Source organism: Hipposideros armiger, unplaced genomic scaffold, assembly GCF_001890085.2.
Source record: "Hipposideros armiger isolate ML-2016 unplaced genomic scaffold, ASM189008v1 scaffold_77, whole genome shotgun sequence".
Classification (NCBI taxonomy): Eukaryota; Metazoa; Chordata; class Mammalia; order Chiroptera; family Hipposideridae; genus Hipposideros; species Hipposideros armiger.
In genome coordinates this window covers 2,891,646-3,004,145 of record NW_017731427.1, presented here as the reverse complement: position 1 = coordinate 3,004,145, position 112,500 = coordinate 2,891,646, and the positions used below count along the sequence as shown (strand labels likewise).

Below are 112,500 nucleotides of genomic sequence, written 5' to 3'. Positions count from 1 at the left end.
TATGTTGGAAAGTGTAATCGATTTCAGAAAGTTTCTGTGTTGTATATATATACAGCCCAACAGCTAAAACTGTTCCAGCGTAAGACCGTTTTCTCTTTAAGACCTACCGTTCCTTTGGTTTAAGAGGTTTCTGTGTTTTAGTTCTGAAGTCTCACTCTGGAAGTCACTCTGTGCCCTTCTGGTCCTGTTCTGGTGGGCGCGTGTGGTGTAAGCTGTGTTTGGCTGCTGTGTTTCCAGGCATGTCGGCCGTGGAGATGAGCTGAGACAGTCATTCCGGGATGCCCACTGCCGAGGCTGCTCGCCTCCACAGGGAATGGGGAAGAGGTCTGGGCAGGAAGAGTGGTGAGGGCTGGGTGGGGTTGGCTTGGGGTGCTCCTGGACAGGCATGGTTCATGGGGCTGGGCCCCCACTCATGTTTCAGCCTGTGCGTTTCCACTCCAGCTGAACGCCAGCCTCGCCGCCGAGGAGGCCGAGGGGAAAGGTTAACTGGTTCTGTGCTGCTTGATCTTGTATGGTAAATGCCATCGACAGAAAGTTCGCCGTCAATGGCTCTTGCGTCGCCGGGCGTGCCCCCGCCTGGAGGTGGAGAGTCTGGGCAGCTTTTGCCAGGGCCTGGCTGCTGAGGAGAAGGCAGGGTGTGGACCTGACTGCCCCCATCCCCCCATGTGAGGGGTGGGGGCCTCGGCCTTTGGTTCTTATGAGCTATGAACAAGAACATCGCAAGAAATAGATAAACATCGATTGTGTGAATTTTCAAAGAACACTTTCAACAACCATTTCCTCGTAGGAAAACAACAACTTAATAAATTGGGATTTTTGAACAGATTTCTTAAAAACTACTTTCTCTGTCTTCCCTCCCCGCTTCCAAGTCTTTTTTGTTGTTGTTTTTGTTTCCCTTTGGTTTTTGTTTTATAGACCAAATGAAGCACTTGTCATAGCAGTTTTCTTACTGGGCAGAAAGAGGAAACTGAGGACTATTCGTATTTGGGGCGTTAAAACGAGGTTGTAAAGTGTATTCTGGATCATCCTTCAAAAAACAAAAAAAAGCCAGATTTTCTTTTGGGAGGATGGGGTCCTGGTGCAGCTGTGCCTTTGTTTGGCTCTGTTCTCTCTTGCTAGACTGCAACTTTAATGCAAGACTTTTGTGTTTCATGCACAGTATTGTGCATGTGGGTTTCTACCTGGATGGGTGTGTCCAGAGAGCATGTTGTTACACTGATCGTGGAAAGAAGGGACTTGAAAAGATTGAGTATTCTCAAGAGCTAGCTAGCAGTCAGAGAGTGATGACAGAATAATGACCTTTATATCTCATGAAGAGAATGTATATTGGGTCGATTGTTGGAAAAAGATAGACCCAGAAGAATAAAAAATTAAAAATAACACTGAAAATGTAAAGGGGCGCGCTGCCCGGTTGGATTCTTTTTGTTTTTGGGGTACGTGCTGCCTTCCCTCCCCTCTCTCACCTTTTCATTTGTGTGTAATCAAACCCTAATCCCTGGACTTGATGCATAAGATGTGCGAGACAGTTGAGTCATAGACAAGGCCGATATTAGGAAGGGATTAATTGCTACCAAAACCCAGGTTTCAAACAAAAGCCAGGACAATTTAGGTAGATTAGAGCAAAGGAAAAAAATATGTGCATAGGAAGGGTATTAAAGCTGACAGATGAACAGGACGAGGGACAGAGCCTGCTGCAGCAGCTGTGACTGCCGCCATAATCTTGACAGGTGTCAATTAAGAATTACTGCCTGCTGGAGTCATTTTTCCAGCCCAGCTGTCTGCGTGTGAAAGAAATAACACTTTACCCTTGTCACTTTGTTAGTTCTTAGCTATAGCCTCAAAATGAGTGTTGGTGTGCTAATCGATAACTAGTGTATTAGCAATTTTGCACATTGATTTATGACGGGGAGCAGCTCCTCCTGTGCAGTTATTAGCTGCTGATTAAATGTGCCTGTGCCCAGCTAAGGGTGGATATATGTTCCCTGAGAGGCCAGGTCTAGAACAATCTTCTACGAGACTATGGTTGAAAACACGTTCATCATGGTAGGTCGTTAACAAGACAAGGCCCACTTAGCCAAGGGCAGGGGCCGCACCTGTGCACCGTGGGGGTCGAGGCTGAGTGCAGAGCATCCTGTCCTGGGCAGCCCCCGCCCAGGTCGGCCTCTTATTGTTTTCTTGGTTCCTCTCGGAAAAGCTTATAAGGAGATGGCAAATTACTTCAGGACAAGGCTCAAGTTCTCAGTGGACAAAGAGCGGAAATCATCGTCCTGGAACTTTCTTGGGAGGTGGAGCCCACTAAGGCCTACCTGACCACGAGGGAGGCTAGTCAGCCCTCTTCACCAGTGGGACTGTTTCCTGGGTCAGAAGAACTGTGCACATGTGGATATTTGTATTCTTTTTTTTTTTTGAGGCAAGAATATCAATAACCACAATCAAAACAGATACTGGTATATATAGGACATTAAGAATTAAGAGACTCAAAGACAGCATTTATTTGCAAAGAAGGGTTAAGAATATTTGTGAATACCTTTGTGGTAATGTGGTTGAGACAGTGGAAATAATTTTTAAAATGACACAGTGCTTAGTATTGATTAAGGGGTAACGGGAGGCTGCTGACAGAAAAGAACACTAAAGGAAAAAATTTGACCTAAGAGATCAGGGCTGTAAAACGTAAATACCAGCTAGAGTTTGATACAGTTAATGGGAAGGTGTAGCTAGCTGTGCAGAGTAGAAACAGGTAATTTTTTTTTGTTTTTTTTGTTTTTATCAATAGGGTTGATAGAGGATGCCCTTACACACAAAATAAAGTACCGTTGTATTTTTCACCTGGGAAAGTATTTATTTATTAAGTTGATAACATTTTGAAAAGCAATGAATATAATTTTTGGGACAACAGTTTGCTGGAGCGATAACACTCCTTGAATTGTATACAGCCTCGTGTGATCATTTGTCCTTGAGACATACTAAGCACCATTGTTATGACATCAGTTGGGTGAAGTAAAGGTTAAATCGTAAGTAGTTCAGGGTCTTTTCTTGCTATAGAATAATTGCAGTCTTTGCTTTCTGATAAAACCTGGATTAAAAAAAAAATTCTTGAACTCTTTCTCGCAGACTTCTTTTTTGGGGGAGAAAAACCCAACAACAACCCAGTATTTTTTAGGAATACCAGAGCTCTTGGAGAGCAGTGATATTTGATACAGACCTCACTGCCAGACATTTTCCTAATAATGAAATAAGTGATGGGGTGATCCCTCGATGCACATGTCGTCCCCATTGTATATGTGTGTCAGCGTGCCTTGCGTTGTGTAGTGTTTCTGTGCCAAAGGTGCTTGGGGGTGTAGGACGCACTGGCCCACATTTCTGTAGATATGGAAATACCTGTAATGTATGCACTGTCGTCGTACAGGGAAATGACAAATCCATGCTGTCCCACCGTTTATGTAATTTAAAATCCTCAGCACTGTCAGGAGGAAGGGGCCTTCACACATTTCCCAGCGAACTGCCCAGAGAAGAGTTTTGCCACATTTTAAAATCCAGTTTGTTAATATTTCTGCCTAGAGAAGCCTTAGGGAAGCATGAAAATCTACCCTTGCAGGCAGGGTCCTTCTGCGTTTAAAACACTGTGCCCTATGTATGGATAAAGCGATAGTTGACAGCGACTTTAAAAAAACAAAAACAAAAAAAGATTACTTTTTTTTGTGTGTGTGTGTGTGCCTGTTTTCTTAGGAGTCTTAGAAAATAGTGAATTGTGTATAGATAAGCAGCTGAACCAACTCTACATTTTAACTTCACTGGAGAAATATATTGTTAAATTTACGTACTTGGAAAAGCCCACCAGAGCTCCTTACTGAAAATTAGAATAAAGAGCCCTCCAGTTACCATTTTTAATGGGAACCGTCAGGCCAGGCACCGAGGCTGCTTTCTGGGGAGGCGTCTGAGCTCAGCCAGCGTTTGGTTCTTCCTCCATTCAATCACCTGCTTGGATTTTCTGGTCTGGGAATATCTGGATTGGGTTTCTCTTTTAATTAGTGTTAAATTGTTTATAGATTCCATTGTTTCACAGTAAAATCAAGCTGAAACATTAAGGTCGAAATCTCAACTTTGATGTTCTTTTCACTTCATGTTTCCGAGGAAGGCCTATTAGCTAAACTGCTTGCTTAACCTTTTCATGTTTCAGCCTCTCATTTCTGGGTTTCCTTTTGTTGCTCAGCCACCACTCTGCTGCGGCAGTAAGCAGTTTTCTTAGATGATAGACATTTTTTTTCTTTCTATGTCCATTGTATCTTCCTGAAATTCTGTGCCAACATGAACGAGGATTGGTCTTTTGTTTTTAAAGGGGGAAAAGTCAAGAATCAATTACATGATTTTAGATTTTTTTTTTACCATTTCTATGTTCTCGGCAAAATGTAATACAGGATTTCCTTATTCTCATGATTGCGACAAATCCTGCAGGAAAACAGCCAAGTACCACCCCTCGGGCTTCCAGGCAGGGCCTTCCAGTGCCTGCCTCTCTGCTCCCGAGCAGAGCAAGGCCACTGCTACAGCGCCCACCTCTCTAACCCGATGTGGGTTTCCAGGTTTGAAATACGGGCATTTCTGTCTCAACTTGATAAGGTAGTTGTAGAAGGTGTGTTCTGTGGCTCCTTTCTGGAGAAAATTAGCATATGGTAAACACAGGTCCAGCGCTTAGGTGCTTGTAAATTCCACTCTAAAGCTTGCTCCAAGGTGTGGGGACATAACATAGGCAGGGGCGATGAGCTGAGATGGAATCGAGGTTTAGAAAATTTGGCTGTAAAAAAAAAAATATCCTCCGTTTTTAGTTAAAAGTAAAGTGCATCTTCAGCAAGATCATGGGATGAAATAAATTAAATCAGCAGTGAAGGTCAGTATACATTCTGACTTGGGAATGTGAACTTTTCAGAAACCTGTATTTATTACATTTTACTATTTTTAAAAGCCAGCTGCAAGATTCATAGCAAGAAATGGTACGACATACCAATGAACACGGAGCCGAAATCAGGCTCTTTTCAAAATGGTTAATATGCCTTATTGGCAAGTCATCCCTGGGCTCGTGTCACTGCCACAGCACACCTTTAAAATATATAGATTTAAAACGCAAGTATCGTGACTAATATTTATTTCAAGTACAGAATGTGTCACAGCAGTGGGGCATCCTATTATTAATGCAGTAAACTGGGTAATACTCTATATAAGAGCTTGTCCTGCTTCAGTTCTCAGCTACGTGAAAATAACAGTAAAACATGTCTGTTTTTCCCTGCTAAGCTTTATTGTTACCTGGGAAGGTATGGGCATCGAGAAAAGCCAAACACGGGCCAATAATGGGAACATAAATAATGCCTTAGCATTACTGTGCTGTGCAGAAATCTCTTCAAATGGCCCCCAAACTTCGAGACCATACATACATATAAATATATATATATACATATATAAATATATAATAATATATATATATATTTAAACATTTTAGAAATTTTAGGAAAATGTAAGGAAGCTACTAGAACTCCAGAGAGTAATCAGAAACAACACTCTAATAAATATTCTAAGTCGGCCAAGAAGTTAACTCAGATTGTAAGGGCTCCGTGAATTGTAGACGAAACACTCATAATATTCGTAAAATAGAGCATCATGGCTTTTCAGAGGAAGAAGCCTGCAGAGGGCCATGTTTTGCAGCTGCAGCCTGTGTGACTGTTGACGGGGGGATAGTGTTACCTACCCGTGCGGTGTTTGGTTTTGTGCAGTGGAAAAGTTTCATCACTTTATTCAGCAGGCATTGAACTTGCGTTGTTTGTCAATTGGAAATCAGTAATCGTTTATCGTAGGAAAAGGAAGCAAAACGCGCCTCGTACCTCGGCGCCCTGGCAGACACATAGAGGTGACTGTTCAGCATGACTTCCCCCCACTTTTCATGAACTGGGAAAATGAGTGTCTCAGAAGCTGCCAGCTTAGAACTGCGCCATCACAAAAGAGCCTTGTCTCCTGTGCGGCACTCCGCCCCTTTCTGTGCTGAGTTCCCGGGAAGCTGCTGGGATGGTCCAGACCCTCCAGCAGTTCAGGTCCAATGCCGTTGACGCCCGCCCATGCCAGCTCCATGGGGGTGGCAGCGGGGCTGGGCCTGGTCCTGTCCCCCTCCACCCCCCGCCCCCGGCTTATTCTGAGTTACTTAACATGAGATGCTAAGCGTTTGCTTTCGGTAGGCTACACTTGAACCCCGTTCTCAAAGGCTCCCCCCACACCCACCCCACCACCACCTCCTACTTTTGTGTGGAAACATTCAAATCCAGTAGGTGCTGTGCACATACATGGGCACGGAGTCCCCAGGTTCTCAGGCAGTTTTCTGAAAGTAGGAGCTTGTTGTGGTGTTTGGCTAAATTTCTGGGAGTAGCTGGCTGAAGGCATTAGACTACTGAGAGTCTGGCTTATTCCCAAAGGGATTCTGCAAATTAATCACCCTGTGAGCTAAATTTGTTTATAGACGTATTTGGAAGGGAGGAGGTCTGCTCGGGAAGCGCCCTCCCCATTCGTTCTGCAGAGCACCTGCTCGAAGCCTTACCTGGCAGGCTCCCCCAGCCTCCTGGTGCTGCAGACCTGATGTCTCGTGGTGGTTGCAAGGGTGATGACGGAGACAATAATACATGTATGCCTCCGTGTTTCCTCCTGGGAGCTCAGGGCAGGGGTTCAGGGGTACGTGCAGATTTTGTATACATCACTTCGTTTGTCTGTTTCTATAGCAATTGCTTCTTAAAAATAATTTACTAGTTTAATACAAAAGCGGTAGATGGATTTTTATGTGCTCATATAGGGAAGACTTTTTTTTTTTTTTTAGTTTCACACATGTTCAGTTTTAATGGGTAATAATTACATCTTTGTGTTTTGATGTCAGGCTGGTTATGAGGCCTAATTCTGCAGGCAGTCTCCTCATTGATTTGCAGGGAACTGCTGATTTGAGAGAGAGGGAGAGGAAGAGAGAGAGAGGGAGAGAGAGAGAGAGAGAGAGATTGAGAGAGAGAGAGAAAGTGAGAGAGAGAAAGAGGGAGAGAGAGAGAGAGAGAGAGAGAGAGAGAGAGAGAGAGAGAGAGAGACACACACACACACACACATGCACGCAGGATCTCCTTCTGTTTTCAAGACAAGTTAACACTTAAGTGGCTCCCCCAGTTCCTTTTCGACACACACAGTGGCTTTCCCAGCCTTTCTCCTCAGGCCCTGGAATCATATACACATATGGTTTTGTGGTTGGGTCGCTTTTGAAAGGCGGGTTCCTTAAAGAAAAAATACCCCCCCCTTCCCGCCAACCCTCTTTCTAGGCATCCGCACCCCCCTCCCGGCTCCAGCCCGTGGCTCGCAGGCCTGGCTCTGTGTGCTGGGAAGGCAGTAAAAATGAGCGCTAATCAATCTTTCGGAGAGAAGCAATGGGCATTAGAAGGCCGCTATCCTGTGACTAAACACACCCCTTTTATGGAGTGTTGCTGCCCTAATAAAGGACAGCTTATTACTGAGGCAGAGACCAAAGCCTGGATGAGGTCAACCCTGACTGACAGTCATCAGTCATTCTTAATGATACTTTTTCCCGTGCTTTCTAAGGGATTCTGAGCACAGTGCAAATCACTCGGGGTCATTCATAGTTCATGTACCCACAGATGGCAAAGGTTTTGAAAGACTTCGGTTTAAACTTGGGGAAGAAAAAAAAAGGAGAGATCCTCACTTTTTTTTTGAAAGGAAGGGAAAAGACCCCAAAACAAAACATAGATTTTTCTTATTGGAACGTTTTCATGTTCTTTCAACCTAATAGATGTTTTACACACTACGGCGCTTGTGCATTATTAAAAGAGACATAAATTTATGTTTTATGACGTCTGTCTTCTTTAATTATTACCTTTGATGTCTATTGGTGACTAAAGAGAGCTTAACAGGATTTCTTTCTCTTCTTAAATTTCGTGTCGTGAAACCCAGCTAGTCCCTGACACATGTGTTCCTCACCTTCAGGATTATTTTATAAATCCCTTTCTGATGAGCGGAAGTGTCAAATCAAGGACAGGTCATAAAGTAAAAGTATAAACCTTTTAAAGAGGGACCTTGGTAATATATAAACATTCTGCACACTATCTGAATTTTTTATGGACGAAAGAAAAATTACATTTCAGCTGGAGGAAGGGAGAAGTTTAAACATCAGCCTGTGTTTTAATGTATGATTTTTGGTCTCCCTCCTGCTCTCATTTAAAGCCTTGGAAGAAACCATTGGCTTTAGGGGACGACTTGAAACATTTTGAGTCGATTTGGAGCCTGCCTGTGAATTGTACATGTTTGAATTCAGAAGGTTGGCTTTGAATTGATTCCTGAGCGCCGAGTCGTGAACTGTGGAAAACACTGGGTGCGGGAGGGGGCCTGGGTCTTTGTTCTTCCGCTGACTTTTTTCTTCCCTGCCCTGCGCCTCAGTTTCCTTATCTGTAAATGAAGGTTGGGTGACTGGGTGATCCCCAGAGCGTTGCTATTCTGCAATTCTGCCATCCGTTTGACCCATCTCATAGCATCTTGAGTGGGAGGAACTGGCTGTTCTGGAAGCAACAGCTGTCCTTTTTTTTTTCTTTAAAAAAAAAAAAAAAAGCTCGTTGTGCTTAGAGAATTTGCATTTGGTAAAATTTGAGTTTATTCTTACTTATAAAAATAGAAGTAAGCTGAAATCAACAACTTCTGGGCCCTTCTGCCATTTTCATGTCAAGGCGTATGGGACTATGTCACCGCACAGCAGACCTAGAAATTGCACACAGTGGGGGCCTGGGGTGCTCAGGGCTTAGGGAGTGCTTCCTGGGTTCCATCAGGGAAGAGGGGGCTGGACACACGATTGTAGCTTTTCTTAGAGAAACCGCTCACTCGCCTTTGCTCTGGAAAGACGAGGCCTTTTGAATTGACTTCAGCAAGCGTTTCCTATCTGCTGGGCACAGGCCACGCATGGCGCTCGGTGAGCAAAACCATGGTGCTCATGGGCGGGCGGGCTGGAGATGTGGCCTCCACAGTTGCGTCTGTTGGTGTGCAAATGTGACTTTGCCCGTGGTGAGTGGGTCCCTTCTCTGGATGATGCTATCCCCATGACCTCGGCATGCCCGTCGGCCATCGGAAGTGGCCTCAGAACCTCAGCCGGTCTTTTGGACACCAGGACTTAGGATCTGATGGTCCCGGCCATGGACGTACGGTGCAGATGCTGAGCAGCCGACCGCCTTGCCTGATGGGGAAGGTGTCCCCAGGACAGGTGTGCCTCGCATGCATACCTGTGTGCACAGCCTACGCCTCTCCCTGACGGTCCATCCAGGTGCTGGGTTTTTCTGGATGTTGTCGCTTATGACGAAGGGGGACACCTCAAAGCCACAGGCTGTCTGAGCATAGGTTCTCCTTGTTGATTTTTGGGGTGCGAGTTCTTTAGAACTCAACCAACGAGAAGCGCTTGGCGGGGAGGCAGGTTTGCACTTTGCTCTGTGTTTTCGTCTGCGTGAATGTCCAATGCCAGTCAGTTCATTTGGTAAAATGCTAAACAGTTAGTCTGGAAATAACTGCTGTCTCTAGGAAAACCCCTGTAACGGGGATGAGATTTAAAAGACGTAACCCAGTCCTACTAGGGGCGAAACTAGTGACATATTTCCAAGGCAAAGTCATCCACACAAATGTAAACATTCGTCTGCAGTGTCCAAATGTCTTGAATATCCAGACCAAGTAAGTCCTGATAGGAAGAAAAAGCATTTGGATGTGGCGGTCCCGTTTAATTTTCCTTCTGCGGGTGGTAGATATTCTGTCTCCAAGGAATGGGTTTCCCCTACTCCCTACTCACCCCCCTCTGTTTTTCCAGAACCTTCCACCCGTTCCCATTGGCGAGCCCACTGAGTCTTTGATGCCTTCCTGATTGCCCTCTGGAAGACATCTATCAGGCCCTGTCTTATCTGTTTGTAAGGCAGCTCAGGCCCCAGATTTAAGTCATGGGTTCTGGCTACAAGTTAGAGTGTGATTAATAATTGACTAATGTAGCTTTTATTTATCACAGGCTAGCACATTTCGCCATTACTGAGTTAATTTATGTTAAGTGTAAGCTGTCGTTCAATCTGTTTTTCAACTTTTTTTTTTTTTTTTAATCCTAAGTCTATCTTTCACTTTTTGAGAAACAAAATCCTTATACAGGGCACAGGCTCACTCGGTGCCAAAAAGTTGATTTCCTTTTCACTGGAGCCATACATCACCAGCCCTCCCAGCTGCACTGTCAGCCTGTGACAGAATGACATGTGTCATTTATCAAAGGGGCCAGGCTGGGCCTTGGGAAACGCTGCCGACAAAGCCTGAGAGAGTTCATTTTGCAGTCCCTCCTACCCTCTGTAAGCCCCTTGCCAGGAAAGCCTGTGATGTTTCTGTCTTCACAGCATTACTGTAAGTCCTTCAACCCTCACAGAATTAACCCTCCCCACCTCAGCACACAGCCACTGCTACGCAGTCCTGCCCGAGACGGTGCTGAGACCCCAGCCGGCGATTGTCCCGGTCTGGGAACCCCCACCCCAGCCTCTGGGTAGGTGCACCCCTCCCCACGTTTTCGCAGGCTTTGAGAATTCAAGCCCGAAGTTTTCTTCAGCGAGACAAGGTCAGAGGCATAAAGAACAGTGATAAAGACTTCCCTTGTATCAAAATAAGTAGATCCCCCCTCCTCCTGGCAAGAGTTCGGTCTTATATTTATTTTAGGGCCGGCCTAATAAGTGTTTTACTCCAGGCTATTTTTGAAATTACATACTAAAACCCAATGGATGTTTCTTCTCTTTCTCTGAGGCTTAGAATCTGTAACCCCATTCCTGCCACTTAAGGACAGAGATGAGGGTCGGGTGTCACACTTGTTCCAAAGGATATTTTTTGAGGAGGAAGAGAAAGGGCTGCTACCCTTACCCCCAGATTGTTTACTTTTCATACGAGTCCCTAAACCACCAGAAAACAATGTCAAAATGACAAGGAGGAAAAACGCTGCCTGAGGGGAACATGGTGTTAAAATAGAAATGCATCCGATTAAAATTACCATGTGTCTCCCCCACCCCATCCTTGAAGGGAAGAGTTTTGTATTTTAATCATGTGTGAGAACGTGAGAAAAGTTATTGTTTCTTCCATCCCTACCCCCCTGTACATGTATCGTCCGCAGGACCGAGATTATTTACAGCTTCAGATATCATTTAAAGAGATAGCTAAGCAGGCCGTTGCCTCAGCCAGGAACTTTCCAGAAAGAAGTCCTATAAATTAGCCATTGCTCAGGAGTGGCTGTTTTCTAGACAGAGCTGGCCCTTTCATTTGTCTGCATAAGGCTAATTTATTTTTGCAGCCAGATGTGAGCTGACAGCCATCACTCAGGGCTTCCTTTCCCCAGCGTCACGAGGTCGGGAAAACAGTCACGTTTCCCATTTTACAGAATCCCCATCAACATTATTGAAGATGGATGTATCTTTAAAGCAAAGATTGATTGTGGATATCGGAGTTATGGTGCCATTTATCATGGTGAATATTATTTAGACTTGGGTTGTACAAGGCTGTAACTTGAGACCCAGCCAGGGGAGGGACAATCTGGAAACGCGAATCCATGAACTTTAATGGATGGATGCTTTTTTCAAAGCTCAACTTACTATAGCGTGATTTACTTTTCTTATAGAAAGGAAACACGCATTTCAGTTTTAAAGGGACAGCATACTGGGTTGTCCTGTTGAGTGGGTTCTCCCCCACCCCACCCCATGGGAGGCTGAGGGCAGTCAGCGGGCAGAAGTGCTGAGAAAGCTTGGGGCACAGCCTGTGGCCATGCAAATGCGCATCAAAGCCTGCTTTCCAGACCTTCACATCCTGATAGGACTCTGATAATATTAGAAGCTGAGATTGCACCCTGCACCCCGAGCTTACCATTATCAGGGAAACAGCTAGATGCCAGCTAGCCTCTGCTAAGTGCTGCGGAGAGCGGCCATTTATACTTAGGGAGACAGATGAAGCCGGAACTCTTCAGTGTCGGGAGCACGAAGCTTTGGGGAGCGTGCACAGCTACCTCCAAATGCCTGGAGGTAGCAGCAGATGCACTGGACGTCGTCTCGTCGACCTAATTAATATCAGTTGTGCTCGCTTTGTGGCTTCCTTATTGACGTTTGCTCAGCTGGGAGTTCCATGGGGCTCACCACACAGGATCTGTGCCTCACCAGTTGAACCTTCCAACGATTGGTGCTCATAGCTCTATTCTTAGAAAATCGTAGAGCTGGACACTCCAGTGAATTTGTTCTTCCACCTCAGGGCGTGCGTCCCAGAAGTTCAAGCATAAATGCACATGCTGGGGAGCGCAGGGAGACTCATTTCTTTTTTGAAGAGCTGCTCCACCTGCCCGTACCTGGGTCAGAAGGGTCAGCTGCCTGGGTCATGGTTCTTTGGCCCTTAATTCATCAGAATTGTTGCTAATCCTGCTTGTTTCGTCCTGCCATTGCAGGGCTTGGGTGCCTTCAGTGCCGGAGGGGCCCCTGACAGAGAGTGAGGGCTTGGCCAGGCAGGTGTGGGGCAGCAGCGCCCTGCCATCCCAGCGCCAGCCTCATGGGGCCCCAGCTCCAGGCCTTCTTAGTGCCCGCAGGGGCTGCCACCACTGGCCCGGGTGCCGTGCGCCGCTGCAGCTGTGATGCTCAGTGTGACTTGGAATGTGTCCCCTCCCTGCCCCCTGTGGGTTTTTAAATATAGACCTTGGGATGGTGCGGTCTACTGAACAAAAAGTAATACTTTTCAGCATTGGGAGCGCCTCAGCTTTCGGCGCGGGCACAGTCTGACGGTGTGACTGGTAAAGCAGACAGTGCACGTGCCACGTGGTGGGACCCACCGGAATGCTCATCTCTGCCCGTAAAGTCGCTCCCTCGTGTCTGTGTCCCTGGGAGATGCTGCACCGCGTGAGGGCAGGACTGTGCGGTCTCCTTCCTCCATCGCTGCTTGCGCACTGGCTGAGCAGCCTCGGCGAGGAAGCTCTGCTCTCACCAGGACGGGTGAGTGGCACGTCTGTCCCATGGAGACCACGAAAACGGGAACCCTTTTCCTATTTCAAACCGCTAACCCACGTCGTGGGTGGGATGCTTCTCCTGGGAGCAGCCTTCTCGATAAGGTCGATCCAGCCTTAAAAAAAGAAAATCAAAGCCCAGTGTGCCGAGAGAGGGGCAGAGAAGGAAGGCAGAAAGAATTGCGAGCACCCGCTTTCGAAGGTCGGGGAGACAACGGTGCAAGAACACCAGGAAAAAGCGGGGTACGGTTCCATCGTTGCCCGTCTGCTGGTGCGCATGCTCATGACTGCGACGGGGTCGGGGTTCTGAAAGGACACCTACCAAAATGTCCCATCAGCCTCATCGCTGCACAGCTCTGCGTTTATTTACAAGTTCAAAGCCCACTCCTGGCCATTTAGGAACATACAAAATGTCTGCAAACAGGAAGTAGTCTATCAAATGCACATGAATCACAGCGCCCGTAATGTTGGCTGAGGTCAAGTCATTACACTAAATATATTGTAAGCATTATTAATGCATGGGGTCCTCTGCCATCTTTGTGATGTAGGGCCGCTGTTCCCTGGTGAAAAGCTGGGTGGCCCTGAGAGGCTCTGCACAGCGCCCCCTGGCTTGCGGGGGACGGCAGGTGCTCAGGAAGTGCCGCCTGTTCCCAGGGGCGCACCGACCCAGGGACCTGGGGACCCCAGAAAGACGGAAATCGAGGACGGGGTAACTGGGCTTCAGCAGCCACCACTGTGCATCCGTGAGGAGGCCAAATTTATCACGGCGCATTATGGAGTGCGGCAAATGTCATGAAAACCATTGTTTTTTAATTTTTTTCTTGGAACGTTTGAATGAGGTGATTTATGGTAGTTATCCATCTTGAGGGTCATCCGTCATTTTTCAGTTGCTAGGCAATCAAACCAGCAGCTGTTTGCTTTGAATCAAGCTGAAAAGTTGTCACTCACCACACGCAGGTATGACCTTAGTGGTGGAAAACATCATGTGTGCAAAATTAAAGAGACGTCGTCTTTCTTCCCTGATTCCCCTGGCTGCCCTGTCATTTGTTGGTGTAGCACTAGCCCTTCCTGGCTCTTACAAGAAAAAATAAGAACAAAGGAGTGGATGGAAAATTCCTGGACTGGAAACTCGAAACTGCCCTTTAAACACTGCGTCTCACTTGTTCCGTATTGGTGCTCCACAGGGTAGGGGACTCAAGTAAGCGCCACCAGGGGATGGGAGGTGAGCCACATGCTTTATAGTATTTTAATGAACCAACTAAAAAAAATCAGTTCTCTGGTGGGAAAAAACAAATCCCAGCAGTTCTCAATGTATGGCCTGGGTGGGAGGCCAGACTAATAGCATTTTGGGGTTGGCAGTGGGTGACACGAAGTGGGAGGCCATTTTCCTCCTGTTGGTGGAGGGAGGAAACTGCTTTTGGGACTTGTCTGGGTGGAGGAAGTGCCCATGAGTGCCGGTCCCACACAGTGGGTGCACAGTGGGTGCGTGGCCATGGCCAGCTGGCTTCCTCCATGGCAACCTCAGGCTGCTCAGCTTGGAGTGGACCCCGGGCCTTTGCCTGTCCCCGCAAGGCTCTGCTCCTGCCCGGCCCATGTGGCTTGTGTGGGCCATTTGCCTGGTGCTGCGTAGGACTTCTCCCCAGATCCTTGAATTCCTCTTGGCCACCGTGGAGCGTTTGCTGACATTGAGAGGACGTTTCTCGGTATCAGTGGCATGCTAGCTAATGTGTATGCAGTAGTACCTGCCCTCACCCTACAAGTTTAGATCAGGGCTACAAAAATTACACCCAGTAAGGAAAACAAATGCATATTAAATCCTGTTTTTAATAATGTAGGTCAAACCTCCATCATTTATGAACTTTACAGATAAGAATTTTTCCTTTGTTTCTCAGCTGGATTTATAATGAATCTACACAGGTGATTTATACCACTAAAGCCACATTTTAGGGATCAGCGTGGCACAGAAGAGTATCTTCTTTAATTTGAATTACCTGCATGGTTTCTATTTATTTTGCTGATAGATATTTAGACCATGTAACTGTACGATCTTTAGAATGTCTTTTGGGAAGTCTAAAATAAGTTTAATTTGGGAATTAGGTTTAACTTTAATTTGTCATCAAAAAAATTTTTTTTCCATGTATTCATTTGTTAGGTATTGAAACATTTCCTTCTAATGGATAGTTCTACACATCAGAAGAGAGTTTTCCGATCAAGGCTTCTCACATGCCAGGTGTCTAGCGGGACTCCAGGTAAACTGACAGCAGCCCTTGTGTGTCCCCCATTCTTTCCCGCCAGACACCCAACAGGATGGTGGAGGGCAGCCCCACAATCCCTTACCTGAAGCGCTTGAGGCCAGATATGTTTCAGAATTCAGAATTTTTCAGATTTTCAAAAGGAAATTAAGTTGCATATATTGTGTATTTTACGGCATCCTCAGCGTAATGAAACGTGATTTTTCCTACAGTGAAGCGTAGGACTATATTCACAATACTTAAGAGAGAATGAAGACCTTAAGTTCCCTCGCGTCCCTTCAGGTCAGGTCTCACCCAGTGAGCTCAGATCAGGGTAGATTTGCCGTCACAAAGTCAAGATAGATTGGGAAGCTCTCAGAACTGTTTGGAGCTTGGAATTGGGGTGAAGGAATCGTGGGTCTGTGTTTAGTCACAGCCTGTTTCACGGGCCTGCCTGTCTCTGGAGCCGCAGGCTGGGGGGCAGTTAACGAGCGTGGCCGCGGCCTCAGCTCTTGTGGGCTCGTGGGCTGGCCGCATCCTTTCCTGCGTTGTCGGCGTTCTCTTTGGAGCTCTCCTCACACACCTTTGAAGACAAGTGGTGTTAGTTACATCTTCAGCCTCCTAAGCCTGCCCCGGTTATTGGCTTCCAACTTTGAAGAAACGTATTTTACTCCCGATATACTCTCACGTGTCTTATCAAGTATGTACACTGTTTTCTCACTTTTGGGGGGATCTGGAATTAGTTGGCACGGTTGACTTAAGAAGGCACAAATGGAAAACTTCACATTATAACGCTCCGCTTTTCTGTCGATTTGCATGGTGAATATATAAACATAGTGACAATGCTAAAAAGAGAACTTTGCCCACCATTCCAGCTCTGTACGAAAACCAGTAAAATGTGCGCCATGCCGGCCTGTTGGCTCTGGGTAACCAGAGTTAATGTGGGAGAGCTCGGATGTGCTGGGGTCACTTTTCTTTTTCCCCAGGGGGTGAGGAATAGAATGAGTCAGCCTCATGGATTAATATTGAAGATCTGCAGTAGCTCCCAGAGTTTGGGAGTCTAAAGAACTCTGTAAACAAACTTCCTTTTGGGGGGATTCTGTTGGGCTTCCTTACATGTTGCATGTTTCCTACTTGGAATCGGTGAGTAGTCACACTGTGCCCCGTGAGTGCCTTCCCTCCCGCCATACTCCCCATCCGGGATGCGCTTCCCTGGCTGGCAGGACTTCCTTCATGCCGTTGGCTGGGGGGATTGACCAGTTGATTTTTAGAATATTTTTAAAAACCCTTTTTAGGAGGCACATACGAGTGTGGGGTTATTTGCACATACATCTCTCTCTCCTTTTTCGTTGTTTGCAGAGCTGCGTGCAATGCACGCAGGGCTACACCTGCAGCTTTATTCCCTGCCCTGCGCCATCAACGTCACCGAGAAGAGGCTAATTTTAGATGGGCCCCTCTCTCCGCAGACAGGAGCTGGAATACATTCTGCAAGTTTGGGGGCACCCTCTGCATGTCAGCAGCTGCACTGCCTGTGCATGCACGGTGGCCGGCCACACGGCTGCCGAGGACAGCTGGAGCCAGGCTGTGGGCCAGCGAGAAAGGGCGGCCCCCAGAGCCCTTGAGTGGGGGCTGCAATGACAGGTGCTGGCTCCCCGCACGCCTCCCTTCCCTGCCTGGTTTCTCCTCTGACTCGCTTTTCCTCATGTTTTGCTCTCCGTCCATTTTCCCTTCTCTCTCCCACCTCCTCTGCCGATTTTCACATGTCCCTTATAAAGTTTGTGCACAGTTGGAGAAGCTATTTTGCAGTATCTTCAGAGGACAATTGCTCCACAATCTAATAAGTCATAATAAATATACTTCCGGCCGATGGGAGAGGGACGGTGAGCTGGGAGCCATAACGGCTTTGCCAGGGCTCTTCCGTGGTTATTTGAACGGGTTTTCTTGCAGTTCCATTTTGTATCTTGTGTATATATGAGCTGGCCTTCATTATTGTGCTTTTTTAATGCGCGTTGGTGGATCACCAACTCGAATTAAGAAAATGCTGTGTGGCTCTCGACATTTCCATTAACTTTTCTGTTAAAATCTGAGATATTTATACACACACATTTCTATAAATGTAGTTCAAGGGTATTGGCAAAACTATTTTTTCTCTACACATTCGCTGTTCATAAAACGCTCGCGGGAGAAATTGTCTCTGTGATATTTTAGATGGGTTTTTAAATAAATTTCAGGTATTGTGGGGCTCTGCAGTGCCTTTTATTTCATTTTCTCAGTAGACCCAGCATAGTGAAAGCTTTTCTTTTGTCTATCGAAAAACTGCTTTAACTGAGTAACAATTATGAGTTTCTTTCACTTTTTAGTGATAAAGGCAGCAGCACCCCAGAATCCCCAGGTGTGTGAGTTCGTGTCCTGCACCTGTGCGGTGACGTGTTCCACAGGCGTTATCTCCTGTAAGCGGAAGTGAGGTTCAGTCACGCACACTTCCTGAGCTGCCTCAACTCCTTCTCGGGACAAGCTGGGGGTGAAAATAAGGGAGAGCAACAGTAGACATCCCTCTGGCTTGTTGACCTGTGGAGTTGGGTCCCTGACTTCCGTTGTTACCTTTGGTGGCCCCCAGCTTGTGCCTTGATGCTGTTGGGTAGAGAACAATGGAGCGGCTCTCATGTCGGCACCAAAACTGACCAGCTTGGCACCCTCGCGGAGGTCACATCTTTTCTTTAAACGTGAGATTTCTCAACCGTGAGTCCTGACGATCAGAACTGGCACCAATTCCTACCTCATAGAGCTCATTTGCTCATTTCTCCAATTGTTTGTTCATTCCTTGGCTTATTTATCCAATAAATACTTATTTTGAGTGCCTGCTGGTTTCCGGACCGTTCTAGAAGGAAGAAGACTAACTGGGAAGGCCCTTGAGGTAATGGATCTCGCTGTATAGTGAGAGCATTTGGAAAACGAACACAGTTATCAATATTAACTTTATATAAGATATTTTATTATGCGGCCCGTGGATGTAAAAATTTCATTGAATAATGAAATAAATGTTATCAGGATGGAAGACGGGAAACAAAAATCTATTTTCCAATTTCTCCCACTTGTCTTTTCTTCTTTGCCACCACATAATTTAGCCGTGAGCTGCCTCTTGCCTTTCCACCAGCTGTAGGGCAACCTCTGCGCTCGTCAGGACTTGCTCTGGTGGCTTGAGTCCCTCTCTCTCAGCTCTTCCGTTCTCAGACAGGAAGACTGCTCTCCCTGCTGAGGTTTTGACCCCAGACGTATTCTCTTCAGGTCCCGCTTTGCAGCCCCTGCATCTCCGTCTGTATCTATTAGGAAACCCTGTGTAATCCACAGTGTGCACGTGTTAAGTTTTGAGAGCACTGGTCATCCCCCAGTGGCCCTGCTGATGTTCCAAGGGTGTTGGCGTGTCTCAGCCCCTCCCCATGTGACAGGTGTGTGGCACTTCCTGCCCCGTGACCTCCCCTGGAGTCATGACGGTAGGGCGTCAGGGTTCTTTGGGCAGACAGACCCAATTCCGGCAATTTCCCATCCCTTTAAAACGTGCAGCTGGCAGTCGTGTCTTCCTCGTGCCTCCTGTTGAGGAAGGGAATACAGCTGGAGAAGAAGGTCGGAAGCCTGCTCGCAGGTTGCTTCTCATTTTTAACACTAGCTCCAAAGTTGCATTTGTACCTGGGAGCATTAGATTATAAAAAACATGGTTAAGGGACAAGTTTAATTATTGAGTTATAAAATATTGTGTGGCATTCTTCTCAGTGTATGTACCTTTGCAAAGTGCCATGATATAATAATAATAATAATAATGATGATTTAGTAGTAGTAGTAGTAATAGTAATAATAGCAATGAATATTTTCTCTAGAATTTACTCTCCATGGGGATGGGGGTCTTAGATGTCTTGTTCATTGCTATACACATAATGCCTGGAACAGTGCCTGGTAAATAGTAGGTGCTCAATAAATATTTTTAGAGTGACGGACTCTACTGTATTCCTGAACACTTTACGTGTATTATGTAGTTTAATTTTTATAGTGACCCTACTATCATCTCCATTATATAGAGTGAGGCTTACCAGATTTGAGGTCATAGAGAAAGGTCATGAGGTCATTTAGCATAAGATAGATAAGGTCATATAACTGACTCCTTGACCTCTGAAACCACCCATATGTTGTTTGTTTTAATTTTTGTCACATAGTGCCCTTGAATCTGTCTGGGATTGTTGGGGTTTGGGACTAGTAGTCAGGAGGATGCCTGGACTCTCCCTGGCCCTTCCACTAACCGGCCAGGGGGCACCTCAGCTTCCTCCTGTGTAAACGCAGGGAGCTGGACCAAGGCTCTCTGATCAGTTCTCCTTTGAAAGCTGGCATGGTTCCTGTACCTCCATTGGGAATCTTTCCATTGCCCTCCAGCTCCATGTATGAGATAGAACAAAAATCTTACCCTTCACGGGCCGGCCGAGTGGCGCGTTGGTTAAGAGCTGGCTTGGGACGCCAGAGGGCCTCGGTTTGGATCCCATATATGAGGGCCAGTGACACTGCCCTCTACACCTAAGATGATGAACAACAGCTCGACCTGGAGCTGGGCTGCCGTGAGTCGCCAGCGATGGCGTAGGCTGCAGCCCCTGTGGCAGTGGGTTGCCATGGGCTACCGTGTGTAGCCAGCAGCCAGCGTGAGCGGCCAGCAGCCACAGTGAGCGGCCGTCCAGAAGCCTGCGACTGATCTGCCTCGCCTGGGAAGAGCGCAATGATGGTGCCAACTTGGGCCAGTGAAGCAACGTCCTCCACAACTAGATTGAAGAACAAAACGACAGCAACTTGTCTGTTCCCCTTCCCCCAATTCCCCAGTGCTGTTCCCATCCCCCCAATTCCCCAATAAAAATCTTTTAAAAAAAAATCTTACCCTTCACGTGCTTACACGCGTGCATGTGTGTGTGTGTGCGCGCGTGTGTTTGCATACCACACACGCTTTTTGTTTCCATTTTGTTTTTTCCTCACGGCTCCAGCATTATTTTCCGGGAGAGACTGGATAACCTCCATTACACAGGCTCGAAAGTTTAGGGATGCTTTTAGAAATAGTCCTCATTTGTAAATAACTCATTGTGTGGCTCACTTATTCATTTATCTGAAGCTGTCTTGAGCAGGTTCACGCTTTGTTTTTAGCAGTACCTGCCAGTTGGTTCGTACTTTGTGGTCTTGTGTGCTACAGGTGGAAGCAGACATCTGCGATCAGAACATGGCATGGGCAGAGTGGTCCATGGTACCATAGTGCCCACGACTGGGCTTCCTGGACACCACAAAACTGCTGCGTGCACTGCCGTCCACGATGGAACTCCCACTGGCAGAGTGTAGACGGGAGTAAGCTAGAGCTGCCTTTGCGGGGGACATTGGAGGCTCTGAGATGACTGAGAATTGGCAGATGGGGACATTAAGTCAGTGTTCTAGGAAAAAAGTCTACATGGAGAATACTTGGTTCGCTGTCTGTACAGGGGCAGTGTGTTCTTGCAGTGAGACCAACTCAAAAGTGCTTGTTAAGGGGACCTGGCTTTGAGTTTCCATGGAGCCTTGAGGTGGTCAGTGACGACACCGCGGGGCTCACATGTTTGAGATGAGGACGTGTCTGCGTGGCCGTCACGTCTGGTGCCAGGGGCAGGATCCTGGTTTTGCGGGGAGGTCTCTGAAGAAAAACAGTGCAAAATGATGCATACAAAATGAGGTGTGAGGTTACTGTTTATTTAGTACAGGAAAGGAAATGACAATAAACAGCACATCTGAAAAGACGGAAAAACATGACGAAATCCAGAAAAATCACTTACTATTGTTAACTAGTTGCTTGACACAGCTGTTCGTCCGCATGCTCTGGCTGCACCGAAGTTCATCCATTCCTGCAGCACAGGTGATGGAGGTGCTTTCACTTCTGACGGTGGGGCTCCAGACAACGTGGGGCTTTGCACCAGCTCAACCACCTTTATGAAATCTAGACCAGGCCACTGGGCCCTTATGCTGCCTCTTAAATGGAGGGACGTGCCACGAGGGAGGCTGAGGGGGGCATCGGCACCCCAGTCCCAGTGACAGTGTCCTGAAAATTTTAGCCGGCCACGTGGACACAGATTCCTAGGGCTCTAGAAAAGGCCAGGGCCAGGGACGGCCCTTAGGGAAACCCCCCACTTAGAGCCCTTGGAAGATAATAGTCTTAATTAAGTAAACAGTTGATTTTTCAGCATGAACTTTTCTTTTTTAATTTCAAGGGGGAGCTTCAAAATTATGCTGCTTTTGAACTCCTGAAACTTCTTTTGGCGTTTCCCGAGAAGCATGGTGGTCATGTGCTGATTTCCTTACAGAAGAATATGGACACTTTGACCACAGGCGTATCATGTTCACAAGCACATTATTATGCAAATTATGTAATGTTAAAAAATTAGAAAATAATTATACAAATCAAAATTATACGTGTTATAAAACCAAATTTTTTTATAAAAATGGAATTCACTAAATTATGTTTTTATTTAAAACTGTTGGTTATATAAAAAGATTCTCATTCTCTTGGGCATATCTTTTTGAGTGAGATTAAGACTCAATTCCTTTTTTTTTTTTTTTTTGAATGGATTTTAAGTGCCTTCCTCCCCGCATGAGATGTATACACTGATATTAGAAGCAGTTGGCTCAGAAGCATCAAACACGGGGAAAACGCTCTCTGAACGGCAGAGGGAAGGCCCAGCGTCGGTCCCCTTTTTGAGAAACACTGTGTGTCTTGACAGTTCGGCATCTGTGGCAGGGTGTGGCCATATGTTTCTCTGCAGTTCTTTGTTTTGTGTTATGGAGAAAAATAGGATTAAAGTGCTTGCTGCCCCTCCTTGAGCCCGTTGGTAGAAGTCATCCTTCAAAGATAAACTATGAACTTTTGACCTTGGGAAATAGAAATATCCTTGCAGAATTTAACATTTCAAAAAGTAAATGGTAGCTTTACCAAGCAAACCCACACGCGTGTACCGCTGTCTTAAATAAGGAAATTATAAGAAAAGCAACTGCCCTCTTTTTCTCTCTTACATGTGGTTTCAGGTCCTCTTCCCTGCAAATTTCAGGGCCAATGAGTGGATTTTTAAAGAGAGAAAGACATTGCTACTTTTTGGGGCCAAATTAGGAATTTTTATGAAATATTTGGATCATACTTGTATGTGTAAATCGTCATGTGCCACAGCCAGGCTGAGAAACGTCATGCGTCACCAAGGGCTATGGCCCTGTGAGTATACGAAAGGGTCAGTCCCTTTAGTGCCTATTCTGCCTTCCGTTCTGAGCCCTGGAAGATTGTCCCTGCTCCCAGGGGCTGTGTTAGCTCCTCTTTGCTTCTCAGTCCCCGTCCGTGCTCAAGCTTTGTCTTTTTCTATCCCCCCAGCTGTGGCCTAAGGCACCAGGATTTCTGTTTAAACTGAAAACGCCCAGTGGGAGCCTCCTGTGGTCTCACCTGGAACTCCCTCCTGGCCGCACGGGGGTCCCATTCAGATGGGGGTGTCTGCTGTTCAGGCACTTGCTGTGATGAGTGCCTTCTCCTCTCCTTCCTTCTAAGTTTCCTCAACACAAGGACCCATCCCACAATTCTGTAACCATCACAAAACACAAACCTGCTCAGTTTTGGTCTTCAGCGTCACTCAATTTTTAACTGCCAGTCGAACCTGCTGTTTCAGTCACGGCACTCAGAACAGTGGCTTATGCACCGACTGGCTTCCGAGTTGAGTGCTTTGCTGCAGAAAGTCAGTGCTTACTGCGCAGTGCTCAGGGCCACCTGCACCCTGTAAGGCAGGATGCACCCTGGCTGGGGGGCCTTTTTTTTCGCCCCCCCCCCCACTGGCAATTGTTCCCTCTCATCTATCAACAGGTGATTATTGAGCACTTACTGTGTCCAAGGCCTGGACCACAGGAGCGACCATGACATCCCCTGTGGAAATGGGTCACCTGTCTGAGGCACACCTTGAGTGTCCTGCGACATTAGAACGTGTGGGTTCCAGATTCTGGGGGTGGGGTGGGTGCACGGCTCCTGCAGGCCTGTGACACATCTGGGACTAGAAGAGCTGTGCTGTTCAGTCCCCATCTGTGTTCTGTAAAAGCTGTGGCCGTGTCATGAGTTTGCTGTTCAGTACAGCGGAGGGTTTGCTGGCCATGGCCTGCCTCTGCTGGCCCATTGGGGGCCACTTACTTCACTGCATGGGGCGGGGGTGGTGGTTCTACACTGTGACAGGCCCCCCACTCCCTCCTGACACAGGAATCCCAGGGGCGTGTGCTTTCAGAGGGGTCACGTGCATGGACGCTGGGACCAGACTGGCCCTTTCACTGTGGAATTGGGCCACCGATGTCTCCCCCATGTTGCTATGACTCTCTACCTAACTTCTCTGATTTCTTCCTTGTTCAGTGAAGCTCAGAACAGATAAGTAAAAATGAAAACCAGAGGGAATTTAGTAGTTAAACCAAAAATTAAAACATTAGGAGTCCATCTGTCATTTCGGGAGGTTGCTGTCGGGTCAGGGTGTCAGCAGGACTGTGCCCGCTGGCTCTTGGAGTCTTTCCTCACCCCTCCCACTATGGACAGCAAAGGAGAAAACTGCGTTTCGCCCTATCATTTGCGCCAGTGCTTTTGAAGACTTGAACTAGAGATGGAACCTCAGATGAGTCGTATATGTGCTCAGGCGGCCTTGTACATGTTAGATATTGATAACCAATGGTGACTGTTGACTGACCCACGGACAGAGTCCCGTCCTGACTACTCAGCATTTTGAATGTGGTCATTGCTAGTCCCTCAGTGACAGGAAGGAACTGACTGATCGTCCTGGGGATTTGCTGTGCCAACAGCTGTTTTCTAATTGGTGGGAGGAACTTATGACTTCACCAGGTGGGAGGGTGACTCAGAAGGGTCCCCCCCTTGGACAGCCTCAAGAAACTTGCAGTGTCGTCATTCAGTGAAACATCTTGCAACCAACTGAGGTCAGCAAATGGGTGTCATGTTAGTCATCGTGAGTGAACTTCCATGACCTTTGATGACTGGGTAGCAAACTGCTCCTCCCGTATGATTTGGGTTGTATTGTGTCATGTTCAAACGGAATGGTAGCTGGTGTCTGCTACACGCATCATACAGCTGAGAAATCACCCTGCAGAGGGCCCAGCGTTTCCAGACCAAACGCTTACAGAGCGATGATCATTAGATCTGGTGATAGAGGGGGTGTAGGCAGCGTGGCAGGGGGCACAGTGGCTGAGATGGAGGGGTGGGTGAAGGGGTGGACTGACGGCCGCCCCACTTCACGGCCTCTGCTGGGCTTCTCAGTAGCCCCTGCTTCTTACTCAGAGGCGGGTCTGCCCTTCATGTAGGCGAGTCCCAGTCGCGACTCCCGCAAGTGTGTGTCACTCTGCCCTGCAGATGGCTCTGGCTCTCCTGGAGATGCGGACTGGGGTGCCATCATCTGCAGGAGGACAGACCTGGGGCAGGGCCTGTGAGGACGGGGGGCCCTGGGTGGAGGGTGCCTGGACGGTCCCAAGGGTGTGTGGTTAAAGGGCCAGTCGTGGATGACTCAGGCTGTGTAGCTTCAGTCGGCTGGCCTGTTTCCAGCCTTCCTGGGCTTTTACGTTGCCGCTGGAGGAGGCGACCATCGCACACAGCAGTGGTGTAGCCCGGTTGACATCTGGTCCATTCTTCTGACTACCGTTTTTGAGGGTCAGCCATAGCCAAGGCCCCCCTACTGGACATGTGGAGAAATGTTATCAGGAGCTCGGGTGTTTAGTTGGGGAGAAGAGACTTGTATGTATGTGTCTTAATAACATGGGGAGTGCAGGAGGTTCCGGGAGAATTTCAGACAGCTTGTTAGGGGCAGTCAGAGCCAGGAGGGATGACGCTTGTCGGGGTGGGTTGGGGGTGACGGGGATGGTGAGGAGATTGGGGGCCCTGTGGCACAGGCAGCTTGTCGGTGGTTTGAAGGGTGAATAAACTGCGCTTGTCACTGTAGGTAGCGGTTGGAAAATCCTCTCTGCCATGTTTGCAGCCGCGTTTGTTAGCAGATAGAGTAGTAAGAGCTGAGGTGTGTTCAGATTTAGAATGGCAAACACCATACTGTTTTACATGTAACGTAAATTACCAGCAGTTCTAAATTAGCTCGAGAGTCCAAAAAATATTTTTATGCATTTTGTATGTACACAATCTCTGCTGAGTTTAGCTTGGATGGCTTTGCCTTTTCTCCAGATTATTAATAGGGTTTTGGTGCAGACGTTTCAGCTCTAACATACCTGTGCGTTCTGGAAGCAGCATGGCTGTGGAGAAGTAGGGCGAGCACTAGACCCTTCAAACCCATGCAGCTGGGTAAGCAGAGGACAAGACAGAAAACAGGAATACAAGATAGGTTTCTAATAAATTAGAAAGTACTACAGCAAATTAGGAACACGGTTACAGAAGCTTGCTGGGGGCACGACGCTGCTGGGTGTCACAGGAAGGAGTGTGCAGCCAACGGCAGAGTGGTATTGTCCGAGGACTGGGCCCCACTGTGCCCCACTGCACCCCACTGTGTCCCACTGCACCCACTGTGTCCCAGTGCAGCCCCACTGCACCCCACTGTGCCCCACTGCAGCCCTACTGCAACCCACTGCAGCCTCACTGCACCCCGCTGTGCCCCACTGCACCCTCGCTGTGCCCCACTGCACCCTCGCTGTACCCTACTGCACCCCACTGCATCCCCAGGTGTAATGCATCCCCAGGTGTAAACTCTGCCATAGGCGGCCCTCACACCTGGGTCAAAACATCCAGATGCTGGAAGACCCCGTGTGAGCCATGGGATGCCCACGGCAGCCGGACCTTCCTCCGTGGGCCAGCGGAGGACGAGCTGACCCCGTGGCAGGAGCTCCGGCAGCCGGACTGGAGGCTGGTTTTCCCCAAGCCGTGTGGGTCGCTCATCAGAACATCCTGTGGGCCACTCCTTCGTGGCTCAGTGGCTTTGCAGATCCGGGTGGGCTTCAGTCCTTGCTCTGAACCCCTGGTGAAAAATGCTCTGGGGCGTTCCGTGCTCTGATGGCCTCAGGACAGCGTTTGGCTCACCCCCTGTGTTCCCATGCACCTCATGTTTGTGACGTGAGAGAGTGGATAGTAGTTACAGAATGAGGACTTAGTTCAGTCGGAGTTGGTTCAGGTAGCTGAAAAACCAAAGAGCATTTGACCTAATTCTTTTCAAAGATTGATAATCCAGCCCTAAATATGTGAAAGCACCTCACTCGCGCCTTTGTGTCCTCTCTGCTCGCCTCTGTCTCTGTCTGTCTTTGTCCCCACTTCCCCTTTCTTTCCCTCCCTCCCTTTCTCCTTCTCCCTCCTTCCCTCCCTCTCTCCCTCTCTCCCTCTCTCCCTCTCTCTCTCCCTCTCTCCCCCAACACTATCAAGAAAACTCCTTTAAAAGTTAATGAAGGACTCGCAGTGGAGCCCTATTAGGCTTTCCTTCCGTTAAATGCCTGCTACAGACTTTTAATGGATGTTTTAACTAGGCATTGTTATCAAAAGGACTATTGCACAAATTAAAACCAGGCCCACAATCTGTGAAGAGAAACTGGATTTGCGACTTGCCTTTAGGTAAAAAGAGAAGAGAAGAGAGGGGTGAATTCCACGTCAGTATTTTTAGAAGTTAGATGCAGGAAAATAGCCCACGCCAGAAACACACAGTAAAATGCACTTTGCAGGTGTCTGTCTTTTCAAAGTGAAGACGTTTCCAGGAGCCCCTGGATTTTTGGGGGTATGTCACTGTTAATTTTAAACTAGATTATTGATATCTAAAACACCTTCTTAGCTTTTCCGATACTGCACCGTGCTTTCCAATTTTAAACAAAAAAGAAAAGATCACGACTTTCCAGGGGCTGTCGATCTAGACCTGAGCCATGTCCTCACGCTAACCATAAGAATACAGAATTTTAAGGGCTGCTGGATTTCTGGTGTCATTTTATTCTGCTTTATGGTATTTTAGGGAGTTTCCCCCTTTGGCCCTATGACATTTGTTTACCGAATCTATAGATGTGTGTTTCAAGTCTGGGGCAGTCTTACCTGGACATGTAGCAGAGGCACGTGCACTCCCACAGTTCCCCGTGACCGGGAGCGTCCTCATTAGAAAGAAACTGCCATTCAGTTCGTGTCACAAAGTATTCATAATCGTGACAGTTAGCAAATAATAGTGAGTTGTCTGGTACTGCCCACTGTAGGTCCCACAGCAGGAAAAAGGTTGTGTCTTCCTATTCTTTTTTTTTTTTAAGATTTTTATCGGGGAATTGGGGGCTAGGAACAGCACTGGGGAATAGGGGGAAGGGAAACAGACAAGTTGCTGTCGTTTTGTTATTCAGTCTAGTTGTGGAGGACGTTGCTTCACTGGCCCAAGTTGGCACCATCATTGTGCTCTTCCCGGGTGAGGCACATCAGTTGCCGGTTTCTGGACGGCCGCTCACTGTGGCTGCTGGCCGCTCACGCTGGCTGCTGGCTACACACGGTAGCCCATGGCAACCCACTGCAGCAGGGGCTGTAGCCTACGTCATCGCCATCGCCAGCGACTCACGGCAGCCCAGCTCCAGGTTGAGCTGTTGTTCAGCATCTTAGCTGTGGAGGGCAGTGTCACTGGCCCTCATATGTGGGATCCGAACCGGGGCCCTCTGGCATCCCAAGCCAGTTCTTAACCATCGCGCCACTCGGCCGGCCCTGTGTCTTCCTATTCTAAGTGTCCGGTTATTCTGGGTGTTACTGTCAGTCAGCCCTGTGTCTGCCTTCTACTAATCCAGTTCTCTGAAACAAATTTAGTGTCGCGGAGAGTGTGCCCCTCTAAACACGTGCTCAGTTCCTTCCTGTGCACACTTACCGGCGACCGGAGTGTCCCCGCCGTACAAGTCTGTAACCCACCGATGGGCGTTTCAGGTTTTGCTTCACTGAAAGCAGACATTTTAAAGGGAAAGTCCAGCCCAGGGCATTCGTTGGCGGAGCATTTCCTACTGAAGATGGGATCTGGAGGGAATAGGCTGAGATGCATGTGCTACGCAGGGCTGTCTGGCTGCAGTGCCTGTGACAATGTGACTAATGTGTGTGCGTCCCATGGCAAAGGAAGGAAAGGAAGGAAAATGATTTTCATGGGGTGGGGGTCCCTCCTCACTTCAGGAAAGTGGGGGTGACCTTGGGAGCCCCAGGTCTCTGTTCAGCCCGTAATGGGGCATCGTTGGTTTCTATGGTGTTGGCACACAGACCTGGATGGGTTAGAGAGAGAGAGAGAGAGTGTGTGTGTGTGTGTTTGTGTGTGTATGTGTGTCTGTGTCTGTGTGTGCATGTGATAGAGAGAGAGAGAGAGAGAGAGAGAGAGCTCGCCCTACATCGGGCCCATTGAAATGCACCCAAATGCAATGAGTACTCTATCACTGGATTGCCCATGAGCTCAGAGCACAGAGTGATACTGAAATCTCTGCTAGTAGATTTAATTTTATGAGCTGTATTATCCAAGAAAACTAAGCCATTTAGCTCATGTCCGAGTCGTGGGCTTAGAAGAGGCGATGGCTTTGGTTCTCTGTGAGGGGAAACAAATTAAAAAAGCCTATGGCCTCCTTTTCTTTTCAGCACCAAGCTAGTTTAATTGAAAGAATAATTTGATTTGCTGCTGCTATAGCAGAAGAGCTTGAGATGTGGCAAATTTTCTCTCCTTTCACCCAAACTCAAGAATTTAATGCTAGCAGGTGAAGTTCTGAAGGCTGCTATCAAGTATACAGAGACAATAACTGTCTTAAAAGCGGAATTTTGTCAATATTTTTTGCTGTGGGCCAAAGAACATTCACAGTAATGGAGTGCTGAGGCCGTGTTGGAAGGTGCTGTAGTGAGGGCTGGAGGATTTATTCCAAGTTTGAGCCCGCGGGATTTGGGCCGTATATATGGCTTCTCTGTAATCTTTTTGCTCTAACAAATGCAGGCACCCAAATATAATTTTCTATTCAGGAAGAGCATCCAGTGGACATTTCTACACAGGATGGTACACTGGTAGAATGCCATAGCTTGTAGCTTTATTTCAACGGCCACATCAACCCTGCCAACCTACTGTTTGCCATCACCAAATGTCAGTGACAGGTATGGCACGGTGGTGCAGTGCCAGAAACCTGCCCTGCTGGGGACATTGTCTTGTTTTCAGAGCCTGGGGTCACGCCTGCCCCATCTTTGGAGGCCACTGCAGCCAGCCACCTGGGAGGAGCAGCCGCCTGTCCTGAGGGCCACTCCTTCTGCCTGAGGCCCTTGCCTTCTCTCCCAGGGAGCGAGTCCCTGTGCCCTTGGCTTTAAATATGCCATTTCACCATGCTTTTGCAGAAAGTTGGTTAAAAAGCAAATTGCACAACCCACAAAATGTAATGGCCTTTATGACTTAAAACAGATGTTAGATTCAGTTGCATGAATTGCCTTGCCCCTTCAGTTATCTTACTTTGCAAAGAATTATCCCCTGAAATTTCATTTTGGAAAATGTCTTTTTCTTCATTCCGTTTGTGAGATCCGCCATCTGCATTTTTTAAGGCTTCTTCTGGAAAGCAGTTTTCTGCTGGAGAGGCGAGGCCATTTTTGTAATTTTACTAATATTCTCTGAATTTAGTATAATGAGAGAAATGGAAGAAAGGCCATACATATGTGTGTGAGCTCTCTCATGCACACAGCTGGGAGACACACTTCTGTCCTTTTGAGGTGTGAAACATAGCAGGGACTTTTATCGTTACATGTGCTTGTTGCTGTGCTTATTTTAAATGTTCAGACTTTACTTTTTTTTTTCTTCCTGTCCATTTTAATGGAAAAGGGTAATAGCCAAAGATTTTATTTATTCAGAGCCATGGTTCAGGCAAAGTGAAAGTAAACCTTAGGCTCCCGGTTGCCTTTGAAAAACCAGAAAAAACAAAACACTGTTTTCTAAAACATAAAGATAAGGGCAGTAGTCAAATGCTTTGGTTTCTGAGAAAATGTGGGAATGATGGAAACCATCTAGCACTGCTTTTTGAGGATGTATCGGAAAAGTATATGCGAGCTTACGAAAATTGTTCTAATACCGAATCTATGCCTCCAACCAGACAGACAAGACTTCCATCACGCTGCAGCCAGCATCAGCAGGGAGTGTCGGCCTCACAGTATCCGTGGCTTCCATAACTGCCTTCAGTTCAAGTGTAAAATTCTTCTGTGGGTCCCCCATAATAATTCCGCTGGCTTTTAATCAAGACCCCTTGTCTTCCCCAATATCACGATGCGGTTGTGTGTAGAACGTGACGGAAGTGTGGTAATCCTTGGGTGGGTTAGGATAGAAAGTACATTGTGGTCCACGTATTTCTTTTGTGCTCATCTTCATGTGTGTTTTTCAGGCATTAATTTGGGATCCTTTAGACCCTCCTATGTTGTTACATGTAATCCAAGGGTTGTTACTATGATGAGATAGGCTGAGGAATGGTGAACTCGGAAATGTGGAAACTGAAAATATAAACATATTTTTGTAAATACAGTTGACAGTTCATTAATTGGCCCATATTAATAGAGGGTCAGAGTAAAAGAAAACAGAAAAACCACAAATTCTAAAGGATTTTTTTTCTCCTGTGGAACACATTTTATACATTTTTTATAGGCAGCTAATGTTTCAGTTAAATGTGACAGACATTTGTATATACTCATATATACTCGCCTAATTATATTTTCCCTGTAACTCGTACAATCACGTATTTGTCCAGTGTGTCTAGCCTCACAAACTGTGATCATTTGATTATGCTTTATAGTGTCTGCATTCCTCGCTAAGTCTTGTGTGATCCAGCCGGGCATTTCTTTTTACTGGTTAAGAAGCATCTGCAGAAGCAAGGATGCAGAAACCTGGGGTTAAGACGCAGGTCGAGAGAGTCAGAAGCCAGTGGGCTTCAGGACAAGGCTTTTCTGTTTTGGAGGCTGTGTGTGTGCTTCCCAGCAGGGAGGGGACTGTCCCTACGCCTGCAGCTCATTGAATGGGGGAGGCTGAGGCCTGGGAGAAGGCCCAGTGGCTGTCACCTCTCACCAGGGGACCCTCCCTGCCCTGCCCTGCAGCTCTCTGCCTCTTGAAGGGTGAAAGCGGAGTCTCCCCACCACACTCCAGGTCCCCTGGGTGCCCAGGTCCTGGCTGTGCTCCTTGCACACGGCCTGCAGGCCCCCCACCGGCTTGGTCATCAGCACTTGCTGCTGGGCAGCTGTTCCAATGACACTCCTCCCCTCCCCCAGGATAGCCCTCCTGCAGCCCTTCCCAGTTGTGGGTCCTTGGGCAATGAGTGGACCTGCCCAGGCCCTGTTGTTTCCCCAACTCTGAAGTAGAGGCGTGGGTGAGAAGCAGGTTTGCGGTGCCCTGGGCTCTGCCCCCCAGGCCTCCATCCTGCTCCCCGATCCATCAGCAGTGAACCCCAGTCTCTGCTTTTAGAAACCCCATTCGCTTGGACCCCCCGGCACCCCAGCCTCGCGGAGCGCACTGTGCTGGCCTTCCTTGCTGGACGGAGGGCAGCTGGTGGCTGGAACTGCCTTCGCTTCACCCCGGATGGTGCCCCATGCACGCTGGACCCCGAGTGAACGCCTGGGGGAGTGAATGAGGGGGTGGACAAACCGGCGCACCCCCAAGCAAATGGGCCGTTAATCCTCCCACCCTTCCCGACCTGGAGCCTGAGCGGGGTCCCTCCAGCAGGGCCACCGCGAGCTCTCTGGTCTTCGGGGAAGCTGGGCACGTCGGGGTGCAGGCCTAGCTCATCACTAGGTGTCCGTTCCTAGGAGAGCTTTCGGATCTTGACAGCAGGATGTTTCTTGAGGAACTCACCAGAGGGCGTAACTCGGACTTACCAGCAATGTGGGAAATGGGGCATTTAGGGATGGGCAGTTGAGGTGCTGGGACGCCTGCAGTGACAGGACTGTGCCCAGACAGCCGAGAGCCTTGCCTCGGTGGAGGTCTCTGACTGTCACGCCAGGGTCTGCCTCTTAAAGGTGCCCCAGCCCTGGGCGTGTTTGCGGGGGAAGGGGCCTGGGCAGTGGGAGTGTCACCATGAACCCAGTGTTTGCACTTCTTCAGACTCTGTCATTGGTGCTGGCTTTTTTTTTTTTTCCACTTGCTTTTACCAATGGCCGTGGTTTTTTTCTTCTTTTTACTGCTAAAGTCCATTACCGAAGAAACTATTATTTTACCTTTTTTATTTGAGAGAAAGTTATGAGGACGTAACCCGTCCACTCAAATCTTTTTGCCTCTTTGTGCAAGTGTTCCTGTTATACAGAAAATTTGGAAAATATAGATAAACAAGCCCAAAAGCCTCGTTCATCCCTACCCTACCCAGATGTAGCTCCTGTGAACATTCTTATCTGGATTGCTTTTTGGCCCCTACGTATATTTTTTAAACAAAAATGAGGTGATGGTAGTATTTATTAGTGTACTTTTATACTCAGTGGTGAACGGTTTTCACACATGACTTTATACATTTTCATGATGATTTCTTTGGTGAAAATTTTTGTTTGACTTGACAGTGCTTGGTCAAGCTTTGGTACCTATTGCAAACCCACCCTCAAAATATATCAGTGTATCTTTCCATGTAAGTGCATGGAGACGTCATACCTCTGAGCCGTTGCCAACAGGGTCTTTTAAATTCTGTTGTTGTGGCCAGTTTACTAACCGTGAAGTAGTGTCTCCACGTTGTTTTCTTGGGTTCCAGATGAGGGCGAACATTCCCCATACATTTTACTGGACAGACGTGTTTCCTTCTTTTTGAATTATTTTTACCTATGTTCTTTGCTTGTTTCTCTACTGCTGTGTTCATTTATTTCCTTACTGATTCGGAAAATCTCTAATTAGGATTTAGCTCATCTTTCTAGTATCTCTGTCATAGCAGGTGATTCCCTTTGGTTCGACATTAAAAATGTAGTTTGTGAAGTTTTTGCCCTCTTCTGTCACCTTTTAAGATTACGCAGGTGATTCACACTTATTTTGGAAAAGCTCAAAGAAAAAGAAATTGAAAAATAAGTGAAGCTTATTTGAAATCGCATCATCGAGAAATAACTAAAATGGGTATTTTGATGCAGTATATTCTTCTGGATCTATTCCTACGCAGAGCTACATGTATGCATATTACATATGTATTTTTACCAAAATGGTTTCTTCCTGCACATTTTCTTTTATAGACTTGTTTTGCACATAACGTTTGCCACGTCACAATAAACCTGCTTTGTCATTTTAAGTACCTGCATAGCGTCCCATTATCAAACACGCAGACTATTTGTAAAATCATCCTGTTGGTGGAAATTCGGCTCTTTGTTTCAGCTGTAAACAACTGTGTAATTACTATCTTTGTGTGTGTATCTTGGCAATGGTCTCATCATTTCCTTGATACATTCCCAGAAGTAGAATTACCAGGTCAAAGGTTTGGGCTGTTTTAAATTATTTTGGTCCATATACTGCCAACCGGCCGCTGGGGAGGCTGTGCACGTTTCCGGTCCCACCGGCGGTGTGTGTTTCTGTTACGGTGTTTTTTGATGTACTGAGTTGTTTTTATGTAGTTTAATTGGCCCTTTCCTGTATAGGTTCTGCCTTTGAAATAATGTTTAAAAGGTGCCTTCCAACCGTCAAGAGTATGTAAATATTCTGTTTTATTTTCTTCTAGTATTTTTATGGATTCATTTTTTTTAATGTGAATATTTGGCTTCTCTGAAATTAATGTTGGTATTTGGAGTGAGGTGGGCATCTAACTTGTTTTATAAACAGTTTTCCCAATTCCATTTATTGAAAAATCTGTGCTTTCTATGTTGAATTCTAAATGCTGCCTTCATCTTACATGTGTCTGGGGCTGTCTCTCACCTTCCTCTCCGCTTATGATTTCAGCCAGTACCCTGTCTGCTCCTGACCCATGTCCTCTGCTTTAATGACTGTGGCTATATAGTATATTTAAAAATAACCTGATAGCTCTCTATCTATCCCCTATTCTTCTTTTTATAAAGAGTATTTAGTTTTTTTATTCTTCTGTATTAGGTGAACTGTAGAACCATTCAGCAGCTTAAAAAAATACCTCAGGTATTTTTTTGGTTGGAATGATATTAAATTAACCCATTCAGGGACACTCAGCATCTTTCTAATAGTAAATCCCCCTTTTCTAAAAAACAACAACAACAAAAAAATGGCATACGTTCAAATGTAGTCAAGTCCTGTTTTAATCACGTCTACAAAGTTCGGTGGGTTTTTCTCATGGGTCCCTCATATTGTTTGCTATGTTAGCTCTTCGGTTTGTCATTTATTTGCTGCTCTTGTGACTGGAGTTACTTTTCTGTTACATTGTAACTGGGTATTACTGGTGTGGTAAATGCTGTTGTGTTTTGACCCCTTTCCAATTAGCAGAAGCTGCAGTTCCCCTCTGCATAAGCATTCAGAGTCTAGACTTCAGTGCCTTTTATTGCCACCTTCCCCGTGGCTTTTCTGCTCTGAAAAGGCACAGCAGCTCTTCAACACTGATGAACCAATGCCGAATTGTTGTGTTTTTGGTTTTGTTTTTTCTTAAAGTCAAATATCAGTTAGGACCATGCCTTAAAGATCTGAAAATAAATCACGGAGGATTAAAAAGCCACGCGAAAGGCAGCCCAGGGAGCACTGGCTCCCAAGGGGAGCAGAGACTGTCCTTACGGGAGCCGGAGGGGGGAAGGCTAGCCCTCCCCAAAGTGAAGTCTTTTCAGAGTGAATTGGCAGGAAAAGGGGCTTAAACATGGAGAAACAGTGAGAAAGACTGCATTTGAATATGAAAAATGCCCATGAGGCTAGGAGGCTCAGGAAGTGGGGGAGAGGGTCTGATTTTTAAAAAGTGTGTTAACCCTGACACCCTCCTGATGCTGCCACAGGCTTCGATTTAGGGGTAGCCTTTGACAGACATCTTCCAAACGTGCCACTTTCGCACACTTACCAGTCGTTGCAGTGTTTTCTGGCCACAGTGAAAAAAGTCTTTAAAAACTGATAAAATCACATGGGCTTGCACTCGTAGTGTTTATTTTTGTAGTTCGTGCTGAATTCCTGTTGAATAATCTAGACATCCTTTAGCCCCTGGGCCCTGAGTAATAACTGAACTATTTATGTTTTTCGGATAATCTCTCATGGTCAGATTTAGCCCAATGTAAAATAATTTTCCTTTTTTTCATGATTCCATTTGGTGTTAGCAATGAAAATTAAATCTTTGTGTGTTATCCTGACACACTCTAATTTGGAAATGACGGTCGTGGTTTTGCTCAGCGTTTATAACACGTTGTGGGTCCCTCCTTGTCACCCCGTCTCCCTCTCTGTGAAGAGGGAATGCTTACCCTTTTTGGGGTTCAAGGAGGATTTGATGTGATCCTATATACATAAGGCTTTGATACATTCATAAAGATGTATATACCTTTTCGAAACACAATAAAAGCTCACCAGTTTAGAAACCAATTAATTACCATCTTTATTTTTCTGCAATAGAGCTAAAAATCAGAAAGGATAAGAAGACATAGACATCATAAGTCCATGCATTGAATTCATATACAGAGGGTGCCAAAACACATTTCAAGAAAGGAAAAAAACTGTATTAAGATTACGCTGATAGTAACCACTTTGAGCACCTCTTGTAATTGCAGAAGTCAAACGTGACTTGTATTCATCTTTGATTATTGGTATATATTGAGTATTATAAGTTTAATACAGTTTTTTCCTTTCTTAAAATGCGTATAAATTTTTTTGGGCACCCTCTGTATTTATTGATAGACAGTATTTCCAGGTCCTCACTCACCATTTAAATTTTGTTTTTCAGTTACACACATTTCTCATATTCATGAATATCTGTTTGTCTAGACTATAGCAAATTAAAAGTAGCAAATTGGAAGTTGGGGGAAGGCTCATATATAACAGTGAGAAGTCAGGGCAAAGACCTAACAGTAAGGGAGAAGAAGCAACTATAGTAAAAGAATAAATAACATGAAAAGCACAGTATTGTAGGCCATTTATTAGAGATAGAATAGTTCCTTGCTCCTTTGTGGCGGTTACGGATTGTCCACGGCTTTTATTTCTAGTGAACAGGAAAATGTTAAATTGTGTACAACATGCTTTAAACAATGTGGCAGAAACATGTATATTTTATATAATTTTCCAGTGTTTAAACATTTTTATACAGCTCTGTTTAAAAGGGTAAGCCTTCAACTATCCAGAAACCTCAGCCTCCCCAAATGACTCTCCCCTTGGATACTAAGTATTGCAGCTTCGCTTAACAATACACTGTAAGTCATTGATAAGTGTCGCTTCTTCCTGCATTTTATGGAAACGTTTTTGCGTACAATTTCACAATGGTGGAGCATACTTTCTGCATCTGTTTTGATGTATACGCATGTTTAAGTCGAATTGGCTGGAAACTATTTGGTTCTGTTCTTCTGACGTGTCTGTTTCCTGTCTCCCTCCTCTTCCATCTGGGGTGCTTTCTCCAATATGGCGCCTGGGAAGGGGTAAGGCCATCGTGCGGTTTCAACATATGTGGGTCTGGCTGCACTCACGTCTGCCTGTTGGCCTCCCGTTTTTCATCTTCACACCCCATGGAGGTGGTGTGCTGCCCCTCCTGCCAGCTAGGACTCTAGGAAATGTTACCTCAATGTGTGAATTTGACCAGCCGGACATGTTTAGCTCAACAGGAAGCAACTGCGCTAAACACAGGTAACAGGCTATTTACACTTACGCAGAATAACTTTTATAGTTTAACCAACCTTTTTTTCTTTTTTCTGACACAGCTGGGATACAATACTTCTTAAAATATGACTGCTTTAGACTTGATATGTGATACACTATCTAAAAATAATATCAGGAAAGCGCTACTTGTATTTTTAGTAGCTATGTAAAGTTTGGTTTCTAACATTTCTAAGAAATTACTTTTTATTGAAAATTGCCACCTGAACTGTTTGATTTCGACTAACCACAATGGAATTGTCACAGTGATCCTGCCGTTACAGAAGCAGCAGATAACAAATAGACCACCTTTTTATTTTATTTCTTGTACTCAGGAGGAGACGGAACTAATGAAAAAAAATAACATTTGTACTTATGTACTCGAAGGCTGTCATAAGAACTATTTATTGCTCATTAAAGAAATTAAATTACTTAATGAAGGTAAATTATTGGCTTAATTTATTAGAAATTTAATTTGGGAGCTATTTTCATAGGGATATTGGACAAGGCAAGAATGATACACTCTAATACATAAAGACACTCAAATGACTTTAAATAGGCAACTAACTGTCTTTCAATGGAAACAGATATTTATAGGCTTTAAAAAATAACAATTCTTCAAAAAAGACCTATTATTAATATAACTGTGCAATCAGGAAGGAAGTGTGATTTCTTTAAGAGGAATTCGTTTTCAAAAGTAGTATTGCTTATTATTGATAGGCCTCGCGTCGTCACTTTGTTAGGTTCTATTTCTAAAATAAAGGCAAACTTGTTTCTGGAACTAGGGCATCTGTTCATTGTTAATTCTGAGTCATTAAAGACCAGAAATCAGACTGTGATTGGCGTGTCCCGGGTCTGGTCATGGCAGACACGGGCCTCAGAAGTGTCTGAACCCCGTGACCCATTTAGGTCGTGTGCGTGTGCTGATATTTGGGATTCTAAATTCAGCCTCCTTTTCCAGGCCTTAAAATAAGATATAGTGTCATTGCCTGTGCTGGTTAGTTCCTACTTCCTCCTGTTTTAAATGAACAAGATGGGGCAGGCACAGATGCCTTGATATCTACGAGTATGTGTGAATTAGCGATTATGGAGGCAGCCAGAACTGGCAACTTAAGGACAGGTCACTGGAACCTTCTGGAAACATCATCATGCAAGCAGGGTTTCAGAGAGTTAGGAGGTAGATGGGAGAATTGTGAGGAAAATCTCATTTCTTCTCTAAATAAACTTTTTTCTGGTTGAAATTTTTAGCGATTTTAGCCATTCCCATGATTATATGCAGCATGGGATCTTTGGATCATTTCTAAAGCATCACATGGAATAAGGATTCGACACACATGATTACTGTGCATGTCACCTGCCCACTTACGAACCCAGCTACCGAGCTCACTGCAAGCTGTTTTATGCTTGAAATTAAGATTTTTGTTTTATCTCTAAGCTGTGGCATTCCAGATGAAGTAGTTTTACTTAAGACAGACTTGTGGGAAATGCTATTTAAAAAAACAAAAACAAAAAAAACCTCTCAGATAACTTGATTTATTGTCTTTTTATTGGAAAATAATGATGACATGTATTTATATATGTGAAGCATCCTGTTATATATCTGCATCCCCGATGGAAGGACCCAAGTACTGTTTGTGTAGTTTTTAAGAAGACAGTCAAGAGCTTGATCTAATTGATCTTCAGTTGAGAGATCATTAGTGAACTAACCTCCTTCATTGACAGGTCACTCAAGACCCCAAAGACCATGTGATTTCCTCTGCCTGGCAGCAATTCATTTGAAACATTTACCAAACCCTTAATGTACATAGAAGCGGCTGAACTCTTTTTACGTGATGAGTCCTTTTCACTGATGTCCTAAACCATGCTCCTTTTAGTTGTGTGCCAAAAAGACACACAGTTGGGTCGATACTCCAGAATCTTGATGAGGACAAAGCACAGGATGTGTGACTTTAACCAATTCCTAAGCGCAAATGCTTTCTGTGAGAAAACATTTTTAAGGGTTATTGATTGAGGGTTTTTAGTAAGTTACTAATCTAGGAAATTGTTCATTTTTTAAAAAATTGGTCTTACATTGCTTAAGAAGCTTTGTGTTAGTGGGGAAAAAAGGCTGGCATCTGCAGATAAGCTAATGACCGCCTTTGGTTTGATTCTGGACATTTCCATCTGATTTGATGTCTCTGGAGGAAAGCCTAATATCAGAGCGTCCCCAGTAGCCATACGTGTAGCCTCCATTCCTCCTCCGAGTGGCTTCAAACAACGTTCTTAACGTTCGCTACTTGATGCATTGCTCCTTTGGTCTCAAAGCTACTTTAGCCGCTTCCTAGCTCTGTGACCTTGGGCACGTCACTTGCCTACGTTTCTTTGTCTGTAAGACGACAGAGTTGCTGTGAGGAGTAGATGACTTACGGTAGCTGACGTGCTTAGATCGGGTCTGCACACCGTGCTGTGGACGTGCTGGCTATGTCGTCGCTAGGTGGGGCATTGGAGAGGTAGTGACCTGGGTGTCCTGGGTGCAGGGATAGAGCGATGCCCCGAGCACGTGCAGCAGGGCTCGGCAGGCAGCCTGCACCGCCTCCCAGGACCTGTCTGCTCCTGGCCTTGAGCCACACAAGGGGTCTGCAGCTTTGCACGGTGTGGGGAGGCCGCTGTGGTGGTCCCTCATGTGTGCTGCTCCACGGTCGCAACTTGGATTTCGTTGGGATGCGCCGATGGGGTGCTGGTGGCACACACCATCAGGGTGCTCTCTCCAAGCCCCCGCCGCCCCCAGCCAGGTACATTTTGTATTGAGATAACATCTCCATTGTATATGAGCTACTTACTATCTGACACCCGTAGGCACTTCTTTCAGACTTAAAAGCCCACGTGGAATAAAAGAACTGTTGCTTTCAATAAGTGAATTATTTGCTATAAAGGTTAGGTAATTTTTATGTAAAATTACAGGTATTTATATTCTCTTAAATATAAGAGATTTAGTTTTACCATTCTCATTAGGAAAGACAAAAACTTCTTTCTTTGGGGAAAGGGATTTTTTTTTCTCCTAGAGCAGTGATTTTCAGTAATAAATATATTTTCCATAGTGATATAAATGTGTATGTCAGTGTATTAGAACCATACTTTACTGCAGGTGATGCTATCTGACGTTTTCTATTCTATTAAAAAATGTTACTAAATTGATTTCATGACCCACTGAAGAGTTGTACCTCCCAGTTTAGAAAACAATATCCGGGAGTACCCACGGGGGACCCACGGTGAGGATCAGGGAGGAGTGTGTCAGCCACTCTGGATGATGAGGGTGGTGGTGGTGGTGATGGTGACAATGATGGTGATGGTGATGGTGGTGACGGTGGTGATGGTGAAAATGGTGGTGGTGATGGTGACAATGATGGTGGTGGTGATGGTGATGGTGGCGATGATGATGGCAACAGTGGTAGTGGTGGTGGTGACAATGATGGTGACAATGAGATGGTGATGATGGGGATGATGGGGATGATTATGGTGGTGATGGTGCTGATGATGTTAGTGTCAGTTACTATTTATTCATGTTCTTAACTTATTTTTTAAAATATAAAAATAATATTTGCTTATTTTAAATAATAGGGTAAAGGTATATAAAGAAAGAATTACCACTCATAACAAGAAAAAGTTAAAGACAGCTATTAATCACCCCCTCTCTCCATTTCTGTTCCCGCTCCCCACACGGTAGCCAAAGTCAGCAGCCTGGCTCAGCCGTCGTCCCCTTCCTCTGTGCTCGTACTCGTGTGAAAGTGTGTCCTGGAAGTGGGGTTTTCTTTATCTTCTATGAAACAGAATCCGTCACAGTGCAGTTTGATTTTCTCACTTAGAAATGAGTTGTGATCATCCGTCCAGAGGTGTCTTACTCAGACTGTTTCTAGCTGCGTGCTTTTCAAGCTTGGCTGTCTCACACTTGTTGGGGGAGGTTCTGGTTGTGGGCACCCCATCCTGTGCTGCTGGGTATTTACACACGTGTGCTTTTATTTCAATGGCTGTGTTCTGAGTAGGGTACTGTGGGGTCTAGTATTGGAGTAGATTTAATCGCCACCTTGCCTTCCAGAGATGTGTTGCCGATGTCTACTTACTGAGCGCGTCACATGTCCCAGCCTCTGGTGAGCACCTCATGCTTGTGTCACTCAGGCTACACACGAGCACTGTGCTTTGCTGTGCTTGATGGTTCAGGCAGAGTCCTGTGTGTGAATGATGGGTCACTGAATGAATGCACGCAGGTGGCAGGCTCAGGCCTCAGCAGGGTCCTTCTGTGTGGCAGCCAGCCTCTTAGCCTGTTGCTTCTCGTGTTTCAGTTGGTCACTAGGGTTTGAATTCATTTTAACAATAAACATTGGTGTGTGTCTTCTTAGACAAGATAAGAATTTCTCCTGCTTTTGCCTGTTCCCTGCCCTTGGCCTGCAGCTCTGGGAGAGTCTTACAGCATTTTGTCTTAGATTAAAATGAGCGGAGGTGTCCTTTCCACATCCCACCTTTAAGTTCCGTGAAGACAAGGACCGTGTCTTCATCTTGTATCCCTGCAGTGAGTAACCTGGCGCCAAGAAGCTAAAGCTCAGCGAAGGGTTTTGGAAAATGCATGGCAGTGTTGCGAATCTCTGTGTCTGTGTTTGTGGACGGAGTCTTTTCTGTCCGTTTCCTCAACCCTCAATTCTGCGCATAAAGTTCATGTTGTCTGTCCTGAGTGGAGAGACACGGGCCAGCTGGTGACTCCCTGTGTGTCCAGGTTTGCAGAGGAAGCAGTGGGACTGCAATTGACAGCACCCCAGCTTTTCACTGTGAGCGTCCTTGGACCTGACCGGTTTTACTTTTGTGGCTCTATCATTTGACAGGGACACAAGACAATACCTGTTCCTTCAGTGCCCAGGTACCAGATACGCACTTACAGCCGTGATACGCGCATGTGCCCAGGGAAGCCTTAACTTCCTGAGTTTCAAGCGACCACAGGCAGCTTGACTTCAGGAGCTCTGTTAGTTTTATACGTGTTGTCTCTACAGTTCCTCTGATGGCAACTGAAAATGGGTTGAACCGCTCAGTTGATGGACAGTGTGGTTCCTTCTCCTGGCTGCCTGGCTCCGCCTGGCTCTATTGTAGTCCCCTACCCGCCCATGACCTCACTTTTCAGGCAGCCTTGAAGGCTCCTTCCTGGAGGTCCTTATCTGTGGAGTTGCTTGGGTGATGTTGCATCCCAGCTGGGTGATTTGGGCTAGGAAGGACGCAGACAGAATGGGATGTGTAGTAACATGTGACCCCCCAGCTCCGTGGCTTCCAGGCACTGAGGATGCTTTCCTGCTCATCCATCCCCACGTCCATCCCCGCGTCCATCCCCGAGTCCATCCCCGCGTCCATCCCCGCGTCCATCCCCACGTCCTCCCCACGTTGCTGCATGGTATCTTCACTCGGCTTCACAGTATCTTCTACCACCCAGCCCACCGCCCATCACTGTGGCAGGGACATGCTGGGTGACAAACACACTGGCTCTAAAGACTCCCCTGAAGTGACATAGTATCGCTTGACCATATCTGATCTCAAGGAGGCAGAGAAGCACAGTTTTACAACATGCTTGGAAGAGAAGAACCTGATTATTGGCAACCCTGCATGGCTGCCACAGGGCCAAGTAGAAAGATGGAGGGAGAAAGAACAGGAGAGAGCAGCGTGTTCTGTGACCACATGTATGAAAACCATACCTCTGATGGGACTGTCAACTGATTCTGCCCAAAGACAAGTTCCGAAAGTGCTTTGATTTACAGCAGCATCACTGTAACCAACAGTCATCTCGCTACAGAAAGGCGTTCTACAAAGAATGTTGGGCTACTTGTTAGCTCTGACGGATGTCTCTAATCCACGGCCTGACCCACGCACCCATTACTGTGATGCCCAGCGATGAGAACACCTTAGCGCTTCAGCACAGCCACAGCGAGAGCGTGGGGACGCCTCCAGCACGGCTGCCGCCGACCCCGATGTGTGCCTTCCGACTTCCCAGAAAGCTGGGCGTCCTGTCTTGGCTTTCTTCGAGGCCTCTGGTTCCTTCTGTCCTTGTTGAGCACAGGATTTCTCATTTCGTAGTTCCCCCATGAGGGCCCTCCTTAAATATAAGAGGAGATCACAGTGCACTTCCAACAGTTGCAGCGTCGTTTTGATGCTCTGGGATCTTCAGCTGAAATGAAAAGGCTTTCCTTTGGGGGTTTGCAATCAAATAGGAGTTCTGATGTGGGGGAGCATGTTAATTGTACAGATCGACTTAATAACGATGTGTAATACACAAGCAAGTTAATGGCCACGGCTGACGTGGGGCTTGGCCATGGTTCAAACCAAACCCTGAGGCTTTGGGTCTTGAGCAGGAAGCGCCGAGGGGACTGGCTTCCATTCTCTGCTGGAAGTTTGGGCTGGGCCTTGACTGGCATCGGGGGCACAGCGAGGCCGCTGGCCCCGTGAGACGGTGGCGTCTCCCGTCCAGTTGAGAGATGCCGTAACTGAGTCTCTGAAGGCTTTTGTTTTTTAGAGAGAATTTTATGCTGCAATAAGAGCACAGTGAAACCAACCTCCCTGATTTCTCAGAAAGCATTTGTTTGGCCCCTGAAAGTTTACCAGAAGGTTCTGTCACCCTCTGCCTCAAGGAAGAGCCTTCTTCTTTAGTTGTGCTATTGAAAAAACGGTGGGCAGGTAAGAACGCTGTACTGCACAGTGTCGGGTCATGCGGAAGGCAGTTGCACCTGCTTTTCTCTGCAGGCAGACCTGGGGGCACGTGGGTGTGGTGCCCGATCACCTCCGTAAAGGGAGCCTCGCAATAACACGGGGTCCTACGCTTTTGGCTGGTGGAGGGTCTTCAGAGTTTGGGAAACACGCGGCATCTGTGAAGTGCTGTTAAAGGAGCTACGCCCGTGTTCATTCTTTCATCCATCCAGCAAATACTCCTTGAGTGCCTGCTGCATGCCACGCGTTGGCATAGGCGTTTTACAAGCCGTGGCCTCCTAAGCATATTGAGCGTAACTTCTGGCTTGTGATACAAACACAAACTGTCCATTCGCCTCTTGGCTGGGACCATCTGGTTTGTCCTGAACCTGAGAAAATAGTATTTACTCTCTTTCAACTACATCTCGATTAGGCGTCCATCCCGGCCCCTCGATTGGCCCCGTTAGAACAAAAGCAAACGGCAGTCTTCTCGGCGGGTGGGGGCCTGCGCCCCGCATCCCCCAGCGTCCCCGGCTGTCTGCTGCCGCCCCTGTGTGTGGCTTCTTTCCTGCTCTTGTCCGCCTTTGGAAACCCCCTCGGGGCCCCCGGGGCAGCTCCGCGGTCCCCCAGCACCCCTTCTGTGTCCCCTCCTCCTTCGGGGAGCCGAGGGCCTCCCTGCCTTCGTGCCCAGCCTGTGCCTGCGGCCGGGTCGGCGTGTCGCCGTTGGACTCCTGTGTCGACCACCGTCTCCTTGGTCCTCGTTGGTGCCCCGCGGGGTGCCCCTGGCCTTGTCCGGGAACCTTATCAGGTTGGCGTGGGTTTTGAGGACCGTCCGCTGCAACCCCGCGCTTCTCTTAGACCGGGAAATGGAGAGGCGGGGTTGCTGGTGGACCTCGTTGGAGGGTTCCCAGCATACCGCCAACCGCTGTAGAATTAAGACCAGGAGACCTGCTTTCTGGTCCCTGGTCCGGTGCTTCATGCCCGGCACCGTGCCGCCTCCCTGGTGGCTCTGCGTGTATTTCATGGAGCTCCCCGCCGGGCGCCCGGTCATTAAATACTTGAGTAAATACGTTACTTGTGGTCATGTCCTTTTTATGTTTTAATAAAGAACATGAAGTCATTTGTCAGGAATGCAATCTATAACTAACATTACTTCTATGTTAAAATCAGATTCACCTTTTATCACTTTGACTTTCGACGCCTTTTGAGGGCTAGGAGGTGTGGGGGGTGTGGGGCCTACCTGCGTTTCCATTTATGTTACAGCCCTTTTAATCTTCAGCCTCCTTTCTTGTTTCTTGCTCTCTTAGAGAGATATGCCTTTTTGTTTTGTGTTAAGTATCAATATAAATAAGTTATCAAGAATCAATCTACTCTTCTGACACCATGTTATATGTTTTACAAGTCCTTCAGCAAAAGTTAGCATTCCTAACTCTTAATGCAATTAAATAAATTTAAATAAGTATTTATCAGTTAGGAAAATGGTTTGCTGTGGTTATGGTACAAGCAGACAGTAACTGTATTTAAAACGTGTATGCTTCTTGTTTGCATCTTGGCAATTAAACCACAGAGATTGTGTTTTTTGTTCCTGGTGGTATTTGTATCAACACTCATACAGACACAATAATTTAGTGTGAAGGAGAATCAGTGTTTCCCTGAGCTGATTTGCATATGCATGTCAGGTCTAGCTATGCCATTTTTATGATCTTGAGGAAAACAAATTGACCTTTTACCAAGTTTTTGATTCTGGAAGATTCTGTGTTTTGAATTCGGAGGGGAAGGGGCTGCAGAGGAACAGGGAAGAAGCAATAGTTGATTTATACCATGATGCTGGCAACAGCCTGGGACCTGCGACGCTTCCCGGCTGTAACTATCTTTGCTCAAGGCTGCTGTAGACACACCACATCCTAGTCCTTTGTCAGTCAGCTGCGTGGGTTTCAAGGATCCAGCGTCGGCTCATACTGGCCCCAGAATGGCCCCCGCTACCTCAGTGTTTCTCCTCTGCTTATGAAGCGCAAGTTATTTTACACACTGGCGATATTGCGTCACAGATTACAGAAAATTGCTCATTTATAGGATTTTATAATACAGTAATTAGAAATGTGTTAAAAACTTACCTAGCTAGCTATCCTCATTTTCTTTATGACTATTTTCCAAAAAGAAATTGGAAACAAGATGTCGCCCAGTGAGTATGTTTGTGACTGTCTGAAGTGGGTCGTTTGCCCTTAACAGGAATAGTAAGAGAGTGAAATATACTACTGACGCTTTCAGCTGGCTTCTCGCAAAATCATTATCTTAGCAGTTACCTCTGCCATCCAGTTCACTTCTTTGCATGTGGATGGTGTTTCTGTGCCCTTGTGTTCATCAACCTCACACTTAGAGTTCTCCCAGGAACTATTACACTGACAGGATTTTTTTGTACAGACAGAAGGAGAAGAAAGGGAGAGGCTATTTAAAAGGATCCATAGGTAGTTAGCGAATTCTCCAGAGACCCAGGTGCCTGCCTGTACTGCGAGGTGGGGTGTCATGGCGGGGTCTCCTAGAGGCCAGCCAGGACCACTGGTCCAAGCTCAAGGCCAGCCGGTGCAGAGGGATGGGGAATACATCGGGGTAAGCTCACAGGATATGCAGCCTCAGACGTGTCAGTCCTGAACTTGGAGTCAGGCTTTCGTTGTTGTTGTTGTTGAAATTGAGGGTCAAGCATTTCCAGTTAAGAACGCTTTAGGCGTCTTCTGCTCAGTTACACCCCAGCCAAAGATGTGCCCCCCGCAGCAAAACAAATGCCTCTACCCTGTTGCTTCTTTTTTGTTTTCTTCTTTTTTGGAAGAGTTCAGCACAAAACAAGTGTTACTAGAAAGGTTTGTTTTCTTTCTTTTTTTCTTTTTTTTTGGTGTAAGTGAATACTTAGCATAGTTGCAGTTCACCAGAGCAATCTTACATGGAGATTGCGATCTACTTGCTCAACTCCGGGGCCGCGGTAGAGAGATGTTTTGGAAAGAAGTCCGTTTTGGCCTCTGCATCCCCCTTCCCGCCACATCTGTGATCTTAGTGTAGATTTTCTTTTCTTTCTTTCTTTTTATTTTTTTATTTTTTAAGAGAAATGGTTCCCTCGGTGGGATGATCTTCGTGCAGTTCACCCCTGAGGTGGGATCCCTCTGGCCCGTCACGCGTGTGCACTTGAATAAGTAGAAACACTTGAAGAAAAGTAAACTCCGTGCTTTTCTACTGTCATCTTTGATTTGAGCCGTGCTCTGATGGAGGTTTGAAGCTAACATGAAATGCAGTGCCTGCCTGACCCATTTTAGCAACCCATTATCATAATTTCACTGTCGTATGGCCACTGAGTTAATGTACTTACAAATGACAGAGAAAGTGTGTTACATGACCTTAGGGTTTTCAAAAATTAAATGACGTCGTAGGTCGTATTTCAAAGAATAGCTAAGGAGAATGGTTTTCTTTCCTGCATAAAGTGTCACTACGCATAGCAACAGGATATTGTATTTCTTTTTTATTACACAAAAATGTGAAGCTTTTAAACGGCTAGATTCCCCACATAAAATTTAATATTGGGGTAGGGAATGAAATGTCCAGTGGATAAATCTGCTTCTCCCCGTCTCATCCCCTCCCACTGTCTAGATGAAGTCCCTTCAAAACTCAGACATGCAGAAGTACTCCGAAATTCTTCTCTGGTGATGCATTTCGTCTTTTACCCCTTATGCAAAGTCCGTGAATTCCCGCTTAAAAGCCAATAAACTACTTATATTTACCGAATATGCTTCGCTAGGGTGTTAACAATAGATCATTTTTTTCTTATGTGCTTTAGGAATCACCTTTGGTTTTAATAAGTGTTCTTTTGAAAGAACTGAGTCTTTCAGCTTGAGGTTAACTGAGATGGGGAGGACACTCTTAATTAAAGCAAGTGGCATTGGTGTGTTGTCAGAGCACAGAGCTGCCCACATTTCATGGTGTCCTGAACTCACACTGCAGAGTTCCCCTGGGGTGTGCCTGACACTGTCCATCACAGAAGGGGTTGCTGGGAGGGTGACAGGGCACAGCCCGTGCACGAGGAGGCGTGGGGACAGACTGCACCGTGCGGGCCTGCTTAGGACCTCACCCTGTCCTTATGCACGTAGCGTCAGAATCAACCTGTTCATGTGTTCTAGAATGCTCTTTCCAAGTGAGGACGAGTGTAGATCCAACAGTAGTTCTCTGAAGGAGCCCCTGGGACATAAAAAGCAATTGATTTACTTATAGATCACGGACAATACTGGGCCTCCGTGTAACAAGGAGAACTCAGAGTCCCTTTTCAGCTGGTCCCTGTGAAAATGCACTAGGGGCCCCGTGTGATGAGGAGGCAGCCTTGTGGGGAGTCTGGTGGCTTCCTCACTTGGACTTTGGAGTTTGGTGAACCGAAACCTGGCTCGCAGGTAACAGTAATAGTGATGTATGCGGTCCTCAGGAAGAGAGCCAGAATGACAGGAAAACACGTCACAGGCATACATGCTGCTGAAACCTAAGGATGTCCTTTGAAAGCCAAAAAGTGGGACTAAAATTGAGCAGCTTAAATTTTCTATGGGCTCCCACCTGCAGACTGCAACGGATGGAGCCCGCGTCAAGGTGTGTACCTGCGGGCCCTGCTGGGTCCCCTTCGGGAGTCATGCCCGAGTTTGGGAGAGGATGCGGAGAGCCCATTCCGTGCAGTGTGCAGCCTTACAGATGCCACATCTTGTTAAGCCCCTGGCAATATTGACATAAAGAATATTATTTAAAGTTACTAAAATTTGATGAAGCTTCTGAATTTAATCTGCACTGTATTATGCACCAAAATTAAATTGCAGAGGGGAAAAATGTGGTTGCAATGTGTGCTTAGAAAGGACTTGTCATAATTAATTTTTTTAAACCCAAACAATTAGAGCATTTTAAAAATTTTCTGACATAGCCAAAAAGTTTTCATTTCGGTTATGGGTTTAGTGGCTCTGAACGTTGCTTTATGTTCTTGTTTCAATGGACACTAATTGCATGGCTCTATTTCTTCTTAAAATGAATACACACGATTACAGAAATATTCACATGTCCCCCGGGAGGAAACCTCATTTTACATTGCAGGTCTGCTCATCATCCTGCACAGGCTGGTCCAGAGCTGCCTTCTCTCAATCCGAATAAGGGAGGCCGACAGAAACCACACGTTTGTGCTGCATTTTGCACACGTGGGATGGTTGAAGGACAAGGAGAGTCCATTTCACACACACCCCCCCCAGTGAGGTCCCGCCACCGCACTGAGCCGGCTTGAATGGCAGGGTTCCTTTGGAGGCTCAGCGTGACGTGAGGAGCCAAGGTGGGGGTCCAGGAGGGCTCGGGCTCTGCCACCACGCCACCACTTGAGAGGACAGACAATGGCAGAGCTTGCCGGGAGGGGGGTGGGGAGGCGAGGGAGCCTGCGGCACAGACACGCAGCAGCCTGGTGGTCTCCGAATTAGGGGCGAATGTGAGGGGTGGAGAGGATGAGAGAGGAGGCAGGAGTGTGGTGGTTCCTCTACCTGAACGGATAAGAGCGCTCGGATAAATGTCGCCTCCCGTGAAGAGACGCTCTCGTCCTCAAGCTTCCGTCCCTTCCTGCAGAGAAGCCCACGCGTGAGGAATGTGTGAGGTGGGCTCTCACTTCCTCGAAGCAGGAGAGGTCTTTTGTATGCGTATTCAGCTCCGACACAGGCTCACGCTGAAGAAAGATGGTGAACGTTTTGCACGTGTGGAAACGCGTAGCGTGGGGCATTCTGAGGCAATAACAGCACAGTATCCCGCATGACATTCTGCCACGTCTTGTCTCCAGACACGAGGCAGCCCGGACGGCACCGTAGCACTGTAACTTCTAAATGAATCTTGGGGACAAGGTTAGAGCCCCCCGCCCCCAGTGGTGGGCATGGAGGGGTTTATTAGCACCATCAATCGCCTCTCCTGTCAGTCAAACGCTCAGAAATGCACGGCATGGTACTGGCCGTTTCGATGCGGGCGTATAAATCACCAAAGATTAAATTATTAGATAATTTGGAAACTTAACAGTTTGCATTTTGCACTTCCAATTGTTTTGCTGACTTGCACTTTTCTTGCTGTCCGGGATTTTATTAACCGTCTTTAAGACATCTATCACATCCGTCCTCTCCATTTTCCAGTGGGCAAATTTTCCCAGGAAGGAGCGTTGCAATACTGATGCCTGCAGTTGCTGCTCCACAAAGATTGCTGTATTTTCATTGACATGCACTGCATTACCATAATTGCCTTTTCTACATGATAGGAGAGAGGAAATAATAATGTCATTTTATTTACAGCCAGAGTGTCGCTTTATGAGACTTCTCCAAGTTTCTGCCATGCTGTGTAGGTCAAATGACATCTTTTGATCAGTCCTGTCCAAAGACATCAAAGCTGAGTGGCATGTAATGGAGACCTAGTGACAAACCAAATCTCGAAAAGAAATAAGACTGCCAGTTTCCCATTAAACAGCCTGCTAAACAGCACAGCTTCCCATGTCGACTACGAAACCACTCTGACCACCTAAATCAGGAGAATGAAAGGAAGCTGAATTGGACATTAGTGCTGCAAATGACTGCACTGATGGCCACAGCGTCCTTCCTCCCACCCCCCACCCCCGCCCCCCAAATCAGCGAGCAAACCATGCGATCACAGTGAGCCCGCTCTGTGCCCATTCATTTCTGTCCTGCCACTTGCTGGGGTTCTGATCTGGTTTATTTAGGTTTGACATCAGCCAAATGGTGTAGCAGGATATCTCTGACAGATATTCTTACTGATTTAACGGGAGGCACAACTCAGGAAAGATGGATCTTCCGAGACAGGATTTTGGAGCGGCTGTTTTTCCCTTTTCCACCCCATTTTCTTCCCTTTATGGTCCTGTTGATGTGTTGTTCCGATTCCCAGTCAAATCATTAGGGCCTTCAGAATTTTTGAGGAAGTGTGAGTGATTGACAAAGGTTCAGCGTTGACTGCCACACACAGTGGAAGTACGTTTTTTGTTTTGTTTTTTTTATAAGGACTTTTAAAGGGGCATTTTATATGAGAGATGGATAAGCTAAGTTATTTCTGCTCTACTTCAGCCCCGTCTACTTCCCAGGTGACTGGGCCACGTGGAAATTCACACCATGTGTACGAACAAAGCAACATCCTCAGCGCATTTGTCTGTGTCGATTGGCTTTGGGTTAAATCGAGTGTTTGCTCATTTCTTCAGTTCATTATTCCAGCTCGTAGCTATGGAACATTTACTCGGTGCAGGCACCACGAGAGCCGCCTGGAGCCAAGGGCCACCCAGGGGCTGTGGCTCAAGCAGACCTGGCCCCTAGAGGACACACCTCTAGGCCCCCAGCCACCACCGCTCAGGGGGCCGGGCCCCGCAGGGCTGGCCAGGGGGCAGTGCTGGAGCCCGAGGCTGTGGGGTGGGCAGAGAGGTGACTCCACAGAAGGAGCCTGGGTTGGTATGGTGGGAAACAGACGTTTTTGGGTCCTCCATTTTATTGTGGTAAAATACACCTACCATAAAATTGATCATTTTAACCACTTGGAAGTGGACAGTTCAGCAGAAGTAAGTCATTCACATTGTGTGTAGCTGTCACCACCATCCGTCTCCAGGACCCCTCCGTCTTCCCAAGCAGGGTCAGTCTCCATCAAAAACTAGTTCCTACTTTCCCCTCCCCCCAGCACCTGGTCACACATTCTACCTTCTGTCTCAGCGACGAGACTGGGTCAGTGTGGCTGGCAACAGATTCCCAGGGGGCTTTGCAGCCATCCCATTAAGTCACCATCCCCAGAAATGTGCCCCTCTGCAGCCTGTCATGGCTGATATGTGACCACAAATTGGGGGCAGAACTGCCCTGAGATCAGTTTTGCTGATGTTCATGTAGATGAAGACATGATTTTATGAGCTGCACATTCTAAAGACAATTCATTTGGGACCCACACCACTTACAGCTGCTGGTAGACGTGGCCCGCGTGTGGCAGTCGGGGTGCGTGTCAGATCCCAGCTCTGAAATGGACCATGTGAGGGCAAGTCCAGCTCAAACCCGCTCAGTATGCAGCCAGGGGCAGCTCACTTAAACTCCATGCCTCAGTTTCCTCATGTGGACGTGGAGTGTAACAACATGCTTTCCCCTTACCGTGTTGGTGAGAGGCTAACTAACAGTTATCGCATCTGGTTCCGAGTAAGGGTTCAACGAATATTACCTATTATTATTCAGTGACATTTTAACCCGAAGCATAATGCTGGTTGAACAGACATTCTGTGGGTATGAAATGTTTACCCAAGAACAAATAAATGATCTCTTTTGAAATAATCGAATATTATCAGTTCTCCCAAATAAATGACTAGTGGGCTAAATAGCCATTCTCCCTACCTAGGCGGACCATTATCCCAGAATAGATTTTATTGCTGTTTGGGATTGGACTTGAGTGGTGTCATGGGACGTGGCTTCCGGTGACCGCTGTGTGCTATGCCCTTTGTGCAGAGATGTGTACACGTGTGCGCTTTGCTCCCAGTAACCGCGACACACATGACAACTGTTAGCACCCAACATCCTTTTCTCTATGTGCGACTGACTGCTAATGTCTACTTTCTAATCCACTCCCCAAGGATAGTTTAGATTTTCTCTCTTTTTAGTGTGTGCTTCCTTTCTTTCTTCCTCTGAACATTTTCTTTCCCCTTTTTAGCTTATTAATTTAAATATACCCAGCATTTCTTTCCAAGCGGTTCGTGAACAGAAACCCAGGAGGCAGACAGGAAGAGACACACAGGAGTGACGTCAGAAGCTGGCGGACGAGGCTCTGAGTTTCCTTGAGCTGGTCGTGGTGAGAACGGCTTTCCTATGGGGACAGCTGGAGTAGAATAGGTCTTGTTTCTTACGCCCCATGAATGAATCTCTTATGTTAAAACCTTTGCCTGGAAGTTGTCTTGACCAAACCTCGTACGTTCTCCCAAGAACCCCACCTGCAGTGACATCATTCGGACAAGTGGTCACGGGGTGCTGCCTTTCAGAAGAAATTGAAAGAGGAAATGTCCATAGACTTAACTGGGAATTGTTCTTATGTTAGGCTTCTAAAGAGCAAAGCAATGACTAGTGGAAGGGCCTGAGCACCCCCTAATTAGGTGGGGCAACATTCCAGCCTCTGCTTGGGACCCCAGGGTAAATAACGTGAAGAAGGCTCAAGGCTGGAACCTAGACTGACTTTGGCACCTCCTCCATCTTTTTAGCTAGGACTCTATCTGCAGCTTCTCTTAAGGATGCAAATGAGGAGTGAAACCCGCGCTCCTGCTACATCCACTTCTCAGGGTGCCCCAGGCATCCCGGGCCGCAGCCTGCCACAGCCCCAGCCCCGTCTCCACTGTGCTCAATAATGCACGGAGATTTTGCTCCACCTAAGTGTCACCTGTCTAGGTGAGTCGTGCCAGTGTCTATCTGAAGTGACAGCCATCTTTGAGTGCCGGCATCTCTAACTGACTTCTCTTTCATCATTCATGTCGGAAAGGTAACATTTTCAACAAGATAGTTTCCTCTTGCCCCGTTCTAGTTTCTTGGCACCCCCCTCTCCCTCCCTCGCCCCCACCCCAGTCTCTTAGTGCACCTGATCAAAACATCACTGACAAAGACTTCCTTCTCCAAATTCAATGAGCCTTGCTTGCCCGGGAATTTTCCTGAAGAAAGCCAATGCTGATGTGCCACGTTAATGAAGCTGGTACCGGAGGGAACCTCATTGAGTCGGGATCATATGATCTCGCTGCGTTCCTCCTGTTCAGGCATCCTGTAAAGAATGGATGGAAGTCAGTTATGTGGCGGGAGTCTAACATCTGTCCTACCCCATCATGGTCATTTGTATCAGTAATGGAAACAGGTTAAATACTTCCATTCTAATGTTGCCAGCAGGGATGAAAATGAACATTTCAATGAAATCATCTCGACAGAGCGGAGTGGGGCGGGGGCCTGGCCTGATTCATCTCCACTCCCGTTGGTGATGGGCGCCCTAATGAGAACGCTGGAAGTATAGTTTATCAGATAGACGAGGAAGCACAAGTAAATCTCAGAGATTAGAATCACTGCAGACCTCTGCTAATAATGTGCTCTTTTCATCCTGAGGGAGGCGGAGAGGGAGAGAGCCAGGGTGCTCTCCAATGGGCTGCCAGCAAGGGTTACCTCCAGCGGGTGAAACCCCAGAGTAGGGTGGCCATAGGCCACCGCTTGGAAGCCTGTCTCGAAAACTTAACCAGAGGGAGGAGACCTTGATTTTCCTCATTTCCCTGTAATTAGAAATCACCCATGTCTGGCGTGGCCTTCTCTTTGCCTAAAAAGTTACTTTACTTCCTTAGTTGTCCGTGTCAAGAAGAGGCATCATGTTTGAATTGCTAGTGCTGTTTAACACTTTTTAAAAAAAAAAATGGAAGTGGGTTCCTTCTCACTGTGTGTCTTATACATGTCACTGTACTTCTAGAGAAAATAGCAGATCTTCTAGCAATAGGCATCCTCGGTGATGCCAAGTGTCCTATCACGTCTTGTAAATTCCAGTTTGTTAGTGTGGATTATTTGACATATTTTCGTACTAAAATGCTGTATTCATGAGTTACATTTTCCGGTATCACTACCTTTCTCCTATCTAGACGACATTGCATAAAATCCAAGTGAGTTAAGAATAGAAGCATTTAGTTAGCTAGCCCGTTAGATTAAATGCCAGGATCTGAATGGCTCCTCAGATCGGAATGTGGGGCCTGACAGGAGCTGAGGCTCTTCTGTTGAAGCAGCACGTCCCTCACTTTTCATCAGTATGTCTTCCTGTCACGTCGGAGCAGGTCCGATGTGTGCGCGTAGGCTCGTGCGAGTGGGTGTTTTGAGTAGCCGGCTTGGTACCTGCTGGAGTTTGAAGGATACATTTAAAGCTGAAGTGTAGAAAGCAAATCATGTTCAAGGGCAAGCCCATCCCCGATTGCTGCGTCAGCCCCTTCAGCAAGACACCCACACTTCTGTTTATCTCCCCGGAAACCATGGTGGCGGGAGGGCAGCGTTCTGAGGCCTTCACCTCCTCGGAACAGAGAACAGGACAGTTCAGGAAAAGCCACAGGGGATGCGTAATTGGGGTGCCATCAAGGTGCAGGTTCAGCGGGACACACACCTAGCTGCTCAGAGCCTGTGCTATGAAGAACCGGGGGATTTGGGACTTGACTACATTTAGCCATTGAAAAACAGTTACAGCTGTCACCTCTCACCAGTCTTAACATGACTGTGGAATAGAGCAAATCTCGTTTTCTCTGAAGAAACGAAGGTGTTTTTTTAAAATGTTGGGCTGCAATTTGAGAAATATAATTTTTATCTAACTTGCCGAAGACGTTTGTACCTCATGGTTGTATACTTACAGTTTGAGTGGAAAACCTTTTTTTTCAGGCAGGTGTGTGTACGCACATCGTAGACCGTCAGGGCGCACGCTCATTGTTGCTGTCAGACTGAAGTGTAGCAGGGACCACATACATTGCCTTCTGTCCGCTTGTGTTAGAATGCACAGAACTTCACTTTGCTCAAGATGACAGCATGTCTTCAGGGACATGTTGGCATCCAGAAGGCACATTTATGACAAAAAATATTAACAGGGTTTAATTTTTTTAAAGAAAAGTGAAATCCAACCATAACTTCTAGTCATCTCATTCCCATTTGGGGAATAATAAGGTCTATGTATTTTTAATTTTTTATTCACTCACACACCTATGAACACACAAACATGCACACACACACCCACGTGTGCATGACCACCCACACGCCCAGGTATGCGTGCAAACTCACATATGCACTCACACCCATATATACACCCCACACCCCCACATATGTACACATGCACACGCACACGTATACACACACACATGCACACACATTCATATGCACACACACACCCACGTGTGCATGCACTGTCACACATGCACACATTCACACACACCCCATATGCGCACACTCATGTACACCCCCATATGCACGCATGCCCGTGCGGCAGCGCCTCCTGTCCTCCCTTGCAGGTGCAGCTGTGAGCGTCGTCAGGGGGTCCCCTGGAGGTCTGTAGGCTGCTGTGAATGTCCTCCCTCTGACGGCAGGACACATTGTGTGTGCTCACAGTGTCACACCCCACACCGTGTGCCAGGCTGAGGAAGGGCGGGGGAGTGAAGGCAAAGCTGTTTTGACACAAAAAGAAACAGCAGAAATGATGATTTGGAGTCTTTGTTTTATTTGATGGGGAGAAATGTCATTTATTTCTGTAAGTAATTGTAGAAGGAGAGTTTTATACTGCAGTTACAATTTCCAAGTACACTCATTCATCAGCTTTCCGGGGTGGCGGCGGGCGATGCAGACGGAGCTCAGCGCCCAGGGCTGGGCTTTGGTGGCGAGGATGACGCAGTGCTGAGCTGACTTCATTTTCTGCGATTCAGTAGCCTTTCTCATAACAGCCTTTTAGGCTAAAAATTGTATTCACGCACCTCGGGAAGTATGGAGTTCTCATAGTTTCATCACTAGAAATAAAAAAATTTCTACGGATATTGTAGTGCATTCTGATACATTTGTGCTCACATGAGCTAAACATTTCAAAGAAAAGTGTAGCTTGTAATGAAAACAAAAGATTGTGACAAATAATTAGCTAAACTCATAAGTTTTCTGAGTCCCTCCCTCTCCTTCTCCCTCTGCCTACGTAAAAATATTTAAAAAGCATCTAGGAAGGCAATGATGAGAACTCACTGATAACAGTAAAAATAAACCTGATGATTACAGTAAGAGAATGATATTTTCTGACACGACAGTGTGGATGTAACTTTGATTCAGAAACCATTATTGTTATGAAGGGAAGTTCAGGAAAGTCAGGTGTTGTGTGACCTTGGGTTAAGCTTCCAATCAGGTATAGAAATAATTATGTAGGATATCTTAGCTTGTGGTGTAGCCTGCTGGTACATAATTTATATCTGGCTGTAGCATGTTTACCGATAAAAGTTCTTCTAACAGTGAATTAAAAGTTGGCCTCTGGGCAGTACCTGTGGGTCTGCATGTCCGTGCCCCAATCCTCCAAGACCTGACGTCCCCGTCTCTTCTTTTATCCTTTGTGTTTATGAGAACAAGCTACTGGCTTCGAAAATGGAGACGCATTTCTGAGACATAAGCTCGGTGTGGGGTTCTGAGACTCACAACGCTTTCTGCCCTATGTCTCACGTTCATGTTCTTGGGCCCTTGGCGGAGGCCGGCGGAAGTTCCCCTAACAGAGGCTTTTGCAGGGAGCAGCCTGGGTGGTGGGACAAAGTGACTGGCTTTGGAGGCAGGCGCTGTTGGTTCTTTGTGATGGCCACGTGCACGGTGTACAGAGAGCATGGGTTGCATGACTGAGTCACCTTTCTTTGTATGTGTTTCAGCTGCTTGGAGAGCTAGGTCATGCTCCGGTGACCTCTGTGGATTTCTAAATGTCATCAATCAGGGTGACTCTTAACTTCTCTGCTGAAAGTCTCTTCTGTAGCACCTGGGGGGGAACCCAGCGTTCAGGGCCTGATTTGCTAACATTGGTTTTGTGGACTTGGACTCAGCAGAAGGTCTTGGTGTGGTGTGTACCTGTGCTCGGAGGTAGAGGTGATAATGAAAACATGGCGTCTCCCCGCGCTTTGCACAGGGCTGCACGGCTCAGGGATGGCCAGCTTTTGACTTTGTGCAGCAAGGGAACATCTGCACGCGTGTTCGCACACAGTAGTGGGAGTCACATCCCTGTGTCTCACCAGGTTCATACAAGAGCCGTTCACTGTTTGCACTTCTCACTTCATTGTAACTTGTCTTTTAATGTTTTCAAGATTCGCCTATATTTTGTCTCTACTTTTTCTTCCTGGCATTGCTGACAATCAAAGAAAGTTTTTGGTCTTTTTAATCATGGTTTAAGCTCTAATTTGGGCTATCCCACTTGTTAAACCACATTGTTGTAACACTCAACAAACTCTAGACATAATACTACTGATGGGAGGGGTCTCGGAATGAGGCGTCTTTATTTCTCACTTAACTTGAAATTAAATTCTGGGGCAGTGAGAAAAAGGAGAAATTGTATGTATTTTAAGGAAGTTACCTGTGGATTGCTAATGAAAATTAGAATTGGGTAAAAACCATAGGCCATTTTACTGCAATTCTTAAAAATGGCTTCTACTGGGTTTTAAATAAAGACTAAATCTGGTATAAATCATGCTTTAGCAAGCCAGTACCTTAACGATTCGTATGGGGCAATGAAAGTTTGCCAAAGTGACAGAAAAATGTTCGGTCATGTCACATCAGAGAAGTGCCTTTTCAGCTCTGCTTGGCCGAGTGTCAAGCTTCCTGCAAAAACATCAGGACTTGTGCTTGTAAATTGACATGTACCCTGTTTGTAGTTGAATGCACTTTCCGAGGACGAAGGAATGAGTTCTGGACCCATATCTGCCTCTGCTGCACTTTTTATTTCCCAGTATGTTCTCACTTTCATGAAAACCACCTGCTCTCTCCCCAAACCGAGGTGAAGTTACTTTACAAGTGATCAATTATAAATTTGGAAGAAAGTGTGTTTTGCAAGATTCTACGATGACTTGAAGCTGTGCGTTTGTCACTTAGGTGTGTCCCTTTTGTGGATTGGCCCCTTGGAATAAACGTATTTTGATATACTGGCCATCTGTTTGTGGAGATCACATTTGCAGGTCTACAACCTAGTTTGATGTAGATAAACATGTAATTTGGTATCTTTGTAGAGTTTCACCAGGTGGCAATACAATAGCGGAGCTTGGTATTTGCTGTAAGCCGGTAACCAGGCAGGGACCAAAGACCTGTGTTACGCACTTGTCACTTTCAGATATGCATCCCCTCTTTCACAGCCAACTCTCAATTATGCTAATGAGGGAGAGAGAGCGTAGGTAAACAAAGTTCCCCAGCCTTTTGCTTGTCATCTAGTTCCACTGCCCCCCACGCGGCCTTGGGAAGAGCTGCTCACCAAGAAGGTGGCCTCTGCTCCCTGCCAGTGTCCCCTCCCTTCCTCCTTCTGTGCCATGGCAGAAGTCATAGTACTCAGGGAAACGGCTGGAAGGCAGGCAGATGGACAGGCCTGGCTAGAGCAGTTCCCAGTGATCCACGGGTTGGAATTCGCGTCTGGGTGTTAAGTGCGCCGTCCACACCGTGATACAGGCCAGTGATGGGCCAGTTTTCATCAGATGAGGTTGGTGACTTTGTCCTGATTGCCCCCAATGACGTGACGTTCCTAATCCCTTGTGAGGTTACTCTGAGCCAGGGGCCTTCTCACAGCCTGTAAGGACAGCCTGCCCTGTGCATTTTCTATGGTAGTTCATTTTCAGAGCATGCAGGGCGTGAGGAGGAGGAGGCCATGCCTGATAATGACGATGACAATGCTGTCATTTCCATGGCCACTTCCTACAACCCCACAGACACCAGTCATCGCCCAGTTGGTTGCACTGCTGGGGAAACCGAGGCCCCGAGGAGGAGAGTGACTGAGTGTGGGGGAAACGCTGTCTGTAGGTGACTGAGTGGGGCTCCTTCCTGGGTCACCCATCAGTCTGTCCCTTCCGTGCATCTGTCCTCACGGCGTGATGATGATCAGGGTCTGTCCTTCAGTGGGAAACCGCAGCAGTGGGCTCATCAGCCTGGGCCCTCCAGAGGCAAGCGGAGTGCTGCCAGCCTCGCCCGCCTTCCGCCCTCCCAGCCCAGGCCCAGGTTTCCTTCCAGCGGCCCCCACTCACGCCCTTCGTTACTTCGTGCACCTGCCTTGTGTGACAGCTGTGGCCCAGGGGGCATCCGTGTGGCCCATGACTCCCTGGTCCACTGTGACGAAACCAGAGGCCTCCTCCTTGGCCTAATTCTGAGCCAGCATCCACCTGGTCTTGTTGTCAGGCTCCGCAGGGTCCAGGCTGGGAATTTCCACCTTCACAGCCCTTGTCCTGCAAGACCCAGCCTTCTCGACCTCCCCAGGCCCAAACACTTAAAATGAAACCCAGTAGATTCTTAATTCTTCTGAGGAGTCTGGCCCTGGGGTGTGACACCCTCAGCCGGGGCCCAGTTTGGGGAGGCGGGAGCCACTGCGGAGTGGCTTGGGCGCCGCTTTCTCAGGACGGGGCCTGGAAGCGAGGCAGGGCGGCTTGAAGCCCAGCACTGACTAAGGGGAGCAACTTGCTGGGAGAAGCCTGGGGTTAGAGGTCAGGGCGGGGTGTGCCGGGCTGTTAGGGCTCGGGAGAAGAGGGGTGCTCCAATAGCTGTTACTACCATTGCTGGGGCCTTGGAACCGAGCCAGCCCTCCGAGATTCTTGGAATGGAGGGCTGGCTGATTGCTCACAGAATCAGTGTGGAACGCCTCGTGGGCCCCTCCTGCCCGCCTGTGAGGCAGTGGTGGTGGCTGTCCCGTCGTCTGTGTCCTCACGTGGCCATGAGTGCTCTAGAGTAAGGGTGACACTGGCAGCACGTCTGCTGGAGGGTGGGAGGGATGTGCTTACAGACACCTGCGCAAGGGGACGCGCTTTCTTCAAAGCCGATGTACCGTTTCGTTTCACTCAGGGAAGGGAGCAGGAGAGCTGGCGTCAGAGGGGGCCCAGCGGGGCAGGCCCAGGACAGCTGGCCCCGGTCTGTGCTTCCTCACGCCCCTTATAAACTAGAGTTGAAACGTTAACGCAAAAAAAATAGGTACAATGAGCTAAAAGAAGGTGCTAGAATAGGAAAACCGCCAGATAATACCAACTTCTCAGGATGAATACGCTGGAAGGGTGTCTGATAAAAGTATAAGCCCTAGAAGTTTGCGAAAACCCGGGAAGCGTGTCGGCTGCAGGCTGATGTGATGGAGCCGTGACCACGGAGCGGGTGGTGGAGGGTCCCTGCAGCGGCCGCCGCCAGCTCCCTGGAGGGGACACGAAGTGCAGGAGCAGAGCAGGAGCGGGGTCTGGTGCTGGGCAGGCTCTTCACAACTGAAATCCCTCAGACAGGAAGCCGAGCGCCATCTGCACCCCGCATTGTCCCCTCCCCCCTTTGCTTTTTAATATTAAAGAAATAAAAGTAGCAACGAAGCCCTTCCCACATTCCGGCCAGGCCAGGGCCTGCCTTTCCCAGGCCCCCTAATTCCAGGGTCTGGCTGCTGGCTGAACATTTGCTTCCAGCTATTTTGTTCCAGAAATGGTGTAAAATGGCTAATCCATGTTTGTTAAACTGAAAACAGCAAATGCGATGTTGAAAATACAGGTATTTGTCAAGGGCTGCTTCACTCAGCCCTTCACCTGTGCGTCCATCAGCCAGAAAAACCACTATTAACATCCTTTCAAAGGGATTTCCCCTGTACTCTGCAGTTTTGTCTGTTGCCTTTCTCATCGAATGATTTTGCACGTGTCATGAAAGCACACTTTTACATGTTTAGATAGTATTGCATCACAGGAATAAACTTCAAATCACCAAACCACCGCTTGGGGTTGGAGGTTTAGATGGGGGCCAATTTTATGCGGAGTAATACCATACAGGACACCAGTGCATAACGCTTTTTCGGTGTTTCTTACCTTCTAGACTAGACTTCCAAAACAAAAGGCATTGGGGCCCGAAGGCGTCAACGTTCACACATTTCTCTCCTTTCACTGTCTTTCATCAAGATTCATTTATAGCAGCATGACTGGCACGTGGGAGGTTTCTAAATTCAGTGATACCTTGGTTTGCAAGCATAATTCATTCCGGAAACATACTACTCGTATTGCAAGACCTCACTCGTTTACCACGTTAAAATGTATTAGAAATGTTTGCTCGTCTTGCGGGACACTCACAAACCACGTTACTTGCAACCCAAGGTTTTACTGTACTTGGTAAGGAATTACTTGGGGTCATTAATTCATTCCAAGACATTGACTGGAGGTTTCGCTGGCACTGAGGTGCTAACAAGACAAAGGACAGTCACTTGGTTCTGATGGCGGCAGAGTGGACAGTCCTTGCACTGGGAGGCAGGTGACCCAAATCCCAGCCCTGTGTCCACTGCTTGTTCCCTGTGTAGCTTGGGCGGGGGGGGGAGTCGGGCAGCTTCTCCAAGACGCCGTGAAGCCACCTGGCAGGGTTGTGTGGCTGACATGAGTGGGTGGAATAAAAATGGCCCGCGTAGCAGTGGCTGGGCAGCGCTCGGCAGAATCAGCTGACTGAGAGAGTGCGCAGACTCACTGGGGGGACAGACAGGTAAGCAAGCATCCCTCAGATCCGTGGAGTGTGGTGAGTTCTGTGAGGGGATTGCGAAGCAGCGTCGATGTCATCGAGGAGGTGACATCCGAGCCTCCCGTTGAGGACAAGTGTGTTCACCAGGCACAGGGTGGGAGGCAGGTGCTCCTGGACACATGGCAGGAAGGGCGGGGTCCCTGTAGGGCTTTGTCCCCCCTGCGGACCTGGATGTGACAGAGATTGTGACTCAGGGATCGCAGACCCTCTGGGCCAGCTCGGAGGAAGGCGAAGACTGCCGGACAAGGAGGGGAAGGGGCCCCCCAGAAGGCTCCTGCAGACTCTAGAGGGACCGAATTATTGAGTCAGGGGGCAGTGTAGGCGGTAGGGCTTGAGGACAAGGCAGCACAGAGGCTCACCACACTTTTCCGGGCATGGACCACTCGTTTGGGCGGAGGAATTCCGTAAAACTGAGTTAAGAGACACCTAATTCAGAAGGAGCCAGCGTGCTGTCATTTGGGGAGGGGAGTGCTGGAGGGGGCAGGAGGAAACCATGCTGTCTGCACATCGTTTACTTGGGGGTGTCTGCGGAACACCCCACGTCACCACCAGTTCGGGTCCTAGCAGGTGGAGCTGCTGCTGTGCGCCAGACTCTGGACGCACCCCGAGGGCCACACAGGCCCTCTCTTCACCCGGCCTCCCCGAGCGGGATGGGGGTTTTGCAGGGTGCACATGGATGGGGTGGGCACACACTGGAGGAGTCATGGGAGGAGGTAAGATGGGCCCAAAAGAGGCAGCGGCAGGAAGTCGGCCCCGTAGGCCCGGAGATGGCGGGGTCAGGTCCTGCCTTTCCCAGGAGCGTGGCCAGGTGGGAGGGGACGGCAGCCGCCCCCACGGGGCCCTTGGGAAGGGGGGCATGCAGGGTCCCAGGCTTCATCTTAGCCACGCTGGGGCACCCCCCTTTCCCAAGTTGTCCCCCACCCTGGGCCTCTCACCTGCGGCCTGCCTGCCGTGCTTCAGTTTTTCGCTGGGACCTGAGTTCCAGGAGGGCAGGCAGATGGGGGTACCCAGGGAGGGGAGGGACCCCTGAAACAGGGTCCTCTTGTCAGGGCTCTCTGGCAAGGAGGCTGCCGCTGGCTCTGCGGTTCTGCCCGACACCCGCAGTAATCATCGCTCTGGGGCTGTGCGGTTGTCAACGAGACGCATGTTGGCTCCACCTGGCAACTTCCTGGTGTAGACTGGACTGTGTCAGGAGGAGGATGGGGTGTGGACGGATGACACTCCACTCTGCTGGGACACGGCCGGGGCTGGCAGATGCCAACTAACTCATGCCTGGGCTGTTTCAGGCCCTGAGGTGCCATCCCTGAGGGTGAGGACAGGTGGGTGCTGAACAAACCCTGGAGGAGTGGTGGCAAGTTCCCCGTTTCCTTGTTCCCAGAGTTGAGGTGGAATTTGTTTCACTACTCAGCACACTGACGGGCACGACTCTGGGGCAGGAGGTGGGAGCCCCCATCTCCCAGCTGAGCAGATTGGTCCAGATGAGTCGCTAGGGCATGTGTCTTCCCTTCCTGAGCATGGATGGACTCCATCGCCAGGCAGCGCACCTCCAGTGTACGACCTCCTAGGAGTGTGCCGCTGGAGCCAGCTTGGGCCAGGGAGCCAGGCCAGCAGCCAGGACCTGGCACCTCCATCTGTGCATGAGCTTGGCCTGCCCAGGACGCCCCGGAGCCTTCAGCTTCACCATCCACAGAGGCAGGTCTGTGACCCAGCCAAGGCCACCCACGCCAGGCTTGCTCAGAGATGAGACTGTCACCAGTGCTTCTGGAGTGGGGCCCAGGGCTCAGCGCCCACACTGTGAGCCCTCAGAACCTGTGACAATTATGGACAAAAGGAAAACATGAATGGACTTGACAATCATTTGTTAATTTGGTGAGCTTTACATTTTACAGGCGGGCATAGGGTTATGTAGAGCGTTACCCACATGCCGACACCTGAAGTTAAACCTTAGGTCTCGCACTGTTGATGATTTTTCACGTTGGCGGCGCGGTATTAACGGGTCTGTGGTTCCCAGATTTGTTGGTGGGCTGCTGTTCTTGAATCAGATGTGAGCACGCATGCTCAGACTGCTCACGCCTTCCCCCAAATGTGGAAATGGGCCCTCGTGCAGGAAAGCGTGGTGCGTGCGGTACCGGGATCCCCCCTTATCTGCGGTTTCACATTCTGTGATTTGTTACCAGTGGGCAACCGCGGTCTGAAACTATTAAATGGAAACTTCCAGAAATAACCAATCTGTAAGTTTTAAATTGCAGGCTGTTCAGAGTAGCGTATAAAACCTCACTGTGTCCCCCCCCCCTCGGGACATGAACCATCCCTTGCTTTATACGCTCCCCACCCATTTGTCCCTTAGTAGCCATCTTGGTGATCAGACTGACTGTCGTGGCATCAGTGCTTGTGTTCAAGTCACCCTGTCTCTATTATTATAATTGTTCAATTTTATTATTATTGTTGTTAATCACTTACTGTGCCGAATCATAAGCTAAACTTTATGACAGGCATCAATGTATAAAAAAAAACAGTAGGTAGAGGGTTCAGTACTGCCTGCAGTTTCAGGCATCTACTGGGGGTCTTGGGAGGGACCCCCGCGGATACAGGGGCGTGGCTGTATTCTGACGGGCCCGGCTGAATGGCTGATGCAGTTGTCATTCACTGCGTGAGTGTGTGCGAGTGTGTGCGTGTGCTCACAGGTGACTGGATGCCCACGCCCAGGAGAGCTTGCTGCCTGCATCTCAAGTTCTCCATCTGCAGGTGCTGACGGTCTCCTGTCGCTCCTCCCCGGCCCCGGGCAGCCATGATGGTCCCTGTCTCCTGTCAGCCATCCCTGAGAACGCATTGCTCTTTGCCACATTCCCTTAGGATCCGGCTCTGATAATGTGATAACGAGTGATTATATTTAATGAGACACCCCTCTCAGGTCATATCAGCGCATTTTAATAGGGCCTTTCTGGAAAATATCTTAACCCCAAGTTTCCCAAGTAGTTGATGGAACACTGATTCAGCTAGTTATTCCCTCAAAGATGATGATGATTAATAATAATAATAATGACAATAATAATAAAATAAAATACAGTGATCACATAAGAGACGATGCATGCAATTATCTCCCCTTGGGATTAACAAGATATGTCACATATTAAAGGATCTGAAATGTCCTGCGGTAAAAAAATCAGGTTTCATCTAATGATTCACATGCCCTCCAATCCTCTGATTCAAGTGACAGCTGTCAATATCCTGTGGTTTCCTTTGGGAAATGCTGCCTGCAGCCCAAGAAGTCACTCTGCTGTGCAAATGTAGCCTGTACTGGGCCTCTGCAGCACACACGGTTGTCCTTGTTGGAATTTAAAAAATAATTATTGTGGTAAGATACTTGTAACATAAAAGTTATCATTTTAACTATTTAAGTGTCCAGTTCAGTGGCATTAAGTGCATTCGCATTGTTGTGCAGCCGTCACTGCCTTCATCTCCAGAATTTCATCTTCCCAGACTGACACTCTGTACTCATTAAACACTAATTCCCCACCCCCTTCCCCAGCCGCTGACACCCACCCTTCTACTTCCTGTCTCTATGACTTTGTCTCCTCTAGGGACCTCATATATGTGGAATCATGTGGTACATGTCCTTTCATTTCTGGCTGATTTCACTCAGCATAATGTCCTCAGGGTTCATCTATGTTGTAGCAGGTGTCAGAATTTCCTTCCTTTTTAAGGCTGAATAGTATACCGTGTTTTTTGTTCATCCTATCTTCTATCAGCAGCCATTGGGTTGTCCCCGCCTTTGGCGCTTGTGAATAATGCTGCTTTGTACTACTTGGGCTCTTTGACATATGTCCGGTTGTCCCCATGTGGGTGACTTCTGCTCCGGCCAGGCGGGGGGCTGCTGGTGCTGTGCTGTGTCCTCCTGTTTAGTGATGACCGGAGCATTTTTATCGCTTGCCATTGAGGAGTATTTTTGTTTATGGAGATCACATAACACTGACTGTGAAATATCCTGCCCTAAAAGTTGACAGACAGGTCCCACGTGATGGGAAGGCATGAGGGACTCGCAGGCCATTGCTTTGGAAAGGAGGAGCCCCCCGGAGGAGGTGGCGGGCGGCCCCTCCCTTCGCGCTTAGCTTCACCAGCCAAACGGGCATCTTCATTAGGGGGAAGACGTGCCTTTCAGCGGAGGCTGCTCCGTTGAAATGCGTCCCCTTAGCTCTCCTGGGTGAAGCCTGATGTCTGCCGCCGCGTTGCGAGTGGGCAGTTCTAACGCAGGGTGGCCGTGCAGCCTGGGAGCTGGGGTGAGGCGCATCCTTGTTAAAGATCGTCTAAGTGCCGGGGCGGCCGCGTCCTTGAAGATGATTCACGTCTCACCTGGTGTTTCCTTTCTCTCTCCCAGCTTATGTTCCCGAGGAAGAACTGCAGGCGGCGGAAATAGACGAGGAGCCCGTGGAGGAGGATGGGCTGTCTCTGGACGTGCAGGAAAGCGACTGTGTGTGCCAGGAGGACGCGGAGATCAAGGAGGCGCAGAGCTACCAGAACTCGCCGGTCAGCACCGCCACGAACCAGGACGCCGGCTACGGGTCGCCTTTCAGTGAGAACAGCGACCAGCTGGCCCATTTCAAAAGCTCCTCCTCGCGAGAAGAGAAGGAGGACCCGCCGGGCGCAGACAGCGCCGCCTACCCGCAGGACAGCTTGGCGCAGATCAAGGCCGTGTACGCGAACTTGTTCTCGGAGTCCTGCTGGTCCAGCTTGGCTCTGGATTTGAAGAAGTCCAGTTCCGCCACCAGCAACCCCGATGGCGGCCCGAAGGAGAGCGCCCCCCCCGCGCCCACGCCCCCCGCCACCACCGCAGCGCCCGCCTGCACCACGGCGAGCACGCCCAGCTCCAGCTCCAGCTCCAGCTCCAGCTCCAGCACCAGCACCAGCACCAGCGGCAGCGGCAGCGGCAGCTCGGGCTACGACTGGCACCAGGCCGCCCTGGCCAAGACGCTGCAGCAGACGTCGTCGTACGGGCTGCTGCCCGAGCCCAGCCTCTTCAGCACCGTGCAGCTCTACCGGCAGAACAACAAGCTCTACGGCTCGGTGTTCACCGGCGCCAGCAAGTTCCGCTGCAAGGACTGCAGCGCCGCCTACGACACGCTGGTGGAGCTGACGGTGCACATGAACGAGACGGGCCACTACCGCGACGACAACAGGGACAAGGACTCGGAGAAGACCAAGCGCTGGTCCAAGCCGCGCAAGCGCTCCCTGATGGAGATGGAAGGCAAGGAGGACGCCCAGAAGGTGCTCAAGTGCATGTACTGCGGCCACTCGTTCGAGTCCCTGCAGGACCTGAGCGTCCACATGATCAAGACGAAGCATTACCAGAAAGTGCCTCTGAAGGAGCCAGTACCAGCCATCACCAAACTGGTCCCTTCCACGAAAAAGCGAGCCCTTCAGGACCTGGCGTCCCCGTGTTCCCCCGAGCCAGCGGGAATCGCGGCAGAGGCCGCGCTGAGCGAGTCAGCCAAGGACCCGAAGACCGCCAACCCCTACGTGACGCCCAACAACCGCTATGGCTACCAGAACGGTGCCAGCTACACGTGGCAGTTCGAGGCCCGCAAAGCGCAGATCCTCAAGTGCATGGAGTGTGGCAGCTCCCATGACACTTTGCAGCAGCTCACCGCCCACATGATGGTCACCGGCCACTTCTTGAAGGTGACCACCTCCGCCTCCAAGAAAGGGAAGCAGCTGGTGCTGGACCCTGTGGTGGAAGAGAAAATCCAGTCCATCCCTTTGCCCCCCACCACGCACACCCGCCTTCCCGCCTCCCACATCAAGAAACAGCCTGACTCGCCGGCGGGGTCCACGACCTCAGAGGACAAGAAGGAGCCAGAGAAGGAGAAGGTTCCCGCGGCCAGTGACACGGAGAAGAAGATCAAGGAGGAGAGCGAGGACACATCGGAGAAGTTTGAGCCCACCACGCTCTATCAGTACCTCCGCGAGGAGGACCTGGACGACAGCCCCAAGGGCGGGGTGGACATCCTGAAGTCTCTGGAGAACACGGTCTCCACGGCCATCAGCAAGGCCCAGAACGGCGCGCCCTCCTGGGGCGGCTACCCCAGCATCCATGCCGCGTACCAGCTGCCGGGCACTGTGAAGCCGCTCCCGGCTGTGCAGAGCGTGCAGATGCAGCCGTCCTACGCCAGCAGCGTGAAGTCGCTGTCCTCAGAGCACAATGCGCTCCTGCACTCCCCGGGGAGCCTCACGCCGCCGCCCCACAAGAGCAACGTGTCGGCCATGGAGGAGCTGGTGGAGAAGGTCACGGGCAAGGTCAGCGTGAAGAAAGAGGAGAGGCCCGTGGAGAAGGAGAAGGGCTCACCAGCCAAGGCCGTGTCCCCCGTGGCCAAAGAGAATAAAGACTTTCCGAGGACGGAGGACATCGGCGGCAAACCCCAGCAGAAGAAGGGACCTGAGGCAGAGATGGGCAAAGCCAAAAAGGACGGTGCGGTGGACGCCCATACCCCCAATGGCACCGAGCCTCTCAAAGCCAAAGTCACCAACGGCTGTAACAACCTGGGCATCATCACCGACCACTCGCCAGAGCCCTCGTTCATCAGCCCGCTGAGCGCGCTGCAGTCCATCATGAACACGCACTTGGGCAAAGTGTCCAAGCCCGTGAGCCCCTCGCTGGACCCGCTGGCCATGCTGTACAAAATCAGCAACAGCATGCTGGACAAGCCCGTCTACCCCGCCACCCCCGTCAGGCAGGCTGACGCCATCGACCGCTACTATTACGAGAACAGCGACCAGCCCATCGACCTGACCAAGGCCAAGAACAAGCCCCTGGTGTCCAGTGCGGCCGACTCGGTCTCGTCGCCTCTGCGGGAGAGCGCGCTCATGGACATCTCCGACATGGTGAAGAACCTCACGGGCCGGCTGACCCCCAAGTCCTCCACGCCCTCCACGGTGTCCGAGAAGTCGGACGCCGATGGCAGCAGCTTCGAGGAGGCGCTGGACGAGCTTTCGCCCGTGCACAAGAGGAAAGGACGCCAGTCCAACTGGAACCCCCAGCACCTCCTCATCCTGCAGGCCCAGTTCGCCTCAAGCCTGCGGGAGACCCCGGAAGGGAAGTACATCATGTCGGACCTGGGCCCTCAGGAGCGTGTGCACATCTCCAAGTTCACGGGGCTGTCCATGACCACCATCAGCCACTGGCTGGCCAACGTCAAGTACCAGCTGCGGAGGACAGGGGGGACCAAGTTCCTGAAGAACCTAGACACAGGTCACCCTGTTTTCTTTTGCAACGATTGTGCCTCTCAGTTCAGAACTGCTTCCACATACATAAACCACCTAGAGACACACTTAGGCTTCAGCTTGAAGGATCTGTCCAAGCTGCCACTAAATCAGATTCAAGAACAGCAGAATGTCTCCAAAGTTCTGGCGAACAAAGCCTTGGGCCCGGCGGGGAGTGCCGAGGATGACCTGGGCTCCACATTCCAATGTAAGCTGTGCAACCGGACTTTTGCAAGCAAGCACGCAGTCAAACTGCACCTCAGTAAGACCCACGGCAAGTCCCCGGAGGACCACCTGATCTATGTGACAGAGTTGGAGAAACAGTAGCGTCCAGGTATGCAAGGGACCGCGGCACATTGCACTAAACGTCGGCTTCGTACTGCACTAGGCCTGGCCTGAGCCTCCGAAATCAGCCTTTCCTATGTTGCCGAACTGCCTGTCTGGACCTTGGTTTTTCTTACACATATTTTGTAGTTATATTTATATGCTCTTTGTCCGATTGTGCATGTTATTTTTCTTTTTCCGTGAGTCAAAAGTCTGACCTTTATTTTCAACATCTGTTCTTGATGTTAAGCTATCTTTTGTAGGAAATAGTGGGGCACACTACTCAGAGACATTTACTTAGCAGGAAAGAAAGACACAAATAACAATGATAAAAAGACATCCTAAAATTACAAAGTTGCCATGACAATAAAGGTCACAGAACCTAGTGTCAAATTTAACCCTTCGAGGACTGTAATCGCATCTCTGTGCCTTTCACTCAAAAAAAAAAAAATGAAAGAAAAAAAGGCTTAAAGGCATTTCATTCAGATCAAAAGCTGTGTCAGACACAAAACTTATTTAATAATTAAAAATGAGCTTTTATATGCAGACTGGTTTGTGAAGGAAGCATGCATGCGGCTGTTGGAAGACAGAACGTTGTCTAGGACTTGCTGGGTTAGGAAGCCACAACTTTACACGTTTAAAACAAAAAAAAAACAAAACAAAAAAAACTAACAACAGCAAACACCCCAGTTGCCACTATGCCCAAACCCTCTGGATGCTGAAAAAAAAATGCCACTTTTGGCAAAAAAAAAGTATGCAAGCTATTATTTAAAAATGTGTAAAAATGCTATTTCTTTTTTTTCCTGTAAAATACTGCGGTTTATAGTTATTTACAAATGTAAGCTTTGGTACAAGCTGACCTTTCTATAGCGTGCTGCATTGGTAAACGAAAAAAAACAAAAAATGGGGCAAATGTGGGAGTTCTTTCCTTGTAAATTGCCAGCATCAGCTTAAAAACTCCTATATGTTACATAGCGTACCATTTTAATCTATTCAACTTTCTTTGTACCTTCTGGCTGTATGCTTTCTCTTTTAACTTTTTATATTGTCATTTTATATTAAATTTCTGTGTATATAATGTAAAACCACAATTTTTGAATAAAATTTAGTTCCTGCAGCTTGATTTAAATAGAGAAATTTTACTGGCACTTGCATCTTTCCAGATGCATGTATATCAGACAAAAATAAATAAATGAAAACAAAGCAAGCAATGCACTATTAATTATACGTTTTGATGTTCTATCATTAATATTGTACATTTGGGTTCACACAATTAAATCCACTGTGTTCTCAACTGTAAAATAAATCCACACGCAGTTCTTGATTTACGTAGATTGTCATGTCGTCATTGTTTTGCCTGGGAGATGTTACTTCAGCAATAAGAGGCATTGCTTATGCCATCAGCCACCAAAAAGTCTATTCAGAATTACCACTTGACGATTTGTGTGCTGACATGCATCACTCAAATGATAAGCATTGCCTTTTTTAAAATGATAATTAAAATTTTTAACTGCACTCGGCGCTGCTGAGTTGAGCCATTGAGCGATGGCTGTGTTGTACTGAGATAAAATAAGGACCTTTGTTCAGAGAATCCTCATGGACTGTTTACAGATGTTTACAGTGATCCTGTCTGGATATGTGAGGGCTAACAATGGGATTAGGAGGGTAGGTCTCCCAGCAGCAGCTGTGACCCGGGGGCCACAGGACTAGTCTGCATTACTCTGAGGGGGAAAGCCTGATACCTGTGCTCTTAAAAATGCACAATTTAAAAAAAACGGGCTGCCCTTTGATTCTGTGTTTGGGACCAGTCCTCCTCCTGCAGGATGCTTTGGGGTGCCTAGGGGACCAGCAGCACGCTGGGCAGGTGAGGGTTATGACCCCTGACCCCTGAGGTCCAGGGCTTCAGTCTGTATCCAGGGAGACACTGATGCCAAGGCACCTGGCCTGTTTTATCCCCAGAAGAACTTCATGCTGTGGCTGGAAACTTTCTCTCCTCCCTTTAGCTTCAATTTTGCATAAAAATGATACCCTGAGACAGGGTAGCACTCCCAGCGCTCTGTTTGTTCAGAAGCAGCCTGGCCGTTGTACTAGTCCCACTGTCTGCCTGTTGCCCGGCCGGCCACGCTGCTGTCTCCCTTAATGATTGTGGGAGAGCAGGCCAGGTCGCCTTCTTTACTTGGCCTTGGTACGAATGCGCAGACGCCAGCGAGCTTTGCCCCGTTCCCTGACTTTTTTCATCGTAAATAGCTCCGTTCTTTAGGAGAGTCAGCCATTTAGACATTTTGGTTCAATTACTGGGTGATTATGTACGTCGGGCGCAAGGGGTGATGGAGAAGAATAACAATCAGACCTACGGAGGAACGTCTGGTCTTTGCCTAATAACCCTTTGAAATTACGTTTATTTTACCACAGGCCCGCAAATGCATGAGCACGTGATTTCCTCTTGATAGTCAGAGCTAGAAGCAGCAGGTGAGGTGGTGTGATGGGAGGTAAAGAGCCCTGAGGAGGCGCTGCTGGGTTCAGCCCCAACCAGCAGCCGCTGAGGTGACCCGAAAGCTGCCTGCAGCCTGGGTTCTGTTCTGACGCTGGGGCCTGGGCCCAGGATTAGGGGTTTTCTTTATGAATTTTTTCCTTTTCTAATTCATCAACCACATTGCTATCTTGTCGTCAGCCCTAGTTTCCCGACCAGTGGAGAGAGGACCGGGTCATCTTACTACCACTCAACGCTGGTAATGAAGACGGTGTCCCCGTGCCATTTATTGAGCTGACTCTGTGTGAGGGACTGACTGTTCTGAGGCTTTGCACACATTAACTCATCCGGGCCTCAGCCCAGTGTGTGGGGGTCCTGTTACTGTCCCCCTCCTTTACAGGTAAGGAGTCCCAGCCCGGCACCAAGACTGGCCCGAGGTCCATGGCTTGATTGACAGAATTTGAACTCTGAGCCCAGGAGGATTTGTTCCTGGCCTGTGCTATAGTCACCCCCCTTTGCTGGCCCCGGGGAGGGTGTGGGATGAGGGCCAGAGCTGAGTGTTTTGGGCGATGATGCTGACAGAAGGGACCTGAGCAGCCACCCCGGGGCAGATGTGCATTCTTCCAAGCGCTGCCCGCTGTGGGCCACATCCGGTCGCAAAATGGGCCAGCTCTATCTTCTGTTGGATCTGAAAAATAAGTTGAAATAATGTTTGTTATGAATTTGTAGCAACTTCAGTGACTACAGATCTACCTAGTAATATGAAAACTCAATTTGTATCAATGCAGATAGATTGAATAACTCAGGGCACCTCTAATTTGAGGCTTTACTTGACAGTGTGTCTGCTTCCCTTAACTGTGTTTGGATAGACGTGTCCATCTTCTACTTCTTCTAGTCTTGTGCATCCATGGAGTGGGCTCTGCACTCTCCCCGGAGCCCTCCCTTAGCCCAGGGGACCAGGTCCACAGCTGGAGCATGACAGATGATGGCCCTGAGCAACTGGGATGAGCTGGCCGCCCGCCCACCTGGCAGGCTGGGAGGGCGGGGGAGTGACCTGGCCAGCCGGCATTTTCGTTTGCTCAAGCTGACATGGTGCACGTCCAAACGTAACCTTCCTTAGGCCTTGTGTTTAATAACTCGCCAAATATTTTTTTCCTTTACCTGTGGGGTTTTAAAAGTTGTGAAATGTTCCTCAGAATGTCATTGCGTGAAGATGTTTGTTGTTATTTAGTCAATATTTAAAGAGATATAAAGCCTATGACAGGTAGGCAATAGTTTGTGTAAGACAGACAAACTTTTAGGAATTACATGCAAAAATAAGTGATTAAAAACGTTAAGATTTATGTCTCTACATTTCTGTATCTGGTAATCTTTAAAAAGCTGCTCATATTAGTCTAAAGCATATCTAAACTTCTTCCAAATTCTCAGAAACTGTCCATACAAATAATGGGTTCTGCTTTTTTCCAAGGTAAAAGTTTTTGTTACTTACTTTATTATTTCTCTGAAGATGCTGGTGACCATTGAAAACCAATTATTGAATTATAAACTTAAAACACACCCCAGAGTAAAACTGGGAGACTTGTACTTTTTTCATAACTTTTATTCAATAAAGGAGTACATAGTCATTGCAGAAAACTTGGAATACAAAGAAATAAAGGAAATAAAAATTAACTCTTGTTTTCATCTGGAGAAAAATCACTTAGTATTTTAATGCTAGCATCTTTTTTTTCTGTGTTTCTACAACATGGAGATCACACTTATCACACTTTTGTACTTTGCTTTCTTTACTTGATAGTAGATAATGCATATTTCCCCATTGCATTAAATATCAAAAATTTCTAATCTTACTAAGATTAGATTACTATGGTATACTTAATCAATTCTCCATTAGTTAGAATTTTAAAAAGCAACATTTAGATTATTTTCAAGTTTTCACTATTACAAATGAGCACACAGAACGTTCCACTCAATATTTCTGATTATTTCCTTAGAACAAATACCTAGAGTTGTCATTTCTGTGTCATAGTGTGACTTGATAGCTGTGCCCAAATTGCCCACAAGAAAGCTTTTCCAGCTTGCACACCCAGCAGAAAGGGACTGTTTCTCCATACTATTCCTTTGTGAGCACAAGGATTTTTTCTTTTTAATTTCTGTCCATTTTTACTAATTGGCCAATGTAATCTTGATGTCTGAATTTATAGTAATTTTTGTGTTTATTGCCTATTGATGTTATTTAAAGGAATGATGGTTTAAGAGGATATATGATATTTAGGAGTGCTTTCGCATGAATTGTGATTTCATTTAAATTCAGGTGGCCAGTATGTGTATTTTGCAGACAACAGAGAGGAGAAAAGGGCTTATCTGAGCCACCCAGCTCCCTGTGGTGCCACGCCTGGCACCAGTTTAGTTCACTATACCACAACTCATTAAAATGCGCCCGATGACATCAAGGAAATAATGTACCTAGCACTGTCTTTCAATTGTCTGACTTGTAACAGGGAGAAAAGCTCCAAATTCTGTGATTTCTATTACTAATTTACAAGTGGTATTGATTAGGAACGCAAAGATAATCTCAATAAAGTGGATCACCCAGGAAGAGGAGATTGGATCACCTAGAGTGAGTCCACACAATGACAACACTTGGATGAGAGTTACAAGGCAAGAGAGAAGGACCACTTCAAAAGTCTGCGTAAGGAATCGCTCCCACAGGCTACTTTGTTCCAGAGCTAAAGTTCAATTGCTAACTGGAAACCTAATGTCCTGGACCCAGGTTTCTGGTGGGATTATGTAGAGGCCCACACAGCGGGGAAGTCATGTCACCTTGAGATGAGGAGGTTCATAAGAATATACAGCAATAAGTGTCTCCCCCAACAACTATTGAGAGTTGGCCTATAACTAGTCAGTCATCGTATTTCTTAAGTCACACAAAAATATTTATAATTTGGTCTGACTGGTGTAAAGATTGTCTGATCATGTGTCATGAAGTAACTGCCTTCCACCAGTTGAACAGATAATAGAAGCGGTGGGCTCACATATGTCATCACATTTTGTTAAACTATTTGAGATATGGCATACATCATATTTTTTATTGAGATATCATTGACATATAGCATTATGTTTCAGTTGTACAGCATAATTATTTGCCATTTGTATAAATGATCATCGCAGTAAGTCTAGGTAACATCCATCAACACAACTACACATTTTTTTTTTCTTGTGATGAGAACTTTTAAGAGTTACTCTCTTGGCAAGTTTCAAATATACAATCCAGTATCGTTAACTATAGTCACCACGCTGTACATTACATCCCCGTGACTTATTTATTTCGTAACTAGAGTTTGTGCCTTGTGACCACCGTCACCCATTTTGCCCATCCCTGACCCCTGCTTCTGACAACCACAATCTGTTTCATTTGTGAATTCTTTTTTTTTTTTTATATTCCACACAAGGGTAAGATCATATGGTATTTGTCTTTCCCTGTCTGACTTAGTTCATTTCATCATATTTAAATATAAACTAAAACTGCAGTTGTCAGGTTGGAGAGAATGTATTGCTTAAAAATGAATTTCAAAGGAGGCCTTTAACACTTAGAACGTTCTACACAAACCTGAAATCTTAGGGATGTTTTTCACTGAAAGCTTGTTTGACCAAAAGCTTGTTTATATTTCTTAAAGGGATTGAGGACAGTTACATTAGAATCAACAATTTCTAAAATATGTAATTAATAAGGATAACTTATTTTGCATAAGTTACTCTGCATAACTAGAACCATTCACCAAATTCTTCCAATCAACTCATACCCAACTGGATTTCCTAGGAGCTGTTACAAAGCAATCAATACCAAGATTAAAACATTGTTCTCCTTTCAGTAAATTTTTATGCATTTATGCATATTTTCAGAGTAATTTTTTCAATTTTATCCAACTGACTGAAACTAAGAATTTCTTTTTCTCTTTGCAGAATAATGAAATATGTGGGTGTATAATAATAAGTGCTATATAACAGTAAAACCAAGAAAAGTGGGACTTTTTGAATCCTTTGTGACCTGTGTAGTTTAAAATTATATATTGAATCATATTTCCAAGCCATGGCTTTCTGATACATGTCTCATGCCATTATGCCCAGTTTATGTTGATTAATAATTGATCCATCATTATTCTTACCAATTTCAACCTTTGCCTCTTTAAAGTCACTAAAATTATGGAAGGCAAATATTTCATTATATTTCAATGTGTTAACTTTAAGAGACAGTAGTACCCTGAATGCCTTCATTTCATTTTTTAGTATAAATTAGTGAAATCTAATGTCATTTTTAAAAATAAATTTGTAAAATCTGATGTCCACTTTCAAAGCCCTTTATTCCCCTTTTGGAGATTTCTGTCCTCGTTCTTTTCAAATCATGACATTCCCCAATCATTAACTTGGATATGCAACATTTCAGGACTGAGCACTCAAATATTGATCTATTTAATGGAACCGTGGGTTTTGCACTGTTGAATGGCATGATAAATGACCGCATCTCAAAACTGGACTCTAGGCATCTTGATTGGGACACCTTTCTTTTTGATCATTCCTTTCAGCAGTTAGTGGGCGCCAGTGACATTCAAATCTAAAATAATCTGTAAGCAGAAATTTGATGGAAAGGACTTTGTCCAAACTTCAGGTTACTATAAATAATATTTTTTTTAAATAGAGGAGCATTTAAGGTGGCAATTCTTTCCATGCTGAATGTTTTATTAAATAAAATGTGACTATTCATCTTTAAGTTCTGGTTAGGTAGTGGGAAACTTACATGACAATAAGTAACATCGTTTTTGTTGTCCTGGAAGCATTGTAATGTCACAAAATCCTCCCAACATGAAAGCAAGGAGAAGGGCAGCAAGTTTCCACCACTTTCTAGCTTCTCAGGAGAAAACGAGAGATTTCTAAAAAGAGTCACAAAGTTACTCTTTCCAAATGACCTCTCACTTTTCTTAACATTTCCATTTTAATGAAAGCACTCGGACTTTTTTTCCCAAGAGATTTAGGTTTTTAAATTTCTTGTTATCTGCCTCCAGAGGCTTACATTTTCAAGAGTGGAACTCCCTATCAGGAATAGAAAGTCTGCTATTTCAGATACTGGCTTGAACCATTTTGCCAATGGTTTCCATGCTGGGAGAATAGTCGCTAGACCATTGGCAACTAGACCGATGCAGCAGCTGGTGAAATGCAGCAAGGACAGGCCATGCAGACGGATGTCACTAAAGTTACCTGGATGGATGGACATCGCTGAAATGAACTAGTTGGAAGCTAAACTGTAGCCGGAGTGACGTGGGCTGTTGAGTGGATGTCTTCGACTGGGGGATGGACATCCACTTATAAGCATCGCCAATGGTTCATAGATTTCATTTGGTAAGAAAGAATCTGCAAACAGGGAATTGGAGTGTGGCCTTTCTAGGGTTAAAGATCCTTAAGCTTTAGAGAGGATGTATAAAAGAAAATTTCTTTCTGAAATAATTTATGGAAATGCTGTGCTCCCTTTGAAGGTTCCATGTCACCGCGTGGCACTACGCAATGTTCTCTTTCTTCACCTGTCAGGCAAAGACCACCTCGAAGAATCTCAGTGCTGATTACTAGTTAATTGTCATTAATAAGTGACAACTGACATTATGGGGGCTTAATGCAGAGAGAACAGAAAAGAGCCACAGATATTCTAATGAGCTGACTCCTACGTGCCCTCTATTGTTGTCAGAATGAGGAGCTGTCGTCATTGTTCAGGAGATGGGCTTCAATTGCTCTGGAAAATATTCTCTTTTAGTTTCTTTATGCACAGATAATTCCTGGTACTCTGTATTTCTCTCTCTCCCACCCCCTTCTCCTTCGAGCATGCACACACACGCACTTTCTCACCCTCCCCTACCAGCATGCTAAAAAGTCCCATCTTAGGAGGTGCCCTGACTTATTCTCAGAAGGTGCCCTAACGTATTCTTAGAAGGTGCCCTGACTTGTTCTTAGGAGATGCCCTAACTTATTCCTAGACGCACTCTGAAAAAGCTCACATTTATAGAGCAGCTAGAAAAGAAAGGCTGTTTAATATCATAGCTTTAGTTGACTTGGATGGGGAGAGGTCCAGCGTTGAGAAATAAAGGGTGGAAGAAGGAGGGGAAGAATTGATTTAACGAGGAAAGATACGCCAGTCACAGCCGGAAAGCTACGAGTCATGATCAAGAACATATGAACACATGTCACAGTCAATCTACCCGAGAGAAACGCTACTCTTCCCAGCCCCTAAAGCTTTAGCACAATGACAACAACCAAAAAAAAAAAAAAATTGCACCCTCCAGAATCTTCCAGAAGAGAAGCCAGAGATGAGGGGAAATGATTGAATAGGTATTGAACTTTGAGTTGCATCAGTTGCCATTTGTTTTTGGGAAATGTTACCCCAATAGAATTTGCTTGTTCAAATCTTTACTTATCAGGACAACTTACCACGCCCTCACAGTTCTTTCTTGCACATAAATGTGTGTACACATATATACAGTACTTGTTTTTTTGGACATCAGAGTAGAAAATAAAGTAAAAAACACACAGAAAAATGGTTCTCGTGCCGCCTCGCGCTGCTTCACTGTGTCCTCCATCCGTCTGCAGGGAAGGCCGAGGTGTTGAAAGTTCACGTTGCACTCTGTACCAGCTTGAACACTGAAGATTTCCAAACAGGACTGTAGCAGAAGATTCTTGGAGGAAGTTCAGGCTGAAGCCAACAGGAATAACATGTGTTGTTTTTCAAGTGCCAACACCTCCTAACAACAATTTTTCATGCTATCAGATCATTTCACACCGTGCCACTCCACCTTCTATCAAGCCTTATCGCACAAATGCAGTTTCAAGCTTGATAGCTGATGGCTGCGCTGCTAAAGAGAAAAACCCTGTCTTGCTCCTTAAAACACTCCTGTGGCAGTCATTCCTTTGTGCAGTGGTTAGCCCTCTGCCCGTTTATTTCTTCACTGTGATGGCTTTTGGAAGAGCAGCAACATTTTGAATTGCAGTGGGCAACGAGATCTGGCTTTCTCCCATGTCGGTAGCAACCTGGGCTTCTAAAGGATCCTAACAGGCTAGAAAGAGATGGCAAGAGACGGCCATGCTTGTGCTTAAATGAGCTTGCTGGCAGCCATAGCACGCTGTTGATGCATGTTGTGGTCTCAATAAAAATGTTCAGGTCCTATGCACGTAAGCTGCCGGGCTACACATCTGGAGTGTTTATACTGGTATCATTGAGTTTTTGTACCTAAGTTCTTAGCTTCACACTTATATGTGGTTTGTTGTTTTATTTGGAAATGCTGGAGGTTGGTCCAGCTTGGTGTCATCTATAACTGAGATCAGCAGGACACCAATATCCTCACCTAAGCTTTCCACAAAAACGTGGAAAAGGACATAATGAGCTTGTTCCAGGCACTGGATGGCGTCCCCAAGTGGGCACTGATCCATCCCTAATCAGGACCTGTGTGGCTTCATGCGACTGAGGAGAGAGAGCACAGGATGAGGAGGCTGGAGATGGGACTGTTTCATGACCCTCAGTTTGCTTTTCATCAAAATTATACTGACACATGGACTGTGTCTCACTCTGTGCTCAATACATGAAGAGGCCAATAAACTACAGATATAATTCACATTATTGTCATTAGACTTCATTACAAATATGCCTTTTTGGACAGCTATTCCCTCGTGCACGAAGGAATATCATGAAGGACTTTTTCAAGCACCTCTTTTTTTTTTTTTTAGCTGAGCCATCCTGCCACCTGTTGGCAGCTCAGCGGCAGCTCAGCTCAGGTTGGGCCGGGACTCGAACTGCTGTTGCTCAGAGCTCACACTCATGAGCGAGCTCTTAACCAACTGAGCCACTCGGCTGGCCCCAAGCACCTCTTTTAAGGTGGCGAACGGGGGAAGGCACTGGTAGGTAGGTAGGAGGAGTCATGTATTTGAATTGGAAGATAAGACATTAGCTGCTTCATGGGGTTCAACAATTTTGGGGTGTCACACCTCCAGGGGTGCCCTCCTCCATTACCATAAAATTTCAGCTCAATGAAAACCTGATTGCTGGAACATGCAAAATGTGAGCATTGGTCGTATCCAAGTTGAAGAGAGCGAAAGGGGTCTGGGCAGGCAGGAAAAGTTGTAGAAGGTTAGGGTTGGTTGTTCAAGGTGGAACCACGTAGATTTGTAGCTGGAACGCGGCATCGCGGTCCTTCATCTTCTCACTATGATTCCCAAGGGAGATGTGCGGAGCGGCTACTTGGCCATAAGCAATGTTTGTTATGCTAGGATGCTGACCGGGGGCCTCACCAGGCTCGCAGGCGAACCAGGCGGGGTGTGCAGAGGTTAGGAGGGTTCCTTGGCCTTATAGAAGCAGGAGGTTCCCACTACCCTTCACCGTGGGCCCCAGGGGACTCCTGCTTGGTGTCCTGGGGGTTGGGGTCTGAAGGCTTCAAGGAATAGCCATTTCCCAGGGGAACAGGAGCTGGGGTCGCTTTCCTCCACTTTACAGAAGTCCCAAGGAAACCCAAGTGTTCTATGTGGCTCTGACCCAAATTCAAACTGCTCTCCCTGGGCTGGAATAAGAGTGGGGAGAGCGCTGAGACTTCCCCTTGAGTTCAGAAGGGGTAGTCAGTAGGTGGCAGGGTGATCTCCAGGCAGAGGAGACGTACCGCTTCATTCTGGTGAACTGAGTCAGAGGGACTTCAGTGGCCCCATGATCTGGCTGGTCAAGGGGACGTTAGTGCACAGGCTGGGACTGTTTTGATGGTTTTCCTTTGGTACCTGGTGGTGCTGTTCACGTTGCAGAAGCCTGTATCCTTTAGTTATTGAGTTTTGATACCTTCTTTTGGACCAATTGTCTGTTTCAACCCACCTTCATCACTTCATCAGTTATCTGCATTTTAGGTATTTTTAGCTGTTTGAGTCACTGCTTCACTTAGCTTCTTATCTTCTGTCGTGATTTAGCTCACCATTCTTTCTCTTAGCTCAACAGGGTGCGCTGGTGACCAAAGGCTCAGAGTCCCCTGTGTGTCAGGTGAGGGGCTAGGGCTCTGCCATCCTAGGGCTCCATGGAGTTCTTAGTGCAAAGTTGCTCACATGTGTCTGGAGGGTGGGCCTGGAGGGTGGTTTTGGAGGACCAGAAAAGCATCCGCTTTGGAGTCAGGCCAATCCCTTGTGAAATCCTATTTATCCAAGTGGTTCACCATGTGACTCAGTTTCCCCTCCTGAAATCCAAGGCCAACCATAGCACCCCATTCCTCAAAGGACTGATGTGAATATTAAATGAGATAAGGCATATAATGCTCAGCATAGAGTCTGGCCCAGGGTGAGTGCTCAGTAGATGAGAGCTATGATTCTTTGCAAAAATAAAGCTGCAGGCCTGCGAGCTTACCTTTAGTGCTGGCGTCACTGGTCGTGTGCAGCAGCAAGCATTCATTTAAATGTGTAGTCACCTCCTGTGAGGAGTGGTGCAGGCCAGGTCGGAAAATGTCATTAGAGCTCTCCAAGTGCCGTGTCCAAGGCTTGAAAATCAAAACCAGGAAGGAAGCCACCTCACTGTGCACAACTTCTGATGACTGGAGACTGACCTTCCTTGTGAGAAAGGGTCCCATTGGCCGCCATGCTTTGACTGTGAGGGGTGAATAACATGTTTTTAAAATAGGCTGTAGAGAGATGGTCAATCCAATCATATTTGGCTGAAAATACTATGAGCGTCTTCCAGGCCATAGCTTGAAACTGTCTTACAGAACTTACAGGTGCATCTTCTATGCTGATAATTGTTGGCATACACAGCACATACGATTATGATATTACTACATTTTAGATAAATGCGAGATTGGTAAATCTGGTGTTGGTTAATAATCCACAGTTTCGGAGAACAAGGTGACATTGTGTCACACGCCTGTTTCAGTGGCAGTGTCCAGAGTACACGCCCTGCTGCTTAGAACCTGCAGCTTAAACACAAACGCTGCTTTAGAGCTTACCATCCCTGGCTCACCTGGTTCCAGGAATGCAGTTGAGCCAAGGTGAGCAAACCCCAGACTGTGCAACACCCCGAAATGTCCCATAAAGAGGCCGACCTGCTCAGAGTGAGCCTGCGGCTGCTTCTCCAGGACGAACAGCTAACAGCCCCAGACGGAAAGGAGTTATATATGCAATGTTATTGTTTCTGCCAGTGGAGAACTGGGAATAATAAGCTTCCCTGTGTTAAAACACTGATTTTTGTCAAGATATTTTAAAAGGTGTTCATTTGGGGAGCGACTGAGGCGGGAAAATGTGCACAGGATGTGACCACTCTGTGGGGAAGGTTGTGGGTAGGACTTGAAAGCAGCCGCCGCCTATGGCCCCCCTCCCCTCTGCGGCTGGTGTTTTGATCAGCCTGTCCTTCAGGCTATCATTAGTGTCTTTTGGGGGAAAGTATTCCATCCATAAATATGAAAATAAGCCCGTAATTGACCCTGGGACTGAATTTGTCCAACTTGGGAGAGCCCTGTGTGTGAAATAAGCTCACGGTCCCCACACATCTGATGACAAAGAGGCCCTTTCAAGGCTCTGCGTTCCGGAAGGGAGGAGGAGGGAGGGACAGGAAGGGATGAGCAGGGTCGCTTTTTCTGCTGGAAGTGCAATTGGATATCGTTCAGAAGTGACTGAGTAGACACCCTGGGTGCTAATTCATCTGATGGCCCCAGAAGAGCCCGTCCCAGAGCCCTGTCAGCACGTCCTTCCTATTCGTCTCCCTGGGGTCAACATGGACACACCGGCAGACACACTGGGAGGGTGGACACGATGGAGCCCATTGGACATGGAAGACGCAAAATCGTACAAAACCGAGGAAGCAGAGAGGGCTGCCACCCCTGCTCCAGGGCTGGCCGGGGCCTCGTGGCTTCTGGAGCAGCTCGTTGTCCAGGCAGCGGACCATAGTACTGTGGGCTCTCAGCCATGGCAGCCGGGCCTGGCTGACATAGCCCTGTCGCCTCGCTGGCAGCCACAGCTGTAGTGTTCTGCTGCACAACCGAAGGGTTTATTTCCCCCTTTAATTTCCCCCTCTCTGGAATTCCCACCCCTCACTGGAAGGAGCATATGGTATTGCAATTGCATTAGGATCATTTACACATTGAGCTGGAACGGGGAACATGGCGAGTGAGAAAGCAACTCACTTCAGAACACAGGAGGCAGGCAGCTCGAGGCCTCCAGTTCACACCCGTCCCGAAGCGTGTCCACTGTAGGCTCAAAACCGGCTGGGGAGCAGCAGCGAGCGGTGATTGGCCACACGGGGGATGGCAGTGGGTGGTGTTGACCTTCAGCCTGACTGGCTGTGAGGTTTGGCCACGTCCATGGCTTACGGGCTGCTGTGCGGGGGCTTCACCCCAGTAGGCTCTGGTGCCTGTTGAGACCACCCTTTGTGCGTGCCACTTGTGGGGCTAATTGGGTGGTGCTCTGTTGTGGTCTAAAGCCAACCTCCAAGCATGTTGGTTCTGGGGCCTCTTGGGAGAGGTTCCACTGCAGGCCCAGGTCACCCACTGCCTGTGACTGGCCGGGGACTACCTGTTAGCTACAAAGTGATCCATGGTTGGTTGCTGCCTGTGCTGGACCTGGAGCACATAGGAGAGGCCACGCTGCCAACCGAGGGTGGCTGCCCGCAGTACCAGTCTTGGGGTAGCTCTGCAAAAAGCCAGGAGACTCCGAGGCCTGCTGCTGGCTGCTAGCTCCTGTAAGGTTCAGCCACTGATAAAGCCACCAGCTGTATGCAAGTTGGGTGAGGCAGGGTCTCAGTAAGTCAGCAGGTTGGAGCAGGAAGCTCATCAAACCAATCAGATTCAGATTTGGCTGTGAGGGGGCGGGCTCAGCACATTAAAGCTAGCACCTGCCTGCAGGCTGCATGGGAGGACTTCACACAGGGAGAATGCCAACTGCCCTCCAGCCCTTGCCTTGAAGCCACACACCTCAGTCTGCCCCGCACCCCCCTGCTTGCCTTTGACGCTCCCAAGTCACCGCCCCTCCACTGGAGCCCAAGGTGAGTGCCTGTGAGCGAGTGAGTCTGTGCCTGGGCCATTTAAGAGGACGAACGGCTGGGTTTCCCACAGCCTTCCATCCCGCCCCGATGGTCGGGATCCCCGCTGTTTTTCACAACTGGGGGCTCCTCTTTCTGGCAGTAGCACTCCAGACTGGGGGGGCCAGTGTGGGGCTGGGGTCCACTGCTCCTCTGGAGAACCCTCCACAGCTGAGATATCGCTCCCAAGTTTCATTTGCCACATGGAGGTTTGAGGCCTGTTTTTGGTCTCTGCCTCACCTACCAGTCTCGACCTGGCTTCTTTACATCTTTAGTTAGAAAACTTCTGTTCAGCCAGACTTCAGATGGTTCTTCAGGTTAGTTGGTCTATAATTTAGTTGTAACTTTGATGCGTTCATGGGATGAGACAAGCACAGCATTTACCTACTCTGCCATGTTGGATCTCCTCCATTATTCTTGATAACAGTCACCTGAATGGGTGTCAGGTGGTAGCTCACTGTGGTTTTCAATTGCATTTCCCTGACGACTAGTGATGTTGAGCATCTTTTCATGTGCTTATTGGCCATTTGTATACCTTCTTTGGAGGAATATCTGTTCATGTTCTTTGCACATTGTTGAATTGGGTTATTTTGTTGTTGTTGAGTTGTAGGAGTTCTTTATATATTCTGGATGTTAATTCCTTATCAGTTATATGGTTTGCAAATATTTTCTGCCATTTTGTGAGATGTCTACATTCTCTTGAGAGTGTCCTTTGGTGTACAAAAGTATTTCTTGTTGATGGAACACAATTTATCTAGTTTTTCTTTGGTTACCTCTGCTTTGGGTGTCATATCCAAGAATCATTGCGAAATCCAATGTGATGAAGCTTTTCCTCTGTGTTTTCTTTTTTTATAGTTTATATAAGTTTTATATAAAACTTTAAGAGTTTTATAGTTTAGCTCTTGTATGGTTGGGTCTTTGATCCATTTTGAGTTAATTTTTGTACATGGTGTAAGGTAAGGGTCCAACTTTATTCTTTTGTGTGCGGATGTCCCATTGTCCCAGCACCATTTGTTGAAGACACAGTCCTTTTCTCACTGAATGATCTTAGCACCCTTTTCAAAAATCTTTTCACCGTACATCCCAATGAGGGTTCATATCTGGCCTCTCTCCTATTCTACTAGTCTAGTCTGTCCTTACGCCACTACCACACTGTTTTGATTACTGAAGCTCTGTCGTGAGTTTCGAAATTAGGAAGTGTGAGCACCTACACTTCATTGTTGTTTCTCAAGATTATTTTGATTACCCCCCGAATTTTTGATCACCAAACATTTCTTTTTTTCCTTGACCTATTAACATCTCTCAGATCAATAATCCATAGAACCGGTGTTGGCAGTTTTACTTCAGAAGATTTTTTTTTTCAGCTTAGTTATAATTTGTTTTCAAAAAGTCCTTAAGAAAATTATCATTTTTGTTCACGTTTGACATAGGGTGCTGATGGTCCAGACGGTTTAAAAAATGCAGGTGAATTGAGTTTCATCCTTGTCCCTGGAAACTGATTGCGGTGTAAAAAAGTTGAGCTCCTTGTCATTCTTTCAGGTCTAGTGACTGAACCTCTCTGTGCCTCACCTTCTCCTTTCCCGTTCATGAGATTGGATGGCAGCCTGTTCAAGATGTTGTGACAATTAATGAAACAGAATCTGTAAAATGCTTTGAGTACTTTGAAAGAAAACTGTCATGTAAATTCAAGAAAAAGTACTAGTGTAACTCCTGAGTGAGTGCAAACATAAATTTTCCCTGATCATTTTATGGAATACTGCAGGTGGCACATTACTTTTTCCTGAAATCCTGAGATTACCTGAAATCGAGGACAAGAACTCTTACCTTAACTTGTATTATGGAGTTTCCTTATGAAAAAATAAATCTAAAGCAGATCGAACGTGACTTGCTCCTGCTACAATGGGGACACTGAGCATTGCAGGGCAATTTCAGGCTGCAGTTTCCAGGCGTGGAAAGGCTCTCTCATTGTGTCAAGCCCGCTTGGTGACATAGCTCTCTCCTCAATGTTCTAACTTTCATTTTTATTAATGGTACGCATAGACATGATTTTAAAAGCAAGTAGTCCCATAAGGCTTATTATAGGGAAAAATAGCTGTCCCCAAGTCACCCCTCCAGTCTTCTCATGCCTTTTGGGGGAACCGTCAAACTGGTTCCCACAGCAGCTGAACCAATGGTTTTATTTTAAGCTATAGATACTATAGGCCAGCTTTGTGCTATGGGTAATGGCACCACTTTACTACACCCCACCCTCCCCCACCTCCCAGTACATCCATGCATGTCTTGCCACCGTCCTCCCAATAAAGCTATATTGTATTTTTGGCTAGATCAATGGTCCACTTTTACATTATGAAGACTTTGAAAATGTTATTTAGAGCTGAGCCATATAGCATACTAGGATTTTATTTCTTTTCTTGTGCGTTGTTTATTTTCCTGATGTTAACTTTTTTGAGGAGGGAAGGGCTTACATGTCTATGTTCCTGATATTGATTCATCTCCAAAGGATTTGGCACAATTGGTCATTTCTATTTTCTTGATGCATTTTCTCTACTTGGCTTCCAAAATGCCACACTCATCTCTTCTTGCTCTCCTCACATCCTTGCTGGTTCCTTCCTCATTTGGAGAAAGCAAATGGGAGTCCTCTGGTCTACACGACAGCTGCTCTAGCCTGGCCTGAATTTTCAGTCTTTTCCACCTTATTCCTTAAAAAGATTGCTTTAAAAAAGATTTCATTGGGATGAGGGTAAAAGGGATGAAATATATGGTGATGGAAGGAGAATTGACTCTAGGTGGTGAACACACAATGGGATATATAGATGATGTATGACAGAATTGTACACTTGAAACCTATGTAACTTTACTAACCATTTTCACCCCAATAAACTTTAATTAAAAAAGTATATATCATTGGGGAAAAGAAACAGACTACTTGAGAAACAGAAGCATGTTTACACACAATCATTTTCTTCTATGGGACTATTGCCAGGGATGGGGGACTTAGAGATATTTAGAGTTTGCGCACACACGCGCGCGCGCGCGCGCGCACACACACACACACACACATGCACACACACACATACACATGATTTATTCTCAATGGGGGCACTGAGTGAGACGTTCACACACAATTTCTATTAACAATAATGACAATTGTGTGAGTGTGTCTCCATTCACAGCACTGGAAGTTTACCCCTTAGGGTCCACATAAATTTGAGCAGTTGACCATGTGAAATGTTCTTTTATGAGCCATGAGGGCACCTGGAAGCAGCTACATGTTTTCCTAAACCTGGCCACCCACCACTGTATGTGCTCATAACTCTTTAATCTTTCTTCCTGGAATTCAAATACAGTGAACGCTTTGCTATTAGGATGTAGGCACTACCTAAGGCTCTCCATCTGTCTGTGAAAACCGTGTAACAGCAGCATCTTTTGTTATTAATCCCAACCCCAGTACTATGATTCCTCCCTTTAGGTGGTTTGATTAGAAATCTTACAGCTAATAGAGAGCAGTGAATTCTATTCCTCTGTCCCTGTGCTTTATGTAACATGCAGAATACTGTTTGAAAATGAAGGCTGTCATGATAAACAGATTCACACACACACACACACACACACACACACACACACACACCAACACACCAACACCAACACCAACCAATTCCTAGGTAGACTGTTGGGCTTATGGAATTCTTCGCTTTCCTTGCTTTATGTAAATACAGAGCCTTATACCATTTAGCTTACAATATATATTTTGAAATACCTTGAAAATGAAAGCCTCGGCAGATAGGCAGCACCCCGCAAAGCATACCATCCTCAATGACCCCAATTCCCCATGTAATTCAGGGAGATTCCACCCAAAACAGAACCAGCCCAAATGCAGCACTCCCCTTGGCTTTGAAGACTTTGCTTGTCAATATTCACCAGATAATTAGTAGCCAACAGGTACTGCTAATCATTGGACGAGTTTTGATGTGTCTCCTTTTGCATGTGTCCTGCATCTTCCGGCTGCACGTTTGTGACATCTACTCGGGCGGGGCCATCACCATTCACACGCCCCATGTCTGGCTCATGGCGGGCCCTCCACACATGTTTGTGGAGTGATGCGTGAATTGCCGATGTCACCAATGCCACAGGGTGCTCTTACCACATTCCAAAATCCCAGGACAAAAGGGTGAGCTGATATTGACTCCAAAGTCACTTTACAGCCACTGTTTCTTGGGGATGTGACTGTTTACACATGGATGGCATCACTGTCGGTCTAGCCCACACTTTCCCTGCCCCAAAAGTCTTGGTGGGGAGACAGGCTATGGGACCTCTGTGCTTTTGCTTAACTTTACATAAAGATGGCAAGGCCTCAAAATAAACATGGTTTAATGCTTGTTTCAGGTCTTTACACGATTTGTTAAGTTCGAGTTGCAAATTCTGCTTTAAAAGGAGCAAAGAAGGGAAGAAAAGAAATGAACTCAATCTAATCTTTCACAGAATGATGACAGGCCTTCCAGTTGTTGTTTAGTCAGATGTGATATTAGTATTTTATTTTTTATAGATATGAGGAAAAAGAACTTGAGAGGGGAAGTTGGGACATGCCACCCACGTCACCCAGACCCACTGAGGGCAGCACACAGAGGCCAGGACCTATACTCTAGACTTTTCCCAGCACGTTACCAGATGGTTCACTTTCGGATAATAACTTTTGTTCCCAGCCTGTTTGGGGCCTAGAATCAGAAGGCCTGGTTTTTTGAGCTCTTGAAATAAAACAAACAAACAAACAGGAGTTACAATGGCGACTAATAGGCTGTCTCTCTGTTTTCGGGGCTGGGCCTGCCCGCCATTCGGTGGGGAAGTGGCTTCCTCCTCCTCCTGGTGTCCGTCTGCCCAGCACGGCGAGAGGAGGCTCCAGCCTACAGGTAGGAGATGCTGGGCCTTCCAATAAACTCCCGTTAGGGAGCTTTATTTAATCAGTCTCTGAGATGCCCTCGAGCAGACTTAGTTTTTTAAAGTTTGTTTCTGAAATAATTTTTATTGATGTCGGTAGAACTAAAAATGGTTTAATAGGGTTTATGGTAAAAAAAAAAATACATCTTCCCGCTTGCACCTCCCAGCCATTCAGCTCCCCTGAGGTGGGAGCCCTCTGAGCATTTCTTGCGTAGCCTAAGAGCCTAAGACAGGCTCCTCTTAATTCTGGTGACTTCCATATCCCCCTGGCAGCTCCGAAATGGCTTCCACCTGCTCACCTGTATCCGTTCCTGTGCCCAGCTGAGAAGAGCCTTTCTTGGCTTAGGTGGTGGCACTCAACAGCCCCTGGGTTTCACGAGTGTCTGATAAGCACGTTGCCTACCGAGCACGTGTACCAAGGGCTTCCCCTGAGCCAGGCATTCTCATCAGAGGCATTGTCTCCTGCAACTCTCTGCAAAGCCCAGTGAGCTAACTCCCAGCTTATGTCCACATTACAGGTGAGAAGGGACAAAGGCCCTCGGCAGATCTACCCAGGGGAAGTGACGTCTCCGCGGTCATGTGGCCAGCATGTGGCACAGGCAGGCTCTTCGAGTGCTTGTTCCAGGCGCATACCCTCGACTCCTGAGAACATGGCCTCCTTTTCTGAAGTGCCTTGCCAGCTTTGACAAACAAATCCCAATGGTAGAAGCTCCACAAATCGGTGACAGACAAAACTGTTTGTCAATGTGATACTCTGTAAGTAGAACAAGGGCCTCTTGGGGGCCTCTTCCAAGTACCCCAACTTAGTTGAGTATTGGGAAATGTACATCATTTTTTGAAGAACCTTGAGGTGCTGATCAGACAACTCTTCAGTGATCAATTGATACACTCACATGAAATTCCATAATCCTGGGGAGTATTCAGATTTTGAGGTGGGTTTTGGACTATTGCATCATCACTCATCCATCCATCCATCCTTCCCATATTCATCCATCCACCCACAACACAGGACACCTCCTGGGCAGCTCAGGAACTTACAGCTCACAGGGAGGCTGTGCACAGCTCTGCTCCAGGCACAGGAGAGAAGTGACCTCAGGGAGAGCCCTCCCCATCCCAGGGGAAGGGTGAATGTGTGCATGTGTGCACATGTGTGCATCTGGTGAGACGTTGATTTGCTTCCAGGAGTTTTCTATTGATGCCTACCTTTTAACTAGTTGCCTCCATTCTCATGAGAACTGCTACCACTTACTTAATTTGTGTATTATGGCCTTGGTTTATTCTCTCTCCTTTGCCTAATTCTTTTCCTCCTCTTCACATAGCTAATTCCTCCTCACCCCTCAGGCCTGAGTTCAGGCACCCACTCCCTCTGGAAGACTCCTATGGGATGGGTCAGGCGCACAGCCTCGAACCTGGAACCTCAGTGAGGTCAGAGACGGAGCATCTGGGGTGTTGAGGGGGCTGTAGGTGCACTTATTCAATGAATGAACAGATGACACCACTTTGCATTAGGCACATGTTTCAGAAGGGGGCAGGGCTTTACTCAGAGATGGTCAAGGGGCCACTGGTGGTGGAGAGAGATGGGACCAGGCAGGACCACACAGAATGACGGCAAAGCTCGGGGACGTAACTCCAGGGAACCGCACTTGCAGGTCCTTTCTAAGGCCCCGAGAGCAGTCAACACGTGGTTGTAGGATTTGTATTGAACAATATTGTTTTTCTCAAAAAAGCTCCCGTAAATAATATAAATATAAGCTCCCAACACTCCCCCCCGAAAAAAAAAACAACACACAAAAATCCCCACCTCTGCTCCTTGGCAAGGCTATTAATTGAGTTCTTTGGTGATAAAACTTTAAAGATAATGAGAAACAGAAGGATGGAACAAAAACATGAACAACAGAACAAAACAACAAAAATGCGAATTTTGCATTCTGAGGTTGGCTACCAGGCCAGTTTTGCTCCTTCCTTTAAGAGCAATTACAGTTTTCATCATGGATAATGCCGCTTATCAAAACTCAGCCTAAAATGAGATTAACCCAATAGCACAGATGCAAGTTTACGTGAAATTCTTAGTTTACAAGGGTTTGTGATGCCAGGGGAGGTTTCACATTTAGCTGTACTTAAAAGGAAACCAAATGGTAACCGCTTTTGACCCCCACTGACCCACGCTCTCTTCCCAGCCTCAGCCCCTCTCCCTGTCCATGCCTCCCGCTCTCTCCATCAGCTCATTAAACGTTCCTTCCCATATTTCCAAATAAATCCAACATGGGGTCTGCTTTCTGTCATATGGTTCTTGGCTCCTTTCTAGTTGGTGCTTAACAGTCTACAAAACAATGGTGGGTTTTAATTATCATGTGCAACGATCAATTTCAGGCAAAGTTTCCAACAAAATAACCTCTTATGGGGCCCCTGGACCAGTGACCAATTTCCTGCCTTTCGGTGACTTTGAGAACAGCAAGTGGGAGATTTCTAACCAGTGCTGAGACCTGTAATCTTGTTGGATTCTGTATAAGTGGCCCCTCTAGGTTCATTTAGCCAACACTGAATCACAAGCACAAAAGACATACTATGTTTGATTGCTATGTTTTAAAGAATACACATATGTACACACACATATACATACACACACAGTAGTGTTATATTCATCATAATTATGACCATACACGCACCAGTTCAGGAACAGTCGGAATCCTCCCTCTGCCCTCTGTTCTCCTCCGGCCCCTTGTGAGCTGGACAGTGCCCACCTACGTTGGTGTGAACAACCTTCCTTAGTCTACAGATTCAAATGCTGATTTCTTCTAGAAAGACCCTCAGAGACACACCTAGAAATGATGTTTTACTAGTTCTCTGGGCATCCCCTCGCCTGTCAAGCTGATGATAAAGTTAACCATTACGCTCTTTACTTTCTGCCAGCAGATATTAACCCCTTTCCTTCTCTCCGAAGACCCGACCAACCAGGTAGATAATAGCCCGCTTTCTAGATGAGGACGCGGGAGTTTGGAGATGTTAAGCAGTTTGCTGCAGGTCACTGGGCTTGCTAGTGGTTGAGGGAGGCCGGGCGTGAAGCAGATACTGTGCCTGCCCACCCGGGGCGTTTGCACCCTGTCACTCTATCTCCGAAATGACTGCATGATTGAAGCCCTTCCCTTTCACAAAGTCAAAAAAGGAAAGTTAAAGTTGTGACCAGTCCTCTGCCAAGCCTAAGAAAACATTTTACTCAAAGAAAACCTAATAATACAGAGGCTCACAAATTAACCTCCAGCCCCCAAGTTGCCACCCTTGGCCATACAGATTGACCCCTGGACAACTCCAGGACACCCTGTTCCCAGGGATCGTGGTGGGAATGGCGGCGTCTGAAGCCAAGGCGGTGACCTCGCCAGCACGACTTCTGCTTTAGACTCAGCTTTGTTAGTCATCAGACTCTCACCAATACCCCGGGCACTTGACAGGACTGGAATGCCTACCCTCTTGAGCTAGGCATGGCCTAGACCTGTTCGGCCAGTGGAATATGAGAGGCGTTACTGTCAGTTGCTTCCAGGCAGAATCCCTGACTGTATCCGTCTGCTGGGGCTGCCGTAACAAGGGACCACAAACTGGGCGGCTTCCGACAACAGCGGTATTTGTCTTGGTTCTGGAGGCTACAAATCTGAAATCAAGGTGTCAGCTCCCCGCGAGGCTCTTGGGGAGGCTGCTTTCTTCCCTCTTGCCACGTCTGGAGGTTCCCGGAAGATGCTTGGCATTCCTTGGCTCACAGATGCATCACTGCGCTCTCTGCCTCTGTCATCGCATGGCCTTTTCTCCGTGTGTCTGTCTCCTCTGTGTCTGTGTGTCTGTATTGTCGCTTCTTATTCTGAGCACCCCAGTCATTTTAGAGTTGGGAATCACCTATTCTAGTCTGATCTCATCTTAACTAGTTACATCTGCAATGACCCTGTTCCCAAATAAGGCCACGTGGTGTAGGGCTAGGATTAGGATTCAACATGCCTTTTTCAAGGATACAGTCCAACCCACAGCAATTATTGACCAGGACTCTGTCCCCTTATCCCAGCAGCTCCATCAGCCTGGGTCCCTGAATTAGGACAACGTCGGGAGGTCCCCAAGTAGGCCATGTAGCATGAACATGGAAAACCCTTATTTTTTAAGCCCCGGAGGTTTTTAGCTTGTCTATCACTGCGGCGTAATTTAGCCTGTCCTAGCTGCTAAACCAGACTAAATCTGAAGAATCCACTTTATAGTTACTTTTTGGTTTGTAACTTGTATGATGTGTGTGAGCTCACTCTGTGCAGCTCATCGCCCTCCCTCATCCATTGTCTCCTTTCCCGCCAAGACAGAGGACGGCCCGACCAACGGATGCGAGCAGGAGTGAAACGGGGAGTGTTACATGTCTGGGTCACGTCCTTGAAAGGAAACTGCTTGTCTTTCATTTTTTCTTTCTCCCTCTCATGGTGGGGAGCCAGGTTCATCCAAACAGAGGCGGGCAATAGTGTAGAGGTGGCAGCACAGGAAGTGGGGGTGCTGGCTCGGGAAAGGCCCCTTCCTGGCCTGGATCACCCACCCGCCTGCCTAAGTCCATCCAGCTACTGTGGTCATCTGTCTCCTTGTCAGCAACCTGGGCTGTAACCAACATGCATCCGGCGTGAACAGCGAGGACGCAGCTCCCGTCAGCTGACCGCTCCCGCTCCGTCTCGTCGCCACGTTTGCTCTTCCTATTACAGTACTGTTTTCAGTTTCTCCTGTGGCTGCCTTTGTGACTTTCAGTGAAAACACCCTTAAGCGTCCACTTCTCGTTACATCAGCGTGACTTCCTAATTTGGAAGATGAAGGAATTAACGCTCCAGCCGTTCCTTTCACATCCTGCTTTCTGCCAGCTGCAACGTGCAGGGTTGTTAACATTTACACACAACCACAAACGGATTTGTTCGGGTGGGTTCCCAGAGTTTAAAGTGGAAAGGCTGTGTTTACGTGTTACCGGATAGTACTCAACACAGGCTGAGAAGCATCCGAGAGCCACTTCCTCCTCTGTAGGCCCCGGACCCACTAAACCAGCCTCAGAATCAACTAACTTCTTAAGTGGTGTCAGTTCCCTAAAATCAAGTTACTTTCTTCACTTTTACTTACTTATTAAATGTCTGTCATAGACCAGACCCTTTCCTAGGCCTTGAGAGTATAGCAATGAATGAAACAGCCCCAAATCCTTGCCCTGTGGAGTGCACGCTCCATCATGGAGAGACGTTAATTAAACGAGGTGCGTAAGGTGTTGGTATTCATGGAGATGGTGAAGCGAGTGAGGCGGGTGGGCAGCGTGTGTGTGGCTGAGGTTCTGGACCATCGCCTGGGAGCCCCCCACAGAGGAGGCGACATGCGGAAAGACCAGAACAGGATGAGAGAACAAGCCATGTGCTGACGTGGGGGCGGGAGCTCTGCAGGACAGAGGCCAGGCTGACCGACTGATGACAAAGGCCAGCCGGTACGTTGGAGCTGGGCGAGGAGGGAGTGGTGAGGGGCACCGGTCCTAGGCGGTCGGTCCTGGTAGCGTGAAGGAGCTTCAGAGTTGGGGAGCTAGAAGGAATGATCTAGAAAGAGGTGGTCCAGAGCACAGTGCTTGGAGCTGGGCTCACGGGCGGGGTGAGGCGTTTGGTAACGCCAAGGTCTTGGAGCAGCCCAGCTGAGGCAGGGCGGGGAGCACTCTCTGTCACTGGGGGGGGGGCAGGAGGCTGGAGCCTACAGGCCAGGGCACAGGCAGGTCCCCTCCGGCCACACCCACGTCTCTCAGAGCCGTGACCGGGGCTGCGTGACAGGGAGTCACAGTGAACAGGGAGCCCCAATTGTCAAGACATGATGGCAGTCCGGAGGTGACTGCAGAGGTTGCCTGAACAAGGAGCCCATGGGTGGTGGCGTCTGACGGAAGGGGAAGTGGGGGTGAAGGCAGTGGTGAGAGCCAAGCGGGTGTCCTGCCTCACTTTCAGGTTTGAAGCTGTGGGCAGCAGTGTCCCTGGGGGAGAGCCATGGGTGGGGCGGGGGCAGGAGGGAAGGGAGGTCAGAGAGAGGCTGAGGGGATGGCGGATTTGCTGGTGACTGTGGGGTCCTGTGGTCACAGCGTGGGAGACGGTGACTTCTGGGAATTAGACTGTGGGGAGGCCGGGAGGGGTGGTGGGGGTCTTGCCTGGAGCAGGTTCTGAGGCTGAGAATGTCAGCCCTGGTGTCCGTGTGAAGTTGCTCGTTTGTCACCTGGCACTGGGTGAGTGACTGAGCTCTCCAGACTCAGTTCCTTCAAATGTGCAGCGTGGAGGACAGTAGTCCCCTACCTCACGATGCTGCTGTGATGATGGAATGAGACGAAATGAGTCAATTGCAGGGGCCGGCACGTAACAATCGGCAACCAGAATTTTATTAGGAAGATGCTGACAATGCTGCAATTCTGTCTGTTTTGTATCGGGTTGTCGGAAACGTCATGTCATATTTTTTCTATGTTTTTCATCGCAAAAATGCGTCATGACTTTTCCAACAATCCAATATTTTGGCTGTCACTTTTTCCTTTTTCATTTCCCCTCAAGTCTCTAATTGCTTCAAAAGATATTAGCGTTGATGTTTGTCTAACCACCCTCGAGGGACCTGGCTTGTTGGATGAACCTGCGGCTGTCTCCTGGGCATGCAGGGGTCACCCCCCAGAACCCTCCCTGCTCCCCGCGACGGTCTGTGCTTCCCGGGCACCTTGGGTGTTTCTCCTGACCATGTCTCTGCTAGTTTATGCTTTTTACCATAAGCGTGTCATTTAATTGCATATTTTGTAAACCCATTTCATACACATGTGGAAAATGAGGGTTGTTTCCACTAAATTTAGATTTTCTACTTTGAAAGATTGATAACAGCAAGTCAGTAAAAAATGTGTTGCTGCCAAACTAGCTGTGAGAAAACAGCTATTAAAAATTATTAAATCTAAAGAATTCCATTTTCCCTCCCTCTCACCTCCTCTCTCTTTTTTTCCTCCTTCCTTCCATCTTTCTTCCTCTTCTTTCTTTAGTTTTGCTCTTCTGTACACTCATCCCCCCAGGACCTCAGAAGAGGTGGGCAGCAATACTCGCATATCCCTGTCCTGCCGCCTGGGCCTGAGAGTCTTCCTTCCCCTTTGGCACATTCTGAGCCCCCTCGTGCCCTAGATCACCCTGCTAGGTCACAAGTGACCCGATGAAAGGCTTTTTAAAAAGCCCGTTGAAGTCTGAAGGGCGCGGGCTCAGGTTCCAGCTTTGTCACATGGCAAGCTGCTTAGCAATCTTGAGCCTCAGCGAATGACCTGAAAAACGGGCAGAATAATAATATTTACCTTGGCGGGTAGAAGGGAGAATGACAGCGGTGTCAGTAGGGAAACCACAGCTTTTGAGGCAGGTACTTGTTTGCACGCTGGACCCGCCTGCCTCAGCTGTGTGCCTCTGATACTCGCAACACTGTGTCTCCGTTTCCTTACGAGCAAAGCACCTGGGAGACGATCAGGTGTGTAAAGCACATTGGGCTGTGCCTGACAGCGTGCTCAAGAGCCGGTCCCGTGGCCATGGTCACACATGGACAAAAAAAAGGCTACAAGGATACACGGGGGTGGTTTTAAGAGTAAGTTTTGTTTCATTCCTTTAGCGTTTTCCCAAATTTTATATAGCAAATAGGGATGACTTTCAAATATCAGGAAAAATGTTATAACAATAATAATCAATTATCTTGGCCTAGCCACCTCCTTACAAAGCTTACCTTGAACCCTGCCTCACTTGTAAAGCCTTTGCTTGTTGTACATAAAGTTATAAAGTAACGAGGTGTATAAGAACCCATGTTTATTTTCAACTTTTTAAATACAGACCAGTTAGGCACCTTTATGTACTGTAAAATATTAGACTGAGAGTTCCACAGAGCGTTTATGAGGCCTGGGTGGCCACGCTGCATCGCAAACGAACTGGGCTGAGGGAAGAAGGCGTTTCTGTTAATAAAAAGGCTTCCAGTGAAGTGTGCTGGTTTAATGGGCCTCCCCCCACCTCTGATCGCTGTTCAAATCCAGCAGAAGCACCCGCAGACTCTGTGCAGAGCCATTCGTATTGCAAATGGAAAGCCATTTCTGTCTGAAATTATGCAAACTACATTAGAAGGTAATTGCGAGACATTCAGGATGCAAGAAACTTATTTTGATGACTTTTAATGGCAAAATATACTATCTTCCATTGGGCGCGCATTTATTGTGTTACTAATGCTAATTGTTCAAAAGCCCTAAATGCCTTAAAAAACCTGGCAAACACTCTTCTAATACCTCTAAGCAGATGGACAGATTTCTAATTAAATCTAAATTTATTCTTTAAGCCTAACTTCCCTCAGAAAAAGACGGGGATCTCAGTGCACTTTGACTCGCCATGAACCCCCCCTCACCCCCCACCTCCCCCCAGCCTCCTTCCTTGGCATCTAAAGCAGCACTTCTCAAACTCTCCACGGCCAACCGCCAACGTTATTCACTAAAGAGAATTCCCCATCGGATTGAGAATAGCACGGGTCTAGAACGTTTGCTGGATCATTTTTAAGATTCACAAAATTTCATTTTTTAAATGAATTCCTTCTTTAAAAAATCCACAAAAAGTTCAATATTTAGACTTATCAATTTTTTATTTCTTTTTATTAATTTCTCAGGTTGTTACTTTTTATATTCCCCTCCTCCCTTCTGGGTTTGCTTCTTATTGAAGCACATTCTTTGGTAGTTTTTGTTGTTGTTGTTGTTTTCTAGTGAGCATTCTGTGGTTATAAAACATTAGTTTTTATAAGTATTGAAAATGTCTTTATTCCACTCTTGAGTGGCAGTTTGTCTAGATGTAGAATTGCAGGCTGGTAGCAGCCTCACCCTAACACTCAGACGATAGTATTTCACTGTGCTCTGGCATCTTTCGTATCTGATTTGAAATCTGCTATCATTCTAATTAGTGGTCTTTATTTTCTGTACGGTGTGCTTAGGTGTTGATTTATATTTGTTTCTTATTACTAGTATCCAGTATTTGCTTTCTAATTGAGGGCTCATTGTCTGCCATCCATTCTGAAAAGTTGTCAGCTGTAATGTTTTTCAATAAGGGCTCCTCTGCCATCATATCTGCATTTTCTTCAGGAACGCTGGAGCCTCTTATTTCGTTTTCCGTGTCTTAATTTGTCTTTTATATTTATCGTTCTATTGCTGCTGCATTGATCAATTCCTTACTGTCGCCTTCCAGCTCACGAACTCCCTCTCCATCTGTATCAGTTCAGAGTTTACTTTGTTGACTTGGTTTTTAACTTTGTAACTATTTTTACATTTCCTGGGCTTCTCATGTATCTCTTGTTCATTTGTTCATGATTCATACGTGTCTACTTTTATTTCATATTTTCTTGTTCGCTGTGGCAAGCTGAGTGCTTCTATGGCCCCAATTTTTCACACTTTCCTGAAGCAACTTGCCTTTACCATCCCTGCAATTCTTCTCGCCCCATTCCTTCAGTCCGGGTTGACTTTGTGACTTGCTTTGGCCAGGGGAATGCAATGGAAATGACAGTGATTCAGTTTTTAATGGAAGCTTCCACAGGCCTTGATGTTTGCAGTTCCTCTCTTGCATCTATGCCCTTTCCATGAAAACATGTCCAGGCTAGCCTGTTGGAGGATGAGAGATATGTGGGCAAAGTTGAATCACTATGGTCCAGTCAGCTGAGGATCAACCTAGACACGTGAGCTGGCCGAGCTAAGGTCAGCAGAGTCACACAGCTCACTGACTCAGATGCGTGAGCAGTAAACATTTATCACGCCACCAAGGTCTTGCATGTTTCATTATTGTTGTCAGCATAATTGTGACAACAGATAGCTAATCGTGCCCTTTTCTTGGATCTTAGTTCTTCCTTTACTTCTCCTCATCTTTCACATATGTATTTTAAAGTAATTTTGAGATGAATTCTTTCCATTTCATTGGGAGTGATCCCACGCCTTGACTGCTGACTTTGTCCTGTGTATTGCTTTCAAATTTTATTTGAGGCTTCTTTTCTCCCTGATTTCTCTGAACTCACTTCCTCTGTCCCTCTAGTCCTCACTCAGGTCCTCTGCTGGGGCCCCTAGCCGTTGCTGATACTGGGGCTCCTGCAGGTCTCGCCCCTGAGCCAGAAAGTGACGTGGCCCAGGTCTCTCCAGGAGCTTGTTCTGCTCCTCCACCCTCACAGACGTGTAGCTTTCTGGACATAAATGCGTTTCTCTCAGCCCTGTTTATGGTTGGGGTGCCCCACCTCAGCTCCTGACGTGAGGGTGGCTTTCCTCTCCCTTCACCTGTGGGGTGTTTGAGTTCTGTTCATGCACGGAGCTGGACTTCTAGTTGCTTCTGAATATTTCTGGATGGGAAACCTGCTCCAGATCTAGTCATATCTGTGTTTTTTCTTTTCTCCCTCCCTCCCTCCCTTCCTTTTGTTTTCTTTCTTTTTATGCACAGAGATGTTCACTTTATATCTGAGCCTAGCTAAACTTTTCAAAAATATGTTTAAATATGTTTTGGAAACATAGATATGTAGATTAATGGAACAAAACAGATAATCTAGACATAGACTCACCCCCCCCACACACACACACGTACATTCAACTTATTTTTGAAAAAGGTGCAAAAGCAATTCAATGAGGAGGATATAACCCTTTCAACAAACAGTGATGGAGCAATGGGATACTCGTAGGCAAAGAAAAACGAATCTCAACCTAAACCTCACATCTTATACAGAAATTAATGTAAAATGCATCAAGAATTTAAGCGTAATATAAAACTTTTAGAAAAAATAACAGGAGAAAATCTTTCCAATATAGGGACAACCAAAAAGTTGCTAGGCTTGGTACCAAAGCACAACTCATAAAAGGAAAGATGTATAAGTTGGACTTCATAAAAATTAAAAACTTTTGTTGTATGATACAGCCTACTAAGAGGATGAAAAACAGTTTATAGAATTGGAGAACCTGTTTACAAGCCACGTGTTTGGCAAGGACTAAAATATCTACAAACTATAAAGAATATATATATTCTCAGAACTCAAGAGTAAGAGAACAAAAATTTGTTTAGAAAATGGACAAAAGACATAGAGATTTTACACAAGAAGACATACAGATGATAAATAAGCACCTGAAAATATGTTCAACATCACGAGCCATTAGGGAAATGCACATTCAAATCACAATGAGGTATTATACACCTATCAGAATAGCTGAAATAAAAATAATGACAACACCCAGTGCTGGCGAGGACGAGGACTGTCACCCAGACGTTGCTGATGGAGCTGTAAAGTGGAGCGGCCCCTTTGGACAACAGTTAGGCAATTTCTCAAAAAACTAGCCATGCAAGTATCATATGACCCTATAATTTTACTCCTGGGCATTTATCCCAGAGAAATAAAAAATATATATTCTCACATAAAAACCTGTATACAAATGTTTATAGCAGTTTTATTTGTAATAGCCAAAATCGAGAAGCAACCCAGCTGCCCTGCCATGGTGAATAGTGAAACTGTGGTACAGCCACTATGCAGCAATGAAAAGGAGCCAATTATCTGAGGATCGGATGGATATCAAGGAATTTCTGCAATGTGAAAAAGCCAACCCCAAAAGGTCACATACCATACCATACCGTATGATTCCATTTATATAACATCACTGAAATGACAACCTTATAGAAAGTGAGGACGTATTAGTGGTTTCTAGGGGTTAGTGATGGGCTGGGGCAGAAAGGACGCGTGTGTGTCTGTAATGGGACAACGTGACGGCCTGGTGGGGATGGAAATGACCTGTGTCTTACCTGATTCAATGTCAGTATCCTGCTGTTTTCCTCTGGTCTTGTAAGATGTTATCATGAGAAAACCAGGTAAAGGTACATGGGGTCTCTCTGTATTACCTCTTACAACTGCGTGCAAGAATTGATAATTATCTCAGAAGAAAAAAGCTACATAAAAATATCGATAGTTTGTCTACCCCTGCTGGGTTTACGTAGAATGAAGAGAACCAATTGTGAACTTACAACATCTTCTGACTAGAAGCAAACATACTGGCCCCAAATGATAGTGAATCAAATCATTGCCTTTGAGAAAGAAAGTGTATGACATGGGTACCAACCTATCCGCGGTGAGAATAAAGATGTTTGACTTCTAAATGAATTACCGCTACATTATCTGCTTTTTATTAAATGGCTTCTAGGAGACCACCGTGGAATACAAAAACCTGTCTGAAGTCTAGAAATGGGAAAACTCATATGCCAACAGTCCTTCCCTTACAACATGTAAAGTTGTGAGATGACAAAATGAAATAGGCAAGGAGGGAGCCTGCAGCCGGGTTTTGTTTACGGTTCCTTGGCTCTCTGGTGTGTGTGTGTGTGTCGGGGGGGGGGGGGGGGGCTCCTCTCCAGTGAGGCAGGGAGTGTGTGGGGTTCTTTCAATAAATGGGTTTTCTTCCCATCAGACAATGGTTTTCAAGCTGGTGCATTATTCCTCTCCATGTTTCTCCCTGTGAATTTCAGCACACCAACAAAAATCACCCTTCTTTCTGTGCCTCGTTTTCTATTTTTAACACAAAGGACATTATATTTTAGAAAAGACCCAAGAGGGCTGTGAAGAAGCGTGATTCTGTGTCCCTTTGATTCAGGGCTCAGCCACTGCCCCCCGTGACTCCATTCCCCTCACAACTTGCATTTCAATATTCTAATCAATTTATTTTAGAAATTCCTAAGTTCCCCTGTGTTATGCACAGGGAAGCCTTCTCCCGATCCAGTTTTTCTTCCTTTCTCCTGTTTTTTTTTCCTTCTTTCCCTTCTTCCTCTTCCTCTTCCTCTCCCTCCTCCACCCCCTCCTCTCCCTCTTCCTTTTTCCTGGGAGACAGAGAATTCTTTGTGCTTGGGGTGACTGATTGAATTTTACCTGAGCTAAATTATAGTCGCACATTCTAGTAATTGCAGAGGGCCACACAGAGAAACAAAGCATTGACTGCTGTTGTACTGGGATTTCCCAGATGTATAATTTCAAATTGATATGAAAAAAAGCCTTGCAATGCATTAATAATGGCATAAAATGTAACTCACTTGGCCAAGGGTGAGCAGAGGCTTTATTTTCTTAGCTACAAAACAAGCTATCGACCTCAGGTGACTAGCATTTATTGTTAGAATGGGCTTTCTATTGCATACCTTCTGAAACACAAAATAAGAAAAGATTTATGCTGAATCCTGTCCCATTCTGCACCATAGACCCAGGGAGCACATGTAAAACCTGAAAGCACTGGACTGTTGTTATTTTTCCCCCTTTGACTCAATAGTGCAAAAAACAGGAGGGTTTTCTGTAATTCAAAAGCACCCATCCACATCTCATGGAAGATGCGGGTCACCAGGGTATTTCTTTTCTGTGGTACATTATTCTCCCCCAGCGTCTGACAAATACCACTCTTGTGATGTCAGGAAACAACAAAAAACAAAAAACAAAAACAGAAAGAAAGGAAAAAGGAAGAAAGAAAGTCTGAGGAAAGTCATTTAGATTTTTCACACCCGGGCCGCATGCTGTATTTTAGGTTTTTGTGTGCGCCTGGCCCCGCACGTACAGGGCAAAGAGAAGGCGAGTAGGATTTTGTGTTTTGTGATTCAAGCTCAAGGTACTGGGACAATGAAATGATGTATAATGACGTGCTCTACCCCAAATCAAACACGGCCAGAGAATGTCTTCGGCTGCTCTTTACCAACAACAGGCTGCTTTATCCCCAGACTGAAGTCGCCCGACAGTTTCTGCACGGTGGGCCCTCAGGTGGTGCCAATGGCCGGTCGGAATAACAATATCAGGGTGGCATTCACCAACGCCATTTCTTTGGCTCTTCCCAGCAGCTGGGAGTAGCTTTATTTTCTCTAGTTCCCCGTGGATGGACGTGAGGCCCGTGGAGGTTGGGACTCTAAGAAGGGGCAGAGGCTGGACTCTTCCTGCCCCACGTGGGGACTGGCATGTCCACAGCTCAGTGCAGCCGTCAGGCCAGCCTGTGGCTCGCTTCTGTCAGGGAGGCGCTGCACATCTCTCCTCACCGTGACAGCGGTGCTGCCCGTCCTACACGTCACCCCGTCCCTGACTGTCACCCTGCCCGTACGTGGGGCACGCTCTGCATTAGGGAACCTCAGTGGCACTGCTTGTTCACACACTGGAGCCTGGTTTCCTCACATGGTTCTTGCTCAGGAATCCTTATAAGGTGCAACAGGCCCCTTCAAGGTGCTGGGGGGCCCGAGGTCCCTTGGCCGAGGGGGGGTCCCAGTGTTCTCCTTGCTTCCAAGCAAAGGCCGCATGGGAATTTATCTTATAAAGAGTCACATCCTTAGGGATGAAACGTGGTGGTCCGGGAACTGCTCAGACGCCACGGTGTGGCCTGGGGCCTCTGTGTAAGGGTGAGCAATGTGGGGTCAGCAGCTGGCTGGGGGGACGCTGCCTTTCCCCTGGCTTGTAAACCTGACTGGAATGGGTACCCCCTCCCTGGGCTCCTGGGCTGGCCCGGCCGCTGTGGTCGGCTCGCCTCCCGGCACCACACACCCTCGTGACCTTGTTCGTTTGTGCATTTCCTCTTTGGAGCCCTTCACTCTCCTCTGAACCAAGACCTGTCAGGGACAAGGGTGACTCTACGTCTGCAGAGACCCAGCACTGAGGAGGGTCTGGCAGACAGCCGACACCCTGGAAATACTGGGGAGAACGTGCCAACTCCGTGGTAAACTGTGAGAGTTCACCTGCTGGTTTCCAGCATTTCCTTGTCTCCTGTTAGGGGTGTCAGGGAGGGGGTTCTGTGGGGAACAGACGTGGATTCTCGGTGTTGATAAACTTATTTGAATCTTACCTCTTCTTTTGATTATCCACGTACCATCAGGCGAATCACTTACCCTTTGTAACTCTTGGTTTCTTTGCGTTAGATTCTACCATACAGGGTTGTGTAAGAGTGAATGACGTATACGAGGCTCTTAACTCAGCGTTAGTTCCCACCGACCTGAGGCGAGTGGGTGTCTAGGAACCTTGTTATTCTTCGAAGGAGAGAATGACCAGCTCTGTCAGGACTGTTGAGAGGTGGTTGGTAGCTCACAGCTTGAAGTTGGGAAAGCAGAATATCCATGTATGTGCCCCACCCCCAAGTTCATATGTAGAAATCCTAGCCCCCCCGAAGGCGAGGGCCTTTGGGAGGTGGGCAGATCACGAGGGAGGAACCCTCATGAATGGGGTTAAAGCCCTTATAAAAGAGGCCTCAGAACGTTCCCTACCCCCATATCCAGACAACTGGCCTAGAGCAAAAAAAACATATTGTTACTGTCCTTCCCCCCGAAGTAAAAATAGGACAGTATTGGGAAAAAAATCAATGGGGGGCCTCACTTGTGGGAGGGGTTGCAAAACCAACATTTCTTTAGGAGATGCCTGCCCCCGACATGAAGCTCTCAAAATAAAAATGGCCAGTTAAAACCTCCCCTCCTCCCGTGGAGACTTACTTCCGTGGATGTCACACTGGTGGAGGGCGCGCCCAACCAAGGCGGGCAGCCAGTGCCCCCACTGACCCAGAAGCTCTTTTCCATCTCTAATTTCTGTGATTCTGAACCCGAGTTCATTATCCAGGGAAGCGCATTAAAAACAACAGTGAGAAAAGCACTTCAACACCTCTCACAGATTACAACAGTTGGATGCAATTTGGATTAGATAAAATATATATTTATTTTATGGGACAAACATGCCGACAATAAAAATGTTTTTTAACAGTAACCATATTATTCAGTGACTCAGTAATAGAATGCAAAACTTTATTATTGACTATTAGGTTCAAGGTAGCATAATGGAACTGATAGAATTCCTCAGCTGTTTTCAGAACTATTTCTCTTTACTCCTAATCATTTATTCTGGTGATTTTAGAAGGCTGCTAAACAGCACGGGTAGGCATTGGGACATTATACTAAGCAGAAGATGAGCTCTCCAGGCTGGCAATATGGCTGTGTGACAGCCACGCTCCCTTGGCTGGGCCAGGAGCTGGCTGACGCCTGGGGCAGGGTCTGTGCTACCGTCTCTGACTGGTGGTTCTCTGCAGGGGTCTTGGTGCAGGAGGGCTCACAGGCCGCGTCTGTCTCATTTAGGAGACCAAGCTGCTTTTGTGGGAGGTCTGGATGTGGCCCACCTCCAGGTTTGCACAATTTTTCCCCTTCTTGAACCCTGCCATCCATACCTCCTGTCATCCCATCACAGCGAAGGTCTTATGTCCTTTCTTTAAAAATGAAGGAAGCTTTTCTTTCCTCTGTCTTCTTGGCCAGAATTATGTTTCACACCCCGGTCCAAATTCATCATTCGTCTTGGACCAATTAACATTCACGTCTGGAAGCGGGAATATGGCTCACATCCCCTGAAGGACAGCTCACCTGTAGGACAGTGGATGCAATTATTCTGCTAGGAAGGAAGAAGGTGTGGTCCCAGGGGCCCTTGGCCTGGCTCCTAAGTCCCCACTTAGGGGACCAAAAGCATCCATCACAATGTCTAACTTGGAAAGTGGACCTGCTTCTATGTGTAGGAAGGAGAATCAGATGGACTTAGGAGCCAGGTTTACTTAACACTGGGGTGTGACAGGATGAGGCCAGCAGAAAACCACTGAAAGCTCAGGAGGTGAAGAATGCACATAAAGAAATCGCAAGAGGCTGTTTCCATTTTAGTGTCAAGACTTTGTTGATCATTTCACAGGACAATAAAGCTGTGGGTCCAGCTTTTCTTTCAAGGGTCTTGGTCTTTCTTGCTCCGTTGAGGCTGGGAACTGGAGGTGGCCTGGCCCCAGTCACCATGCGTGTCTGAGGGGTAGCCGTGGGTGAGCATCTGCTGGACATAAGAGAGAAGTAACAAACAAGCATGTTGTCATTTTAAAACATCCCTTTGTCCTTGAGATACTCAAGTTATGATGAGACGAAAGTACATCTGTCACCTCTGCTGGGGTCATGTGCTAAGAGCCTGGACAGATCCGCATTGGCGGATAGTGGATGGTGGTTTGTAGCATCTTTAGATAGTTTTTGTATTGAGTGCACAGAATTCCCAGAGTCTCGACCTTCCTTTGTCCCCCCATTCAGATCAGCCTTCATTTCTCATTAACTGATGGGATGTGTAACTGGTCCAGGCTCCCTCGAGAGCTGCCTCTTACTATAAATGAACACTCAGGTGGTTCCACGGCCATCCGTGATTGCAGTGGTTCTGGGATGTCATATGGCAAAGTGGCTTCAAGGAGCAGTGAAAACACAAACATACAGAGTGTGTATTTTCTGCCCGATGAGGTGATAGTCAATATTTCTGCTGTAAAAGTTTTGGGAAGCATCATATGGCTCTAAAAACCTGTTAAAGACACTGCTCCTGGTTAGACAGGTTTCCAAAACAAACATGGCTGAGTGGCTCCCCAGGCGGGAAAAGCTGACAAGGAGAGGCAGCTGCTTGGAGGCCCCGTTTAACCTTTTGGACCAAAGAGAGGACTGCCTCTGTGGACGATCGCTTTAAGAAGGGAGAAAACAAAAATGGAAGAGAAAAGGCACATTCTGTGGGTGAGAGTTGTGTCCTAACTCTTTGTTGGGTGACTTTGCTAAAGAAAATTAGGGGGTGGGGTCTGTTTATCCGGGGCCACAGTGCAAAGGCTCCATCACACGGGGCTTTCGTGATTAGAAGAGAAGACAGGCCTATGATGAGATGTTCCAAACATACAGATTAATTACACTGCATCCATAAATTCTCATGGAAACCAGTGCTGTATCCAGACATGGCACGTTACTCTTTATGATTTTGACGACTCCGGGTTCCTGGGGTTGTAACACATTCCGAAAGCTGTGCTTTCATTACGAAGCAGCTGGGTGGGCCGCGGGTCACCCTGGGAGGCTGTCTCCCATTTCACGAGGTGTGCTGTCCACACACCCATGGGTCACAGCGGGTGATTCCCCTCCCCACTTCCTAACCCAGCGCCGTTTCCCCCTTCTTCGCAAGCAGTGCAGTGCAATGAGGGGAAACCTCAGGTAGAATGGGAGAGTGAGAGGCCGATGGACTCTCTGGTCCATAAAAAAGGTAACGGCTTCCCTTTGATAATTATATATCTATAAAAATAATAAAGATACAGGGCCGCAGTTTTATGGCGTCTGTGCTGACGTGCTGCGGAGGCTTCCTAGGAGAAGGTGCCGGGTCTGAGAAGGCTGCTGGGGGCACGAGGCTGCCTGTTCCAGCCCATGCCTGCCTACGGAAGCAAGTGCTCCGTGCGTGAGGACGGCCCGGGCCGTTGTGCAACGTGCCCCTCAGTCTCTCCATCTGTATTCCGCTCAGGTCCCTGTTGGATTCTTTAGGCTTTAGAATTTCCTGACAGTTGCAGCTATTCTGCTAAATTAACTTTTCGATAGTAAATACTGCAAATATGTCCATTATGGACTTCTCAGAGCTCCTCCTGCGTGGAAGGGAGAAAATATTGTTGGGTGAGAATTGCATTGAAAGAACAAAATGCTATTATCCTCGGTAGGGTTATTTATCTTCAGATTTAACTCTTTCCTCCAAGATCATATTTCCATCGCTCTTCTCCGTCGAATGGTGCAGGGGAAAAGAACAAGACGTTCCTCAGGATGCTAGAATGAGAAATTGGCTAATGTCTGTAAGAAGAGTGCCATGTGCCATGCACTTGTCCTGTAGCCCTAATGAGCAGTGGCCCGCAGGGTATCGAGGCAAGGAAGAGATGACCGGATCCAATTTCATGTTTATTCCACAGCCAATGTCTTCCCAATGGCTAATGAAAGAGCCTCTCGGGACTGGCGTAGCTGAGGCTGGGAGCTCGGTAATGTCATACTTTTGGCTTTAATTCCATTTAAATCCACATTCTTGTAGGATTTGTGGGCACATTTAAAATGGATCCAAGCCTTTTAGAAACTGCCTCCAAACACCTCCTTAAATAGTTGCAAATGATAATGCTGACAACATTGCCTAGTCATTTTTGTCCTCTTTGCGTGTATAATTTTCTGCAGACTAGCCCCTTGTGAGAGCAAGGGCAGCCTTCCCCGAAAGCTCGGCTTCACCCTGCAGAGTATGTGTGTGGCTCAGCTCGGAGCCTCTCCCATGATGCTCAGAGCCTCTGTTGAGATCTGAGCTGATTTGGCCATGGAAAACCACAGTGCCTTGAAAACAAAACGATCCCCCAGAACACCTTTGGTTTAATAAGTGAAGGTTTACAGATAAGCACTGGGAGCCATGCGTGACGGTCCTAAGGCATGTGGAGTCCCATCTTCCACTCCCACCGCCATGACTGCTTTCCAGCAACGTGGATGGGGAGACGCCACAGCAGAGGACACACTCATACAGACCGTGGATACCTGAGCACAGCATCCACTGGTGTGCTATGATATACATATTCATTACCCAGCAGCTCTAGGAGCCTGGGTAGGCATAAGGGACTGGGGAGGGAAAACGTTGATTTATGATGATCTCAAAAACATGGCCTCCAAAGATGTATTCCGCAGCTCTGAGACCTCAGGTTTAAGCTCTATTAATTTTACAGAGCTGTCTGGGATTACCCATCTGTTTAAAGGTTAACTGTCTTCACACTTAGGAAATGGGTATTTCTGTTTGGGTTCTTACTTTGTTCCTGTTAATGATTTATAAAATACAAAATGCAAAGCCAGTGAAATAGCTTTAAATCTTCATTATTAAACACCTATTTGGCCACATTTTTTTTTTTGAAAGATACAAAGTACTATTCAAGTCCTTTGCAGCGACAGTTTGGAAATTTTGGTACTTGACAAACATCTACAGTTTGGAAATTTTACTACTTTACAAACATCTCGTTTTGAAGAAAATGAAAGGAAAGCATCAACCATGCACAATCATGCATTTTAGGAAGGAAAACCCATTTGGGTGGATATTGTATAGCATGTGTGTGGGGATGGTGTTGGGAGTTTCTTCTTGGGTCTCCCGTCCAGTATTTTTTCTACACAGAATATTACCCCAAAATATGCCTGTTAGTGTCTGAACATGGCTATGATCTTATGTGCAGTTCTGTGACATTTCTGGGTTTTTATTTCCTCATATATCAAAAGATCACACAATTTTTCTTTTTTGATAGTTTCGGTATTACGATAACTTGCTTTACAAATCTGGTTTTGAATGTTCCATGTTGAAAATTCTATGACCTCAGACAAATTATTAGTCACTTGTTTAGTTTTCAGTTCTATTGTTAGTAGGGACAACTCACGGGGGTACTTGCTCATATTTCTTTAGATACAAAGCCCTCTATCGATGGGAGTGACAGTGTGACATTCCCAGAGGACCCGCAGCTTCCCAGAGTGCCCAGCCAGGGCGTGAAGGGCCCTGGCCCACTGGGCTGGGCGCGGAGCTGCCTGCTCTGTCTATCTCCTCTGTGTCTCTGGGTTAGCTTGTTAAGCTTCTGCCAGATGCTTGGCCACAGATTAGGGTTACCATGGTTACCTGAGAGTGGGCCCATGGGGTGGACTAAATTCTAGTTCATGTGCCAATCCAAACTCTTTTGATTGCATAATACTATCAGTGAAAGTTTTTTGAGCATGTCCTGTGTATTGTCCATATGCCTGTTTATTGTTTCATAAAATAGATATACATGTTAATATTTTAAATGCATTGTTTAAAATATATAAAACAGAAGTTAAAGTGATCATATGTGGGTGAAAATTTTTTTTAGAATATTTTTAAGCTATTTTGTTTTTAACTGTACAAACATATTTTTGCTTTCAACTTGTGGAGGTTTGCATGCATGCTCTGGGTGCTTGGCTGTCAAATATCTTGTGACTCGCAATGGCTTCCTACTATCATAACTAATACTTCAAAGCACAGTATCAACTGAAGGTGGGCTCATTGTTGACAGTGGGGGATGCGTTAAGTTTTCATCATTTTTATTTTGTGATTTGGCTGGGTGGAGAAGGGTCACTCTTGTTTTCTTGCATAATAGCTAGTGTTTGCGTTATTAGTATTATCTTCAAGTCACACGTTTTTTGTATGAATCTTTCTTAAGCCACCTGCCCACTGTGTGTGGGTAAATTTGCTTAAAACTAAGCAGTCTGATCTGTAAGTCCACTGAGTGGTCACAGGTAATCTATACGCCCTCACAATTTGCCAACTTGCCCTGTGAATTCCCAATGATTATCTGATTGGGATGTGTGCATTCTACTTGGTGATCACTGTTTCAATCAAGGGACAAATCGCTCTCAAGCATAATTTAAATATCGGCAGAAAGTTTGCCCTGGCTAGAGAACAGTTACTAGAGTCAGAGGAAGTCTAGGCTGAAAAACTGGCTCCACTGCTCACTAGCCCAGCGACCTTGAACAAGTTATGTGACCTCTCTGTACCCCAGTTTCCTCATCTGTAGATTAAGGGTACTAGCAGTATTTATCTCTTGAGATTTACGAGGACACAATGTGTTCAAACACGTAACAGTGCCTGGCATGCAGTGTATGCTACAAAGCACTATTAGTATCGTCTTATTACCGATCAATATTTGCTATTGTACTTGAACGATTGTGGCAAAATAAGAATGAGTAAGACAAAAGCTACAGATATTTCATTTAAAAAGTCAGGACATGGTTAGCTTTCATTTGGGGGTTTGGGGCACAAACATGTGTAAATAGTTTCAAACTAATTACACAAGCCGTGCGCTGGCTGCAGCTCCGGCTCCCTCGTGGTCGCTCAGGCTCTGTCCATGCCTGCACGTGGCGCCCGAATATAGATGTTTCGCCCAGTGCAGCGAGGGAGGCGTTTTCCTGCACCCATGCTGAACACCGTGCCTCAGCTTCGAGTTGTGCTCCCCATGCACCTCCTCCGTGTTCTGACCTGCATTTTTCATCCTTACAATTCAATCAGAAGATGCTAATGTTAAAAAACCCCACAAAACTCTCCTTTTTTTTGAATCAAGTAAAAGGTAGGGTGGTTTTGGATGAGCTGGTTTACCTGGGACTTAGCAGGAAGCGGGCTGGAGGTGTGGTAATTCATAACATTCCATCGGAAGAGTCCCTGGCGCCTTTAGACAATGGGGGCTGATGATTACTTTTGTGTCTCTGTCTTTCTCTCTAGCTCTATTTTTTTTTTAAAGTTGCCTCCTGCAAATGTTCTCCAGCTGTTGAGAAATTGTTTTTCATCTGGAGCCTGGCAATTGTTTTTAAGAGATTGATTGAAATGCATAAGGGGGCCCAGGGACCAGTATTTGCATCGAAACAATCATTATTAGATGCTGAAACTGTGGCTACATGAGGCGAGAATTTCTAATTCTCCTCTGTTATGTGGGCCCCTACTTTCTCAGCTCTCTTGCGTCACACGGGCTGCTGAGCATGGCAGCCAGGCAGACTCCAGGAAAGACAGGCCTGGTGTGTCTGGCTCCTGGAACCGCAGAGCGGGCGTCCCCAGGATGCCCCTGAGTTGACCCCAAATTTGTTTTGGTTCATTCAAGATCCCAACGACAGACATCTACCTCAAAGCACTGCTGAATGGTGACATAACCTCTGGTGTCCCATCGGCTTTGATGGAATTGGGCTGAGAAGGCCATATCCTGAGGCTGCTCCCAGAGCTGGTTGGGAGCAGCTACTTGGTGACATGGTCACAGCAGTTGTGGTGGAGAGCTCAGTTTCAATGACCTGGCCTGATGACCTTTCTGGTGACACAGCAGGACAGGCAAGAAGCCCTTGTGAACTTCCAGTGGCCAAAACTATCACTCAAAAGGGGCGATGCTTGAATATTGGCTGTTTCACTGATACAGATGACATGGCTATTAATGAGAATTACATAAAAATAAACTATAAATAATGATATTATATTTTAGTTATATAAATAAAAACAAAATAAAAATTTCATACGAACGTAAGAATAATTTTAAAGAGGTCATGCATCATGAACTTTCTAAATAATAAAGATGGAGCAACATGGATAGTGTCCTTTTGTCTGTTTTTTAAAATCCTCTTGAGATCCACACTTTCAGGCTTTACTTGAGCAGAAAGGTGATGACTGCATATATTGGAAAGCAGAGATTTCCCCCGAACAACGGATCAACTGGCTGTATTCACATGATGTGGGACAGAGAAGAAAAAACTGTCCCATATAATTTTATTCCATATCACCAATAAACAACTCCCACAGAGGTGAATCAATCCTGCCAATGAGGAGGGAGCAAAGCAGGTCAGGGGACAAGCTGTCCCTTGGGAGAGGTTTACAAACAGTCCTTACGGAGGCGGGAGAGTAGTCAAAGGACTTGGGAGGTGAGCCTATGTGTGACTGCTGCCTCTGCCCTGTCCCCAAGTTTGCCCTTGGAGTGAAGGAAGCCAGGGTCAGAGGTGGAATAGGTGAAGGAGAGACTGATGAGACTTTGGAGTCTGGAAAGTTTGCTGAGAAGGTTTCCCACTCCGTCACTGGGCTGGCGTGTCACAGAAGTGCTGAGAAGGGATCTCTGCACCCCAGCACTCAGAATTCTTATGCAACCCTTAGAGTGTTCCATCTGCTTTTAAAACAAAAGAACTCTAAAAAAAAAAATGACCCAATTCCCTTTTAAATTTCTTTGCAAGTAGGAGAGGTGCTAAGATTTTCAAACCCTTTTTA

The 112,500-nt window shown here is 47.0% G+C and overlaps 1 protein-coding gene across 3 annotated transcripts; it reads left to right on the top strand.

The window, feature by feature from the left end:
- Positions 1-15,192: 15,192 nt before the first annotated feature.
- On the top strand, positions 15,193-70,794 carry TSHZ1 (teashirt zinc finger homeobox 1). Of its 3 annotated transcripts, XM_019643407.1 has the most exons (3): positions 15,193-15,967; positions 16,627-16,908; positions 66,264-70,794. In XM_019643407.1, exons 2-3 carry the CDS (start codon positions 16,902-16,904, stop codon positions 69,467-69,469), a joined length of 3,213 nt encoding a protein of 1,070 aa, XP_019498952.1. In that variant the 5' UTR covers positions 15,193-15,967; positions 16,627-16,901; the 3' UTR covers positions 69,470-70,794. The 3 variants fall into 3 exon arrangements, 2 of the variants coding, with proteins under 2 accessions (XP_019498952.1, XP_019498951.1); XR_002124102.1 differs by lacking the exon at positions 66,264-70,794 and adding an exon at positions 17,628-18,262 and having other exon boundaries at positions 15,193-16,908; XM_019643406.1 differs by lacking the exon at positions 16,627-16,908 and having other exon boundaries at positions 15,193-15,285.
- Positions 70,795-112,500: the final 41,706 nt, after the last annotated feature.

Bases quoted from the DNA above. Each gene is read 5' to 3' on its own strand.
- TSHZ1 (XM_019643406.1), top strand. From the start codon at position 15,210: ATGGATAGTTCTACACATCAGAAGAGAGTTTTCCGATCAAGGCTTCTC. The intron at 15,286-66,263 runs GTAAACTGACAG...TCTCTCTCCCAG, and splicing joins GGTGTCTAGCGGGACTCCAG to CTTATGTTCCCGAGGAAGAA.